At 38.5% G+C, this 144,179-nt stretch overlaps 3 protein-coding genes and 1 pseudogene across 5 annotated transcripts; 2 read left to right on the top strand and 2 right to left on the bottom strand.

Moving 5' to 3' along the window:
• Positions 1-17,618: 17,618 nt before the first annotated feature.
• Positions 17,619-24,996, bottom strand: Triml1 (tripartite motif family like 1). 2 transcript variants are annotated; one of them, XM_070015974.1, is made up of 6 exons: positions 24,477-24,996; positions 23,909-24,004; positions 22,461-22,667; positions 21,181-21,203; positions 20,905-21,002; positions 17,619-18,566 (listed from the first exon to the last, which is right to left on the bottom strand). In XM_070015974.1, the coding sequence occupies exons 1-6, from the start codon at positions 24,882-24,884 to the stop codon at positions 18,016-18,018; spliced, it is 1,383 nt and encodes a 460-aa protein (XP_069872075.1). In that variant the 5' UTR covers positions 24,885-24,996; the 3' UTR covers positions 17,619-18,015. The 2 variants fall into 2 exon arrangements, with proteins under 2 accessions (XP_069872075.1, XP_069872074.1); XM_070015973.1 differs by having other exon boundaries at positions 22,461-22,691.
• Positions 24,997-34,921: 9,925 nt separating this feature from the next.
• LOC138823116 (centromere protein K pseudogene) lies at positions 34,922-35,667 on the top strand (annotated as a pseudogene).
• Positions 35,668-47,985: 12,318 nt separating this feature from the next.
• Triml2 (tripartite motif family like 2) lies at positions 47,986-113,916 on the top strand. Its single transcript, XM_070016040.1, has 8 exons — positions 47,986-48,234; positions 50,495-50,686; positions 52,500-52,730; positions 56,755-56,777; positions 56,916-57,016; positions 59,616-60,098; positions 108,325-108,459; positions 113,759-113,916. The coding sequence occupies exons 1-8, from the start codon at positions 47,986-47,988 to the stop codon at positions 113,914-113,916; spliced, it is 1,572 nt and encodes a 523-aa protein (XP_069872141.1).
• A 17,825-nt stretch (positions 113,917-131,741) lies between these two features.
• Positions 131,742-138,444, bottom strand: Zfp42 (ZFP42 zinc finger protein). 2 transcript variants are annotated; one of them, XM_070015975.1, is made up of 3 exons: positions 138,360-138,444; positions 135,795-135,864; positions 131,742-133,555 (listed from the first exon to the last, which is right to left on the bottom strand). In XM_070015975.1, exon 3 carries the CDS (start codon positions 133,462-133,464, stop codon positions 132,577-132,579), a length of 888 nt encoding a protein of 295 aa, XP_069872076.1. In that variant the 5' UTR covers positions 133,465-133,555; positions 135,795-135,864; positions 138,360-138,444; the 3' UTR covers positions 131,742-132,576. The 2 variants fall into 2 exon arrangements, with proteins under 2 accessions (XP_069872076.1, XP_069872077.1); XM_070015976.1 differs by lacking the exons at positions 135,795-135,864; positions 138,360-138,444 and adding an exon at positions 134,046-134,116.
• Positions 138,445-144,179: the final 5,735 nt, after the last annotated feature.

Here is a 144,179-nt window from a genome sequence, read left to right on the forward strand (position 1 = left end):
TTTTACTGCCTTTGATGATCTGTTCTGTATCATGTGACTTCCTTTAGTGTCTTTTCCTCATTATCTGAACAATGCAATGCCAGTATGTATCCTGGGTTGATATAACAACAACAAAATACACAAGGCAGTTGGCTTATTTCTGGATGCCAGTGACTTATGCCATTAAGCCTAGCTACTCAAGGGACTGAGATCTGAAGATCGTGAATTAAATCCATCCTGGGCAGGAAAGTCCTTGAGACTCCAATGAACAACCAAAAAGCCTGGTTGGTGGAGCCATGGCTCAAATTGATGAGTGCTAGCTTTGAGAAAAACAATTTCAGGGACAGTACCAGGCCCTGAGTTTAAGCGTGCACGTGTGTGCGCACACACACACACACACACACACACACACACACACACACACACACACACATACACACACAGAGGAAGCATTATTCTGGCTCACAGTTTTGTAAGTTCTAGCCCATGATTAATTGACCCCGTTGCTCTGGTAAAGGTAAACAATTCACATCATAGCTGAGTAGCTAAAGACAAGGAGAAGAGGCTCAGATTTTCCTGTTCCCTTCAAGATCATTATTTTTTCAATAGTGTAAGAAGTTTTCACCAAACCCCACCTCTTAATATTCTGCTTTTCCCAATACCATCCCTGGGTAGCAAACCGTTGGGCCTTTGGTGGCATTTAAGATTAAAAAAAAACTGTAGTATCTAGGGTGGCATTTAAGATCAAAACAGTAGTGTCTAGTGTTCTGTTATTTGTTTTCTTAAGATCGGCTTCCAGAAATTGTACCCAGAAGCGAGAAATGTTCCTTCTTCCTGTGCTTATTCTGTATTTTGCATCTTTACTTCCAACATGGATAGCATCACAAAGCCTGGACCTACCTTAATCATTTATTCCCAGGCTTCTAAGCCATACTCTCACAGTTTTAGCATAGTTCTAACTCTTTTCTCTCTTTCTCTCTCCACATACATACACAATCTCACTCTCTTTAATATGTACATATAATTCAATGGAATTTATATAAGAAAGCTGTGATCTTATGTCATTGTAATTGTGTTAAATATTTTGCCTTCAAATGACTTAATCATGCTTAAATTATATAATCTAATGATTAATTCCACAATTCCTTATCAACAGCTTTAAAAAGCCAAACCTAGCAGGGTTTTTCTCAGTTTGGTGCAAACTATTTGAGAGTATATCCTTTGCTGACACTTTTACATATGTATTGATTCCTTTTGCTATGAACATTTTTATTTCACTACAGAAATGCTAACTGATTTGCTTACGAGGTGCTACTTCAGACCCCACTGAGGTGTTACATACCATAGATTATGTGCAATCTGTTACTTTTCTTTAAACAAAATCCCAACTTCGAAAATACATTGGCTCATAGGCTATCAGGAACTGAAGCATGCATGTTTTCCCACATGTTCCTTCAGGTGGGTAATACATGCTGAGTCTCAGTATATCTGATGCAGACAAAGCTGATGAGCCCCAAGATGTGTTCTCTTTCCAGCACTCGGCTGCATGAAATTCTTCACAGGTGGGAGCAGATGACCAGTGGAATCTGAGATGAAAAATATTAGAAACTTCCATGTCACATGTTTAAAGACAAATGTCTTGCTCCAGATTTCTACATTCTCTTCTTTGAGCCCCTTGTTCCCACTAGCTTGAAATAATAGTGAATGAAGCTTTAAAACTGGTCCAAAAAACATACAATAAACTAAAATTAATACTGCTTATCTGTGCAAATAAGGTTTTCTAAACCTGAGAAGTATTCCAGATCAAAGTTGATTCAGGATGTTTCCCACCATGGGCCAATTACATCGATAGCCAGAAAAAAATAAAAGTGACCTACAGAAGCAATCTGATTGGCTGCCATTGGTATCAGTCTTACATGGGCATGAGTATTTGCATGTTCTGATCCCTTAGCAGCCTCTAATTGGCTAATGTCATCTGCTGACGTTGGCTAAGGCTCAGTTTTTTTTTATTATAAGGATTTACTGTTGCCTTAGGTTACAAGTCTTTGCACATCGAACTAAGGTACAGTCCACTGTGTAAAGAGGTCACTTCTATATAAAGATAGCCCAAACTTTAGCATGAAATTAACTCAGTTTAATGAAACCACATTCTGGAATGGCAGAGAAACTCGACTAGCTCTGTTTCTGTATAACAGTGTGGAGTAGAGACCACTTTTCACCAAGGACTGTTAACTGAAAAGAAGAGAACATTTTCAGCTACTTAATTTATTTGGGGTCATCATTAAAGCATCTTTATCCTATTATCTCAAGAGCATGTGCTTGTGAGATTGCCACTTTGGAAGCAATATGTGTTGACTTCATATGCTTTCATTGTTCCTATTAAAAAGAGAAAATCTGTCCTCAAACTCTTTTGAATAGGTTTCTTAGATTAAATAAAATGCCCTTTCATCTCATTGATTCTTTCCCTCTCATTGAACCTCAATTAGCATCCCAAACAATTAGCTGGTCAGCATTTGCCCAAATTGACAAAAGAGTTTTCTTTTTTTTTTTTTTTGTTTCTAATCATTCAATAGTAAGTTTCTTAAGTACAAACTTTCCTATTAAAAAGTAACCTTTTCTCTTTAGTAAGATAATTTCATCATATTACTCCATAGATGCCCCAGTGTAGACTTCCATAGAAAGAAAAGGCAAAAGTAACATTAAACTTTGTAAAAACTATTTTTTAAAAGTATTAACATGATAAACATGTCCAGAATATCTCCTTAGAAGAACTGGGGGATTTGTTAAGTAATTAATTTCTTATGTGCCCCAACTCTTGTCAATAGACTTTTACTAATATTCAAAATGCAGATATTTTGTACACAAGACATTACCCTGTCCATTAACACCAGGCTTCAAGAAACATATTGACAGACATGGCCATCTACAGTCAACAATCCTCAGCCATATTGAGAAAATTATTAGGATTCAGGATCCAGAACACTGATATTAAGTTTGAAGTATCTGTGGTAACTTTCAATTTTTTAATCACAAAGCATGTGAGATTTTGACTCTGCAGATCCTCTATTTTATGAATACAGTTTACAGTATGTAATCTAGGCTCCCATATTTTGTGTCAGAAAAGGTGCAAATTACAGGTTTTGTTTCTTAACTTGAGTTGATCAATTCATGTCAAATAGAAAGAGAAACTGGGTGCTAGGGGCTCACACCTGTAATCTTAACTATTCAGAAGGCTGAGATCTGAGGATGGAAGTTTGAAGTCAACCCAGCCAAATAGATTCAAGAGACTCGTATCTCCAATTAACTAATAAAAGTTGGAAATGAAAGTATGTTTCAAGTGTAGAGTGATAGCTTTGAGCAAAGAAGCTGAATAAGACCAAGACACCCAAATTCAGTACTAGCATACAAAAATAAATAAATAAATAAATAAAATGAGGAAGGAAATTCAAAAATAGGAAACAATTGAACTACTTGAATATCATATTTCTTTCCTCCTGTGATTTTTCTCTTATACAATTCTTCACAGATAAATCTGATATCATGTAGATACAATAGTTTCCTTATATGAAGGGAAAGTATTGCAAGACAGTGTCCCAGGGGATACCCAAAGTTATACATAGTACTGAAACTGTATATACTATGCTTTTTACATACACATAGCTAGAATGACGTTAGTTAGGCACAATAATATTAACAATACTAGTCAATTATATGTTTTATCAATTATATTTTTAAACACACTATAATATGATTTACATGAATATAACCTCCTTTCAAAACACCTTACCTTTCACTTTCAGGAATCACTGCATAACTTCACTTTTGCATATCTGAGTTGTCAGGAATACTACTCTTGTGCTTTGTAGCCATTTATTGTAAAACAGGGTAACTTGAACACAAGCACTGTGGTACCATACCAGCTGATCTGATAACTAAGACTGTTCTAGCTGACCAACAGTAGGCAGTACTCACAATATCACACCCTGGACAAAGGAGTGGTTTTTGTATGAGTGAAGATTTTATCAGAGTTCTCAAAAAGATACACTAATTAAAATGACTGGATTGTTTAGCTCTGGATTCTCCATTGAGTATTGTGGATCCCCAGTTGACCAGGCCTAACTGAAATCATATGTGAGAAAAACAGAAGATAAGGACACACGAGCATAGGACAGTAGCCTTCAGTGTATCAGTGGCCACCATCTGGGTTCAAATGCCATTTCAGCAGCCTTTAATTTACTGTTCTCCCATTTCTACTTGCCTGTGGCCTCATCCATTTTCTTCACACTAAACTGAGAATTTATCCTAAGGTTTAATATTTGATCTCGTGTGTGTGTGTGTGTGTGTGTGTGTGTGTGTGTGTGTGTGTGTGTGTGTGTGTGTGTGTGTGTGTGTGTGTTCCAGTCCTGGGGCCTGAACTCAAGGCCTGGGTGCTGTCCCTGAGCCTCTTCAGCTCAAGGCTACTGCTCTACCACTTGAGCCACAGTCCCACTTCAGTATTACTTTGAGTAGTCTATTGGAGATAAGAGTCTCATAGGGACTTTTCAGCCCTGGTTGGCTTCGAACTGTGATCCTCAGATCTCAGCCTCCTGAGTAGCTAAGATTATAGGTGTGAGCCACCAGCTCCTGGCCTCATGTTTTTCTTTATCCCCAATCTTGGCTGAAAAAAAATGATGCTGCTAGCCGTACAGTTGCAGTTACCATATAAATCTCTCATCACAAGAACTGAGTCTCTATCCCTAAAAGCCCAGGGATTAACTGTCCTTTCCACATTCACGCACCACAATCTCTCTGAAACACAAAGTTTCAATAAAGTTGGCTTCTTTAACTAATTTCTATTTTAGAATAGTATAGCCTAGTGATTCAATAGGGGCTATAGAGTTAGCAGACCTAGGTAAGTATATTGCTCTTCCACCTGACAGATGGGCAATGGACAATGTTTTTAACCTTCTTGACAATAGTAATATTATGCATGGTACCTGACCTATGATGAAGAGAAATTATTGCTCATCTGGGGTACATTAATAAGAGATTCTGATCCTGGTAGAGAGAAAATACATTTGCACAGAACATTCTTCAAATCTTAGGTATTAGTTTGCCTTTATTTTATCAACACACTAAGGAAACTTCAATACAGCATCTCAACAAATCTCAGGCGTGGTGATAAGCCATTTGGTAACAGTCCCCAACCAGCCTTCTAGAGAAAAGGTAAAAATGTGAGTCCAAACACAAAGTAAAGCTATTATCTGTGAAGTGACAGACAAGATGCTGGAGATGTGAGGTAAATAAAAGAGAATCTGATTTCTAGCAATATGATGCTAATGGTGTTACTAAACAGACTATGTACCTTCAATAGCTCACCTTTGTAAAACTTATTCTCAGCCTCTCAACTATCATAGCTAATAAGAAAGTATTATTCATTCAGCTCCCAAGGTTAATAAGAACAGCTTTGTACATTCAATATGTACATTCAATATCTGCACTTAAAATAATGATTGAGCCAGGCACTGGTGGCTCACGCCTATAATCCTAGCTACTCAGGAGGCTGAGATCTGAAGATAACGGTTCAAAGCCAGCTCGGGCAGGAAAGTCCGTGAAACTCTCATCTCCAATAAACCACCAGAAAACAGGAAATGGCACTATAGCTCAAGTGGTAGAGCACTAGCCTTGAGCTGAAGAGCTAAGGGAAAATGCTCAGGCCCAGAGAATTCAACCCCTATGACTGACAAAAAAGTAAATAAATAAATAATGATTGATCATAGACTTGGAGCCAGACTACCTGTGCTCAAATCGTATATGTACTTATTAGCTTGTTAGCACTGTGAATGTGGGCAAACTATTCAACCTCATTTTCTGTGCCTCATTTTCCTACTCAGAAACCAGAAATAACAACACTAATTATCTTTCAACTTGTTGTGAGGCTAAAATGAGTTCTTGTGTCTAAGTATTTAGAACATTTAGAACATCAGCAAAGAGAAAAGGCTGTAAGCATTTGCTGCTATCATTATTATTACTATTATCTTTGCATTGCAGCACATTGTTTTCTCAGAGCAATTGTCCTGCTAACGACAACAGAAAACAGTTTAAATGTCAATGCGAGAGCCAAGAGCAATCTCCTGCCCCATGGGGAAGCCTATTTATAGCTGTACAAGTGTGAGCTTTAGATATATGTGTATCAGAGAAGCAATCTGGAAGGAAAAATAAAATTTTTGGTCACCAGAATAGTATTCATACTCCAATTTTACTGCATCCATTTCCACTCTAAATTGACCCACGATACTTATCATATAAAGGATTATAAACAACATCAATTAATAGGCTTTAATGTCTGATTGATAGACAAGCCCTCTCCATATTAGTATAGGCAGAAAGCCCATTACAAGAAAAGTAGACGGTTTACCTAACAAACATTTTTCTACTACTACAAAAGCATAATACTTTCATTGACTTGGGAAATTTTTATTTTTGTCCTCTTTCCTTTTGTGTATGTGATGCATAACTGTTCTGTAGGTAAAGCCAGTCCGTACTGAAAGAGATTGCCATCTGATCCTAAGTGGAACCCAAAATGGTGTTCTGAATCTGGAATATGGCATAAAGAGGATTAGATGCATATGTATATGCTCTGTGATGGAAAATCAATTTCAATGCATAATTAGACATTTTCAAACATGATTAGGTTGTCTTTTTAAATGTCACATGAAGGATAATGTAAACCTCTTTATTTTGGAGGAATTCTAGAGAGCTTTATTCTCAGTGTCAACCAGAGTGATGTAAGTCTATATTATGAGCCCCAAAATATACAAGTGTAAGGAGTCAGAGAAATAACAGCCACCCTGTTTGCTCAGGGCCTGGTGGGGAGAAGAGGAGCCCAAATTCTCTCAAGACTCCAGGAGCTAATAAAAATTAAGAGATGAAGCTAGGCACAGTGTCTCACACCTGTAATCCTAGCTACTCAGGAGGCTGAGATCTGAGGATCGCTGTTAAAAGCCAGCCTGGGCAGGAAAGTGAGAGTCTTTAACTACCAGAGAAGCGGAAGTGGCACTGTGGCTTAAGTGGTAGAGCACTAGCCTTGAGCTGAAGAGCTGAGGGACAGCATCCAGGCCCAGAGTTCAAGCCCCATAACTGTCTAAATAAATAAATAAATAAGGAGATGAGCTGAAGAAATAGGTAGACACGAAAATTATGTAACTTACCAAAGGATTCAAGCTGATTTTTGTCATATATATGAAGGTTAGTACTTCTATATAAATCAAATTTTCAAACATCATTAGAAATATCTATTTTTAGGTTGATTTAACAATTTAAAATCTTGACAATTAATGAAATTTCAGCAACATGATCAATAAGAAAGCAATAAAATTGAGTTAATATGGTCAAAGCACATTTTATGTGTGTGTGTGTGTGTGTGTGTGTGTAAAATCACAATAGAATTCTTTTGTATTTCTAATACATGGTAATAAAAATTTTTAAGTGAAAAATAAAAAGATGAATGGCCAAATATCCCTATCTCACATACATACATATACACACTTATTAAAACTAGTCTCTGAATCACAAGGCTTGGGGAAAAGATACACAAGTGAGGAGCCAAAGGAAGGGGAAATCAATTGAAAAAATTCCAGAGCCTATGGGTAAAATGCAAGGCCAGGCCAGGTGCCAGTGGCTCACTACTGTAATCCTAGCTAGTCAGGAAGCTGAGATCTAAGGATCACTGTTGAAAACCAGCCTGGGCCTGGGAAGGAAAGTCCTTGCTTATCTCCAACTAACCAGCAAAAAGCTGAAAGTAGATCTATGGATCAAGTGGTAGAGAGCTAGCCATGAGAAAGAAAGAAAGAGGAAGGAAGGAAGGAAAGAAGGAAGGAAGAAAGGAAAGAAGGAAGGAAGGAAGGAAGGAAGGAAGAAAGAAAGAAAGAAAGAAAGAAAGAAAGAAAGAAAGAAAGAAAGATTCAAGCTCTTCCTTGTTATGTTTTGTTATGTATTACTGGTTCTCCCTGATACGGAAGTAAAAAAAAACTATCTGCCCTGAGTCAGAAGCTGCTGGAGAAAGATCTGTGGGATGCATATTTGTTAAAGCCAAAATATTTGAGAACAAAAGAGAGCAAATTTCATACATTGGTTAGATTTTTTTTAATCACTAGGAGATTTTCAGTTGAAACAAAGAAGTAATCAAATTCAAGCCAAGAGAAAGAATTAAGATGGGGTGGTGGTGATAAATGAAGAGAGGAAAGTCAGAACCATGGCTCAAGAAGAATTTATTGCACTCCCAATGAAGAATTCACACAAGGATCTTGGAATAGTAAGAATACAGGCAGACAAAAAGCCAAAAAAAAGGGATGAGTTACCCCAATCTTAAAAGCCAACTGAAGCTTAGGAAACCAGCTCCTGTGGCAATATCATAACCTTGGTAGACTATTTTCCTAGTGGGAAGAGCAATTTCATGTTGATTCTTTTGATAATCTCAGTATTTCTATCTGTTTATGCACATCATCCACAATAGGTTTCATCTTATCTCTCCTTTTGTGCTGATCTGGGTGCTCTAAGAAGAAGATGACAGATTGGATTAAATGTGTAAAGATTTTATGAGATGAAGTGGTGATGATGACAGTAATGTGTTGAATGAGCACCTGAGAAAGTTGGTCAGTGATCTCACAATCCACAATTGGCTTCAGAGAGGTCCTGTGGGTCCCAAATCTGGGGTCTACCTATCATCATCACCATTCTTAGTCAAACTTAGAAGACATGTCTTCAGGGGTCTTGTCTCAGGAACAGACACTGTGATAGATTGCAAAATGCAACACATAAGCACCTTCTCAACACATGGGCACTGCTGGTAAGGAAAGGTCTTTAAAGTGTACTGCCATGATATCCATAGTGTATCATCTTATTGCTCCCATTCCAATTTGTTTTCCTTCGCATCTCCTTACCATGTAAAATGTAAGTAAGCATTGAGGGGATAAATTTAATCAAACTGCTCAAAAGTATGCAACGTGCAATGGCCCCATCAATTAAAGAAGAGGCAGTGTCCAAAACAAGATGAAAAGTCATGAATAGAAGTCAACATAAAAAGAAGTAAGTCAAATGCTAACTAAAATAAGATAAAAATCATATTCAGGGAAAAGAAATTTTGTACAAGAGTAAACATTGAAATAAAGTTATATGCACATAAACACTTCCATATAAATTTGAGATGATAAACTATTGTAAGCTTCTATGAGCAGAGAACTATAAACTGTATATAGTTTTCTGTGTGTGTGTGTGTGTGTGTGAAATATAAACTGTATATAGTTTTCTGTGTGTGTGTGTGTGTGTGTGTGTGTGTGCGCGCGCGCGCGTGCTCATGACTTTGTGCTCTTGGTTGGCTTTTGAACTGAAGGCAATCATGCATATGATTTTAAAATAATAGTGCTGGAAAAATTGACATGTCAAACTTAGTTGAATTGATAGGACATATTCATGGATTGTGTGTGTGTGTGTGTGTGTGTGTGTGTGTGTGTGTGTGTGTGTGTGTGCTAGTATTGGAATTTGAACTCAGGGCCTGGACATTGTCCCTTAGCTTTATTCACTCAAAGCTGGCATTCTACCATTTGAGCCTTGGCTATACTTCTGGATTTTTTTAGTAGTTAATTAGAGATAAGAGTCTCACTGTCTTGCCCAAACTCGCTACAAACCACAATCCTCAGATGTCAGCCTGCTTAGCAGCTAGGATTACATACTTGGGAATTTTAAAAAATTAATTAATGTGGCACGCTAAGGTGAAAAGCCAACAGTTGACCAGAGTTATGGTGGACAGTCATATCTACCTCCCAGATCCCCGCAGCCAAGAGATGTGGTTATCTCCTTTGCTGGCAATTCCCTGGGCGGGTGGACTGCGGCTATATCTTTTCCGGAACTGCATTAGTTACACATGCCACTTTGTCCAAGGCCAACCACAAGTAGGACACATGAGGTGGTAGGTACATAAAAGCTGGCCTATCCTATTTTAGTTCCTGATGGCAGTCAGAAGAAAGGCTTTAACTCCAGAGCACCTGTGTGTGTGGCGAGGGGGGGAGGGCGGGAGGGGGCAGGTAGGTAGTCTTTGGGCCTTCTGCTCAGTTCAATTTAACCTCTTTGCTTGGCTCCCTTTCTACCCCTACCATTGAAAACCATTTCTGTCCCCCAAAACTGTCCCTTTTTTAAAAAAGTTTTATCATTTTTACTGCTATTATAAAAGTAATGTACAGAGGGATTGCAGTTACATAAGTCAGATAATGAGTACATTTATTTTTGGACAATATTACCCCTTCCTCACTCTTCAGAGTGCTCCTTAGGAAAATAAATAAATAATGGCTTTCCTACTAAACTTCTGCTTTCTCTGCTTCACAGGAAACCAAATAAAGGTGAAAGACAGCCACCTTTTTGGGAAAGTTTTTTACTGAAATACAATTTACATACAGAAATTGAGCATAAATTTCCAGCCCATTGCCTTTTCACAATTCGAACAATAGATGTAACCAGCGCCAGATAAGAAAGAGCATTCCCAGCACTTCAAAAGAGACAACACATTTAGCAATTACTCATTAAAATGTCTAATAAAAATTTAACTCTGCTAAAAGTTCTTAAGATCTATGTAAAAAAGAAAAGGAGAAATTGCTAGCTCTAGAGCAGATGATGAAGCAGGAAAAAAAATTCAACTTTTAAAACAAACTTTTAGTAATATGTATCATATAGTCTGCCTCTCAATATGTATGCTGGTAAAACTTGGCTTTGGGTGATGTTCATTAGTAGAAAAGGACTAGTTTGTGTGTGTGTGTGTGTGTGTGTGTGTGTGTGTGTGTGTGTGTGTGTGTGTGTGTGTGTGTGTGTGTGTGTGTGTGTGTGTGTGTGTGTGCCAGTTCTTAGTCTCAGGGCCTGGGAGCTGTTCTTGACTTGTTTTCTTCTCAGAGTTAGCACTCTACCACTTGAGCCACAGTTCCACCTCTAGCTACTTGGTGATTAATTGAATTTTCCTGCCCAGGATGACTTTGAACCACAATCCTGAGACCTTTGCCTCCTGCGTAGGTAGATATTAAAGGCATGAGCCACCAACACATAGTGAAAATGACTAATTATAATTAGGATATCATATATGTTACTAATTATAGTTATAAATATAATTATATAGTGATGAAGTATAACTAGAATATACATGTATTATATGTAACTATATATTTATATATTATAATATTAAATTATTGTTATATAAACATTATATAATATACAATTATTAAAATTACATATTATAGATTTGGCCTCAAGAAGGTTTTCTGACTTTTGTAGGAAAACCCAGGTAGTCTAGAATATTATCTCCAAGCATCAGTTTGGTCTTTCTCTGTGATTCCTGCTGCTCTTCTCACTAATCCTTTACCCTAGGGAGCCATTCCCTTCCTAGAGTTTAGAAACAAACAAAAATCTCCAGGAAGGCTAAGGGTTTCTGCAAGCACAGGCCCTCAGATCAAACCTCAGTAAAAGGAACACTGACGGAAAATGAAATGACAATTGAAGGGGTAGACACTCAAGGGACAAGAGAGAAAGCTAAGGGAAACTGTCTCTATTACCATACAACACATTTACCCACTGCCTATAAGGTAGAGAGGGCTCTGCCTACACCAAACTCTCACCACACTGCCTGTGCCCCCCCCCCCCACACACACACATAATCATTCAGTCCTCACCATGGCTAATCAACATCTCCAGACTACTCTGAATAGCTCTTTCCCATCTTGGCAGAGGACAGGAAGCATAGATATGCTGTAAAGAGCAGATATCCCCTATAAAAATGGAGCCAACCTGGCTGAAGAGGAATTTCCTTTTAAAGCAGAAATTGCAGATCCACTATCACTATCAAAAACAGAGCCTTAGAAAAATGCTAGTTCACCATTCTGTAACACATTATATAAGCTGGGAAGGAGTGAGTGGACCAAATGAAAAGCCGTAACTACAATGATAAAGACTTTTCAGGAGACCTTCTTCTTAGATGGGGTGAACAGACTAGAATCAAGAATGGAAAGGAACTTGCTATTCGGTGATATGCTTTGATGCTGTTACAAAACTAGAGCCTGTGAGGGAATGAATGAGAGCAGGCAATCATCTGAACTCAGTTGTAAGTTGTTTATCTAAAGTGTGGGTGGGGCTGGGAAGGTGGCTCAGTGGTAGAGCGCTTGCCTTGCAAGGGTGAGGCCCTGGGTTCGATTCCTCAGCACCACATAAGCAAAAAGAAAAAAGCCGGAAATGGCGTTGTGGCTCAAGTGGTAGAGCGCTAGCCTTGAGCTGAAGAGCTGAGGGACAGCGCCCAGGCCCAGAGTTCAGGCCCTACGACTGGACCCAAAAAATAAAAAAATAAAAAAATAAAAAATCAAGTGTGGGTTACAGGAGGTAGTATCCAAAACTGTAGGTAGACTAGTGTAGTTGTCAAAAGTATAGTGAAGAAACAATGAATTTTTAGCACTCATTTGACCTTAAATGAGTTGGAAGAAGCCATTTAATAACACTCAACCTGTGAGGTAGGTACTACCTTCAGCTCCATCTACTGAGGAAACTCGCAGCGAGATGAGGAAACTAGATCAGGGTAATATAGTTACTAAGTCTCAGAGTCAGGGTTTAACAAAGATGGTCTGGTTTTTCTGCTCTTCATTTTTCTACCTGGCCAATCCAGAAATAGCTGTATGACAAAACTAATGAAAATGAGAGTTTCAGACCCCTCATTTGTTTGAGAGCATCTAAGATCTTATACCTAATTTTATAATTCATAATTCTTATTGAAGAAGACTCCTTCCTGACCTCCCCACTGTGTGTGCATGAATTTGAGGCTGGGGACAGGGCAGTTGGGAGGTTCCAACTTATGGTAGCCCCCTCAAGCACCACCCTGACAAAGCTGAAGGGTTCAGTATCTCTGGACATCTTTAATTTGCTTTAAGAGTAAAAGGCACCATGGTTGCAAAAGGCCATTTGTTTGTTAAGTATTCCAAGAGCCTGTTGTGTTAAGGTGGTGGCGAACACCTATAATCCTAGTTACTTGGAAGGGGAGTGGGGGAGGGGGGGGACAGGGGGGGGAAATTGATATCTAAGGATAGTGGTTTGAAGCCAGCCTCAGCAGGCAAGTTCATGAGAATAAATTTATCTCCAATTAACCATCAATAAGCCAGAAGTGGAGCTATGGCTCAAGTACTTGAAAACCAGACTAGCAAAATTGCTGAGGGATAGCACCTAGGCCCTGTGTTCAAGCCCCTATACCACCACCAGGAAAGCAAAAGAAAAGCACTTGCAGAATTAGTGATTTTAAAAGTTCTACCTTGTCCTAGGAATTCAGAGCAAGTATGGATTGCCAAGCCTGAAAACTAAGAATGAGATTAGCATTTTAAATGTTTACTATTTTATTAGTTAATCAGTTGATTTTCTGAATTGAGTGACAGGATACTGAGCATGAAAGTCAAAAGGACTTCATAAAATCTGACAAAAGAATCCACTGAGGTTTTTTATCTTCAACCAGGTTTTGTATTAACATTGTTTCTATTAAAATAGGAATATTTTTGCTTGGCACTGGTGGCTCACGCCTGTAATCCTAGCTACTCAGGAGGCTGAGCTCTGAGAATCACAATTCAAAGCCAGCCCAAGCAGGAAAGTCTGTGAGCCTCATCTCCAATGAACCACCTAAAAACTAAAAGTGAAGCTGTGGCTCAAAGTGGCAGAGAACTAACGTATTTAAAATGTACCATGTGATTTTTTTTGTTACTTTGTATGTTCCTCCCCCATGGTATAAACCCCTGTTTTCACTGTATTTGATGTCGGTGCCCTGCATCCTGCATCTTGTACATACACTTCTCTAATTCGGGGAGGGGAAGGGAAAAAAACAAAATGCTTAAATAAGGATACAGGTTTTCCCATTGTAACAATGAGATGTACAAAACACTATGTTGAAAATGAATTTTGCAACTTTGCTGGGGTGGGGGGAGTAGTTGTGAAGGTGGGAGGGAAGGAATGTTAGAGGGGAAACTAAGGAGGAGGCAACAATGCTCAATAGGAAATGTACTCATTACCTTGCTCATGTAGCTGTAACCCCTCTGTACAGCATTTTTACAATAATTAAAGTACCAAAAAAAATAAAAGTGGCAGAGAACTAGCCTTCATCAAAAAAGCTTGGGGATAGTGCCTAGGCCCTGAGTTCAAGCTTACAACCAAAGGGGGAAAAGAAAAGTAACATCTACTTTGGAAATATTTCAAACATTTTAATACACATATTTTCTATATTCCCCACAAGTGTCCGTTAGCCTTTCTGTCACCTTTCTGAAGAGTTACAGAATGCCAATTTTGCAGTGGGGAGAGAACTAACAAAAATTCTCCATCCTTTATATACTGTTTAGTGTGTTCCCCATAATCACCACATCATTTCCTGCATTTTTTGAGAAGAGGTAACTAAGGTCCTGAGAACAAAATAGCATATGAAAGACAAAACAGTTACTTGAGGGTAAAACATTCAAACCAAGATTGACTGATGTTAAAGCACAAGCCCAACTCCAATTCCTTCTAGGATTTCTTTGGTTGTTAATGGGACTTGAACTCAAGGCTTGAGGCCTTGAACTTTTTTGCTCAAGGCCAGCCCTCTACCACTTTTGAGCCTCAGCTTCTGGTGATTCATTAGAGATAAGAGTGTCAGGGAATTTCCTGCTTAGGCTGGTTTTGAACTGCCATTCTCAGATCTCAGCTTCTTGAGTAGTTAGGATTACAAGGGTGAGCCACCAGCGCCCAGGGCCCAGGTACCAATTCAATGCTTCTGCCAAGATCCCAGGGAAGTAGATTTCATATTCTTTCATATTCTTCTCTCAAATTTAGGTTGTCTGTCTTAGGAATGTGAATAGAACCTTTGGGGTATCAGCAGTGCATGGAGAACATTTTTAGGGGGATGTGAAATCTACAAGCATGCTGCCACACAAACTACAAAGCACTTTCCTGCCTAGAGGAAATACACTTGAGGAACAATTAGATATGCCCAAAGGTTTATGAACACATGTGTTCATTCTAGTGTCATTTATAGTAGCTACAAATAGAAAGCAATCTAAATGTTCCACAGTAGGCAAATGAGTAGATAAATTAAGAAGTGCCATATGATAAAGTATTACTCCCATTATTCTGAGACAATTAAATTCGATGCCAATGCTTACATTATTCCTGGATGTTGGAAGACAAAAAATCATGCACAAAGAACATTACAAGTGGGGAATTTATAATATGAACTGCTTACTACCTAATATCATGGTATCATTTATTGAAGGTAATACATTTATTTATAATGTGCTAATTCTTAGAAGATACATACTTACATATTTGGGAATGAAAAAGATTGTATTTCCAAAGGCATGTAATGATATGAAGTTTATTATATAATATTAGTATTCCAAGCCTGGTGCTGGTGGCTCACACTTGTAATGCTACTCAAGTGGCTGAGATCTGAGGATTGCAGTTCAAAGCCAGCCCAAGCAGCCAAGTCCATGAGACTCTTATCTCCAATTAACTACCAGAGAACCAGAAAGTGGTGCAATAGCTCAAAAGTGGTAGAATGCTAGCCTGGAGCAACAGAGCACAGGATCAGAGACCACGCCCACAGTTCAAGCCCCATAAACAAAAGTTACAAAAATAGGATAAGCATATCAAAATAAAAACATTAGTTTTATCAGTTTAGCAAGATTTCATGTGATTTTTACTTTATACTTTGCCCTTTTCATTTTTTTTTTTTCCAGTCATGGTGCTTGAACTCTGGGCCTGGGTGCTATCCCTCAGCTCTTCAGCTCAGGGCAAGCACTCTACCACTAGAGCCACAGTGCCACTTCTGGTTTTCTGGTGGTTTATTAGAGATAAAAGTCTCATGGACTTGGCTGCCCTGACTGGCTTTGAACTGCGATCCTCTGATCTCACCCTCCTGAATAGCTGGGATTACAGGCATGAGCCACCAGCACTCGGATCATTATTCTTATATATTCTTACTGTGCTCTACTGCTCTGTTCCATTCCTTCAAGACAGACATAGCCAAGTCTAAGTAAATGGAAGAAGAAATTGGGTGTATTTTTTAAATTAAATTAGTGCAAGAGCCCCATAAAGTAATCCAAAGTCAATCTAATATTCTCTAAGCGTAATAGGTTAAAGTGATGTCAGATCTTAACTGAAATCTTATGAAGTTTTATTGGAAAACTAGATTTCAAGTCTAGAGATATATAACATTTTCTAAAATATAGGATAAAGAAAATCAAAAACACAAAGTATCCAAGCTGTAATTTGTCAGGGAAGAATACGTTGATGTTCTCTAGCCTCAAGAAATACAGTCTTCCTTCTTATTTCTATGTATTTTGGGGAAATGGTTATGATCTTGGAGGCCATAGTGGGAATGCCCATTGAACAAGGGGCTACTAGTGAATTTTTGTCCAGTGGCCAAATTGTTGAACCATAGGAGAGTAAAAGACAGGAACTGAGAGAGAGGAACTGAGAGTTAAAGGAGGAATGTCCTTTGCAAAGAAGAGAAGTGGATCCTATGGTTAGTTTACAACTGCTCCCCTGTCTCTCAGGGCATAAGGTTGAAATATGTGGAGTTGAAGGACAAACTAGATTTGGACCAATGAGTGAATGAGAACAGCTACTTTCTAGCTTGTTTTTATGGCCATGTGTGCTGATGTATTTGGTTACTAGTTTTCCTCCATCCTAGCCTATCATTTAGGTGAAAGTCTGTGGTTTCCTGGAAACTGTAGAATTAGCCATGTATAATTGTTAAATTCTACAGCTGACTTTCTGCTTTTTTAATGCTCAGTTCTCTGCATGGTAAGAGATTGAGAGATTGAGAGAGCCCCTCTGTGATTGGTGATGCTCTGCAGTAAATAAAGCAGAATTCCTTGTGGAAGAAAAAAAGAAAAAAAAAAAAAAAAAAAAACAGAAAAATCCTACAGGGCCCAACTTCTAACAGTGAAGAGCCTGGGGAAGACTTTACCTCTGTGAGAAGGTGATCCGAAATCACTTCATAGAAGCTTCACTTACACAGTACCCTGGCTGTGAAAAAAAAAAAAAAAAATCCATGCATTCTGGTTTTCTTGGCTTTCTGAGACAGACGACTGGACTTCATTTGGTCTTCCGTGGATCAAAAGCCTCATAGCAAATAGGAAAACACAGAAAACAATCTTACCTAAAATTCAGTTTGGTCACTTGTTATCCATTCCCCCGATATATTTATTCACATTTATTCACTTCACTTTGTCATCTTTTAATATTAACAAACAATAATACAGGCTCCCACCTCTATTGATTATGGTTATATCAATGATCTGAGGATGTTCACACCAATATTTATAGCATATAGGACTTATAAGCTTCCTGACTATAAATGTTCCATTCTCACAAGATTGGAAGAAAAAGCAGTTTGTTTTTTTTTTTATTGTGAAAATACCGTAGAGAGGGGTTACAATTACATGGGCAAGGTAATGAGTACATTTCTTATCAAGCATTGTTGCTTTCTCCTTTGTTTCCCCTGAGATCCTGTCATCTACACCAGAGAGAATAACTAATGTATGAGGTCTCAGGGAGATGTGGATCGCCATACACACAGAGCTCTACAAAGAGGACCACAACACAAAACACAGAAGCACAAAAGACAAAAACACTGCATATAGTTTTTTTTTAAGAATCAAATAAATAAATACACTTGAACAAATGACATGTATTTATAAAGTTGTCTCTGGCTGTAAGATTCAGAATCATAGGAGCTAATTCTCCCTTTATATTTTGTTTGACCAGCATGGCCACTCGGTAGTCTAGATAATGAATTTGTGTAAACACAGAATAGGACCATCTCTTGTTATTAGTGTTGAATTCATTTTCTAATTGGTGCGTTGGTGAGGGCTCAGGTTCACAGGTTCACTCTATGGGGAGGAGGGGAATTCTCTTTCAAATCACCTGATGTGAAGGCTTTTGCAATACATTAATCATCTTAATGAATAGTCATCTGATGGTTATAGACCTTATCCTGAGTGGAAGCTCAAGGTCAGTCTTTCAGATGTGACTATTCAGTGAGCAGATGGTAAGAGGGTCTATATTTGACCCTTCATTTGGGAGACAAGGGGAGAAGATCGGCCTGAGAGCTTCATGGAAAGAGGCTGAAGGGAAGCTGTAGATGAGGGACTCATCTGTCACGTTGTAGAATGCTATATGTCCCGATTCATAATCTAAGAAGACACCGACTCTATGCACAGGCTCTCGGACATGTTGGCCTTTCAAAGGTGATGACACCCAGAGACTATAATCGTCTCCGATTTTTAAACCGATAAGTGAGAAGAGGTCCCCAGGAGGCTTTGGCAGGTTCCCTTTCCTGCTCACGGAGTCTTTGCAAATACCCACTTCCCACTCGGTCTTGTTTCCAACTTCCACCTCCCAATAGTGTCTCCCACAGGTGAAGATCTGAGCTCCCAGCACAGTAGCAGACTGATCAAATCTCTCTGGGTTGTCGGGTAACTGCTGTCTGATTCCACCGTATTTCACGCTTTTCAGATCCTCAGACAAGACCAGGTAGGCATTGGCTGTGGCTGGGTCCAGAGTTATGTCTGCTGTAAGAAGAAAACAGAGTGAACCTTCCTCTAACATTCTAGCAAACCCTCCATCCTATAGCTGCATCATTTAACTAAATTAATAATACTTATTCCTATTCACCCAATGCAATTTAGTTGAAAGTCAGGCATGTAACAACATACTGTAATCTCAACATTCTAGAAGGTGAGGCAGGAAGATCATAAGATCAAGGCCTGCCTGGTCTATCTAGCAAGACTTGGTCTCAAAACACAAAGAAACTGTAATATAAGTGATTGTGTTGGAGGAAATGGGGTAGGTTTGTTTAGACCAGAATCTCGGAACTCATTTTTCACTGTTCAGCAAAACTAAGAGTGAGGCTCTTAAAGGAAAGTAGTTCAGAGTCCAGTGGAGAATATATACCCTACCCAAGAACGAAAGAAAAATCTGATAGTATCCCCAGAAACGCTTTTATCTATAAAACCATTTGGGAACTTAATGCCACTTAACTACCCAAGAAAACCTTTTCTCGTTGGTGTTCATGCTAGCCATGGTTCTTCAAGTTCTTTAGTTTGGATGGAAGAGAGATACTGGCAATTATCATTTGCTGAATTCCTCTGAATATACTAGTTAATTTTATGTGCATTATCACATTCAATCATTTCAAGCATTAGTAATTTTTCTCTCTTTATGTGAAAGGGAACAGGTTCATAACAATCAGGAATCATCAAGATTAAAAATAGTTTTTGCACATCTGAGGGAAGCTAGGAGGAAGGCACAGAATCAGAAGGAAACAGGTGAAAAAATACAGCAGAACGGCCCATCAGCTGCACTGGACACTGATGAAAGTGAACTAAGCAACTCAAGCCCAGCAATGGGATGGTGGGAATGAGAGGGAACAGCTGACACTAAGCAAAGGGAAAGAAAGATACATTTCACCTGATTTGGAAGAAATAGGTGTATTGTTTGTAGAATTCACAAGCTTTATAGAACGTGATGATAATAATTCATCTTGTGAAGGTTAAAAATGTGTTTGTGACGTTAGCTAAGTATCACTATCCCACAATATTGTGAAATTTATGTAACCACTTAATAAAGTTTTAAAAATACTGTTTGTTATGGTGTGATGGTCAGATCCAGTTAGTGTACTCTCACCTTTTACTATAGCCTTCAACTTCTGCTAACTCTCCAGACAAGATTAAGTGCCCCTACCATACAATATCATGCTTTTATTTATAAACCGAATCCCAACACAAACTCTGTGATTCATGGCAATCCCCTTGATCTGGCTGAAAATTCTATAAAAGCCAAGACACTATTGGACTCATTAATTGTCGTAAGAGCTCAATGGCATAGTAGTGGACTGAAAGTAGACACATATCAAAAAATGTTGAACTCAAAGCTCACTAGGTCTGCCTTTAAATGCAAACTGTCAATGAGATGAAAGTTAAGAATTAAAGTTGAGACCTCCTGTTAATCTGTTTTGGCTTCCCTAGTATAAATGTTTATACATTATCAATAAATTGTTCTTGGTTCCTTCACTGGAATTTAAGTCAGCTTTTGGGGGTTTTTGTTGCTGTGTTTGATGATGATGATTGTTTTTGTTTTTTGAACTCTCAAATCTCCTGCCTAAGCCTCTAAAGTGATAAAATTACAGCTACCACACACAGTTTTGTTAGCTTTTTTTTTTTTATTAAAAAAAAAAATTTTGGGGGTCCGTCGTGAGGCCTGAACTCTTGGCCTGGGTGCTGTCCCTCAGCTCTTCAGCTCAAGGCTAGCGCTCTACCACTTGAGCTACAGTGACACTTCTGCCTTTCTTTCTTTTTGCTTATGTGGTACTGAGGAATTGAACCCAGGGCCTCATGCATGCAAGGCAAGCACTCTACCACTGAGCCACCTTCCCAGCCCCAGTTTTGTCAGCTTTTATCTAGCCAAATAGGAGCAGAGCTAGAAATGGAGAAGCCTCAGTCTGAGAGGTATGCCTGTGGACAGCAGAGAATACCACACGGAACAATAAAAGCAAATAGAGCTGGAAGTGTGGCTCCAGTGGTAGACTCAGGATACTTAGCCCTGAGTTAAGCACTCAGTATTACCAAATACACACACACACACACACACACATATGAAGGGTATGTGCAAAACTCCTTAGAAAACAAAACCAAACACAACAGCAAGCATATCTCAATACTTCTTTCTGCTCAAGAGCCAGAAACTCCAGCCCAGCATTTGAAACTAGCTCAGTATACCTTAACTGACCCCCTAGTGTAAATGGTAAACACTTAATGTCAGAAGAACTGAAGAGTTCAATTATGCATCTTTAACATACACTCAACTTAACTATGGAGATCCCCACAGGTTTGACAAACTAGATTCACTTACTGCTGAATTTTCTTAGCATCGCCCTCATTCCAGTGATATGACACAGGCTTAGTTCAGTGATGGTGGCCTCGGGGCACTGAAGCAGGAGTGTCTCACTCCTAGAAACAATGAACAGAGATCCTCACCATCTCTTCTGTGGACAGCACAACCCATTACAACTTGGCAATCTATCATATTTTGCCAACAACCCAAACACTCGCATCCCCCATTTCAGAACCTATCTCATCAACACTATATCCCGTCTTCTGCCTCACTATACAGAGAATGGCAACCTACCTTTCCAGGGCTTCTCTTATTTCCTAAGGGTATAAAAGAAAGAAAGTTAGCATCTATGCATATCAATTAAGAGAGCAAAGAGTGAACCCATTCAGATACAAACCCTTGAAAAATTCACAAAAACTCCTCCCCATTGTTCTAGAACAACTTCAGAGGGAGGAATAGTGAAGGGGAAAATTCACCAATTTCTTCCAGAGATGGTTTTTGGTGAATATGAGATGTTTCACATATGACAAAAAAATGCTTTATTCTTTTTCCTGTCATATCACTATTTCAGGATGTAACATTAAATATAATGTGCCTAGGACCTATTTTTATCAAAGGAATCGCATACTAGTTTCATTTATTTAATGCTTCATAAAGCTAGAAATTGGTCCAGTGAAAGAAGACTAAGAGGTCAGGATATAGCCCAGTTGTAGAACTTGCCTTTCATGTCTAAGGCCCTGGGTTCAATTCTCACAACTTAAAAAAATACTTCAAAGAGGAAATGGAGGAAGAAATTAAGCCTGAGTAAAGTAGGATTTTTTTTATGAAAGGCACTAAATTAAATAATAGCATTCTGTGGGATCAGTCCAGGAATCAGTCGTGAAGCTGAGATTGGACCACATGTACAATGCCATTTGTCTAATGGCTCCGAGAAGCTATGGACAATAACTCTATGGACAATGCTATAGTCTAGGAATGCTAGAGGGCAAAAGTGGTATGAAAAATTGGTTTGGCCCAAAGAACACTTGGCTTAAACCAATAGTTAATTGTTTGATGGGCAAATCACCTTCCTGCAACAGGTCTGAATATTAATAACTGCGACTATAAAACATTTTCATAGATGATAGAGGACAATTACCTCAATCCATGTTGTAGTAGTGCTTATGTTCATCGGGTCTTTCAAATGTTAAACTTAATGCATCCAGGACATGATAAGTGTTTATATATCAACTTAATAAAATACATGAATACAGGAAAATTACAAACTTATAAGGGGAATTAGAGGACATCATTGAGCTCATTTGGAATGGATATTCTTCCGTTTTGTTTTAGTTTTCTACTTTTCAAGACATTTTTGTTAGCATATATCAATTATCAAAGCAAAGTGTTTTTTGTGAAATTTACATACATGCCTATAACATGTATGTTGATTTTAATTGAAATGTACAATGTCATTCTTTAGGAAAAATAATTTCTCTATGTCTTTAAATACTATGAGTCATTATGTTTTGTTTTTTTCTTTTTCTGTTCTTCCCCACCCCAACCCCCAAACACCTCATGCATTTTAGCTTTACCTCAAAAGATTCTAGAGTGGAATTCTGGCATGTAGATTCTATGTGTCCAATCATTTTGCTCAGGTTTCTGACTTGCTGGGTCAGCTGGATCTCATTCTCCTTTAATTTCTTCATGTTCTCTTTCTCTTTCTTCTCCAGTAGCTGCAGCTGCAGCTGTTCCTCTTCCTTTAGGAACTGGTGCATTTTCATGTATTCCGACACAACAACCTGTTTAAAAGTCTTTGTCTCTTCCTAACATCACACATACCACACACACACACAATTGAGTTAATAATAGAAATGCTTTTGCCAAGATATCTGTAGATTTTTTAATCCTTACAAAAAGTTACAGTATTTCTACTGTGAAATTTCCTGAAACATGACTAGCTGGGTAGACTTTGATATTTTCATGAGTTAACATGCTATAAACCTGAGTAAACAAATCCAAATTTTGTATTCTAAAAAAAATTGTCATTCTAGTAGAAGAAATAATTTTTTAATACATATAGATGACAAATGAGAAATAAAGCAAAGTCAAGAAAGGGGAACAATTATGAAAAATATGTGTCCATTAATTCAACAGTGAAAGTTGACATTGGCTTATATAGGAGAAACAGAAGTTTACATCATATATATTCACATCTGAGAAATCCAGAGATATTCAACTATTAGTGTTTTAGACCCAATTAAACATTTGCTTCTTTGCTTTGACTTCTGGATAACTCAAATTCATGACCAACTTTAGATATTTGGGCATAGTTAAAACTATTACTATGCCTTTATGTCACTTTTTCTTTATTTCTTTTTAATTTGCATTCTTTTTCTTCTTTCCTTTCCTTTCCTTCCTTTCTTTCTTTTTTCTTTCTTTCTTTCTTTTTTTCTTTCCTTCCTTCCTTCCTTCCTTCTTTCTTTCTTTCTTTCTTTCTTTCTTTCTTTCTTTCTTTCTTTCTTTCTTTCTTTTTTTTGTGCTGGGGCTTAAACTCAGGGCCAGGAGCTCCACATCTGGCTTTTTTGGGTAATTTATTGGAAATTAGGGTCTCACATACTTTCCTGCCCGAGCTGGCTTCAAATGGTGATCCTCAGATATCAGCCTCCTGAGGAGCTAGGATTACAGGCACAAGATACTGGATCCCAGCTTATTTTGCATTCTTTTTTCCCTCACAACATCTAAGACATTCCTTTTTAAAATCCATTTTTATCTTGTGAAGTATGCCTATAATCTGTATTTTAAATTGTAAATAGGTACAGCCAAAGTTGTTTAGGTATCGAAAGAAAACTATAAATAAATCCACCTCAGGAGCATAAATTTGGGTTGAGTTGTATGATTTCACCATGGATAAGCAGCAGCAGGCAGACTAAATGAAGGAACCATACTGCAGGACTAGAACCAGAACCCTGGACATAATACCACCTCCCCCTAGATCCCCTCACAGAATCAAACAAGAGTAAAAACTTAGATAAATACTAACCTTACATAGAATCACTCTCTCTTTCTCATGGGTCAGGATAGCCTGAGCTTCCTTCTTCTTTTTACGCAAAAGACTTAGGATATCCTGGAGTTTCTCCTGCAACAGAAATAAATAAACCCAAGGCAAACGAACAGAGCAACCAGCCACAAAGAGAACCTTGAAAACCGACAGGTAGAAGATGACAGAGACTTTAGGCCAAAGGATGGCAACGGGATCCACACAACTTTGTGGTGCAATGTCTGAGGAGGAGCATGTCCCCCAAGGTGTTACCAATACACCATATTATTGGGGATATGGGGTTAAGTGACAGGACCTGATTTGTATTCTGAATTTTTTTTTTTTTGGTAGGTCATGGGAGCTGAACTCTGATCCTGGGCACTGTCCCTCAGCTCTTCAGCTCAAGGCTAGAACTCTACCACTTGAGCCACAGTACCACTTCCAGCATTTTTCTGCTTATGTGGTGCTGAGGAATCGAACCCAGGGCCTCATGCATGGAAAGCAAGCACTCTACCACTGAGCCACCTTCCCGGCCATGTATTCTGAGATTTATGTTGAATGCCCATCTTACTTTATGTTGTTCCTCCATCTCACTGGAGAGATACCCTCTGTTTATTCCATGACTAGGGGTCGAGAAAGCGATGACACTCTGCTCATCATCAGAGAATACCCTAGTAGCAGATGCCATTTTCCCACCGCCGCTTGGCTCCTCCTCATTCAGCAGCACCTGGGATCTGAGCTGTCTGCCAATGCTCGCCAGCCTTCCCAGGCGTTCATTGGCCTGGAAATGTGGTCCTCCCAAAGTCCTCCAGCACTCAGGACAAGATAAAGGTGTGTTGTGTTCCTCCCAGTTCTTGAGGAGACACCTGAGACAAAAGCTGTGGCCACATTCAGTGGTCACTGGGCTGCTGAAATAGTCCAAGCAGATGAAACACGTGAGCTCTTCCCTGAGGTTCTCCATCAAATCTACTGTAGACATTTTCTCAAGGTGACTGTCAACACAAGGCTATACTTCCAGAATTAACAAAGTCCTCCCTGTAGTTCTATTATTTGGAAAAAACAAACGGGTGATAAGTTGTTGTGTTGTTATAAGAAACTCTTATTCTCCTCTGTGCTTGATGTCACCAGTTGACATATATACTCCAACACAAAGCCAATTATGACTCAGTGTGGAACCCTTGTACATTAGATTCACCATCAGACAAACTTTTATTGAGCTTCTGTCTCTCTCCCTGTCCCCTCTCTCCCTCTTGACTCTTTCCTCTCTCTTCCTCTCCCTCTCTCTTCTCTCTCTTCTCTCTTCCCTTTGACTCTTCACTTTACAAATGACTCACGAATATTGAGAACATTTGTTCCTAAAAGTTATGGTTTTGAGAACTCTTTGTGGTACATGAACAACGCTGTGAAACCATTTAAAAACATTTGTTTCAGACCCAAAGCTTTAGACTGGATTATTTGGCACAAATCAGGACAGATATTTGAATTATAGTGACTTCTAATTATATTTAAATTGGGAATATGGTGTAAGTCTTTGGGGAAACTGGTAATATAAACTTCTTGTTACTGTCCAGTCTGTCTCTGATCAAGGTGGAAGATTTCTTTTTCCTTACCAAGGTACTATAAACATGTTTTGAATTTTTCTCAACCTGATGAAATATGAATTATTGCACTTAAATAGTCTTTGATTTTAGATGGACCATAGACTTACATTAATTACTTAAAACATAGTATTCACCCACCTGCCATCACGAGAGGCAACTGTCATTTTTTTTTTTTGCCTGTAATCCTACCTACTTAATAGGCTAAGCTCTGAGGATCACAGTTCAAAGCCAGCCCAGGCAGGAAAGTCTATGATACTCTTATCTCCAATTAACCACCAGAAAACCAGAAGTGGTGCTGTGGCTCAAAGTGATAGAATACTAGCTTTGAGTGAAAGAACTCAGGGGCAGTGCCCAGGACCGTAGTTCACCCAACCAAAATAAATAAAATGACATTCTTTTTAGGCATTGCCCAGGAAGCCTTTGTACAGTGGAAGAATTATATCTTAGTGTAATTAAAATTTTGTTCACTTACTTTTACTCTGTCAAAAAGTGTCTAAAAGTGTAAAGTTCCTAATCTCTATCAGTTCTTAATGGGAATTTTTAAATAAGTAAATATTTTTCTAGGCCTATGAAAAAATAAATGCATAATTTAGAGACTATGCACAGTTACAAGCATGCTTATGCTATAAATCTACACTGTCATATGCCCATGAGTCCATTCTAATTGTGACCCACCTCCACATTTTATGTGCCAGAAATCTGAACAGTCTGACCAACTACCTTAGTTTATTGTATCATATTCCCACCAATTTAGTTGGTTGTAATATATTCCTACTTTTATCCTGTCCTACTCTGGCTTGGCAATCCAAATTGTTTCATTCATTTTTTTTTCTTTTCTCCCCCTCTTCCCCCTCCTCCTCCTCCTCCTTCCTCCTTCCTCCTCCTCCTCCTTCCTGCTTCCTCCTCCTCCTCCTCCTCCTTCTTCTTCTTCCTACCAGTCCTGGGACTTGAACCTGAGCCTCTGTGTACTCAAAGCTAGTGCTCTACCACTTGAGTCACAGTGCCACTTCTGGCCTTTTCTTAGTAGTTTATTGGAGGTAAGAGTCTCATGGACTTTCCTGCCTGTGCTGGCTTTGAACTGCAGTCCTCTCAGATCTCAGCCTCCCAAGTAGCTAGGATTGCAGGAGTGAGCCACCAGCACTTGGTTTCATTGTTTTGTTGTTTTTGTTGTTATTTTTAAAACTTTTTAAAGTTTTATTTTCAAGGTGATGTATAGAAGGGTTACATAAGTAAGCTAGTGAGTACATTTCTTGTCACATTTGTTATACTCCCTCCCTCATTTTTCTCCTACTTTCCCTCCCCTCCCGCCCCCACTCTCCGAAGTTGTACAGCTCATTTCCAACATATTGTCTTGTAAATATCAATGTTGCATTAGTTCCCCCTTTGTCCTTTGTCTCACCATTTCATTTTTATTGACTTTCAGGCTTCAACTTATCCTCTTTCTCACTGATCTACCACAAGATATTGTCTGTTGTCTTATCTTCAACTTGGATAAAAGGCAATTCTCTGTACCAGAGTGCTTCTTCCTTGGCTTTAGCCCAAACTCACCTGCCTGAAGTCATTGGTGTGAATGTTTTAAACATACATCCCTTCCAAAGCAATTGTGAACTACTGGAATGAGACTCTGAGCCGAGAAAAAAGAAAGAAAGAAAGAAAGAAAGAAAGAAAGAAAGAAAGAAAGAAAGAAAGAAAGAAAGAAAGAAAGAAAGAAAGAAAGAACCTGAGCAGAGTTATGTTTTATAGGAATAAAGGTAGAGTCAATTAGATATGAAGCTTCAGTTGTTTCTAGGCTACTAAGTGGACACATTTCTAAATACTGCTGAAACTAGTCTTCAATGTATTTTTTTAAAAAATTATAGTGGGGCTGGGAAGGTGGCTCAGTGGTAGAGCGTTTGCTTTGCATGCATGAGGCCCTGGGTTCGATTCCTCAGCACCACATAAGCAAAAAGAAAAAAAGCCGGAAGTGGTGCTGTTACTCAAGTAGTAGAGTGCTAGCCTTGAGCTGAAGAGCTGAGCACCCAAGCCCAGAGTTCAGGCCCCATGACTGGACCAAAAAAAAAAAAAAAAATTATAGGGACCCTGAATGCTACCATAGAAAAAAGTATTTATGAACCATCATCTTCATTTGATCTATTATTCCCACATCAATCCAAAGGACTTTATCAGTGACTAGAATTACTAGACAAAGGCTTATCATGGAGCTATGGTACATCACAGAGCCTGTGTTCTGATTCGGAATTTAGAAACAGTAGTATTCAATCTTGAAGTCACATTGATTTATCCCATTCCATTTTTCAACATAAACTCATTTTTAAAATAAAGTATATAATATCTGTGTCTTATTTCTTAATAGAAGAATTATTTTCACATGACAGGGATTCAACTTATCTATAAAAATGTTTTAAATTAACAAATAAATTATACAATAATAGAATTATAGTCAATGGTTAGAAAACTGGGCCTTCTACCTGCCAGCCATTCACTTTTATCAAAACACTACACTGCATCTCACTTGTTGACTTTGTGAGTACATGAAAAATTTCAGTTATCTCAAAGAAAAACATCTCAAGGACTGTCAGGAAAAAAAATTGAATGGCTGTTATTTAGGTTATGATAGTTGTAATCACTGGTGATACCCACTTCTTTACCACTTCTATGAAAACATTGATTCAGCTTAGTTCATAGGTAAAATAAATTCACAGCTTAAGTGAGCCTTCTTAAAATATAGTTTACCACTCCATTTCCAGACATGGTCTCTGGTCTCTACACTTCAAGTATCTCTTCCCTGGCATATTTCTTCATGTTAAGGTGATGGTAGAAATATCCCAAGAGGTCCTGAGTGACAAGTGCCATCCAGATGTATTTAGATTGGCCCATGCAGAAAAATGGAACTTTAGATATAGGGAGGGCATATGTATTGCAGCGGCAATGAGGTAGGTGAATATTTGATTGAAAAATATCTTGCATCAAATTTTGCTTTCAAATATCTGTCATTCCATATTAGTGTGGAAAAGCCAGATTAACCAATGCATGGTTTTGGACAAATGGGCATAGCCATCTGGAAAAACCAAGTTGGATCTCTACTGCAAAATATACTACTCAATGTGTATTCCAGATGGAGATATGTGCATATCCCTCCATTATGAATTTCTACTGACATTAGGAAAAATAGTATCATGCTATAAATGTTGACAACTACATCAATGTATATGAAGATACAAAAAAGCCACATGTTGGTGGCTCATGCCTGTAATTGTAGCTACTCAGGAAGCTGAGAACTGAGGATCACAATTAAAAGCGATCCTGGGCAGGAAAGTCAATGAGACTTTTATCTCCAATTAGCCACCAGAAAACTGGAAGTGGTGCTGTGGCTCAAGTGGTAGAACATTTGCCTTGAGCTGAAGAACTCAGGGACAACGCCCAGGCCTAGAGTTCAAGCCCCCATAATCAACTTAAAAAAAAAAAAGAAAGGAAGGAAGGAAGGAAGAAAGAAAGAAAGAAAGAAAGAAAGAAAGAAAGAAAGAAAGAACGAAAGAAAGAAAGAAAGAAAGAAAGGAAGGAAGGAAGGAAGGAAGGAAGGAAGGAAGGAAGAAAGAAAGAAAGAAAGAAAGAAAGAAAGAAAGAAAGAAAGAAAGAAAGAAAGAAGGAAGGAAGGAAGGAAAGGAAGGAAGGAAGGAAGGAAAGAAAGGAAGGAAGGAAGAAGGAAAGCCCTCCAACAATCCATTTATTATCAGATATTTCAAGTGAAAAGCCACAATGAGGGATCAACTTTTAGAACAGCATGTGTATGTGAGAACCAGAGGAGAGAGAGAATTTAAGAGAACATGGAACAGTTCAAACTCTGGTACAGTGACCGTAAGAACGCAACATGGTATAGCCATTATGGAAAATAATACTGAAATTCCTCAAAACATTAAACAGAGAATGACCAGAAATACCACTCTGACTATTTGTACTAGGGGATTGAAATCAGGATGCATCAAGAACCAATGCTCATTACTTCACTTCAAATAGCCAGCATGGGAGCAACACACATTGTCTACTGAGAGATGAATGCATAAAAAGAATATGAGATATATACCTCAGATACAATATATAACATTCCCTGGTATATTGATATATTGTAATCTTATCTCCTTAAGGAAGATAAGAATAAGAGAATAGAGATTTGAGGTCTGCCCAAGAAGAAAAGTTCAAGACACTCCTGCTCAGTCCCTAACTGGGAGGCACTTGTCAGCACAATCTACATGGGATGCTGAAATTGGGTTGATTGTGATGCCGGACCAGCCTGGGCAGTAAAGTCCATAAGATTCTGTCTCCATGAGGGGAGACCAGACACACTGGCAAACATGCCTATGATTCCAGCAGCTATGGACAGATCAAGCTCAGATGCTTGCCTGCATGGGAAGCAAGACTCTATCCAAAACAAACAAACAAAAACTAGTGAAAGCTGGGTGCTGATGACTCACACCTGTAATCCTTGCTTTTATGGATGCCATGATCTCAGGATCAGGGTTCAAAGCTAGTTGAGGCAGAAAAGTCTGTAGGACTCTGACCTCCAATTAACCCTGCCAAGTGACAGTGGCTCAAGTGACAGTGCTAACCTGGAGCCAAAAAAGCTAAGAAACAATGCCCAGGTTTTGAATTGAAGCCTCAGGATGGGCACAAAAGAAGGGGAAAGGAAAGAAAGAAAGAAAGAAAGAAAGAAAGAAAGAAAGAAAGAAAGAAAGAAAGAAAGAAAGAAAGAAAGAAAGAAAGAAAGAAAGAAAGAAAGAGGGAGGGAGGGAGGGAGGGAGGGAGGAGTTAAAGGTGTAAAAAAAGAAAAGAAAAAAAGAAACTCTCAGTTGTGGCACTTAGTGTAAAGATATTTACAAATGGAGAAATCCAACATATAAGTAAGATTCACCAAGAACATTGAACTTCTATGTTCTCAATCTGAAGTCTATTTTCTTTTTTATTTTCTTTTTTTTTTTCTTTTTTTTTTTTTTTTTTTTGGTCCGGTCATGGGTCTGAACTCTGGGCCTGGGTGCTGTCCCTTAGCTCTTCAGCTCAAGGCTAGTGCTCTACCACTTGAGCCACAGCGCCACTTCCAGCTTTTTTCTTTTTGCTTATGTGGTGCTGAGGAATCGAACCCAGGGCCTCAGGCATGCAAGGCAAGCACTCTACCACTGAGCCACTTTCCCAGCCCCTGAAGTCTATTTTCTATTATGCTTTGTATATCATTGAGAAGGCTCCAGACATCCTGAAATTTCTTAGGGTGAAAAAATTTCATAAGGGAACATTATTCTGGGAAAAGAGAATAGAAATTCCATGAGATTCTTCCAAATAAGGATGGCTACATGGTCAAGGAGAAGACTAAGAATCCAGGGGCAAAGTTTGTAGCTATACTTCACCACAGCACTAATACCGATTTGCTCAAATGTGAGGCCTAAACTATACTAAGAGCTGGAGAACGTGGTAAGTTCCTGACTCCAAGAAGCTAGCCTCACAAGGGAGACTGTCCTGATTGAGAACATGCACAAAATAGGCAGGGCCTTGCAAACATGAAAGCATGTAACTTAATGTCAAAATAAACATGTCTGGTGTGATAGGACTCTTTTTTTGAATGACTGAAGATTGAGTTCCAAATAGTTAAAACAGTCATAGAACATGGGGCTTGATTGCAGTTCTCAGATAAAAACTGAAGTGGGATACAGGCAGTGGGGTGGGGAAATGTAGCCTTTGCTAATGATGAATAAAGAAGACTGAGAGAGCTAAGACCTGTGGTTCACCAGAGAACTACAGAGAAGACTTTCATTGCCAATGTTAGTATTTTCCCTTTTATGGAAGTCTTAGTGTTTGAACTCACAACTTCGTGTTTTCTAGGCAGATGCTCTACCAATGGAGCCACATTTACAGCTCCCGATAGTCTTCAGAAACTGAACAGTGATGAGGGAATTACAATGTGTCTGTAGGTACAGTTACAGCAAATTTTGGACATGTCTTCACGGTGCCCACATATTTGAATAGCAATTTCTAGTCAACAGATATAATCTGAAGATCAATGGAAAGATCTACAAAAGAAATTAAGGCTTGCCTTCCATGTTATAACTAGGTGGTACTGGGGCTTAATAAATCATATAATCCATTTTGTATTTCATAATGGAAAAAAAAAGAAATTAAGGCTTGACACAGAGAAAGCAACTAAAAACTTAAGAACATATAGCTGTCCTGAAAGAAGTGTGTGTGTGTGTGTGTGTGTGTGTGTGTGTGTGTGTATTTGTGTGTGTGTGTGTGTGTGTGTGTGTACATGCCATGCCTGAGGCTTGAACTCAGGGCCTGGGTACTGTTTCTGAGCTTTTCTGCTCAAGGGTAGCACTCTACCACTTGAACCACAGCTCTATGTCTGGCTTTTCTGGTAGTTACTTGGAGATAAAGGTCTCATGGACTTTTTTCAGAAGCTGTCTTTGAATCATGATCCTCAGATCTCAGCATCTGCGTATCTAGGATTACAGGCCTGAGCCACTGGTGTCTGGCTAGGGCTAGAAGAATGTTTAGCATGAAGAGTCCCAGTTGTAATCATATCAAGCACATGTGAAATTCCAAGTTCGCTTAGTTATCAAGCATCCTTGTAATTGTAATACTGGATTAGACATCAAATGTTATAGCAGAAATAACATGTTTCTATAATGCAAAAATTAAAAAAGAGAGTTGGTTTAGTATAATGAGAAAATCACGTTGCTTCAAACATGTTTTATTTTTCCTCCCAGTACACTGAAATTTAGTTACAAGTAAGAAAAGTTGAAAGTCAAGTGTATTAGCACTGCCAAGTGTACAAGTTGTCTGTGTCGTAATCTCTCTACTACCATGATGACTCTGTATCTCATACCGTTCTTGGCTCAGTGTACCAGATAGTATCTTAGAGTGATTTAATTCATTGTTCTGTTGTGCATTTTGCTCTTGTAACTCTAACTCCACAGCCTCAACCTTCTACAAAATATCTACCAAATAACTTTCATTTCTTGAAAAGCCAGCTTAATAATAACCACATACTTTGTGTTTGTTGTTTTTAGAAGTCTATGTGTCTTAGGTGTGCATCTGGTTTTAGTTGTGTAGTGATTGTTTTGTTCTAACACAGAAACCATTATTTTTAGAACATGACTTGGCAAAGTGTGAGGTATCTTTGATTTTTTTGTTTTAGGCTTTTTTTTGTTTTGGGGGGTTTGGGAAAAAACCTATTGCATAGAGCAGAAATGTTCCTATATGGAAAAATGTAGTCTTCCATCAAGAAAATAACTCTAGGTATAAATGAAAAGGCCAGCTGAGTATATTAAGAGCCAAGGAAAATGCACCCTCTAGTAGGTGACTTGTTTGCATATGGTGGGAGGAAAGACTATTTCAGTCTTTGTGATTGGAAAACTAGGAAGATTATGAGGTCACTGATATATGAATAATACAAAGCCCCTAATAAGATCCCAGTCAATATCCTGGCAGATGAACTGGGAAAAAACAAGAGTGTGTGCTCAGAAGAGAAGTGTATAAAAATCAGTGTGGGGTGTGTGTGTGTGTGTGTGTGTGTGTGTGTGTGTGTGAGAGAGAGAGAGAGAGAGAGAGAGAGAGAGAGAGAGAGAGAGAGAGAGAGAGAGAGAGAGAGAGAGAGAGAGAGAGAGTGTGTGTACTGGGGCTTGAACACAGTGCCTACACATTGTCCCTTAGGTTTTTTGTTCAGGCTAGAGGCTTTCCACTTGAGTCACAGTTTCACTTCCAGCTTTTTTTTTTTTTTTTGGTAGTTAATTGGAGGTGAGAATTTCATGGACTTTCCTGACTAGGCTGGTTGCTTCAAACCTCAATCCTCGAATCTCAGCCTGCTGAGAAGCTAGGATTACAGGCATGAGCCACCAGCACCTGGCCAGCCTGAGATGTTTAGATTCTCACTGAACAACACTGTCAGCATCTTCAGGACCTCTCTAAACTGCAGAGAGTTAGTCATAGAACTTGGCACCTTCTAGAATTGCATGATCCAACTTCCCAGTAAACCTCCTGTCACCTAGCTACATATATATCCTACTGGTTCTGTCTGGAAAACACTGCCTAATCCAATGAAATTACACAGTGAACAATTATTATTATGAGAAGGTGAGCAAAATCAAAAGTCAGCTTGTACAGATCTGTTGACTTCTATAGGAAACTTCTCTACAGAGATGCTTATATATATTTATACAGAGTCTTGCCAGGAGGCAGGTGCTATTGAAACCCATAGCACTTTTTGCTAATTTAAGCAAATATGTGAACATACTCATTTCACCATCTTATGTGAAAAGCTATCAACACTAATACAATGAATCCTTGTAAAATAAATACATCTTGCATCTCCTAATGGTATTTTGGTCACTGGGCATGTTGATGCTGCATGAACTTGAAAGGTTGAGACAAGGCTATTGAGTTTGTGGCTGGTGTGGGCTACATAGCAAGAACCTATGTCAGAAGAAAACTGAGAAAGGTGACAAAGGGGGGAGGGGAGAGGAGGAAGAACAAAAACTGTGATATCACTTGCAGCTCAGAAAGCAGGTGCCTCCTTGTAGAAAAAGGCAAGGTTTTATTCTTTAGTTATGAAAAATGAAATCTCAGCTGAGTATATGGTATTTTTAGGTTTAATGTTCTGTCAAAGCTATTCTAGAGTGTTTTTTATTCTTCTGATCTAATAATTTTTGGTTAGAACGGAATTCTTGATCTGTTTTTGGCATCGAGTATAAGATTTCTTGAAGGAATTGCTTGCAAAATCCATCTGCAATCCTCTTTCTTTCTCCCCTCAGGCCCTGAACATAAGTATCTGAGATAAGTATCTGTATTAGTGGTGTTCTCTATGGCTTTATGTCATAAACTTAGCATCCTAAAACAATACCCACTCACAGTTCTATGGGCCTGGAGCCCAGCATACCATGGTTGGACCCTCTGCTTGGGTATACTATGAGGGAAAATTCGTAAAGATCTTTTCAAAAATTATGCTTACCAGGGTACATCCTACATCTCCTTATACCTAAGGAAGAATTTGGAAAGTATCCAGTGAGCCAGGTGCCAGTGGCTCATGCCTGTAATCCTAGCTATTCAGGAGGCTTGAGATCTGAGGGTTGAGGTTCAAAGCCAGCCTGGGCTGGAAAGACCCTGAGACTCTTATCTCCAATAAACCACTCAGGAAACCGGAAGTGGTGCAATGGCTCAAGCGTAGAGCACTAGCTTGAACTAAAGAGCTGAGGGACAGCATTTAGGCCCAGATTTGCAAACACCTGCGTGGTTATAAGACTTAAATACACAGCAAGGGAAGTTAGAATGGATGAGAATGGTTCCTGATAAAGCTCAGAAATGATGTCATCACAGAACGTTTTGCTAGCAGGAGTGTGCGGTTTTTCCTTTAAGGCTAAGAAAAATCACCAGGGATATGTCTGTGGTTGAACAAGATCTAGATCCAGATAGTACTACAGGTACAGAATTTGTTATAGATTCTGAAGAAGAACTTATTAAAGAATGTGAAGAACTCTGGAAGGATATGGAAAATTGTCAGAATAAATGGTCGCTTATTGAAACTGAGACACTCATTAATTCAAATGCACAGCTATCATTACTGATGATGCAAGTGAAATGCTTGACTGCTGAATTCAAGCAATGGCAGAATGAAACACCTAAAGTAATTCCTCTGACTGATGATGTTCTAACTACATTAGGGAAGAAAGAGTTACAAAAATTGAAACATGATCTTGAAATTATACTACCGATTATTCAGTCAAAGAATAAAAAGTTAAAGGAAGACTTTGCAAGAAGCAGCAGTGGTTGGATGAACAGCAACAAATAATGGACACACTTACTACAATCCAAAGTGAACTGGAAAGTCAGATTGAGGCGCATTCTAAATCAAGACTTGAAATGACTAATGAGATGAAAGCTAAAATACTCACTATAGAAGAATTTAAGGAGAAACTCTTGATTGCCCTGGGTGAATTTCTTGAATACTATTTTCCTCTGCCTGGTGGAAAAACTAAAAGAAAAAAGCTGCTGCTGTGCAATGGAATTGCCTTGAGACATCCTGAAGATCCAAACCGAGTAAGATTAGAAGCCTTTCATCAGCAAAAGGATGGTCTCTTTTCATACTGTAAGGAATCTTGTTATCCAAGGATAAAGGAAACATAGTACTGTTTGAATACGTCAATAATAGCTCATAGTTAGTAGTTCATATTCCTCTTGCTGTTTTATTTTTTTTTTCTATATCTGGTTATGTGGTACTAAGGAATCAAACTCAGGGCCTCATGCATGCAAGGCAAGCACTCTACCACTGAGCCATCTTCCTAGCCCCTCCTCTTGCTGTTTTATAAACAAGTTCTTACTGTGTAGCCCAGGCTAGTGTCCATGTCCATATCCTTCAGCATCCATCTCTCCAATGCTGGTTGTGGTGTGTGCTACCACCGAGCCAGGTGGTTGATCTACTTTAAAACTTAAATAACTCAAACTGCCAACTATTCATTTATAAAGTGATTTTTTTTACTCATTCAGTACTTTTATGTTTTCAACTGCAAGTGAAAAATACTCTAGATTGTTTATCAAGTGTGTACTTAATGTTCTTTGAGAAATTGTAAATTTGTGAAGTTGCTAATATTTTTCCAGAATTGTTGTATTGGAGACTATTGGCTCATTCCTCCAGGCTGAGATCTGAGGATTCCAGATTGAAGCCAGCTTGGGTAGATGAAATTATTGAAATCTTTTATCTCCAATTAATTAGCAAAAAGTCAGAACTCAAGACATGGCTCAAGTAGTGGGGCACCAATTTAATTGAAAAAGCTTGAGGTCCCGAGTCAAGCCCCAAAATATTATTGCCCCCCCCAAAAAAATGAAAGGTCATTTAATTTGGAGATTTTTTTTTCTTATGGTGCTAGGGAGCAAACTTAGGACCTTGTTAAAGGTAGGCAAGCACTCAACCAACCATATCAGGAGATAGTCTTAAAATTGAAATATCCATCCAATTAGAAAGATAATTTAAAAATATTGAGCAAATGTTTCATATATATTGTTTCTTTTTTATGTTTGTTAAAAATTAGAATATGGAAAACTAGTGGATAAGCAATCTTTCATTCTGTATTAAATACCACTGACAGTATATGTTAATACCCCTCTTGTTTCTGCTAATTATTACCAAGAAAATTGTGATCAAAACATTTTGCAAGTTTCTATAAATAAATTTGTTTCTAAAAAAAAAAGAAATGATGTCATCATCTTAAACAGACAGAATCTTAATTCACTATGCTCTTATCATTCTCTACCTCTCCAAGCTTAAGGTGGTTCAGAAGGAAGACAAGCCTTACTGACACAGGGTATGTTCCTGGCATATAAGGCTTCACTTATAAATATTGATTTCCCCCTACCTCCTATCATCTCTCTTTCTAGGAAATACTAGTTTTTTTGGGGGGGAAAAAGTACTTTGGGTTTTCAGGGTATACAATCTGCAGCCATTTGTCCTTCAGAACAACTAGTCTAGCCAGCAGAGAATTTGAGTTTTTCATGCTTTCTTGATCAACAGTTCTGTCTTGTCTCTCAGCAATATCCCTCTTCCCCAATAGCTTACCATTATCACTACAATATAGTACATTGAAATAATTTCAGTGTAGAGGAAATCAGTTAGCAGAAATAATACCACTAGTTTTCTGACAACTGTCATCAATGAAATTGTTGCTAATTCCTACATTTTACCTACTAGCAGTAAATCATTTCACCAGTAATTTTAGTATTAGATATTATTGACATGGTAAAGGTCAGAGGAAATCAAGACTAAGCATTTAAGGTAACATCTATATCAATAGAAATAATGCAACCATCAGGATTTAACAATTTGTTTACCTATCAAGTGCAAGGCCTTGAGTTTAAATCCTGCTATTAAATACAGAGAGAGGGAGAGTGACAGACAGACAGACAGAGAAAAAGAGACAGAGAGACAAAGAGGCTGACTTAGTAATATGAAAGGATAAAATGTGATTAATAGATAAAACCCACAATGTTTATGCCAAATTATCTTCCCTTTATTTCCTTTCTCAAGAGGGATAATGGTTGGAAAATATTTGCAAATAATTTTTCTTGGGAATATAATAATAACAGAGTTACCTTTAAGTTTTAAAATTGGAAGAATGTAAGCAAAGGTAGATATTTATAAAGCACAAAAATCTTAGAAAACATACTTTTATAATATCTAGATTGGGGCAAGCAGAAATTTATTATATGAGTAGTCTTAAAATGTTTACTAAAATTATGTTTAAAGCTTTTTCTTAAAATATGCTTATGAAAATCATTTGATTTTTAACATGTTCCTCACAATTTTTCTATGATTTCAAGTTTATTGATTTATTTATTTTAGCAGCTTGGCTTGCTTGTTTGGATGGTACTCTAACTCAAACTAAGCCTCCAGCTTGACTTTTTGCTATTTACTTGGAAAGAATGGCCCATGGACTTTTCTGCCCTGATTAGCTTTGAACCACAATCACCTGATCTGGCTTCCTGTGTAGCTAGGAATACAGGAATGACCCGTAGTTGCCCAGATCAAATTTAATAATCAAGTTTCTTGATTATTAAAATATTCTATTGCATTTATAGTCTGATTTGTTTAATTGAATCACTTTGTGCAATTACTTTTTTAAAAAGAAGTTCTGATGTAATTAGGACCGAGTTGAATATCTAGATTCCTAATATCTAGATTCAATAAAGGAGCGATTGGCCTTTAATGCAATATTTGATTTTGAAATATAGAAAGCTTTTAATGTCTCAAATGAAATACTCTAAAAGTACTATTTTTGTCCAAAGATATTATTCAAATGTAGGCTTAGGGCACATGGGAAGTGTATATGCACAATTATTTGATTTTTATTAAATTCCAGGAATAATTGTTAATAAAAGAATATTTCGTGACTTATAAGTGCTCAGTAGTTTACACCTAATGAGTATGTGACTCCTGAATGAATATCTGGTTACATTCAAATGTTTGTCACTGAAAGTGGCCCAGAGAGTTTCTCTCTCAGAGCTTCTTCACCCTGGCTGAGCATGCCCCTTTTCTACTGTTCACTGGAACCATTGTAACAAGAGTGACAAAATCTCAGTTATCACTCTAAAGCCTCACCAGCACTGATGACAAACTAATCTTACCCAAACTGCGTTCTTAAAGGCTCTGTGAAATTTAGAGGAAGGACTGAGGGTGTTAAGCCAAAGCTTTTGTTCACACTATTTAAGAAAACCTTTGAGGCTGGGAATGTGGCTTAGCTGTAGAGTGCTTGCCTAGCATGCATGAAGCCCTGGGTTCAATTCTTCAGTACCACATAAGCAGAAAAAGCCAGAAATGGCACTGTGGCTCAAGTGGTAGAGTGCTAGCCTTGAGCAAAAGAAGCTCAGGGACCATTCCCAGGCCCTCTGAGAAAGAAAGAGAGAAAGAGAGAAAGAGAGAAAGAGAGAAAGAGAGAAAGAGAGAAAGAAAGAAAGAAAGAAAGAAAGAAAGAAAGAAAGAAAGAAAGAAAGAAAGAAAGAAAGAAAGAAAGAAAGAAAGAAAGACAGAGAGACAATGATGATGGAAGTAGATCTGGAGTGGATTTCCCTCACGGACCTGAGAGAAGATGGATAAAATGAATTTGTTGCCATTGCTTACCTCTTACCATCCTTTACCAATTGCAACTTCCAACTATGGCTAGGCAAACAAAAAACTATATTTGGTCAGGGTGGGATTTAATCAATCACCTCTACTGCATTAAGTTTCCCAAGACTAACATCCTGATTTGTAAAGGTATTTTTGCAGCATAAAGGTTTCCATTTGAATTAATGTTGTCACAGTAACACTTCTAATAAAGTCAATTCATAAAGCTGCATTTTCTTTTTTCAAAGTCAGTCATCTAGATAGTCCCTTTTAGCACACAATGCCAGTCATCTTTTAACAACCCACCTGCCAGGTCCTGAGAGACATGCGATTGCCCCCACATTTTTTATTAGCACCAATGGGTTGTACATGGGAGTTTCGATTTGCTCTGTCTGCATATGCATACAATGTAGCTTGTCTGGCCTCGCTCAAGCTATCACTCGCCCTTCTCTCCCTTCCCCCATTCCCAAACCATTTTCAATAAGCTTCGCTGCTTGATTTTACCAAGCCTACATAAACTATTTGGACCATACCCACCACTTCACTGTCTCCATTTACTCTCCCCCTGTTAGTAACACCCTCACCCTAGATAGGACCTGTTTTACATTCCTGTCATTCATTGTTTTTACTGTGTGTTCATTGTTCAAGAGTTACAAAGAGGTGTTTCACACATGCACATACACCAGCTTTCAGTGAGTTTTTGGTTTTTGTGGGGGTTTTTTGGGTCTGGTTGTGGGGCCTGAACTCTGGGTCTGGGCACTGTCCCCAGCTCAAGGCTAGCGCTCTACTACTGAGCCACCTTCCCAGCCCATCAGTGAGTTTTCTTCTATCTTCAATTACAGATGCTGACTTTTGAGGTGTAGAACAGGTTTGTCAACTCCTATTTCATGTGATGCAATCCACTTAACGATGGTGAGTATAAAGTAGTTGTGTATGTGTGTGTGTGCGTGTGCACATGCGCGCATGCATGCATGTGTACTTACATGCAGATGTTGGGCTTGGACTTGGGGCCTGGGTGCTGTCCCTTAGCTTTTTCACTCAAGACTGGCACTCTGCCACTTGACCACATCTCCACTTACAACCTTGTGTTAGTTAATTGGAGAAGAGTTTAACCGACTTTGAGCCCCAAGTCCTGAGATTTTTAGCCTATGTGGCCAGTGCCAGGCTGCAAACCATTCTCTAATCTCTTGATAACTTAGCTCTACTATGGACAGACTGAAGAAATATATTTCTTTCTAATATTATAGAAAGACAGCAGTGTTTCTGCAAATTTCAGGATAATGACTACATTAATAAAAGCTGAAAATGTGCCTCATAACCACAATTGTATAGTTACTCCTTTATTAACATGCATATGACTGACATTAAAGAGGTATACAACTGCTTATTATTTCCCACACCCAGTAATCCATCTGCATAATCTCTATCACCACTCCTGTTGCTCGCCCTTTCATTTAGGAAAGAAATGTTTCTGATGGCTGCAATGAGTGGCTCTGAATCCAGAGAGGAAAGAAAGACTACTCTTTTCCAGAGAGAAATTTCTCTGTCCTGTGCATCTTGCATACAAGCTCTCATACAGGACTCACAGGCCTACAAAATATGGGACTGGTTAATTCCCATTCTGCAGATGGTGCAAAAAAAAATTTTTTTTAAATACAAAATGTGGAAAGCCAAGGCCAGTGGCAGAAATGGAGTGAGAGAGAATCCACTAAGTCTAACTTATGGAGTGAGAGAGCATCCACTAAGTCTAACTTCATCAATTAGACAATGCTTTTGACAAAGTGAGAAATGTACTGCTCTCAGAAAGGATGGATGCAAGTGAAAGCCAGCCTGTTTGTTTCTGAAGCGAATTCACTGTAATTGCAGGAAGAGGGTGTGTCCCCAGTTGAAATCCTCTGGTGCAAGTGATCTCTTAGCATTTCTTTTGAGGTTCTTACCTAGGACCATTAATTTCCTTGCCAAAAAAAAAAAAGTAAAAGCAAACCAATTAGGCCAGATGTAAATGAGAAGGCCTGATTTACGCCAGCAACAATTTAACAACTGATCTGCCCCCTGAGGCCAGGCATAATTGTTTAATCCTTAAATGCAAATGTAAAGGAAACAATTAAACTGACTAGGGACGACTCAGAGATAAGGAAGTAAGTTAGTGAAAGGTAAGCCCTGCTTCTAATGGTTGGAACAACCCTGAGACAGAGAGATGCTGTCCTGGTGAATAAAAACTGGGGTCACTAACCTCCCCCACCCCCACACACCCCCACACACCCCTGTCTATCTCTCACTGAACCAGGAGGAGGCAGCAGACTCAAGCAAGTTGCAGATAAACAAGTGTCAGAAGTAACAAGTACAACTCCTCACAGTAGGATCCCTGTTCGTTCTACTCTCTGGAAGCTGAGCTTAGACCACTGGGGTGGTGATGGCCGTATGGTGAATGAGCATGATTGAATTGTTAAAAGAGTCTTGAGGTAGGGGCTGGGAAGGTGGCTCAGTGGTAGAGTGCTTGCCTTGTATGCCTGAGGCCCTGGGTTCGATTCCTCAGCACCACATAAGCAAAAAGAAAAAAGCCAGAAATGGCGCTGTGGCTCAAGTGGTAGAGTGTTAGCTCTTGAGCTGAAGAGCTGAGGGACAGTGCCCAGGCCCAGAGTTCAGGCCCCACCAACGGACATCCCCCCAAAAAAAAGAGTCTTGAGGTAAAACTGGGCACTGGTGGTTCATGCCAGTAATCTCAATTACTCAGGAGACTGAGGTCTGAGGATCCCAGTTCAAAGCCGTGTGTAACAGGCAAATCTGAGACTGATCTCCAATTTACCAGCGCAAAGCTAGGAATGGAGGTATATCTAAAGTGGTAGCCTTGAGGGGGAAAAAAATCTAATTAGGGCTTGAAGCTCTGAGTTCAAGTCTTAAGATAATGTCAGGAGCTTTTTTATTTTATTTTATTTTATTTTATTTTATTTTGGGGGTCCGGTCATGGGGCCTGAACTCTGGGCCTGGGCGCTGTCCCTCAACTCTTCAGCTCAAGGCTAGCACTCTACCACTTGAGCCACAGCACCACTTCCGGCTTCTTTCTTTTTGCTTATGTGGTGCTGAGGAATCGAACCCAGGGCCTCAGGCATGCAAGGCAAGTGCTCTACCACTGAGCCACCTTCCCAGCCCTTTATTTTTTTTAAAGATCAGTCATGGGGCTTGAACTCTGGGCCTGGGCACTGTCCCTAAGCTCTTCAGCATAAGGCAAGCACTCTACCACTTGAGCCACATCACCACTTCCAGTTTCCTGGTGATTAACTGGAGAGAAGAGTCTCACAGAGAGCCAGGCACTGGTAGCTGGCTCATGCATGTAATCCTATCAACTCAGGAGGCTGAGATCTAAGGATCACGGTTCAAAGCCAGCAGGAAAGACAGTGAGACTCTTATTTCCAATAAACCACTCAGAAAACCGGAAGTGGTGCTGTGGCTCAGGTGATAGAGAGCTACCTTTGAGCTGAAGAGCTGAAGAATAGTGCCCAGGCCCAGAGTTCAAGCCCCATGACTAACAAAATAAAATAAAATAAATAAAATAAAATAAAAACATGTCCACAATAAAAGCATCTTCACATAACACAGATGATCTCAGGCTGAGGGGGACAGGTGGGGAAAAAGAGAGGTGTCTAAAAGACTCTGCATTTTAAAAATGATCTTTGCTCCATGCAATATTACTCTATCCAAAGGAAAATGTTACATTATGTATAATAATTTAAATTTCAGATAAACTAGCAAAACATTGGATTGACATTTTAAAAGGAGAAGGAAATAATTTATAGAAATATGAAATTTGGCATTAATTGATGAAAAACAGATAGATGAAGGTTCTCCAAAGGCCAGACTCAGGTTAAAATCAGAAAGTAAATGGAAAAAAATATGCAGGTATGCTCTTCCCACCACTCTGCCTCCTTAAGGGTAAGAAACAAGATTAGGAAATGGGGGTGGGGGGAGAGACAAAGCTATGGAATCTCCTTTGAAATGGTAAAACTCGGGGAACTTAGTGGATGAATAAAGTCTGTCCAGGAGGCTACTTGGGTTATAAGAATCCACTCATTTTATGGAACAGTAGTCAAGTAGAAGAATTTTCTGTTGCCAACAGATTTAAAAAAAAAAAAAAAAAAAAAAAAAAAACAAAAGCAGGGATAGTTAGTTATCAGGGAACTGTTGTTTGATCCTCAGGAAAAATAAAACCCTTCCAAGAACTGAGCTCATTGAGCAAACTGAGACTAAATATCAGCTTTCCCAGGGTCTGTTGTGGCTACCAAAAAGCACCAATTCCTCAGACAGGAAGTTATCTTTGTTATACCGAAATTCGGGGACCCCCAGAAGACCACCAGAGACCACGATCAATGTAAGCAACAAAGAGCCGGTTTATTGCAAGATTGGTGCACCTCGGTGCACACGGTAACCGGTGACGCTAAGTTTTTATAGTATTGAACAAACAACTTTAAGGAACTTTTACATAAGAAATTACATGATTGGTTACCATTTACATTTAAAGCAAGCTAAACGTTGACCTTTACAGAAAAATGTCCTTGGTCCATAGCTTGACCGAAAAAGGTTACGAGTCACACCTGGACCAACAGAATGCATGGTATGTCTCGCCTGGGCTCTGAAGAACCAGTTAGTCAGAAACTCTTAGTCCTAGGTGGGTGGGGGGCAACACCACTTGGGGGCTAACACCTGCCTTAAGCAAATGCCATCTATGGCTCCTAGAATTGTGCATGGCTTTCTGTCATAAATTCCTAGCATTTGGGGCTAAAGTGGATCACAAGTCAAGTTGCAGAACTGAGATGGAGTGTTAAACAAAAATGGAGTTGCTTAGGTTTCTTAAACATTGCATTTCTTCCCTAGGGCCTTACTGCCTCGGCCTCCAGGAGGGGCGTTGCAGCTGTGGGGATAATTCTGAGGACTTTGCCCCTTTGGTCAGGGCTGTAAACCCTTTGAAGTCTTTTACTAAGCAACTCTAGGCTCCCAGGCTGACATTCCACTACTGAGTAACTAAAACCAGTCACAGTTAAAATCATACAAAAACCATACAATCATCTAGCACAAAACAATTCATACAGAAGCAAAAATGGTTGTTAGGTGCTGTCATATATATATATATATATATATATATACACATATATATGATTTTTTACGTTCTTCAATCTTCACTCTTATTTTTCTATATGCAAATAATCTGATTAATATTCCTGCTGCAGACTTTCAGCAAACAGTGAAGTGAAACATAATTCAATAGTATAAAATAATGACAGCTTAAGTAAGCTTAAGGTAAGGAGAAAACACAAAGAATTACAAGGTATAGCTTGAAGGCTTTCTTCTGAATAATTTGTCACTGCATGAGATTCATTTAAGAATATACATAATAGCTGGACACCAGTGGTTCACACTTGTATTCCTAGCTACTCCAGAGTCTGAGATCTGAGGATCCTGGTTCAAAGACAGCCGGCAGAAAAGTATGTGACACTCTAACCTCCAATTATCCTCTTAAAAAAAAAAAGCCACCAGTAGCAGGGTACTAGCCTTGAGCAAAAAGATGCTCAGAGATAGCAAACACCAAAATTCCAAGTTCAAGCCCCAAGACTGGCACCAAAAAGAAAAGTGAAACACAACATAATAATTGACATGTTGAATTGAAACCCCTTTGTAAGCTACTTAAAGACATTTCAGATCAGATTTTAAAAACAAAAAATAAAATAAAAATAAAAACACATTTATCAAGGCGCTATGAAAAATTAGATATTACATTAGATTTTAGAGAGAAACAAAATAAATGCAAATCACCAGACTCCACCCTAGTTAGACTTTGTTGCGGACTTGGCAGAGAAACAAAATGAATGTTAATTATCAGACCCCATCTTAGAGTTACTGTGTCTGAGACCTTGGAGGTGGGGCAAAGAAACACAGATAAGCGAAAATAGCTCTCCAAAATCTGGTAGCTTTTGGGATGTCTTGAAACTTTCTGGATGCTTACTTGATTATGAAGTGGAGGGATTGGAGCTAGTAATTGGTAAAAAGCCCTTCACACTTCACTGCTCTTGCTGTTTTCCCCGAAGGAAATTCTCAGGATTACAGAGAAAGTAGGTGAGTTTTTCCTCAATATTTATCAAGAACTTTATCATGGTTTTCTTCAAATTGCCAACTTGATTTTAATACCTCTGAAATTACAGACACACACACACACACACATACAAGAATGAAAAACTAAAAGAAGCAAAAACAGAGAAAAAATATAAAATGAGGCAAAACAAGATTAAGACCAGCATGAATTTAGTGCAGTTGTTATCCAGTTTTCTGCTTTTGATGGCATGCAATGTTTATTCTGTCCTCTGATTTCTCTGTTTAATTTCTGCTGGTTGGTGTAAATTGGTTTTTTGGTTTTTTTTCATAAAATATTTTAGAAGCACTTGCTAAAACTATGGTATATCAGCTGTAGATGCATGATATCAGAGGAATTTAATTCTGATGGAGAGTGACTTACAAGTGAACATGTTCACAGAAAGATAAATTCATTTAAATACCAATAGAGTGTTAATAATAGGAAGTATTTCACATTTAATAGTCCAGTCAGGTCTCACAGTGGAATTAATATTTGAAACTGAGAAGTAAAGGGAAGAAAGAAAAGGGAGACAAACACCAAGCACTGCAGTCTGTGGTAGCAAAACAAAACAGCAAAGGATACTTATGGGCAAAGGATAGGAATCTATAGGTGAGATTGGAGGAGAGTAAGGGAGGGGCAGATTACTTGAAACTTGTAAACCATCTGGATCTTAATCTTATGCAAATAGATAGTGATTAGAAACACAATGTGGGTTTTAAAATAGTGTAGTCATTCATTAAGAGGGTTGGAGTGTGTGTGTGTGTGTGTGTGTACATATATATGTACACACACACACACACACATATACACATACACACACACAAACATAAAAATGGGAAGACCATAGCTAAGTTATTGAAAGGATGGCTTCCATTGTGTTCAGGAAATTTGGAGTTGAGATTCTAAGAATTTTTTTGTGTGTTGAGTGCTGTTTAGCTATCAATTGCAAATGAGTTCCGGGTTCTAGGTGAAAGATTTAAATTAGGTGGGTGGTACCAAAATCTTTACAGAAGAATGAAATCTCCGTGGGGGGGGGGGGCAGATGATAGGATTTGGACCTGAGAATTCTCCCTTGTAGTCTTCTGAACCTACACTTTGGAGATTACCGGGAATTTAGAGCCAACTGTAGGAGAACCACGCTGGTCAGGTAAGAGGGAAATCGTTTGTGCCACCTTGATAGCTGGTCAAAGAATCTGCTCCTCTAGGCAGCAAGGCAGAGTCAACTGTCGTAACTGAGCAAGGGAATCTGAATAGGGGTAACCTCCCCCCTCTCTGTCTCTTTCTCTCACACTCTTTTTCTTATGCCAAGTTCTGAGGCTTGAACTCCAGGCCTGGGTTCTGTGCCTTTTTGCTCAAAGTTGATGTTCTAGCACTTGAGCCATGTCTTTACTTTTAGCTTTTGGGGTATTCGTTTGAGATAAAAGTCTCTTGGAGGGGGCTGGGAAGGTGGCTCAGTAGTAGAGCGCTTGCCTTGCATGCATGAGGCCCTGGGTTCGATTCCTCAGCACAACATAAGCAAAAAAGAAAAAAGCCGGAAGTGACACTGTGGCTCAAGTGGTAGAGCGCTAGCCTTGAGCTGAAGAGCTGAGGGACAGCACCCAGGACCAGAGTTCAGGCCCCATGACCGGACCCCCCCCCCCCCAAAAAAAGTCTCTTGGACTTTCCTTCTTGGGCTGGATTTGAATGGAGAGCCTCGGATCTTAACCTCCCAAGTTGCTAGGATTACAGGCATGAGCTACCAGAACACTATTAACACAGTTAATTGTGAAAAAGAGAGGGCTTCATTGTGACAAGTCACCACATTTATATACTATACTTTGATCAAATTCAGCCCATCTGTATTTATTCTTTTTTTTTTTTTTTTTTGGTCCGGTTGTGGGTCCTGAACTCTGGGCCTTAGCACTGTCCCTCAGCTCTTCAGCTCAAGGCTAGTGCCCTACCACTTGAGCCACAGCGCCACTTCCAGCTTTTTTCTTTTTGCTTATGTGGTTCTGAGGAATCGAACCCAGGGCCTCAGGCATGCAAGGCAAGCACTCTACCACTGAGCCAACTTCCCAGCCCCCCATCTGTATTTATTCTTAACCCCTCATGGTTTCATCCATGCAAGTCACCAAACCTGTTAGGATTAGTCAAGCTCTGGTCATTTAAGTGCCAAATTTGAGGATACACCTAAGACTTAGGCTCTTGTGCTCATGTGCTGAGGAGAAGTAAGTGTCTCTTTAAATTTTGCTCTTTATCTTTAAGAAATATGTAAGGAATGACTTAACTTTCTGGCTTTTTCCCTGTGCTGGGGTGGATGTGAGTGTGTTCTTAAATTGGTGTGCTCTGAGCTGTCTTAGGTTTGAGCCTTCCACTGAGCACTTCTTTTTGAGTGACTTATGGAGAGATGTGGGGCTATGCTGTTGCTTGTCATTAAAGATCACGCTGTTGCTTAAGGTTGTCAGAAAACTTGAGAGAGCTCCTCTGATCTAGGGATACTGAAGGAATTTGGCTCTCCTGCCCCATGTGACTGCAAAGTTGTGGCACTTGAAGAACACAGAAAGTGCTGACCTGCACTGCTTGCGGGTGCTTTCTCCTTGATCTTGGATCCTTCACTGTGAACCCTGAAGTTCTGAAGTCTGCCCGCTCCACTACCTGAAGGAAACCTGCCCCTGTAACTGTTCACTGTACAAGAAAGCATTCCACAGTAGACAAAAGCTGAAGAGTAGGGCCCGAGTCACAGCACAACATGGCAGAGGATGAGTATTGTGAAGTCCACCAGGAACCACTCTGTCTGTTCTGTGATGAAGACCAAATTTCACTTTGTAACAAATGCTTCCAGTCCCCGGAGCACCACCGTCACCTGGTCTATGGAATACAAGAGGCTGCTGAGAAGTCCAGGAAATTGTTCCAGGAAATACTGACTGCACTAAGGAAGAAGCTTGAAGTGGCCAGAAGTATCCTGGCTGATGAGCAAGAAAGAATGAAGATGATTCAGGTCAGTGCTTATCTTGATTCCTGGGAGAAAATTACCAGCAGTGTTAGAAATCAGATAACATATTGTAAACAAAGGCAAAAGACAAATGACAAAGCAGGAAAAAATTATTTGAAATCCATAGACCGGAGAATGCTAATATTGTGATTGTGTGTGTGTGTGTGTATAAAACCTCTTCAGAGCCAAGAAGAAAAACATTAGAATTTCAATTGAAAGATGACCAAAGAAAAGGAAGTTTGCAGAAAAAAAGTGCACATCTTATTGTTATTCTTTTCTTCTTCCTTCCCTTCCTTCTTTCCATCCTTCCTTCCTTCCTTCTCTTTCTTTCTCTTTCCATCTTTGCTCCTTCCTTTCTTCCACTTGTTTCTACTGAACATTTGTTTTTGCAAACATGTTTTAAATATAACAATATGCTGGACTTTGCTCGGGTAAGAGAACTACAAATTATACTAAATTGGTAATGAGGCGGGCAGTTGCCTTCTTTGTTGGAAAGAATTTTTAAAAAAGATTAATAACATTTCAAACAATGATAAAGGAAAATAAATATCCCCTATTCTCTAAAATGGGGCTGTTTGTAAATTGTGAAATTCTTCAAAGATCAGTTTACGAACTGCTACCTAAATTAAGGACTTGCCATCTGTTTCTCACAATTCATTTCTAATTTGAAACCATGTCTTTATACTTAACTCTATTGTGCTCTAGGCATCTCAGATTATAGGCTTTCTCCCAATTTTTAAAGAATATAAATGTCCACTTGGTAATTATAAGGGAGAAGAATTGCTTAGTGATATGTGCTCAAAACAAATATCTCTCTCTATATATATATGGTTGTGTGTATATCTGTCTATATACACATTTGTACACACACACACACACAGAGTCAACCAGTAGTGAGGACCCCCGATTTGCCAGGGATTGTGTGAGAGCCTAAGTATTTGGCATTGCAAAAAAGAAGCTTGACCTTGTAGAATTTATTCTCAAGATGTAATTCTAGGTTCTCAGGAGACTGAAATATCCATTTTCTTTCTTTCTTGTTTTTTTCTTTTTCTTTTTTTCTTGTCCATCATGGGGCTTGAACTCAGGACCTGATCCCTGTCCATGAACTTTTTGGCTCAAGGCAAGCACTCTACCCCTTTAACCCACCGTGCCACTTCCAGTTTTCTGGTGGTTAATTGGCGATAAGAGTCTCATAGACTTTCCTTCCTGGACTGGCTTTGAGTCATGATCCTCACATCTCTAAGGATCTCATCTCAAAACTAGCTAGGGCAGGAAACTTTAGACTCTTTCTTGTCTCCAATTAAGTACCAAAAAGCTGGATGATAAAGAAGTACCTATGAGAAAAAAAGTTCCAGGACAGTGGATAGTGTGCAGGCCCATAGTTCAAGTGCCAGGACCAGCATAATAAATCAATCAATCAATAAATACTTCCAATCATATCGGATACATAACTTTAAATAAAGGAAATCATTGAAAAGTATGAAAATAGATTACAGGAGGGTAAAAAAAATCCTAGGTGGAAAGCAACAATTACAATAATCAGAACCAGATGATGGTGACATAGTCATAAAAAAGCTGAGGATAAATTATCATCTTGATAATTTTGATTCCATTGAGTTTCATAAGATTAAATATATTTTCTAAAACGGCTATCTTTCTCTAGCTCAGGCTTACAAATGGAAAAGTTTTGTGTTCAATCTATCCTAGCCTAAACTTTGAGTTCCTGATTTTCTGATGGAGATATGGTGGTAGAGAGCCTGCCTAGCAAGCACAAGTCCTGAGGTTAAACCCAAGAACTACCAAAACCAACCAAACAAAAAAACCCAATCTGCCTTTTTCCTTCTATATTTTGATAACTCCATTTTCTAGTTGCTTACTATAAAAACTTGGGTATCTTCTATCCTTGACTCCATCTTCCATCAAAAGCATCAGTAAATCCCATTCATAAATACCTCCTAATTTTAACTTTTTGATCTCTTTTTCTTTAGTCAGAGACTTAGCTTCCTTAGCATCTTTAAATCAGTGAACATTCTTTTATCTGCATTCCGTGTTTTAAGGTTGGGTTGATATCCTCACTGATGGACTCAAACTCCCTTTGTCTTCTGTATTTATACCTTTAAAAACAACAGCAACAACAACAACAAAAACTCTATGCCTTGTATTTTCTTACTTTTGTACTGTGGTTACAAATGGCAACAAAGTGTGGGTATGTGGCCAGGCTGTCATGTTTCACCTGAAATCTGTCATTTATTTCTACTTGAGGAAGGAAGAGGAGCAGAATCTTAAAGAGATAATTGAGTCTGAATATGGGCTAAGGTTCCGGTTGTTGACTGAAGAGAATGAGCTGAGCTTGCTGAGACTGCAAGGGTGCAAATTTGACTTGAACTTGAGAAAAGCTAAGCAGAATCAACGGATTAGATTTTCCACTGAGCTGGAGAAATCCCAGGAAGCATTACAGGTAAGATTTTTGAGAACAATATCCTTATTATATTTAAGAAATAAGTGAAGGAAAACCAGAACATTAGGTCAGTTTCCTAAAATATCCAGTGCCAATCCCAGATGTGTCAAATGCATCTGTATACCCACTTAGCAATTCTGGTTCTACAATCAATAAATAGGCATTATTATTACTGTTAAAACATTACACAGTCTATATCAATCAATATGAAAAATCACAAAATGGTACTCTGGAATATGGAATGTCTCTTTACCACGTAACCATTCTATTTATGAATTTATCTTCACAGGACTATAAAAAGGCATGAGTAAAGTAAAATATACCCATAAATTAATGTGTACTTTATAGTACTATGTTATATTGTAAATGTACTTCACTGCCTTATCAAAAGACACAGATAAACTGATGGTGGCTCATGCTTGTAATCCTAGATCTTCTGGAGATGAGGTCTGACAGATCTTGGTTTGAAGCCAACTTGGCAGAAAAGTTGATTCAATTCCATCCCCCAAAAAACCAGAAGGACAGGCTGGAGTCATGGCTCAACTAGTAGGAAGCCAGCCTACCAATCAAGAAAAGCATAAATCCCAGTACGGCCACAGCCACGGCCACACACACACACACACACACACACACACACACACACACACGCAGAAACACTGTACATTGAGTTTTACATTGAGTCAGAGGTCAGAATTAACTTTTAAAGGCAGATTAATAAATAGAGTTCCTACTTGCATTCTACTATCTGTCATCTATCCTGTGACTATGTTTCTTTTACTATGAAATGGAGATAGCAAGATATCAATGGTCCCTAGTTCATTAAATTGTTGTGAGTTTTCTTTTCTTTCTTTTTCTTTTAATCCTGAAGATCAGAATCAGTGATTTAAGCAAATAATCATCTAGAGAAAGACTACTCAAAAATACCTTCTATATTTGAAGTGGTTGATAAGTAGTCAGCATTATTACCACACTATTACTCATGTTTATTGATACAGTCTATATCTATCAATATGAGATTCCCCAAATCATCCATGCTGGTCACATCATACGGAGTAACTAACTTACCATGTACAAAGGAAACCATGGCTTTGTGTTTGTGAATAAGGAACAGTCACCAGAAAAATGCCAGTTGTCAGGTTAACAATAGAGAATAACAAGTCACCATTCATTCTTTTTCTTAAATAACGCAATTATGTACTCTTGTGTCTGGGTGGAGTTCATTTAGAAGTGTAAAAAGAAAATGGGTATCAGTGGCTAAATGTGATTGATGCAATTGATTTTAATTAATTTACAATAGTTTTAATTAATTTGGTAATGTAAGTATGAAGCTTTCTGTATAAAATGCCATAGCAGCCATGCATTAGTGATTTAGGCTTATAATCCTAGCTACTCCAGAGGCTAAAATCTGGGGCTCAAGGTTCAAAGCCAGCCCAGGCAGTAAAATCTTTAAGAGTTTTATCTCCAATTGACTACCAAAATAAAAGCCAGAAGTAGAGCTGTGCCTCAGAGTGGTAGAGCACTAATCTTTTAGCAAAACAAGCTCAAGGACAGCACCTAAGCCCTGAGTTCAAGCCACAGAACTGGCACAAAATTTAAAAAAAAAAAATAACTTAAATACATAAAATGTTACAGGAAAAATGGAAGGGATGTCTTTGAGATGCAGGGGGTAATCTGAGTCAATAGACTATATGCCCACACATCCGTCTCAAATGTTAGAACAGTAAGTATCAAAGACTTGGTAGGTAGAGGTGTTCTGATTCATAGAGAAGGGTTTCATGGACTTAATTGATTATTTCCAATTCTGCGGTGGCAGGCAGAAAAACAAGCTTGTGAAGACATGGTTGAATTAGGCAACAAGCAAAGGCACCAGATGTTAAGTAGTAATAAAGAAGTGCTTCTGCTGAGACTGAGCTGTGTGACCCGAGAGAACATGACTAAACTGAAGGAGAGCGAGGCCCGGGTCTCAGAGCAGCAATGCAGCCTCCAGAGGATCATCACTGAGCTGGAGAAGGAGTGCAAAGAAACTGCCTCATCACTACTGCAGGTATGAGCCGGGAAAGAGAAGGGGTTCAGCTCTTAGGTAACCTTCCCAGAATGCCATACACCAAGACTCAGCAACCATTGTTCATTGGCTGAAGGCATTCTGCACACTGTTGGTGGGAAGGTGTACCATGACTAGTCGAGCCATTGTGGGCAATAGTGGAGAGGTTTCTCAACTAAAAATACTACTATCACATAATCCAACAACAGTGTATAGACACTGTTCACAACAGCACCCTCCACTCCCCCAGGATAGAAGCAACCTAAGTTTCCATTATCAATTGATGAATGGACTAAAAAAAAAAAATGTGGTGCCTTCACTCAGCAGTATACTCTTCAGTCATAAAAAGATGACATCATGCTGGTCACCAGTGGCTCACACCTGTAATCCTGAGATCTGAGATCTGAGGATTGAGGTTCAGAGACAGCCAGTGCAGAAAAGTCCATGAGACTCTCATCTCCAATTAACCGGTTGTTCAAGAAACAAGAAGTCAGCTCTGTCTCAAAGTATTAAATGCTAGCCTTGAGCAAAAGGAGCTTAGAGACAGGGCCCAGGCCCTGTCCTTATTTCTAAAAGAGTCCTTATTTGTTCATTCCTATTTGTAACAAGTTGGGTTGAATTGGAGGTTATTAGTTTAGGTGAAATAAACCAGGGAATGAAAAATGAATGCCACTTCACTCTTGTGAAATCTGGTGGTCACCATAGTGAGAGCATTGGGAAAGTTGACTAATGAGTGCTAAATTATAGATAGAAAGGTATAAGAACTTGTAGTGTGTTCTTAAACAGTGTGGCTACAGAGAATGATAATATATTCCATATTAAAAAGATTTTTATTTGGGGGAATGGGAATGTGGTCTAGTGGTAGAGTGCTTGCTCAGCATGCATGCATAAATCCTGGGTTCGATTCCTCAGTACCACATAAACATAAAATAAATAAGAGAAAAAATATTTTATTTTTTCCTTTTTATTTTTTTCTTTTTTGAACTCAGGGCTACACACTGGCTAGGTAGGCAACTCTACCTCTAGACCTTTGATTATTTTTAAGCTAAAGTTGTACTCTTTGCCTGAACTAGACCAGATCACAATCCTATTTCAGACCAAACCTGAAATGACAAGTGTGTACCTCCAGGTCCAGCTATATGATTGGATGAAATGGGGTTTTGTAAACTTCTTTATCTGGGCTGGCCTGGAACTGAACTCCTCCCAATCAGACTCTTAGGTAGCTGGGATGACTGGTGCTAGCCACCACACCCAGCTTGAATGGTTTTGTTTTTTTTTTTTTTTTTTTTTGTCGGTCGTGGGGCTTGAACTCTGGGCCTGGGCGTTGTCCCTTAGCTCTTCAGCTCAAGGCGAGCGCTCTACCACTTGAGCTACAGCGCCACTTCCGGTTTTCTGGTGGTTTATTGGAGATAGGAGTCTCACGGTCTCTCCTGCCCGGGCTGGCTTTGAACCGTGATCCTCAGATCTCAGCCTCCTGAGTAGCTAGGATTACAGGCGTGAGCCACCAGCGCCCGGCTAGCTTGAATGGTTTTACTATCAAGAACTGATAAATGTGGGGTGGCTGTGTGGTAGCTTACACCTATAATCCCAGCTACTCAAAAGACAAAGATCAGGAAGCTCATAGTTTGAGGCTATCCCCCATGCGCCATTAAAAAAAAAAAAAAAAGAAAGAAATGAGACTCTTATCTTTCAACTAAGCTGGGCAAAAGGTTCACAAATGTAACCCCAGCTACATTAGGATGTATAATTAGGAAGATGATGATTTCAGGCCAGTCCCCCCAAAAAAAACATGAGATCTTACTGAAAAATAACTAAAGAAACAAAGAGAAGAAGCATGGCTTGAGTGGAAGTGCACCTGCCTAGCACTTCAGGGCTTTGAGTTCGAACCCCAGTACCTCTAAAAAAATTTTTGAAAAAATAGATTTAAACATTACTATCTATACATATATATCTACAGTTTTTGTTTTTATGCATTGGCTGAAAGTAAATTTAACTGTGGAAAGCTTTGTGAATGGCTATAAAAGTATACTTAGTGGAGTGCTACTTCCTGAAAGGTGTTCTCATACTTAAATTATCAACAGGAAGTTTGAATTGATATATGCTTCAACCGTGTAAATAATTAAAGTGTGATACATCTACTCAATGGGATGGTCTACAAACCATAAAAACTTAATCACTTCTGTGGATGCTAAATAATACCTTGTGATAATTTCATTTACTGGAAAGAGAAAAATGCAGAATGGCTTTTTCATTGCATTTTATGGGGAAAATAATACATGGAAGTATGTATTTCCTAATACTCACAGATTTTTCTCTGGAAGAAAACAAAACAAAGAGAATCCAAAATCACAGGCACAGTAACCAGCAGGTTTATAGTAGTTACTGCAGGGAACCAGTGGCTTTCCTTGAGATACAAGGGTGTAAGTATTTGCTGGGAGTTGAATATTTGTATGTCCCCAGGAATTTATGTATATGTACATACATACATCATGCATGCATGTATGCATATATATGTTGATGTCCTCACCTTGGAGAGAATGGTCATAGGAGATAGAACTTTGGGTGCTGATTGGTTTATTGGCTTCTGGGGGAGCTCTCCTGAATGAGTACTTAAATAATACCTCTTAAATGCCACCAAAAGCCTTACCCCTGTTTTACCATCAAGGTTAGATTGAGGTCAAAGCTGCCTACCAGGTACCAGATGTAGCCAGGACTTTGATCTAAAAGTTCTCAGGCTCCAGACTACAATAAGATATATAATCTACTATTATGTTATAGCAGCCTGAGCAGACAGAATTTTATGTTTAAAATGTTAAAAACTATCTTTTTATTTTGTTGGTCATAGGGCTTGAACTCTGGGCCAGGGTGCTGTCCCTGAGCTCTTCAATTCAAGGTGAGTGCTCTACCACTTGAGCCACAATGCCACTTCCAGTTTTCTGGTGGTTTATTGGAGATAAGAGTCTCACGGATTTTCCTTCCTGGGCTGGCTTTGAACCACTATCCTCAGATCTCAGCCTTCTGAGTAACTAGGTTTATGGGCATGAGCCACCAGGCACCGGCCTAAGTTACCATCTTTGAAAGACTACTTATATCCCTTTCTCAAGTCTATGTAATGGACTAATTTGAAAAGCCTATTTCTTAGTTAATTACACTTAACTATAAGCTCAGCACCCATAAACATTGCTATTCAGGAAGCTGATATTTGAGGATTATGGTTTGAAGCCAACCTACACTTAACTATAAGCTCAGCACCCATAAACATTGCTATTCAGGAGGCTGATATTTGAGGATTATGGTTTGAAGCCAACCTAGGTGGGAAAGTATATAACAATTTTGTCTCTAATTAACCAGCAAAAAACCAAAAGTGGAGCATTGATTCAAGAGGTAGAGCACTAGCCTTGAAGACAAAAGCTCAAGCACAGTGACTAGGCCCTGAATTCAAACCCCAGAATAGGATACAAATTATGTGTGATTATGTGTGTGTGTGTGTGTGTGTGTGTACATACATATATATATGTATATACATATTTCTATATATATATACAAATATATACATATTTCTAAAGCTATTTATATATGTTGATGTTTGTACATCAATTCAATTCTAAAGCCAAGCTTATTTCTGGATGTGAGCAGGTGTGACCCAATTATACTCAGCTCTTCACTTGGCCCCACTATGGTGTTGGTCTAGTGGGCACCTCCATCTGCTCACATCTTACCATTCTAACAAAGAACACAAATATGTGGGCAATTCTAAAAGATGACTGTGCTGAATCAGATGGTTGAAGTGAGGTAGAGGCAAAATGTTTTGACTAAGAATATAGCAAAGGCATTTTGAGCATTATTTCTGATGTTTTCTTTATCCATGTTAATATTTGATATTTGAAAATTGGCACTCTGAGTCTGAAGAAATTCCAAGGAAATATAAAGTTCATATTATAAAGGTGAATGTTTTCATGGGTTCCACACTTAAAATGCTTGGCTCCAATAGGACAGCCATAATAACTTTGTTTCTTTTCCCCCCTAGAATGCAAGATATAATTTAGAAAGGTAAGTTTTCATTTGGAGATACTGAATCTGAACCTAGAGTCTTATATACTCAGCATACATAGGTTGGGTATGCTGGGGAGATGGGGAGGGAACTGTGGCCTGTACAGGTAACTGAGATTGTCATTTATTTTTCAACAGGAGTGAGTCACTATTGCTTCAGTGCCTAAAGTCTGCTCATATCACAGACCTGAGTTCTTGCCAGATAAAAGGAATGAGCAAAATGCTAGCATTGTTCCAAAGTGAGTTGACACATGTCCACAACTATAAGTATGTTTGAGAACCAACTGATCATCTTACCACAGATGAAAGTAGATTCCAGGCCGGGTAACAGTAGCTCATGAGATGTAGACCTTGTGGTTCAATGCCAGATCTCTGTCCAAGTAACCAAAAACATTCCAGACTGAAAGTTTGGCTTAAGTAGTAGTACAGTGTCAGCTGTGATGGTGTCAGTGGTTGTGTATGTGTGTGTACAAGTGTATTGAGGATTCAAACCACAGTGTCTTTGCACATATAACCACTGAATTACACTCCCTGATTCTACACTCTATACATACTATTATTTCTGTTAGTCTTTTAAAGATGCTTGCCTAGCATGCATGAAGACCTGAGTTTGATTCCTCAGTACCACAGAAAACAGAAAAAGCCAGAAGAAATGCTGTGGCTCAAATGGTAGAGTGCTAGCCTTGAGCAAAAGAAGCTCAGGCTGGGCTGGGAAGGTCGCTCAGTGGTAGAGTGCTTGCCTTGCATGCCTGAGGCCCTGGGTTCAATTCCTCAGCACCGCATAAGAAAAAAGAAAAAAAAAGCCAGAAGTGGCGCTGTGGCTCAAGTGGTAGAGCGCTAGCCTTGAGCTGAAGAGCTGAGAGACAGCACCCAGGCCCACAATTCAGGCCCCATGACTGGACCCAAAAAAAAAAGAAGCTCAGGGACAGAGCCCAGGCCCTGAGTTCAAACCCTAAGACTGGCAATAAATAAATAAATAAATAAATAAATAAATAAATAAATAAATAAATAAATAAATAATTTTAAAAGATGCTAAGAGTATAGAACTTAAAATTTAAAGATTAAAGCATGTGATTAGAAGAACTCACTCACTCCTGGATTAGATGTTAGAGGAATTTAATTTAAAAAATACAGTATTTCTTCTGATTATATAACCATCAACAACTAAAGCAACAGGGTACAATATTAAGAAATAGAGACTGAGAGCTGGGCACCTGTGGCTTATGCCTATGATCCTAGCAACTAGGAAGCTAGGATCTGAGTATCACAGTTCAAAGTCAAACTAGGCAGGAAAGTCCATGAGACTCTTATTGCCAATAAACCAGAAGTGATGGTGTGGCTCAACTGGTAGAGTATTCCTTGAGCTGAGGACCTGAGGGACAGTACCTAGGCCCAGAGTTCAAGCCCCACAACTGACCAAAAAAAAAAAAAAAAGCAATAGAGATTGAGGTTGGAGTTCTATTTTGGCTGTGTTATGTTTGAAATTCTCTTCATATCCAACTAGTTAGTATCTCACAATTTGTTTATGTAGTAAGTCAGGAGGTATAGAAGACATTGAAAGTTAGGCTATGTGAGGTCTTCTCAGGCAGAGAATGCAAGTCATAAAAAGAAGGAACTCATGATCAAACCCTGAAAAAAAATCACAATATTTGGGTGTTAAGCAGAAAGGTAGGAGAAGAAATAATCTGAGATATGAAAAAGTCAAAAACTGCTTTGCACCAAGTATAAAAAAAAAAATCTCAGTGAACTTGGTTTTGGTTTGATTTTTTTTCCCCCCCTGGACGATTCTTACTGGATTTCTAGCCTTCGCTAGTAAGTGCTCCTTGGAATTACTTAAGATTAAGTGAATGCTATTTGCAGTTTTAGGAGTTTATATCACACTTGGAATATTGAAGATGAATAGAATGATCAAATGACAGAAATGTCGTGGGTCAACTGTTGTTTTTCTTTTGTTGTTTTTGTTGTTTGGTCATGGGACTTGAACTCTGGGCCTGGGTGCTGTCCCTCAGCTCTTCAGCCCCGGGTGAGCTACTTCTTGAGCCACAGCACCTCTTCCAGTTTTCTGGTGGTTCATTGGAGATATGAGTCTCACAGACTTCCTTGCCAGGGCTGGCTTTGAACCACGATCCTCAGATCTCAGCTTCCTGAGTAGCTAGGATTATAAGTGTGAGCCACTGGAGCCTGACTCTGTGGGTGAACACTTATATTAGTAGGTAGCAAGCAGGATTTCTGCCTTAGAAAAGATCTTCAGGGAAACAGGTTATATCCCAGGTCATATCTATGGGGGCAGACTACAAGGGCAATTTTAAAGACTCTGAGTTGGGCTGAGAAGGTGGCTCAGTGGTAGAGCGCTTGCCTTGCATGCCTAAGGCCCTGGGTTCGATTCCTCAGCACCACATAAGCGAAAAGAAAAAAAAAAAGGCCGGAAGTGGCTCTGTGGCTCAAGTGGTAGAGCACTAGCCTTGAGGTGAAGAGCTGAAGGACAGCGCCCAGGCCAAGAGTTCAGGCCCCACGACCGGACCAAAAAAAAAAAAAGTAAACATTTAAAGACTCTGAGTTGATGGGAGTTGTAAACCTCTCCTTGACCCATTCATTATTTTGTTGTTGTTACTGTTGTTTTTCTCTCTGTTGTTCGATTGTGTCCCTTTGCACCATTGCATTAACTTCATGGTTCCCTGATGTTCATTTCTTGAGTCTCCTCAATTCCTGTGCTCTCCTTAATTGGTCTCTGCTATGTCGGTGCCTGAGGCTGTGCTCAACCATTGGGAAGTTCTTGAAAATAAGAAACCATATCTGATATTTCCTAACTTTCCTAACTGAACTTTTCTGTCCCTGCAGGACATATAACTTTGGATCCTGAAACAGCTCATCCCTCCCTGGTCTTATCCAAGAACCTGAAAAGTGTGAGACTCAGAAATATCCAGCAGGATGTGCCTGGAAAGCCATGGAGGTGTGACTTTAGTGCCACTGTGTGTGCTGCAGAGAGCTTTTCCTCGGGGAAGCACTACTGGGATGTGAACGTGGAAATGGCATCCAGGTGGCAACTGGGTATATGCAGTGTTACAGACAGAAAGGGCAACAGGATGGAAGCATCTGGAAATAAAGTCTTACTCATGGGATCCATGATGGGGACTGATTACACCTCATGGGTCTTTCCTCCTTTAAAAAAGATCTACTTGGGGAAGCAAACGCATAGAGTTGGAGTCTTCCTAGACTACGAGTATGGGCAGCTGTCATTCTACAACGTGACAGAGAGCTCCCTCATTTATCATTTCTCTAACCTCACCTTCCAAGGAAATATTAAGCCTGTGTTTGCTCTTTGTACTTCAAGTGGAGACTTGAATTCAGATTCTCTCACTGTCTGAAATGTTTACAATGAACATCTCCTGCTAAATATAAGATCACAGGAGATCAGAAAACTAAGGGCAAATCTCTATGAAGTAATTTATCTAAAGTAATTCAATGTGATACTCCAAATCCCTGGCATTGATGTGGTTTCCAACACCTGTTTAATGGAAGAGATTGTATTATAAATTATAATAACAATGCTATACACTAATTAGAACAACAAATGCATGTGCATCATGAAAAGGAGATAGTAGAGAAGAAATATTAAGTCTGAAGATCTTAGTACTAGCAGTGGGAGGGATTATAGACATATTTCTGAAAACACAGGCAGACTGAAGTATATTCAGGACTAAAAAACAAGATGCTATGAGTATAGCCATACTGAATGAAAGTGGTCACATTGAAACATCTTATTGCTAACAGTGAGTTTCAAGGCTTCTTAGCACTTATCCTTACGTGTAAAGAAGAGTAGCAATCTCCCTGGAGATTTTTATCTGATAGCTAGGAGGTGTCTCCCTCTGTAAAAACGCACATTTACTTGGTAGATCAGGGAAGCTTTTGAATGAATAGACTATCATGGTGGGTCTAGATAATTATAGTCTTGTTTATTTGACTGCTAGAGACACACCTTAAATTGACCTCTTAAAAATGTTCACAACTTCTAAAATATTTCTTTTCTTTTTTTTTTTTAAACCTCTCAACTTTTATGTACCTCAACTCCTGGTACCAGAAGAAACAATAAAGTAAGAAATAGACAATGATAGTTGGTGTGTTCAGTGGACCTAGCTTTTTGTGTGGCCTGCAAGTTTACATTTCAAAAGGTAAAGAGAGGGAGGTGATGTTGTAGACTAGAAGTAGTAGAAGCAAACTTGGATGCTTGTTTGTAGCCTCATAAGTCACAGGCTAGCCTGCATACTATAGTTCAAGATTACCAATTAGAGGTTGTTTTAGGAAGATGGCTTGTTCTTAACTGAAAGACAGGGTAGTTTGGCTGAAACAATCAATCTATTTGAGGTTCAAAGAAGAAAAAAAGTTTTTTTTTTTTTAAATCTTGTATAACAAGATAAAGAGAACATCAATTCATGAAGACTAGAGAAAGAATTTAAAACTTTGATTTGTTGGATTTCCTGAGTGGAATGTGATAAAACACTATCAACGGGACCCTGAAACTTTAAAAAAAAAAAAAAAAAAGGACATAGGTAGGTAATGAGAATAGATGGAGATAGTTGTATTTTAGTCGTTTTCTTGAAAAATTATGAAGTGCTTAAAGAGAATGAAACTTCTGCCCTAGAGAGTATCAAGTGTGAGACAGAACTTATCTCCACATAAGCATTCTACATAGCAATAAATTAATGCAGTAGGAAGTATAAAAAGAAAAGATATTAAATGTGAAATTACATACATTTTTAAAATAATAATTTCTTGTAGACTTGCTATCTACCAGATACAATTCCAACTGCTTCTTGTTACCTAAAGTAGTTCTTTTAACTCGCAGAGACCTTTTTCCTTAATTTTGTTGAGGTGGAAATAGAGCCAATAAGTTCACAATCACCAAATAGTGATAGTTCTGAATCCTTGAAAAAACAGCCTCTATTCACAGATTTATCTCCATAAAGGTATTCAAGGTCAGATGACTGAAGTCTGGAGGAGAAGGTGATAGTAACTGGAGGTTGGCAAAGATGGAGTAGCTCATACCTGTATTCCCAGCATTTAGGAGATAGAGGCAGGACTAGTCTGGGATAGATAATAGTGATACCAGGTCTCAAAAATGAAACAACAAGAATTTTAATAGTTAAATCTACATTCTTATTTTTTTATTTTTTTATTTTTTTATTTTATTTTATTTTTTTTTTGGCGGTTGTGGGGCTTGAACTCTGGGCCTGGGCGCTGTCCCTCAGCTCTTCAGCTCAAGGCGAGAGCTCTACCACTTGAGCTACAGCGCCACTTCCGGTTTTCTGGTGGTTTATTGGAGATAGGAGTCTCATGGTCTCTCCTGCCCGGGCTGGCTTTGAACCGCGATCCTCAGATCTCAGCCTCCTGAGTAGCTAGGGTTACAGGCGTGAGCCACCGGTGCCCGGCTTAAATCTACATTTTTAAATGCAATTGAGGGAAATATTTCTGTAAAATGTTTTTAAAATGTGTTTACATTTGTATAATAAAACTTTGAATGAAATACAGGTTAAAACCTTACTTGAATAAGCCTTTTTTTTTTCTTCTGAGTGTTTTAATGGACCTTGTGTTCAACCTAAGACACAGCCTAATCAGCTAAAGATGTCCCAGTAATTGTGTTTCTTGTCTCAGATAGGAGAGCTATGTGGCCATTCTTAATACCTGTTTGGAAAAGGGGGTGGATTAGGGGAGGGAAGGATCCCTATGCTGATCTTTACAACTCTTGTCATTATTCTTTGTCATGTAGAACTTCTGTAGCTGAAAGCTATTCTGATAAGAGTCAAAGTTTCAAATAACAATGAAGTTTAATCTGGGAGCTTATAGACAAGTGAATTCTCTGCCTGTTGCAGATGATTGCTCAAACAGAAAAAGTAATTTCTGAGTTCGTAGTACGTTGGGGATGTGAAGGAGGAATACAGCATTCTCTACCTCCTTAAAACCTCTCCCAAGATGCTTATGAGCATCTTTCCCTCCTGACCCATGTTTTTATTGATTTCAATTTGCTTTCAGAGTACAGTTACATTTATGTGGAATCCTGGTCAAGATGAATTGTTTCATAAAAATAAAAACTTATTTACTTAACTTAAGCCTCTTTCATACTTCCAAATTATTACATTAGCTTCCCTTTTTTACTTTAACTCTCCCTGAATCTATTATAAACCAAGCTGTCCTCTAATAAAGACTCTTAGGCCCACATTGTTCTGTTCTCTATCAATGTTTTTGACATGTTTCTTTATGGGTTCAATCAGAGCCTACTGAATTTCTAAAGTTGCCAACCTCTTAGGAGTCCCAAGCTTTATATAAACGTTGTGATCTGACTTTGATGATGCACTTTGAAATCATCATTGACTCCAAATTTGCTTTGCTCCCATTCTCTGTTAAATCCATTAAGATTTTTTTTCCTTTCTTTTTATTACATTAGTCTAAGTTCTGTCATTCATGTCAATTTCTTCTACTTCCTCTTATTTCTCTTCCAATCTTGCCTTCCTCGAATATGCTCAGAGAAACCATTCCCTAAATACTCTCTCTAATCTTGCCTCTCACTCCATAAAGTCTTACCATTCATTATTTACTTTATAGCCTTAAGGATTACCTGAATTCATGCTACTCATTTAATTTATTTACCTTCTTTTTCTGGATTATAAACTCCCTGTGCCAAAGGCTTTGAATAGTAAATAAGACAACCAACAAATATTCATTAAGCAATTGCCATATGCCAGGTATTTATTTTACAAGAAAGAACAAAACTGATTCCTGACATTAATGAGCAGATGAACCAGTTTGACTTGAGAGCTTTGAAGTATAATTTGTCTAAGGAACTGTTTGTTTTGTCAAGATGATAGATTTTTAATGAAATCGACTTCTCTAGCATGTATACCTACAATATTTCATCATGATCCATTGGCTATTATGCTTTACTGATTATGTCTCCTGAATATTTGAAAATAAAAGATGAAGGCATTACCAAAATGATGGTGAGAGAAAATTTCCAAGATTACAGCAACAGCTAGCAGAAGATAAAGCCAAAGACAGGAGATTCACACAAGATACCTTAAAAAAAAAAGTCAATAGAACTGATTATCTGATAGATGTTTGACTATATTAAGAAATGTTTTATAAACCCATAGGAAAGTATGGGCATGAATTTGCATTTGGTATGTTAAAAAAAGGAAAAATTAAACATAGAAAAATGAGATAATTATAATCTTCACTTAAAAAAACTAAGTTGTTGATTACTGAAGAGCTTATTTGCTCAGCTCTAGATATTTTTGGTCACCTATGAGGTAGAAAATGATTTTATCAAATAGTGTGAATACAATATAATGAAATGATAGTTGAAGGGAAGTTGGCCATAGAGAGTAAAGAGTGTCAATCTTTGTTTCATAATCGAAAACTTGGTAATACCTAAAACTGAAAGTTTAAAATATCATGCAAGTTCAAGAGTGAACTAAGCTGAATATTCCTTGTGCCTATGTAGCTAGAGAGAAGAGATAGTTTTGGATCTGTAGCTTTGCTTTGATTTTTTTTTTTTTTTTTTTTTTTTTCCGGTCGTGGGTCTGAATCCTGGGCCTGGGCGCTGTCCCTCAGCTCTTTAACTCAAGGCTAGTGCTCTACCACTTGAGCCACAGTGCCACTTCCAGCTTTTTCCGTTTATGAGGTGCTGAGGAATCGAACCCAGGGCCTCATGCATGCAAGGCAAGCACTCTACCACTGAGCCACCTTCCCAGCCCTGTGCTTTGATTTTTAAAATACACTATATATGTACTTTTTGATCTTAGTAAAGGATGTTTTTTTTTTTTTTGGTAAAAATGTAAATTAAATTAAAAGAATGAAGACTGGGTAAATGGTATGCTATTTTACTTTCAGATAACCGAGAAAATTTGCATGTCAAAAGACAGGAATATTAAATTATTTCTATGACAACTATTCTAGGAAGGATTTTTTTTGGGTTTTCTGACTGAAATGTTATCAACATTTATGATTGTCCTATGAAAATCTAGGAAGTAGAAGCATACATAGCTCAAATGGTAGAGTATCTTCTTTGAACAAAATAGCCAAGAATGCATGAAGTCCTGAGTTAGAGCCCAGTACCAGGGTGCATGCACACACACACACACACACACACACACACAAGAAAGAGAAAGAGTGAAAGAAAGAGTAGAAGGAAGGAAGGAAGAAAGAAAAAGGAAAGAAGGACCCATACGCTTTTAGAAGGGAAAAAATGGAAAACCACTGAATTAAGGAGAAAAAATAAGACAAAGCAAACCAAAAAAGTCAAGACAGTGAAGACCCATGGTACTTTTTTCATAAATGATTGAATCTTGAGCAAATAAAGTGAAATATGGTTTTAAAAATGAATCAGTAAACATTTAATTGCTGTAGACTTATAGAAGTTGGCACATATGAGCAACTTTATAAGATAAAAACAAACTAATACAGGGAATTATTCTCTAAACAATGCATTTTTTTAAGAAGAGAGAAGAAAAATGTATAAAGCTTTTCCAACTTGGAATTGGCACAGAGCCCCTTAATAAGTTACCCAGTGACAGACTTTGTCCCTAGATACCCTAAAATGTCTCCTTTATCTTGTGTTTAGCTGAAGACTTGTGTTGCTAGGCTATTTGCCATTTGAATAGCTACAAATAAGTTGGAAGCAATAGTTTGAATATGGATGGTGAGAATTACTTGGAAAATTTTGGTTATTATTATTATTATTATTGTCAGTGATGGGGCTTGCACTTGGCCTGGGCACTATCCTTCAGCTCTTCAGCTCAAGGCAAACACTCTACCACTTGAGCCACAGCACCACTTCTATTTTTCTCAGCCTCCTGAGTAGCTAGGATTACAGGTGTGAGCCACTGATGTCCGGCTAATTTAATTTTGCATGTGCACAGATCTTGATCTTTGAGCCTGCCTGAGCCCTGTCCCTCAGCTTTTGTGCCCAAGGCTGGTGTTCTAACCACTTGAGGAACAGCCCCACCTTTGGCTTTTGGGTGGTTCATTGAAGATAGTCTCACAGACTTTCCTGCCTGGGCTGGCTTTGGACTACAATTCTCAGATCTCCGCTTCCTGAATAACTAAGATTACAGACATGAGCCACGCACAAAACCTTATTTTGAATATTTAAAGTTGATAAAAGGAGCAGCTTGTTGATACTTTGTAAATGAAGGGAGTAATCTCTAGGGTGGGTGTCCAAAAACACATCTAGGGACTGATTGTATTGTGGTCTAAGAGTATAGATTCATTCTACTGACAGTTTCTAAATACATCAGGCCCACACATCTGTAGAATTTTTAATTTATTTTACTATTGACTAGTTGTCCAAAGAAGTTACAGTCCCATAAATCAGGTTATAAGTACAATGTATCTTGATCTGTGTCACCTCTTCCATTGTTCTCTGTTTTCCCCCTCCGTCCCTACTCTCAAGTTAGGTAGTTTAATTTTCATATAATGTACATTGAATATAAAATGACTACATTTGGGGCTGGGAAGGTGGCTCAGTGGTAGAGCGCTTGCCTTGCATGCATGAGGCCCTGAGTTCGATTCCTCAGCACCACATAAGAAAAAAAAGCCAGAAGTGGCGCTGTGGCTCAAGTGGTAGAGCGCTAACCTTGAGCTGAAGAGCTGAGGGACAGCGCCCAGGCCCAGAGTTTAGGCCCCACGACCGGACCAAAAAAAAAAAAAAAAAAAGACTACATTTGTTCACTGTCCCTGTACTTGTAGGCTGCCCTCCCCCAAATAATTTATGAAAATGTATTTTCTAGCCAACAGCCTGAACTCAAGGTGTTAGGCTACACTCATTCTGAAGACTGTAAATAGGAATTCATTCTTGACAACTCAGCCTCTGGGATTCTAAGAGCAGCTGTTTCTGACTCATGACCTTCTCCTTTTCTCCTTTGTGTCTCTTTTAATTTTTTTTTTATTGTTATCATAGATGGGATGTACAAAAGGGTTACAGTTACATTAGTTAGATAAAGAGTACATTTCTTTTTCGACAATGTCATGCCTTCCCTCAGTCTCTCCCCGTGTTTCCCTCCCATCCCTACCTATAAGTTGTAGAGTTCATTTTCAACATAGTATCTGTGTGTTTCTTATGAAGACACTTGTCACTAGATGTAATGTTCATCCCACAACCCAAAATGACTTCACATTAAGGTTTTCAGCCTAATTACATCTGCAAGAACTTTTTGGCCAAGTAAGTTGTGTCAACCTAAATTAAGTTGTGTCAACCTAAATTAAAATTGGAGAGACATTCCCTAAAGATTAATTTATTTGGGAGAATAGCTTACAATGAAGTTACACATGCCACAGGAGACCACAGGGTATTCAGGGAGGTTTAGGCAGAGAAGCTGTTAAAAGAAAAAAAAAAAAAAAGATTTACAGGAGCCACTTGGAATACAAAGTTTACTGTTCTTGGAGACTTGAGGCAAGAATTAGCAGTACATCACAACGGAGGAGGTGTTGTGCTTAGACCCTCTTGTTTGTTTGTTTGTTTGTTTTTGGTACCCCAAATTCCTGTCTTCCTGGCTCAGCCTCTTTAGTTTTAGGATTCAATCACAATATGCTATTGCTGCACTGGAATGAATACTAAAGATAAACTCTGTTACAGAAACCTGTGTGCAGGGGAATGCAAAGCATTGGTGCCTGTAGGACAAAAACAGATCTCTCTGTAGGATTTGGGGGAAGTCCTTGAAACAATGTTTACCTCGGCCTGGAGGCAGGTGGCTTTCCTACTCATTACTTCCTGCTTCGCTTTTATCTGGATGTCACCAAATTGCTTTCATCTTGTTTTCATCAACGCTCTTAGGTTCCATTCACACATCTCGGGAATTAGAACACGCACAGGGCTTTTGGGAGGCCACAATCCAACTTACTATAGGACTTAAAGCTCTGAAGAGAAATAAGAAAACATCTACCAAGTTTTCTTACTTTTTTTTTTTTTTTGAGGTGCTGAGGATCTACTCCAATGACTTGTGCATGCTAAGCAACTGGGGAAAGGCTGATCAATCAGTTCTAAACATCAGTTAAGTTCAAGAAATTCTGGAATGCTTTTGTACAATACAGATACTATGGGTAACAATAACATATTGTGCATTTCCAAATGCTAGAAGAATTTTGATAGTGTTTGAGAAAATAGGCATGTTTAGCCTCATTTAAATCTTACTCAGTGTACACACATAGAAAAAAATATCTACATCATTTTTGTTCTTTTGAATCAGTTCAAATAAACAATTTAGAAAATGACATATTCACTGCACATATAAGAAGCTCAGAATCTAGACAGCCACATACCTCAACATGGAATCTTGAAAAATCACTGGGAAAGATTTGTTAGCAGAACACAAGAGAAATACTTATGCCTCAAGCACTAGGATGGTGTTTGGAAGACAGAATGAGAGGCTGAAGAACTTAAGGAAGTTCAAGAGAAAGCTAGGTTTTATCTAGAATAATGTGGATGCTTCAGAAGAAGTTTACCTAAGCAAAAGATCCAACACCATAAAATCACAGAGAAGAAAAAGCCAGTTTGAATGGGAAATTTCCTGGAATGGCTGCAATATAAAATTGCACGTTAGTATGTGGAGAGTAGAGATGAGACAGGAAGTAATTAGAGTTCCTCAAACATTAATGTGGAATGAATCATCTGGAGCTTTTGCTGAAGCATCAAGTGATTGCACAGGTGTGGAATGGGACTTGCCATTCTGCATTTCTGAGTTGTTCTGAGGTTATGCTGATCCAGCTCTGAGGAACACTGATTCTGAACAGGAACTTGAAATCCTACAGGGGTGAGGGGCAAAGGAAAGTAGCAGGGATCTCCTGACCCATATAAGGGAAAGTCTTTCTCCACAAAGGTAATGCTGCTAGATGGAAATAAAAGGGTTCATTTTGGATAGATGTCTTGGAATTTTACTTTAATCAAATTCTAAGAACCAAAACCCAAGTTATTAATGTTGATCCATTGACTGTTTTATTCCTGTGTTAACCTTTGAGAATTGTGTGTGTGTGCATGTGTATGTATTCATGTGTGTGTATGTATGGCAATCCTGGGTGGGGCTTGAACTCAGGACCGAGGTTCTGTCCCTGACCTTATTTGCTCAAGGCTAGCTAGTACTCTACCACTGGAGCCACAGTTCCACTTCCCACATTTTAATGTTTAATTTGGAGATAAGAGTTTCACAGAATTTCCTTCCTAGATTTGCTTTCAACAGTGATCCTCAAATCTCAGCCTCCTAAGTAGCTAGGTTTATAGACATGAGCCACCAGCACCTGGATGAGAATAAGAATACTCCAGTGGAACAATATAATAGCACAACAATCTTGAGAAATTATCCTCCATCTGGGAAACTATGGTCAGGTTGTCATGGGGCATTGAGACTTATTTAGCTCTTAGAACACCTAGATGTGCCCAGAATTAGCGAAACTGATAGGAAAGATGACTTTATTCTACAGAGATGGAGTGACTTATAGATACAAATTTACAAGTTAATAAGAAGAGATTCCCTCAGAGAACAGTTTGTATTTGATTTTACTTTTTTCCTCTGAATGAACAGACAAAAAACAAAACAAACTCATAGCCATACTTTGCATCTCCCTACCCTAGGACCAATCATACAAAGCATCCTCCTTATAGTACTGTAATGTATACTCCTGGAAGACAGAGTGAAAAAAAAACTAGTTTGCACATAGGTGTATTAAGTAAAATGTGACAAGTGAAGAATGATTAGTCCTTTCTGTAAAGCTTTGATTTTTTTTTCAGGGTTGCTCTCTGTATATAGAAGACATAAAATATGATTACAAGTGCATTAACAATTTGAAGGCAGCTGTGTTTGTTCGTTTTCTTTGTACTGGTATTTGGGCTTGAATTCAGGGGGTACTATTTCTTAGCTGGTCTTCTACCATTTGACCTATAGCTCCACTAAAAGCTCCACTTTTTTTTAAGTGGTTAATTGGAGATAAGGGTCTCACAGAAGCTTCTGCTCAGGCTAGCTTTAAATAGTAATCCTCAGATCTCAGCCTTCTGAGTATCATGGGCCACATGCGTGTATTTATTTGTTTGTTTGTTTGTTTATTACTTTAGTGATTTAAAGATATTGTTGTTATAAAGGTGTTAAAGTTACATAAGTCAGGTAAAGAGTACATTTCTTTTTGGACAATGTTACCCCTTTCCTTACTCTCCCCCAATTTTCCCCTTCCATCCCACCCACAAGTTATATAGTTTATTTTCAACTTAGTGTCTAGTGCATTTTCTCACCCTTTTCCCTTCATGTCTGTGCCTCCCTCTACATATAAACAAACAGAGCTAAAAGAAAATAAACCAAAATGGCAAAAAAAACCTCTTGTTTTCATTTCCTGGAGTTCATTTTGATAAATATTATTTATATGATCAGATGCACATAAGCATTAGGGCTTTCTGTTCCTCTTCTAAGAATATCCTCCTTTAGTCTCACCGTGTGTGAATGCCTAGAGTCCTGCATAATTTGTATGTCCTGGTATTTTATACCTAGCTTCTGCTTATGAGAGAGAACATGGACCATTTGTCTCTCTGAGCTTGGCTCACCTCACTTATCAGGATTTGTTCTAGATCCGTCCATTTCCCTGTGTTTTTCTTTTTAATGAGTCCTAATAATAGTTTAGAAAATTTGGATTGACTACATGAAATTGTACCACCTGGAGATAAACCATTGTGGTTAATATTTTATTTTATTTTCCTTCTATTTACTAACACATGGCTATAGATGTTTTTATATCAAAATTAAATTGGAATAAGGATATTTATTATTTTATCTCCTGCTGATTTTATACTGTGTTTTGAAATAAATATCTTCTGTATCAGTAGAAATACAAATCATTCATCAAGCTATACGGCTTAAATTGCTAAGTCCTATTACTATAAGCGGATTATTCCAATCCTTGACTGGATGCTGTCATGTTCATCAATTTTGCTTTTCTGTACATATGACAGTTTTAGTCACAAATACTTCTTACTTTTGGATGGGAGTTTCTGAAAAGCACAGTTCAAGTGGAGGTGGTAGGAGATAAAGACCCTACTGTATCTGCAGGATACGTTTTAACTACTTAAAAATAATCCAAGATCCGTGGACAATAATGAGAAAAATGCTTCCATTAAAAAACATTACCAGCTGAGTGCTGGTGGCTCACATTTATAATACTAGCCACTTAGGAGGCTGAGATTTGAGGATCACAGTTCAAAGACAGGCAATTAATTGTCTCCAATTAATCACCAAAAAATACAAACAAACAAAAACCAGAAATGGAGGTGTGGCTCCGGTGGTCTTGTGCACAAAAGCTTAGAGTGACCCCAAGCCCTGAGTTCAAGCTTTGCCCAGGATTGGTATTCATACCTACACACATAATTACCTCTCTCTCTCTCTCTCTCTCTCTCTCTCTCTCTTTCTCTCTCTCTTTCTCAGTCTCACACACACACACAAACATACTCACCACACAATTACTACTCGATTACTTAAAGTATAGCTGGGTACTGGTGGCTTGCACTTAGGTACTCAGGAGGCTGAGATCTGAGGATGATGTTTCAAATCTAGGCCAAGCAGGATGGTATGTGATTCTTTTATCTCCAATTAATGGGCAAAAAGCTGTGGCTCAAGTAACAGAGTATCAGCCTTGAGCAAAAGGCTCAGGTACAATGCCCAGGCCCAGAGTTCAAGCCTCAATACAGACAGACACACACAGACAGACACAGATACCACGTCAACCCTCCTCCTCACCGCCCCCCGACCAAAAAAAAAAAAAAACATAGTATATATTAAGCCAAGCTCCAGTGGCTCTTGCCTAAAAATCCTACCTACTCAGCAGACTAAGATCTCATAATCATGGTTTGAAGCCAGCCTGGGTAGAAAAGTCCTTGAGATACATATCACCAATTAACAATCAAAAGGTCAAAAATAAAGCTCTGGCTCAAAAGTAGAGTGCCAGCTTTGAGCACAAAAGTTGAAGGACAACCCTGAATTCAAGCTCAAGGATTGGCAAAATTAAATAAATAAATGAAAGGAAGAAAAAAGAATAAGTTCAGTTTATAGAAGTCTACAGGGCAAAATTGTTTGGCAGGTCTATTGTCAGTGCATACTTTACTTCAGAACATATATTCCAACATATGAACCAGTACCCTCATGTGGATATTTGCATTTAAAGCCATTAAAATAAAATTAAATGACAGCCAGCTGCTGGGGGCTCATGTCTAGAATTCTTAATCACTCAGGAGGCTGAAATATTCAGATCACATAGTTCAAAGCTAGCTTGGACAACAGAGTTCATGAAACTCCAATCTCTAATTAACCACCAAAAGCTAGAAGTGAGTGGAGTTGGTAGCCCATGCCCATAATCCTAGCTACTCAGGAGGCTGAGATTTGAGGATCATTGTTCAAAGCCAGCCCAGACAGGAAAGTCTGTGAGACTCTTATCTCTAAGAAACTACTCAAAAAAAGCCAAAAATGCTGCTGTGGTTCACATAGTAGAATGCTAACATGGAGCAAAAAAAGCTCAAGGACAGCACCTGGGCCCTGAGTTGAAGCACCAGGATTGGCACATGCAAATACACACACACACACACACACACACACACACACACACACACACACACACACACACACAACACTACTTAAAAGACCTCAAAAGTCTAAAGACAAAGCTATGTTCCTAAACAGACCATTTGCTATAGGACAAATACCAATTCTCATCTAATTTGTAAAGTTATTCCAAATATAGTCCCTTCAGGAATTTCTTGGAACTTACAAATGCTTCTCAAGTATATATGGAATAATAAATGAAAGAAAAGAGCCAACAAAAATTATCTAAAAGAAAAATAACAAGACAGGAAGCTCCTGCCAGACAAAGACAATGAATTATTCAATAAAGTAGCTGAGACAGTTAGCTATGAATTTAGGAATAAATTGTATATCTTCACCTAGTATTAAATCCCAAATGGATTAAAGTCAGATGTACAAACAAATTAATGCAGCAGTGTTAAAGAGACTGCAGAAAAACTCCTACAATTTTTAAATAGAAAAATACCACTTAAGTCCTAAATCTCATTAAATATAGGCTGATATTTTTTTCAGCAAGTGTTATTGCTTTAAAAATGTATTCATGGGCTGGGAAGGTGGCTCAGTGGTAGAGTGCTTGCCTTGCATGCCTGAGGCCCTGGGTTCAATTCCTCAGCACCACATAAGCAAAAAGAAAAAAAGCCAGAAGTGGAACTGTGGCTCAAGTAGTAGAGTGCTAGCCTTGAGCTGAAGAGCTGAGGGACGGTGCCCAGGCCCAGAGTTCAGGCCCCACGACCGGAACCCCCCCCAAAAAATGTATTCATAAGTGTGTACAATGAGGTTGATATATTTGAAATTACACAAAATTACAGGAGAATGGCAAACTAAGGAAAGAGTTCTACAACACATATCACCAAGTAATAGGAGTCTTAATATAAAGAACTCTAAGAATAAGGAAATAATAGACTCCAATACAAAGTGAAGAATTTTTTTCATTGGTGTTTTTGATAGTATAGATAAAAGTAGACTATACATATGCACTTAGGGGAGAAGGAAACTTGGGAAAGTGAAATTGATTGAAATACAATAAAAACATGTGACAGTGTAATAATGAAATCCTCCCCTTCTTTGTTGAATGTAAGCTAATTTAAAAAGAAAGGCAGAATTTTTACATATGAAAATATTGGTAATCCCTTGTTTTTAGAGTATGGACAAATAGATATTCTCATAGTCTCATAATGACAATGCATATGAATACCATTTCTATAAAGAACAACTAGAAAAACATCGTAATACATTTGTTTTGGCCCAACATACCCATTTCCAACATTTAGTTCATGGAAATAATTAGGCAGACATGCGAACGTGTATTATGATATGTTTTAAAAAGGAAAAATGTCAATAAGACAATATCTAAGTAAATTATGAAACATTACATGCCTTGTAGGCAGCAGGCAACTTATCTGGAGGAAGAAAGCTAGGTAGACAGATGAAATATTACTGTAATGTATCTTAAATGATAAAATCAAATTTGAGGAAAAAACAACAGGTTTATATATCCTGACAACTCAGGGTGAAATAATTTACATGGATAATCTCTTTTAATCCTCAGAACCCTGATTGTCTAGTACATAAAAACGTTTATTGCAAATATGTTTCCTCAGTAAGAATCTGCCTTAAATGCACAATAAAGTAATAGCTAAAACTGTGGTGGAATAATTTCCTTACTTTTATGCTTCAGTTATTTTTCAGTCTTTAATGAGTTTATAGTCTTTTCATTTTCTTACTTTTATGGAATTCTCAAGTATATCAAAAGTGGAGAGAAAAGTAAAATGAATTCTCATGTGCCAGCAACTTAAGTCTCAGTGAACATTAGCTCCTTGCTTGTCCAGTGCCTGCTCTGCCTCTACTTACCTCATCCTCCTGAGAGCCCTATCACTTGACCCAAGAATATTCCAGTCAATAGTTCCAAAAGGAAAGCAAGCGCTTCTTCCTATGGTACCACATTGCAAATAACAGTTCTACCGTTTTATTTTTTTATGCCTTGAAACTTATTTGGAGCCAGGTGCTGGCGGCGCACACCTGTAATCCTAGCTATTCAGGAGGCTGAGATCTGAAGATCCTGGTTTGTAGTCAGCCTGTGCAGAAAAGTCCCCTGAGACTTTTATCTTCAATTAATCACAGAAAAAGCCAGAAATGGCACTGTGGCTCAAGTGGTAGAGTGCTAGCCTTGAGCAAAAGGAGCTCAGGGACATTGCCTAAGCCCAGAGAATACAAGTCCCAGGACCAGGAAAAAACAACATTTTTTTTGAGGCTGTAGATGTGACTTAACTGTAGAAGGTTTGTTTAGAAATCACAAGGCGCAAGTTCAAATACTATTTGAACAACAACAACAAAAAAAAAAGGAAAATGGAGGTGTGGCTCAAGTGGCCATACATCAGACCTCAGCTCCCAGGCCCTGAGTTCAAGGTTCAGGGAAGGCACCAAAAAAATAAAAACAAAAACACCATCACAACAACAAACTTATTTTTGCTCCCTTGTCTAGTAAATGGATATAGCACTGATTGTTAATGATTATTTACCTTTCATGTGCATTTCAATTGTCAAGTTTTCCCTAACAAATAGTACTGCAATCTTCTGTGCACAATGTCCTTCCTTACCTTTTTATTTCTTTTCCTTTTTCTCTTCTTCTGCATGGGCTGATTACCTCTTTCAGATAGAGACCCATAAATGAATTGATTGGACATTGAATAGATCTGGATATTTTCATATATGACACTCTATGTTCTGAGTTGCCAGTGACTTTTCATTTCTTCCAGTCTTAAAACCAGTCTTACAAAAGTCTAAGAGGGATAATGGAGTCCGATTCACCTTGCCTCGTTGTCATTCAGATAGCTATTCTTTCAACCTTCTTACTTTCTCTGCTGCAGCAAAACCTGCCTCTTTTCCATTGTTCCAATACATGAGGCATACAGTTCAGCTCAGGCTCTCCCTGGATGTGCTGTTGTTTTGACCTACAATATCCATTCTAAAACATACCCACAGTTCCCCCTCTTGCTTCTTTAACTTAAGTACTCAATGAAAATTTAGTTGGAAAAGTTTAAGGTAGAACACTGTCGTGATGCTGCTTGGTTACATGTATACATTTTATAATGTTTTAATTATGCTAAATCTAGCTCTTTAAATATAGAACACTGACTCTAAAGTATACATGCAAAAATAAGTAACTAGAAAAGTTATAAAACAGAAAGGTATTCTGTGCTAGTGATCAGCCTTGAGAGATAATAAAACAATAAAAAACAATAATATTAAAACAGTGTTACCACAGAATAAATATAAAAATTGTGGCATCATTGGGACAGATAGAGAATCCAGTAAAGGATCTAAATACATTTTTTAAATTTCCTGTCCTGTACTGGGGTTTGAACTCAGCATCTCAAGCTTGCTCTGCTTGATTTTTGGCTGGTATACTACCACTTAAATCATGTCTTGCTCTGCTTGATTTTTGGCTGGTATGCTACTACTTAAATCATGTCTCCAGCTCAGTTTTTGCTGTTACTTTGGAGATGAGTCTTCTGCTCTTGTGGGTTTTGTTTTGTTTTGGTTTTGCCTAGCTTGGCTTTGAACCATGATTCTCACAGATATGTAGGATTATAGGTGAGTAGATTACTTTTATATGATTACCATGTATCAGACTTTCAAAATGCTGAATAAAAAATCAAATTGATTTAATCTAGAAAACAATGAAAACTTTGCACAGGTTAAAAAACAATAAATGAGGGGAAACAAAGGAGGAGGCTACAATGCTTGATAAGAAATGTACTCATTATCTTGCCCATGTATATGTAACCCCTCTGTACAGTATTTTCACAATAAAAAAATAAGTTAGAAAAAAAAACAATAAATGACAAAAAACGAATGCACTTAGTAGAAACTATGTTGAAGATGAACTATACAACTTGACAGCGGGGATAGGAGTTGGGAAATTGGGAGAGAGCAAAAGGAGTGAGTGATATTGTCCAAAAAAAAAAAAAAATGTACTCATAAGCCAGGCACTCACACCTGTAATTCTAGCAACTCAGGAGTCTGAGGATCACAGTTCAAAGCCAGACCAGGCTGGCAAGTCTATCTATGAGACACTTACTTCCAATTAACCACCAGAACCAGAGGTGGTACTGTGGCTCTAAATGGTAGAGCTCTAGCCTTGAGTGAAAAAGCTCAGGGATAGCACCCAGGCCCTGTGGTCAAGCCCCATGACCAAAAAAAAAAAGATAATATTCATTACCTGACTCCAATGAAACAGCAACTCCTCTTCTGTATATCACCTTAGTAATAACAATAAAACATTGAAAAACTATGGGCTCATAACATAGATAAAAATCTATCTTAATCTCCAGGAGGTTTTTTTCAAGTGAATGGGAAAAAAAAGAGAAAACTTGCAGAGTGTCGGACAATTTACAGAAAAAAAAAAGAAAGTAAGGCTGAGAATGGAATTAAACTCAAAATGTAATAACAGTAAAAAGTAAGCTATTAAAAATGTGTTGGATGTTCTCATTTGATGGGAAAAAGCAGGATGTCCAATCTGTCTACACATACACAATCACAACCATCAGCCTACATTGGCATGCACCATGTTGAAGTGGGTTTATTTTTTTTTAACCCGAAAGTAATTGACAAAATGATTGCTACATTTGGAAACTAGATATCTTGAGAGAGAGAAGCATGGCTGTGTTTTATATTATTTTTAAGCTAACATCTTTTTCAGCTATTCAGTTAGCAAATACTTATAAATATTTCATAATAATTATTTATTATTATTATTATGTGTATTTACTAAGTACTTGTACTTTTGTAGTTAGTGGAGATAAAGTATTTAACATCCTAGAGTTTATATTTTACACATGTATGTTATACAAATGTAAGGTTCATAACACAAATATAATTTATGTAATATAGATAAAATAAATATTTATTTTTTATTTCTCCTGCACAAATTATAAAGTAACTGCTTTAACTATCTCTTTTTCAAATCTAAAACTATATTTTTAGAATAACACATTCAAAGTTAATAATTTTACAACAATTTTAAGTGCTAGTGTATTTTAAAATATTTAATTATATATATATATATTTTTTTTTTTTAATGAGGCTGGTAAATCTTAACGTTAGTAAGTTAAAGATGAAACAAAAGATACTAGAATCTAGACACTAGACTTAAAAGTTTAAGAATAAAAATCTCAAATTTGAAATGATATTAAGTGAAGTAAGCCAGACTCAGAGAAACATAGGTCCCATGGTTTCCCTTTATGCAATAACTAGTATATGTCTAGGACAAGCAGAAGAGGTCAAAAGCTATGTATGTACATATGACCATATAACCTGATGCTAAGCAAAATGAACCCCAAGATAGGGACATGAGAGGTTTTATCTTTGTTGCTGTTCTCTTTAATGTACTCATAATGTACTATGTGATTTGTTTGTTTGTTTCTTTCTTTGTATGTTCTACCCCCATGGTACCAACCCTGTAGTCACTGTATTTGATTCCTGTGCCCTGCATCTTGTATATACATTTTTCTGATCTGGGGAGGGGAAGGGAAATAAGAAAATACTGAAATACGGATACAGGTTGACCCATTGTAACAATGAGATGTACAAGACACTATGTTGATAACGAACTTTACAATTTTGCAGGCTCCAGGGGGGGTGAGGAAGGGAGGAGTTAGGGAGGTGGGGAGGAAAGGGATGGTAGGGGAAAAATAAAGGAGAGTGTAACAATGCTCCATAGGAAATAGACTCATTACCTTGCTCCTGTAACCCCTCTCTGTACAGTAGTTTTACAATTAAAAAAAAAAAAAAAGAATGTAATGGAGAACCTATGGACAAATGACCAGAAGAGAACTCTAAATTTAGATGGATGATAATTTATTAAGCTTATGTAAATTTATTGTTATGTAAATTTATTAAGCTTCATTAAATACTTTGGGTTTTATCTAGAAAAAAATCTCAAATTTGGATGATTAAAACTTATTAAAAGCTCAGTTCTAGTGGCTCACAGCTTTACCTACTCAGGAGTCTGAGATCTGGAGAATCCAGGCTCAAAGCTAGCCCAGGCAGAAAAGTCTTTGAGACTGTACCTCCAAAATAACTAGAAAAGGCCATACTGAAAGTGTGGCTTAAATGGTAGAGCATTAGCTTGGCAAGCAAAGTGAGCAAGAGTCCCTGAGGAGGTGGAGGAGGAGGAGAGAAGGAAGAGGAGGAGCAAGAGGAGGAATAGCAGATTATTATTCAAGAGGTTTAGGTATGTACTGGAGTGTACTGGAGTAATGGAATATACACTTAATATATATGGAGAAGATCTAGAATTTCATCACACACACACACACACACACACACACACACACACGACTACATCAGTTCTTTCAATAGATTGTATATACCTGAATAAGTACAAACACACCTCAAATTCCAGTGACCCAATCTTGAGTTTGGATGTTTCAAGGACAGTGTCAGTCAATTATGATCCAAAAGCCTCAAGTCTTGTGGACTCTGAAGTAGAATGTAGCAGAATAGGTGAAATACAGATTGCTTTTCTTTACTGCCTGTTTATCTCCAAGTGCTTTTTTATTTTCTAAGTGGTACTAGAGTTTCAACTCAGGTCCTTGCTCATACAAGGCAAGTACTTAAAAAATAATTTCATTATTAAGATGTTATACAGAGGGGTTACCATCTCATGAACTGGATAATGACTAAACTTCTCTTTTTTGGACTATGCCACCCCTTCCTTTACATTCTAAGTGGGAGCTATGCTTCCCACCACCAGGTGATTTTGACTTGAATTGTAATTAGCAATTGTTGAGATTGACAGTCAAGAACTAGAGGAAAGGGGCTGGGAAGGTGGCTCAGTGGTAGAGCGCTTGCCTTGCATGCATGAGGCCCTGGGGTCAATTCCTCAGCAACACATAAGCAAAAAAAAAAAAAAGCTGGAAGTGGCGCTGTGGCTCAAGTGGTAGAGCGCTAGCCTTGAGCTGAAGAGCTGAGGGACAGCACCCAGGCCCAGAGTTCAGGCCCCACAACCGGACCCCCCCCCCCCCCCCGCCAAAAAAAAAAAAAAAAAAGAACTAGAGGAAAACAGACAAGTCTGGATTTGAAATTCAGTTCTAATTTAACTCACACACAAGGAAACAATTATTAACAAAATAAAACCTACAGAAAGATGGGTTTTTCAGGATAAATAAACCCTATCAGGGCAGCTATTCAGATAGATGAGTTAATGAATGGACTAATGGGGAAACAAGGAACCAACAAAGAAACAGGGAAATGTATTTAATACTAGGTGCTCAGGAAGCTGAGCTCTGAGGATCAAAGTTGGAAGCCAGCTTGGCAGGAAAGTTTATGAAATTTTATTTCCAGTTAACCACCAAGAAGCCAGAAGTGAAGCTAGAAATCCAGTGGTAGAGTACTATACGTGAGAGTAAAAGCTAATCAAGTAAAAGCTAATAAGGCTTTGAGTTCAAGCCTCAGAGTATTAGTTAAAAAAAAAAGATAAAAAGAAGCAAGGGAGGAAGGAAGGAAGGAAGGAAGGAAGAGAGGGAGGGAGGAAGAGAGGGAGGGAAGGAGGGAGGGAGGGAGGGAGGGAGGGAGGGAGGGAGGGAGGGATAGACAAACTTAGAAGATGAGGTTCTAAGAATGGTATTGTAACCAGTTGTTTAAGGATACAGGTAGACCTGTTGCAACAATGAGAAGTACAAGTTGTCATGTCCAAAACGAGCTTTACAACGTCGGTGGGGGGGGAGGGGGGGAAGGAGAAGGATTGGGATGGGGGGGAGGGGGGAGGCTGGGAAGGGATGTGAAGGGTAAACCAAAGGAGGAGGCTGCAATGCTTGGTAAGACATGTACGCATTATCCTGCCCATGTAATTGTAACCCCTCTGTACAGTATGTTCACAAATAAAATAAAATAAAATTAAAAAAAAAAAGAATGGTATTGTAGGCAATGGTCACATAGTGCAGGGTGAAGAGAATCCAGGGAAGAGAAAACGAAATGCTAGTTGTAATACTATTTTAGAAGTGTTCCAAGCTAAAAGGCATTTTGTGAGAAGTTATTTAAGTAGAGAACTACAAGACCATAAGACAATAAAAAAGAATACAGTTTATTATGATGTCCAAATAGAGATGACCTAAGAACATTGTTTCACACAGCTCTTGAACATCACGTAACAGAGGTTATTAAAGGACCTCCACTTGAATGTGCTTTGTGTGTATCAGGAGGTTTGAAAAGACTAGGATAATATTCTATATACCAATCCCGAATTTATATGATTATTCTCCATGCTCTATTGAATTAAATTTCCATTTATTTTATTGAGCTGTCTAATTGCTCCATTTTCACTTCTGTGAATTTTCCCACAAGAGTAGTTTCCCACTGCTAGAATACATAGTATAAGCAGATATAAGCATCTTTGCCTTTTCACTGAAATAGAAATTTGCTTTTGTGTGAAGACTGGATTAGATGTACAGATGAGTTCTACTGCACTAAGCCACAAGGAAGTTACATGAACGTGAAACTTTCAGATGACTTTCTGTTTGCTGAAAGCTATGGAAGAGAGATTGTGGTAAAGCTCCCTAGAGATGCACCATGAGGAAACTCAATTTATTTGTGTTATTCAGCCTTTCAGCCCTTGGGAAGTTAGGGGAGGTGTCATTGGGCATCTCTGAAAGTGAGCTATCATAGCATTTATGTACTGCTAACTCTAAGAATCAAACCTGTTGATAAGAGAGATGGATGCTAGGTCAGATCTACAGATAGTCAGAGTTACTTGTTTATTAATAAACAGTTACTTGTTTATTCTGTGTATACAGTCAAACCAGCCTGATGTCTCATGAATATATGTGGAGGAAAAGCAAGCTTCTATAGTTCCTGAATGGAGGGGATATTAACTTTCTGTTTGAAAGACAGAGCTGTATGTTAATTGGGGGAAGATGTCTAAAATCAAAGGGCAACAAACCAATCTCTCTTTAATTAGCAGTGAAGTGGTTCCAGTGTGAAAACCAAAGTCTACCAGGTGCAGTGGAAAGCACTCTGTCAGCAAGACCAGAAATGCTTGTGTAATCTCTGCTCACTTCCACGAGTCTATGGCTCATTAAGTGCTTCTCCAGGGAAAGGGAGGGCAGGAAGCATTGCTGGTGAATATAAAAAGCTAGCAGGTCCTTCAGGCTCTCAGAAAGTATCATTTACAAAAACATACAAACAGGAAGGTGTGTTCTCCTTCTCCTGAAATTAAACAGCTGTCAGTACAAAATAGAATAAACCTAGGGGGAAAAAGAAAGGAAAAAAGGGGGCCATGTACATGGCACTATTTGCAGATGATGTTTGTATGGAAATAAGAATCTTTAGGCAGTGGTGTGCTACAGATATTATTCTTGTTGGGGGCTACTCCATAAAAATGGTTTCCCCCAGAAATGTGAAGTTAATTTTGTTAATGGCAATCTGCTTTCTTTTTTCCTCCTATTCTTGTTGTTATTGTGATTTTACAAGAAAAAAAGATATACTGATTTTTCAGAAAATGTCAAGATATTGGCAACTGATGTTCAGATAGTTCATGCAGCTCTGCCCTTGTCTGAAGTGTGGTACACATAAGTCTGTATGTGTATGTAAGTGTGATATGTATTGTGAGTCTGTGCACCTGAATATGAGTGAGTTTGGGTGTATATGTGGGGAGAGAGAAAGACTATACTAATGTGGCAAAGCTGATGTCATCAATCGGTGAATCTAGCAAAAGGGTATATGCCTATGTTTGTTTTCTCAGGCTGTCATAAGAATATACCCAAGATTGGCCAGTTTAAACACAGTTTAACTAGTAGAGAGAGAAGACAGGAATGGCATTGTCCAAAAAGAAATGTACAGTTTACCTGACTTGTGTAGCTATAACCCCTCTGTACATCACCTTTATATTAATAATAAAAATGTAAAACACATACACACAGAATTTAAAAATCAAGGAAAAGCCAGGTGCTGGTAGCTCACTCCTGGAATCCTGGCTACTCAGGAGGCTGAGATCTGAGGATTTGTTTGGAACCAGCCTGGGCTGGAGACTCTTTTTTTTTTATTATTAATAAGTTTTTTTTAATTGTGAAAATGCCACACAGAGGGGTTACAATTACACAACAAGGTAATGAGTACATTTCTTATCAAGCATGGTTGCCTCCTCCTTTGTTTTCCCCTTACCATCCCTGCCCTCCCATCTGCGGGAGTAAACTCCCTACACTCCTCCCTCCCCCCCCCCCCCCCCCCCGCCATCCTCCACCCCGGCCAAAGTTGTAAAGTTCATTTTTCAACATAGCATCTTGTACACTTCATTGTTACAATGGGTCCACCTGTATCCCTATTTAAACAACTTGTTTTTTCCCTTCCCTTCCCCAAATTATACCAACATCAAATACAGTGAAAACAGGGGTTATACCGTGGGGGAGGGACATACAAAGCAACAAAAAAATTACATTATAAATATGTTAGAAACAATTGGGCTGGAGACTCTTAACTCCAATTAAGCACTAAAATAAAAATAAATAAAAATAAAAAAGAAAGGAAGAAAAACGAAAAAGCAGCTGAAAGTAGACCTGTAGCTGAAGTGGTAGAGCACTAGTCTTGAGCAAGGAGGCTCAGGGATTGCATCTAGATCTCAAGTTGAAGCTCCAGGACTGGCATCAAAAATAAATAAATAAAGTCACAGGGAAGGTTGCTTTCCTGAGACTTCCTTCCCTCTTGGCTCTTGCTGCTTCTGTGCATTTGCTGTGTTGTGCCACTGTGCAGACAAGTTTCCTGTCCTTACATGGGTAGCAGTAGGCTGGATTAGCATCATCCTAGTGGCCCCATTTAAAAATCTTAATCACTTCTTCAATAACTCTCTTCAAATATGATCACATTTTGAGGTTACAGTTTAATACTGCAACCTTATGTATCTCAGAAGGCCACTGTTCAGCCTGTCTCACACACGCAGTACTTATTGCTGTTCATACCAATGGGTGTGCATTGCACTATTTGCAACTTTCCTATGGGATGAACATTCACAAAGTAAATAGTTGGGGGTGATAAATAAAGACTTGCTTCATCTCTATAAATGTCACTAGTGTCTGATTATTTTGGGAGTCGAATATTGCAGCCTGTGCTTGTGGCTTAAATTACTTGGGCAAGCTGTACAAAATATTATAGGAGGAATTTTCTTTTGTCTTTTTTTTTTTTTTTTTTAGCACAGAGGCTGGGTTGTGTTCGTCAATTTCAATTTGTCAGCTGGGAAGGAAGGAAGGAAAGTAATTCAATACTAACAATCCCCTTCCACACAGACATTACAAGCATCCTCAAAACTGAAGCAGCTTTGAAATTCAAAATGAAAAAAAAAAACACGTTATTTTCCAAGAAGCCATTACTTCGTCATTAACTTATTAGATTTAATGTCTCATTGACAAAAAAATATTAGTAATGTGACACAAGAGAACATTATCATACTGCTAACTGTTGCAATTGTAGACTTCAGATTTTTTTAAGCATTTTTATGTGGAACTTTTTTCCTATTATAATTTAGCTATAAATTAAATGAATATCATTACATTCACTTTTCATTTCCAATTCCTCTTGATAGTTTTCAGTGCTAAGGCTTTTTTACCTCAGGCTGTGATTTGTCAGGCTTTATAACATGTGAGCATCGTCAGTGCCTCCTACAGGAGACATGAAGACCCTGGAGAAAACACAGGATCTCTAGAAGGTTCTGCTGATTCCAAGGATCGATGCTCAGTCCTCCCAGGAGTGAACTAGTGCCCTAACATAAAATGTGCCATCATTTTTTAAACAATGACAGAAAGCAGAGGTCTTAACGTCAGTAGGAAGTTCACAATCTCCAGACAACACTCCAATTTCACATTTCATGGGCTCTCTCAATTTTTTCCCCATGTATACAAAAGTTTTGATACTCCAGGAAGCTCAGAGGAATTTGACTAAGTGGCAAACACATCTTTATTACCTGATTGCTTTCTCAAAAGTATTCTTTGCTGACTAGATTTTAGATTATTATTAAATGCTTTGTAAATAAAGATATAAAGTGAAAACATACATAATATTTTACCTAGAGACAGAACTTTTGATATTTAACCAGTATTCTTGGTTGATTGTCCCTTCCTTCCTTCCTTCCTTCCTTCCTTCCTTCCTTCCTTCCTTCCTTCCTTCCCCTGTTTCTTTCTCTCTCTCTTGCCAGCAATAAGGCTTGAACTCAGAACCTGAGGGCTGTCCCTAAACTGCTCACTCAAGGTTGTTGTTCTACCACTTGAGTCATAGCTTACACTCTCAGCTTTTTGGTGTTTAATTGGAAATGAGAGTCTCACAGACTTTCCTGCGCAGTCTGGCTTTGAATCAGGATCCTCCTCTTCCTCCTAGAATTAGAGACGTGAGCCACTGGCACATAGCTCAATAGGAGCCAGTTTTAAATAACTGTTGTAGAAGTGTGGATCTGTGTATGTGTGTGTGGGGGGGCTCCTTCTCCCTTTCTGTTCAAAGAAGTTTAATTTTAGCTGATAAACTCAAGCAAATCATAGACTCACACAAGCTAGAAAGAATTGAATCGCTAAGTTTCTGAAATAAATGTGATGTTTAAATCCTATGTGCCTGTTGGTTGCTTTAGTGTGTCTAATAAATGAACAATGTATGCTTCAGTTTAGTTGTTGGGTGTTTTTGTATTTATGATAGTGGAGACAGGTTAGGCAAGAATCGTTAGGAGCAAACATCCTGAGAAGTACAAATGTCGACTAAAGTTTGTCCAAAAAACACTTAGAAGTTTTTTAGAGTTTGTTCATTTTTTAATTAAAAAAAATATCATTAAATAGGGCTGGGAAGGTGGCTCAGTGGTAGAGTGCTTGCCTTGCATGCATGAAGCCCTGGGTTCGATTCTTCAGCACCACATAAGGAGAAAAAGCTGGAAGTGGCGCTGTGGCTCAAGTGGTAGAGCGCTAGCCTTGAGCTGAAGAGCTGAGGGACAGTGCCCAGGCCCAGAGTTCAGGTCCCACGACCGACAAAAAAAGAAAAAAAAAAAAAAAGAAATCATTAAATAGTTGTACAGAGGGGTTTCAATTAAAAGTGTCGGTTTATAAGTACAAAGCATCTTGATCAATGCCATGTTTTTCATCTTTCTTCTCTGTCTTTCTCAACCCCTCCTATCCCCTCAATTTTCCTAGTTCCATTTTACGTATATACATCAAAAGTTATGACTGCTGGGGCTGGGAAGGTGGCTCAGTGGTAGAGCGCTTGCCTTGCATGCATTAGGCCCTGGGTTCGATTCCTCAGCACCACATAAGCAATAAAGAAAAAAGCCGAAGTGGCGCTGTGGCTCAAATTGTAGAGAGCTAGCTGAAGAGCTGAGGGACAGCTCCCAGGCCCAGAGTTCAGGCCCCACAACCGGACCTCCCCCCCAACCCCCCCCCAAATGTTACGACTGCGTTGGTTCATTCTTCCTTTCTCCATACTTGTTAATGGAACTCAACAACCAGTGAAATTACACCAATTAACGTGATATGGAACCTAGTCTCAGTAATCTGTGTAGCAGTGGATAACGTAGTTGTTAGGAAGACTCAAATCCCTACAATCTTCCACTGTCATTGCAATGGGGACGGTGGTGGTCCCCTCTCTGAAAGATGGTTATTAGCATATGCTACCTGTACGAGAGAGGATCTCACTGTGTCACTGTGACACTTCCATGCATGTACATAACGTTTCCCCTCTCCTCTCCACATCACTCTTCTTTACCCTCCTTCGCTTTCTAATACGATTTTAACAGGTTTCAAAGCTGAGAATCTATTTTGACCACATTCATGACTTTCCACTCTACTTAGGCCAACCTATCTTGCCTCTACAAACTCCTTCAACAGCATCAGTTTCTCTTTCTCTTCCCTCTCAATGCCCTACGATCAACAGCTGTTATGAAGATTTATACATATATTTTTTGGGGGGGGGGGTCCTGATGTGGGCCCTGAACTCTGTGCCTGGGCGCTGTCCTTCAGCTCTTCAGCTCAAGGCTAGTGCTCTACCACTTGAGCCACAGCGCCACTTCTGGATTTTTACTTTTTGCTTATGTGGTGCTGAGGAATCGAACCCAGGGTCTCATGCATGCAAGGCAAGTGCTCTACCACTGAGCCACCTTCCCAGCCCCTACATATGTATATATCTATATTATATATTTACAGTGAATCTCAAGATTATTCATCCTCTTGCTTTTTCTCTCCCCCACCCCTTTCTCCTATGTAGTCCCTTATTTAGACTCATGCTCTATTTATCCATATGTGTGTATTTACATATACATATTTTCCTTTTTTAAAAAAGAAAAAAAGTAACGCCCCTTCTTGCCTCTGCCACTGATCTTTGTAGGTTGAGTTTCTCATCACTTTCCTGCCCATGAAGCCTGACTGAAATAGTATGTCTTGCTCATGGAGTTCCCTATAAAGAAGTCATGAAGTTTCCTATAAAGAGGCCTAACAATAGTCTAGCCAAAGACAGTCCTGCTGGCACAAGCAGGTGTCCCTCACCAGGAAGTCTTTGAAATCTCTCTTGATGCATGGCTCCCATCTGTCCTGTCCACAGGTTTCATATTATACCATGACCCAACTGCGGATTCTGCACAGCACTTGGATCCTGAGCACTCTGACTTCAGAGGACTCAGAACATGCTCAGTTGGTGGTGGTGTTTTCCCAGTGGGGATCCAGTGATAGTTACTGATAGACTGACTAATGTACTTACTCTAGGTCTGCATTGTTCTGAGGGCTACAGCTTACCCACTGTACTCCATCATTTCATTGGGAAAACTAGCTTTCAAGATAGCATGGCCTGTGGTTAAAAAAAAAAAACCACAACAATTTTTATTCTAATCCTGGTGACTATGATATTTCAAGATTGGGATCACTTGTTTTCCAGATCAGAGTCCAGAAATTATATTTTATCTTTAGAAGAAAACAACTACATCAATTTAACACCCCTACAACAAGGGGGGGTGGTTAGAGAATGAACATACTTCTTACCCAGTGAGTGCATATATAGAATTGTTTGTGGTACAGAAAAATAGGTTATATAAGAATCACCAAAGATGGAATCACAGTAAGGGGTCTGTGGGAGAGCAGAGGATCAGGTGGCCAATAAAGAGTTTGGGGGAACAGGTTAGGGACTATTAGGAATATCAGGCCAAAGGGGCTAGTAAGGTGGCTCAGTGGTAGGAATATCAGGCCAAAATAGCAATCTAATCTGTCTGTCTGTCTGTCTGTCTGTCTCTCTGAAAACCAAAAGCAGAGCAATACAACAACAACAACAACAGAAACCCCAGCATCATCTCTGAAATTTGGAAAACTGTCTTTGTACATTCCCACATTTATGTGACTACTCGTTACTTATTGCTGTACAATAGCCATTCTAAAACTTCATGGCACGACACACAGTTACCTTTTGAGCTCATCTTTTCTAGAGATGAGATCAGTTTGTGTTGAGATGCTCAGGATAATTGCTCCTGCTGTTTATGGAGAGGGTCATTCACGAGTGTCTTTTGAGTTGCAATGCTGACATCAGTCATTGGGCTGGCTTAGGGCAGCCTGGCCCAGACTGACTTCCTCATTTGCACAACACTGGCTGCCTGTTGCCCAGGGAGGTTCTGGTTCATGATCTCAGTTCCCTCATCTCATCCTCTAGCAAGATGACCCAAATTTGTTCACAGTACCACACGGCTCCTGAAACAAGACGTTAAATTCAGCACAAACACGTTTCATTGCTTTGTTTGTAATTCTCTTCACCATGAGTGCTAATTACAAATATGTGAGCAAAAAGCAAGTTTCATGTAGTCATGTCCAAATTCAGGTATAGAAAAACAAACTTCCCTCGTGTGTGTGTGTGTGTGTGTGTGTGTGTGTGTGTGTGTGTGTGTAAGGAGTTGGAACTCAGGGCTGCACTTTCTTGGTTAGCTTTTTCACTCAAATCGGGGCTCTACCACTTGAGTCTTTCTGCTTCTGGCTTTTTCCTGGTTCATTGAAGATAAGAGTTTCTTGGATTTTTCTATCTGGTATGGCTTCAAATCCCAATCCTCAGATCTCAGTTTCCTGAGTGGCTGGGACTAAAGAAGGCATGAAGTAATTTGAATTTATTTTTACAAGTCCCCGACCAGTACTTCCCTAATCTTCAAGGTGTTTAGGCAAATCTTGTGTTAATTTGTCATAAACAAAAGGAAAAAGAAAAAGAACAATGAATGTCAATGGCTCATACCTGTAATCCTAGCTATTCAGGAGACTGCCAGCCCAGGCAGGGAAGTTTGAGGTATTCTTATTTCCAATTAACTACCAGAAAACCGAAAGTGGTGCTGTAGCTCAAAGTGGTAGAGCACTAGCTTTGAACAAAAGAGCTCAGGAATAGTGTGCAGTTCCACGTCTGACCAAAAAACAACAACAACAAAAAATCACTAGTGAATGTGTAGTTATTGATCAAACTGTCATTACGTCATTATGCAGGTATATTGAAAACTTTTTTTTTGGTCCGGTCGTGGGGCCTGAACTCTGAGCCTGGGCACTGTCCCTCAGCTCTTCAGCTCAAGGATAGCACTCTACCACTTGAGCCATAGAGCCACTTCCGGCTTTTTTTTCTGCTTATGTGGTGCTGAGTAATCGAACCCAGGGCCTCAAGCATGCAAGGCAAGCACTCTACCACTGAGCTACCTTCCCAGCCCTAAAATTTTTTTTAAAGCTACTTTAGTTTAGAAACAAAAGGATATATTCATCTTTTAGTTCTGAAACAGTTCCCAGTTCACTTCTTCAGGACGTGATGGGTAAAACTATGAAAGAACAAATAGAACTTTGATCTTGATTTATATAATGCACTATAAACAGAATCTGAAATCAGGAGAAGTCATAGGAATGGAAGATAATGTAATATTTCCTATGTCATATTTTACTGATCATTTCCCCATTTGGGAAAACAACTTAGGTTTAAAAATATTACAAATTAGTGGTGCTCTGGCTCAAGCGATTGAGCGCTCACCTTGAGCTGAAGAGCGCAAGGTCAGTGCCTGAGCCCAGAGTTAAAAAAAAAAAATGTTACAAATTATCCAGTTCTGACTTTTCAATAGATTAACGAACATAGAAGAATTTCTTAACCAATCTCCATTTATCCAAGTTATATTAATGAGCAGGAGAATGAGTAACTGAGAGATTGGCATGAACAGGAATTTACTTTTCATCCTAAACTGTTTTGTGTCTTTGAGTACTTTATTTAGTGCAGGCACGTCTTATCCACTCCTAAAACATTAATTAGCAGTTGGTTGTATTTGGAAATAAAGCTATTGCTAAAACTCTGAATGTGGGTGAAAAATCTGCCTCTTTCAGCCAAAAATGACAAGACTGAGCCAGGTATACTATACAGTCAGTGACCAGGTAGATTAAGTTAGAGAACAGGATGCCTTGTTATACTTGGAGGGATTCCAAAATGGACAGCACTCGCACACCTGACTCTTGCCAATGAATACCTCCCGCACTGAAAAGCAAGAAATAATAACACCAATATAATCTAGGAACTTTCCGTCATGAAAATGAAATATGAGCAGATTAAAAAAATGTTTCACTTAATTGTATGCTTGCACAATTTAGTAACACTTCAAGAATGTACTTTTATATTCTCAAGACAAAAACCTGTCCAAAACAATCACTGAAATGATGGTGGGCTCTGAATATCAGATTCATATACACCAAGGTTTCAAGAGCTGCGTAATCATAGGGTTTGGACCTTTTCATTAGCTTTTAGATGAAAAAGGAACAGTATGACTGGGATGATTTTTTCCAAATTCTTCTAGATGTGATTTTTATTTATCCCCAAATTTCTAAGACCTTGCAGAAAACCTGTTGATGTGTAAAAAGCTTAAGCATCAGTTCTGCTTTTGAGCAGCTGCTGGTTTATCACAAATATATCTCCATCAAATATTAATGGGAGAGGAGAATGAGGATGAATATGTTCAAAGTATTGTATTTGCATGAAAATAGAACAATGAAACTTGTTGAAATTGTTTTAAGAAGGACAGAGAGGAAGAAAGAAGAGTAGTTGTTGATTGGGATATATTGAAAATGTTACAAGATTTCCCTGCTTATACAACTAATGTATGCTCATCAAAAATAAAAAATAAATTTTATAAAGAAAATTTTAATTTGGTAAGGAGTCCTCCAACCTCTCAAGACTTTGCTCATAAAATAAGAAAATATTGTAGAAATCTCACTCCTTTTTTCAAGTTAAAAGTTTCTAAGTATTTGTAAAATATTAGAAAGGAAGTAGATTTTAGGGTCAATTTAAAGAAATTCCTTTATTTTATAGATTAAAAACAACAACAACAAAAACAACACAGCAAAATCCCTCAAAATCAGCCAGGTGTCAATGACTCAAGTTTAAAATCCTAACTACTCAGGAGGAAGAAGAGCCAGCCCCAGCAGATAAATTGTGAGACTTCATCCTCAAATAACCAGTAAAAAGCAGAAACAGGGCACCACTGGCTCACATCTATAATCCTAGCTACTCAGTAGGCTAAGAGCCAAGGATTGCAGTTTGAAGCCAGGCGGGGCAGAAAGTCCCTATGAGACTCTTATCTCCAATTAGTCTCAGAAAAATATGAAGTGGTGCTGTGGCTCAAGTGGTAGAGTGCTAGCCTTGAGCACAAAGAGGCTCAGGCACAGGGCCCAGGACCTGAGTTCAAGTCCTACAATCCATAAAAACAAATCAACGAGAGAGGCATGGCTCAAGTAAGCCAGGCATGAGCAAGTAAGCCAAAAAAGAGTGAAGCTCCTGAATTGAAACCCTGGTAATACACACGCACGCACATGTGTGAATGCACACACATTTGTGCATGCACACACAACTATAATTGGTTCTATTTTAAATTATTAGCATTCATTAGTTGTATAAATGGTGAGGTGTTTTATTATTACATCTCTGCACAAGTAAACACCATACCTCAATCAACTTTACCTCCTCTGGGAGATCTTACCCTGTAGAAGATGAAGGGAGCTTACTTGTCTTCTGTTCCTGCAGCCAGCCCCTCCTTTCCTCCAAATGCAGCAGGGGAATGTGAGCTCAAAGTGAACAGATGGTTTAGATAGATAGGTAGATAGATAGATGGATAGATAGATAGATAGATAGATAGATAGATAGATAGATAGATAGATAGATAGATAGATAGATAGAAAGATAGATAGATAGATAGATAGATAGATAGATAGATAGATAGATAGATAGATAGATAGATAGATAGATAGATAGATAGATTGCTCAAAGGACACACAGTGTGTTTTTGCAATTTGTTTCTTTCAGTAAGGCTGGAGAAGAAAGGACATTTATCAAGTCAAAGCAATTCTTCCTGTCCTTCCAGCAGGAGATGAAGCAGGAAGCTGGGCTGGATGATCCTTATCAGCTTTAAACTGTTTTGTCATATCTTGCTAAAGAGATTTTTGCCTTTTCCTTTGGAATTATCCTCCTGACTTCTCACATTACTATTCGTGACCATATTGATTTTGAGGATTTGTTTAAAAGTTATTATGTATCTTTATTAATAATATCCCACAAGTTTTCAGGCACTCAGGAAAGTACCAAGATGTTATGTTATTTAGAAACTATTTTAACACATTCAGCTGCCATAGGATTTCTATCAATATGTTGTTTCAAATTTTCACAAAGGAATTGCATTACCAATAATAAATAATCCAATATCTCACTTGACATTAAGTATTTTAACTTGGGCTTTATTTGTATGTAGATATTTTACTATTTTATCTAAATGAAAACAATTATGATTTCTAGACAATCATGGAAAATAAGTCAGATTTTTTTTTGCGGGGGGGTCTGGTCGTGGGGCCTGAACTCTGGGCCTGGGGCGCTGTCCCTCAGCTCTTCACCTCAAGGCTAGCGCTCTACCACTTCAGCCACAATGCCACTTCCGGGTTTTTTCTTTTTGCTTATGTGGTGCTGAGGATTCGAACCCAGGGCCTCATGCATACAAGGCAAACTCTCTACCACTGAGCCACCTACCCAGCCCTAAGTCAGATTTTTATTTCATCTATAGACAGTTAAAATAATTGGTTCTGAAATTTTTGGTAAGCATTAAGCAAAGTGAGGGAAGCAGTGGATTTGGAGGGATGGGTGAGAGTATTGATCAAGATGCACTGTCTTCATAAACTACTTTGTTAAATGACTATTCCTTTGTACAACTACTGGAAAAATAAAAGAAAATAGAGAAATAAATGAATAAATAAACCCATTTAAAAAAGAATACAAATTATCCAGTTTAATTCTTTAGCACCAACTCAAATTTAAAAAATCATCCATTTTTAAGCTGGGCACTGGTGGTACATGTCTACAATCCTAGCTACTCAGGATGCTGAAATTGGAGGATTGCAGTTCAAAGCCAGCCCAGGCAGGAAAGGCCATGAGTGTCTCATCTCTAACAAACCATGAAAAAGCTGGAAGTGAGGCTGGCTCAAGTGGTAGAGAACTAGCCTTGAGCTCAGGGACGTTGTCCAGGCTTTAAGTTCAAGCCCCAGGACAAGAGCAGGCATTCCCACGCACCTATGTGCTCATGCGCACACACATACACACCACTATCCAAGTTTTCATTAATCACTGACATATTACTTTTTACCTAACAATCATGATTTGATTGATTTAAAGCCTTCTTACACCTGACTGTTTTACCTCCAGAACCTCACTAGTCTAAATCCTTCTTACCATATTCACCTCTGAAATTCCACTTTTACAGTCTGTCTCTAAACCTATCAATGTATCTATCTTTAGGCTAACTTTATTTTTTTTTCTTTTTGCTTATATGGTGCTGAGGAATCGAACCCAGGGCCTCATGCATGCAAGGCAAGCGTTCTACCACTGAGCCACCTTCCCAGCCCCTAGGCTAACTTTAGTAACAGTTTAAAAACAATCTCTAACTTTAGTAACAGTTTAAAACAGTTTAAAAACAGTTTAAAACTCAGGAGACTGAGATCTAAGGACCATGGTTCAAAGCCAGTTGAGGTTAACAAATCTGAGAGACTTTTACCTACAAGGAAGCAGCAAGAAAACACAAGTAGAACTGTGGCTCTAAGTAGTAGAGTATTAACTATAAATGGTAAAAGTCAAGTGAGAATATGAGGCTTTGAGTTCAAGTCAGTGTCGGCACAAATCTTGGTGTAGTAATAAGCAAGTTAGCTAAGTAAACTGCAGTATTTTGTTGGTTTTAAGTGGAATTGACGCCTGCTCCTTTCCCTCCCTTAGCCTCCAGGCTCCATCTATGCCGTTCTTTGGTAGACTTAGGAAAGCAATATACTCCCTCAAACATGAGGTCATTGTGCCAGGCAATAAGGACTGATAAGCTCATTTAACCTACTTTAGCCTTTGGTGAGATCTGTTCCTTTCCATAAACTACATATGAATATGTTTCCTGCCTAAGGGATCTGGCTGTGGTGTTTTTAAACAGCAGCCAGATATATGCAATTTAAAACTCATGGTTTTATCATTTTACTTTATATTGTATGTATTTTACCAGACACATTTTATATTTAAGTTACTTTGAAACTTTATATCTTAACCATACGCGTATGTGTATGTGTAATGTGTAGTCTATGTGTGTGTGTGTGTGTACACAAAAAAACTCTCCGACTTCATCTCCAAAATAACCAACAGAAAGGCTGGAGGGACAGCTCAAGTGACAATCAGCCAGCTAAGTAAATAAGAAAAGCTAAATGAGTGCCAGGCACTGAGTTCTAAACTCACAGTTCAACCCCTTTTCCCTCAAAAAAGCAAAAAAAAATCTGTGTACTTGTGGCTCACACCAATAATCCCAGCTGTTCAAGAGGCAAAGATATGCGTATTGCATTTCAAAACTACCCAGGGCAGGAAAGTTTGTTAAAACTCTTCACTCCGATAAATTTAACAAAAAGAAAAAAAAGCAGCAGCCCAGGGACAGCACCCACACTTGTAAGTCCCCAAGACAGGTAGTGGGGGAACCCACACCCCCCCCTCCCCCAAAGAAAACCCAAGCCAGAACAAACAACCAAGAATTGAATGAATGAACGAATGACACTCAAGTAATTTACCAAACATTTCACCTTTCTAATAGCTCTAAAAGAGATGCCATTATGGTCTTCATTTTCTAGAACATGAAACTTATTCCTGGCCTAACTGAGTAACTCTTGAAGATGTGAAGGTAGTAAAGTAGTGGGATTGGTTTCAGTTTTATGGGGCAGTTGGTGACGGAGAGCTTTGGCTATTTATGAAAGCTCTCTAATGTGTGTGTGTCCTGGGATATAAAGGAGTTGGTGTTACTCTTTGCCCCACAGTGCTCCTTCGCCTGTATATTGACTGTATATTCTCACTTTCCCTGTGAGGCAGGCTCTGTCTTTTGCATCCTGGAAAGGGCAGCAGCATGGATGGATCCTCTGGGAGAAAGGCCCATTTTTTTGAGGCTGTAAGAAGGTATGAGGTTTCCAGGGAGCCAGGGGCAGTTTTGCTACTCTAAGGCTTAAGGGATTTTGCCTGGGGAGAAGAGAGATCTTTTAGAGAATCAGCAGGTTAGGACCTGGGGCAAGCCTGAAGAGGAAGAGAGAAAGACTGTGGAGACCTGACAGCATGCCTTTAGAAATGACCCTTCAACTCAGGAAATACTGCCTCGAGATTTCTGTTATTGTGTAAACACTAGGTAAATATATTTTTTTTCCTCACCAAATGAAGTAGCCTTTATTATACATAAGCATAGCAGCCTATTATCAGTAAGTGTTTCATATAATGTCTTTACAAATTTTACTATTCAGTTGTATGTGTGTTTTGTTTATAACCACCTGGTTACTTGATTGTAAACTTTCAAAAAGCATTTGGAGAAGAGCTACACAGGCATAGGTCCCAGTGGGCAGGCTGAGGTGACTACTCAAAATGAACCAATCATGTAGCAATAAGTGCTAAGGATACCACATAAGCAGAAAGGTTGCTCTATCTAGCCTTCCCCTCTCAACCTCACTTGCCTGAAGCAGGTCATAAAACTTAAATGACTGGTGGCTTCCTTATACCTAGAGGAAAGGAATGTCCTTATCTCTGAAGACTCAGACAAAGAATCTGAACCAATAGGCCCTGTTAAGAACACTCCCCACCAGTCTATTACCACTAGATCATAGTCCCTTTGTTCAATTATTGTTCTTGTTATTGTTATTATTATTATTATTATGCGGATTGTGGAGATTGAACACAGGGCCTGGGAGGTGGCTTTAAATTTTTGCTCATTATGACTAGCTACTTCTTCCTCAAATCTAACACATAACTGCAGTTTCCAGGCATTGATGCCTCACACCTGAGAGCTACTTAGGAGGCTGAGATCTAAGAATCAAGGTTTGAAGCTAGTCCAGGCAGGAAAATCCCCAAGGCTCTTATCTCCAATTATCCACAAAAAAAGCCAGAAATGGAGTAGTGTACCAGCCTTGAGCTGAAAATGCTAAGGGATAGAGTTCAGGCCCTGAGTCCAAGTCCCAGTATCTACACAGAAGAAAATAACAAAAGACAAGGACAGTAATAACACAGTTTCCCAAATTTCTTAGGTAGATTTGAATTTTGAAGATAGAGAGTTCAGTGCACAATGAAGTAGGAAAGAGGAGAGAAAAATAAATTTGAGATCAAGAATACTAATTCATTACAACAAATAGATTTCCAAAACAAGAGTTTAGTAAAATCCCTTTCTTCCAAATCATACCCACCCCAGAAAAATCCCATTCATCTTTTAAATAAAAAATAGAAACCAAACTTATATGCACATATTAAAGGCATTAGATAACCAGACTACAGCAAAATATTTCATTTTTCCGAATCCTAGATCATTGATTTTTATGATTTATGAATACCTGCTTAGTCTAATAAGCCACAATTTTAACATGCCTAAGTTTATTTATTTAGCCAGTCCTGGGGCTTAAACTCAGTGACTAGTCACTGTCCCTGAGCCTCATTGTGCTCAAGGCTAGTACTCTACCACTTGAGCTACAGTGACACTCTGTTTTTTTTCTAAATAGTTTATTGGCGATAAGAGTCTCACAGACTTTCCTGCTTGGCCTGCCTTCAAACCACAATCTTCAGACCTCAGCCTCCTGAGTAGCTAGGATTATAGATGTGAGACACCAGTTTATTTCTTTTTAGACAGAGACTATATAGCCATTATCTTTCTCTACTTAGTAGAGTGAGGATTTACAATAGCTTGTAGGAGGGCTGGGAAGGAGGATTAGTGGTAAAGTGCTTGCCTAATAGCGTGCATGAGCCCTGGGTTCAATTCCTCACCCCTAGGTTCAATTCCACATAAACAGAAAAAGCTAGAAGTGGCACTGTGGCTCAAGTGGTAGAGCACTAACCTTGAGCAAAAAAAGCTTGGGGAGGGTGCCCAGGACCTTAGTTCAAGCCCCAGGACTGGCAAAAAGTATGTAAGATAAGATCCTTTTTGGTGAGTGACCTAAGACATTTCCAGTGATCATAACGAAGCTCACCATCAGAAAAAGCTTGGGTCAGAGAATCCGCTTCTCCATAGGGAAATTGTGGCATTCTGTTCACTCATTTAGATTTGGATTCAATCTTTAAGGATATGAATTTTGACAACTAATTTGAAATTTTAAATATTAGGCTACTGGATTAGTAAGCAAGCTGTAACAAAATCTTTCTGTTTTTGATACAGTATTGCATGCAAGCTAGATCTTATCTGTCAGTTGAAATCAAAATGTAGAATTGTGCAACAAGTTGTTTAACTACGTTTTTTCATTACAGGAAAACCTTTCCAATTTCATGGTTCAGACTTCCCTATAATTAATAAACAGAAGTAATTAGGGTCATTTTCTATCCTTTGGTAATTCACTTCATTTCCTTTCTATCAAATATCCAATTTCTATTTAGTGCTTAAGCCTAAAAGGCTTAACAAAGTAGATATAGGTGTTTTCAATTTCCTATTCTGGTTAAATTCAAATAACTCTTAGTTATTATTAATGTAGAAACAAGTTATTGGAGTGCAAACATTCCTCCAGTTATTTTTTAATTAAAAATGAATCTCAAACTGAGCATAGTGATACACATCTATAATCCTGGTATTCTAGAGGTTCAGTATGGGGAATCTTAAATTCTAGCCCATCCTGGGGTAGGAAATGAAACATTGTATTAGAAATTCAATAAACCAAGTGGTAGTGTGCCAGCTGTGAATTCAGGAGCTGAGGGAGGACCCCAGATACTGAATTCAAGCCATAGCATGGACAAAAGAAAGAAAGAAAGAAAGAAAACAAACCACAAGAGCCATAAACTCTAAAGCAAAAAGAAATGTCATTTTCTTCCAAAGATCCTCAAATCTTCAAAATCAATACCTTGTTTTAAGAAAATATATGTTCACTGTTTTAAAAGCTTTTACACTTACTTTTCCTAGTAACCTATGGTGAAGAAATTGCTCTTATTTTCTTTTTCCTGATGAGAAAAACTGAGCAGTTGAGAAACATGCCTAAAATCACCAGCCAGTAAGAAAATGGTAAAGACTGAATTAAAAAAAAAAAAAGTCTCACTAATTAAAAAAAAAGAGATAAAAACATAAAAATACAAAAAAAGATTATCTGAGATAAAAACCATTATATAGCTTGTAAAAATCAATACTGGGTGGTCTGAAAAGTCATATAGTTTACAGATTTTTTTCATGTTCATAATTATTTTAGGAATTTAAACATAATTTTAGAATTTCTGGGTTTGAAATGTGCATAGCTCTGTATATGGCCCATTTTTAATTAACTTTTGGGAGATCAGACTAATTGTTTCTTTGGCTTTTTTTTTTTTTTTTTATCTGTTGTGGGGCTTGAACTCTGGGCCTAGGCTCTGTCCCTCAGTTCTGCAGCTCAAGGCTAGTACTCTACCTCTTGAGCCACAGTACTATTTCCAGTTTTCTTAGTGGTTTATTGGAGATAAGAGTCTCACAGACTTTCATGCCTGGGCTGGCTTTGAGCCACGATCCTCAGATCTCAGCCTCCTGAGTAGCTAGGATTACAGGCATGAGCCACTGGCACCCGCTTGGCTTTATTTTTTTTTAACCTCGATGAGATACCATAACGATAAGATTTAAAAAAAACTAACTCTGTAGCTGGGCACTGATGGCTCACACCTGTAATCCTACCTACTTAGGATGCTGAGGTCTGAGAATCACAATTCAGTGTTGGCTGGGCAGGAAAGTCTGTGAGATTCTTATCTCCAGTTAACCATCAAAAAACCATCAAAAAGCCAGAAGTGAAACTGCGGCTCAAGCTGTTGCACACTAGCCATGAGCAAAAGAAGCTCAGGGACAATGCCCAGGTACTGAGTTCAAGCCTCAGGACTGGCACAAAAAAATTAAAACAAGGCAGGGCACCGGTGGCTCCTGCCTGTAATCCTAGCTACTCAGGAGGCTGAGATCTGGGATGATGGTTCAAAGCCAGCCCGGGCAGGAAAAGTCCCTGAGACTCTCATCTCCAAGAAAGCACTAGAAAACCGGAAGTGATGCTGTGGCTCAAGTGGTAAAGTGCTAGCCTTGAGCTGAAGAGCTGAGGGACAGGGCCCAGGCCCAGAGTTCAAGCCCCACGACAGACAAAAAAAAAATTAAAACAAAACAAAGGTTGAATTATTTGTTTCTATAAATATGCTTGTAAAGAAATTGTCTTTTTAATTCTCCTTAATTTAATTTTTTTCTTCTTCATGAAAGAAAAACCAAAACAACCTCATTCATATCTGTGAGACCCTTTAATTCTCAGATTCCCACACACTGTTTTGTTGTATCTTCAACTGAAAATAAAGCGGGTGTTATTGTTCATAATTTTCAGATGAGTAATTGAAGGGTAAAACAATTTTTACAGTGATTTGTACATGTTTGACTCTTACTTTGGTGAAGTGGGACAGGAGACAAAGAGACCTGTGCTCATTTGAATTTTCTCATGGGTAATAAATAATAATTATGGAGTTGCCAAATTGGTTTGAATGCTAAGCAGTTGATGGGCAGAGAGGTGCTTCCCTCCATGGACAGGAATTTAATGACAAAAACCTATCATCACCAAAAGAAAAATAGCTCCCGAGTCTGTAAAGAGGTCTAGGTTCAGAGCATTATCATTAGTAAGTGATTCGAGCCGAGCTTTCTAAATTGGGTTGATGGACTATTCATTATGTCTGAATCACACAGAGCATTTCTTTTAATTCCTCAGCTCTACCCTCAACCTATTGAATCAGAAGTGCCTGATTGCAATTATATATATAAATACAAGAGGAATCAATATTTGGAAATTAGATAACAGAAGTGTTTGTTGTTTTCAAAGATCTGAATATCTAAAGTGTTGAGCTGGGAAGGTGGCTCAGTGGTAAAGTGCTTGCCTAGCAGGCATGAAACCCTGGGTTCAATTCCTCAGTATCACATAAACAGAAAATGTCAGGCCAGAAGTGGTGTTGTGTTTCAAGTGGTAGAACGCACGGACAGGCTCAGGAACAGAGGCCAGGCCCTGAGTTCAAGCCCCAGGAGCAAAAAGAAAGAAAAAAAAAAGCATTTGGTGTTTATGTATATTGTGGTTGGAGAGGAGCAGAACTCTCCATTTCTTTTGGTTGTACAGACTAACCTCTTTGTAAAGTCCTTTGGTGAAGACATCTGAAGAACCATCTCTACCACTGGCCAAAGCAAACATCCTTTGTGGTAGCTCAGAATGGATTCTTCTCTCTTTTATCCCTTCTCTCCCCTCTCTTCCCCTTCCCTCCTCTGCTTTCCCTTCTCTTCTCTTCCTTTCCCTTCCCTTATTTTCTTCTTATTTTTTTCTTGCCCTTCTTTCCTCCCTTCTTTCTTCCCTCCCTTCCCCTTTCTTTCCTCCCCTCCCCATTCCTCCTCTCCCCTCCTCTCTTCTCCTTTCTTTCCCTCCCCTTATTGGAAATTGAACCCTGGGCCTCACAGGTTCTAGGTACCACATTCCCAGGTATGTGCTCTTGATATGAAATTATGCAAATGATGCTTTTTCCTCAAGGACCCTCACTCTCTAAATCTAATCATGAATTTAAAAAATCAAGTACATTCCTATAGAAGAGTATTCTGTAAACTACATGACCAATGTTCTTCTAAGGCCTTCTAAAACAAAGCAAACAGGACTAATTTATTACAACCAGTGGAACCCCAGGAAAATTGAGGATTATGTGCAGTGTGGTATCCTAGATATATACCTAGACCAGAAAAGAAATAAACAAACAAACAAATAAATGTGAAGGAAAGCCATGCACCAATGGCTCCTGCCTATAATCTTAGCATCGTGGTCCAGAAAGTCTGTGAGACTCTGATTTCCAATAAAGTACCTAGTAGGCTCAATTGGAATTCTGGCTCAAGTAGTAGACTGCTAGCCTTATGCAAAAGAAGTTCAGGGGCAATGTCATAAGCTCAAGCTCCATGACTGTCACAAAAGAGAAAAAAAATACTAGGCACATATAAGGTTTGATGTAAGATATGAGAACTCTCCTTTTTAGTTTTTCTATAAATCCAAACTGCTCTAAGAATAATTTTTAATAGCCTGCTGTGTTTAGGATCTTTATATACAGTTAAGGTTAGTGATAGAAAGAAGAACAAGATTTACTTAGTTGAAATCTGTGCCATGACTAGGCTAGTCAGCCAGAGTGGACAGTTCGTGAAGGTAAGCCAATGTCCATGATAGGAAGACCCAGTACCCAGCCAAGCACAGAACATTCTGTTGCCCTAAGAACTGGGCACCAGTGGCTCTTGTCTGTAATCCTAGCTACTCAGGAGGCTGAGATCTCAGGATCTTGGTTGGAAGCCAGCCTGGTCAGAAGGTCCCTGAGACTCTTACCTCTAGTTAACCACCAAAACCAGAAGTAGAACTGTGGCTGAAGTGGTAGAGCATTAGCCTTACAAAAAGCTCAGGGACAGTACCTGGGCACTGACTTCAAACCCCAGGATTGGGAGATAGATAGACAGACAGACAGAAAGAGAGAGAGACAGACAGACAGACAGAAATTGAGAGAGAGGCAGAAAGAGAGAGAAAGAGAAAGAGAAAGACACAGACACAGACAGAGACACAGACAGAGAGATAGACACAGTCAGACAGAAAGACAGAGGAAGGAAGGGGAGAGAAAGCAGGAGAGAGGAAGAGAGAGAATACCACCTAAAAAAGAGAGAATACCAACTAAGAGAGAAAGAGTATACTCTTTAGGAAAAATAAAAATTTCTTTTGGAAGCTACTTTAAGTCAGTGCTTCTTGATCTTGACTTTAGGGAGGAAATGTTGACATGATTAATTTATAGTGTTCTCTATAAACAGAGTAATTGCTGAACCCAAGCCCAGCCTTGTCTGCTGGACTACAGTGCTAGTCTCCCAGCCACCTCAAGTTGAGAAAGAATGTCTCATAGCCTTAGAAGTTGTTTCCCACTTTGTATCTCCTTTCCTTTTCTCCTATTCCACATTCCCATCAGTAGAAGATCCCATATTTCTTTGAAAATAACATGGAATCGGATTGCTTTCTACTACTACCCTAAGCCAGGCTTCTTCTCGTAATATTAATTCAGTGAATCTTGACAAATAAATTTTGACACATTTAACAATAAGAGTCACAATACAAGACAGTCCCCAATTATTCCCACACCCCTTTCCCATATCCCTTTTCCCACTGTCTCCTCTTTACCAGCTTTTGGCAACCCATTTCCCAACACCATATGTTTGTTTTTCCTTAAAATACATTTACTCAAATAGAATCTGTTATGTATCAATTGCAGTTAATTAGTAACTGATTCCTTTGTGTGCACAGAAGTATTCCATGTATATGCCACTAATTTATTCATTCTCCAGTTGTTGGGCATTTGAGTTGTTTGCAGGCTTTGACTGTAATTTTGAGAGGAAAAAAAACTCTGTGTAATCATTTTTTAAAATTTATTACAGCTGGTTGACTACCTAGAAATAGGTTTTCCGGGTCTTACATGAGAGCCTGGTTAACTTTTCAAGTAACTGTCCAGTTTGCATGTTGAATTGAGAGTTTCCTTTTCTTCATACCATAGATATTGTCAATCACTTTTTAGAAAGCATTGTCTATAAACCAGGCCTGATGGGTACCTACCCATTCAGAAGGCTGAGAATAGGGGAAAATAGGCTAAGAAGGAAACATAAATAGGAAGATTGTAGTATATAGTCTACCCCAACCTAAATGTGAGACCTTATTCACAAAGAACAGAAGCAAAAAGGGTATGGCCCAAGTGGTAGAGCACTTGCTTAGCAAACTCCAGGCCCTGAGTTCTAACTTCAGTACTACCACCAACCAAAAGCGTTTTCTGGAGTCAAAATAAGGGTACTGCCAGTTTGAGTTCCTGAACCACACAATTTATTGCTCAAGAGATTTTCTGTTGTTGTTGTTTTTCAACTGAAACACCTCAAGATCCCTGGAAGCAAGTGAGTGGCCACAGTGCTAAGCCGAGTGAGACTTGGAAGAATTATTGGAGAAGTAGCAAGAAGACCTGACATATATATCCTGAGCGCTCAATGTTTCCATCAAAATCATAAAAAAAATAAACAAATAAATCAAGGCTCCACACTGACATGTGGGTTCTGATAAGGTGCAGGGTTACATTCTGGAAGAAAATGTTTTGGTGTTCCTATCACGGCAAAACATCTGTCACTCACACGGTTATGTAAGCATTTGGAATCGTAACAAAAAGCCAGTCTTCAACTCCTTCCCTTCCAGAAGTTACGCTCAACATTGCAGGAATTATTTCCTCATAATGCACTAAGTATTTCCCATGTCTTATACATACATATTATGTATACACTTTATATATGATGTATTATATATTAGATTTGTATGCTTTTAATATAAGTATGTTATATATAGTATATTATATATACATTTTATATATACATACACTTTATATATGATATATTTATATTTTATATCATAATATATCTACATGATATAATATATATCATATTACATTCCTATATATCAACATAGTATGTATTTTGTATCATATAAAGTATATATCATATGAAATATAATTTATGTTTATAATTGTATTGTTTTTATAATTAATCTTTGTAAATATATATTATATGCACACTTTGTAGATGAGGTATATTATAAATGTATGTTTACATATATACTGTATATAGTATATATACAACATATATACTATATACAGTATACATATACTGTATATAGTAATGCAATATTATATATATTATATAATATTTGTATAATGTATATATTATGAATATCATATTAAATTACTATATAATGTAAAATGAAATCTATACTTTATATTACATGAAGCATATATCATATAAAATATATTTTATATTTTATATAAAGTAACATATATATTTTGTGTATGTGTGTGTGCCAGTCTTGGTGCTTCAACTCAGGGCTTGGATGCTATCCCTGAACATTTTTTGCCCAAGGCTAGCACTCTACCACTTGAGCCACAGCTCCATTTCCATCATCTTAGTAGGTAATTGGAAGCCTCACAGACTTTGCTGCCCAGGCTGACTTTGAATCAGTCTTCAGATCTCAGCTCCCTGAATAGCTAGGATTACAGATGTGAGCTACCAGAACCACATGTTATATTTTAATGCATTTTGTATCTTATATACCATATATATGTTTATATATATGGTATATAAGACATGGAAGTACTTTGTATTATATAAATATAAATATATTAATATATGTAGTATATTAACATATAATATACATATAGAATATAGATTAGGTAGTATAATTGTATAGAGGTAATTTATTTTATTTGTTTTGATAGAAAAGTATTAGCCCTGTGTATAATTATCTCTATATATCATTATTTAGCTGAGTTGTAGTACCAGCTATGCATGCCAACTACGGGTCCAAGTGTAAAAATCTAGGCTCTTACTATTCAATTCTCACAGTAACCTATAGGCATCAATTGTTATCACTGTGTCACAGAAGTAATTTTCTCAGGATTGTATCTTTTATTAAATTGCAGACAACAGATTCAAATGCAGTCTCTTGTCATGTCCTTGTTTAGTTCAGTGTTTCACACTCCAGGTATAGAAAACTCTAGTCCCTAAACCTTAGTCACCATTGACACAGAGGATTGAAAGTGGAGTCTGAGGTAAGTGTTATATCAAGAACATGTGCAGAATGAGTTGTATTTGAGATTCACCAACTTCTTTATATTGATGCCCAGAGAATGCATGATTTAATTTTAACAGATGTACTAAGTAAATTATTAATATGTCATTACATCAATTAATCATTAATTGACATATAAATGGTTGTCCAAAATCCCTTTAGGTCAGATGTGTTTCTGAATATATGTATGTATGTATGTATGTATATATATATATATATATATATATAAGTGTGTGTGTGTGTGTGTTGTGTTTAGGAAATCTAAGACAATGCACACATTCTCTATTAATTTTCCTGGGGGCAGTTGGGGACAGTATTTTGTATTGATAAACATTTCTATAGGAAAATAAATGACTAGCCAAATCTAAATTGGGATAAGTAAAGATCTTAAATAACTTCACATGTTTTTGTCACCCAAGTTGGTCAGAGAAATTTTTTTTTAATTTAATTTTATTTTATTTGAGAACATACTGTACAGAGGGGTTATAATTACATGGGCAGGATAATGCATACATTTCTTACCAAGCATCGCAGCCTCCTCCTTTGTTTACCCTTCACCTCCCTTCCCAGCCTCCCCCCTCCCCCCCACCCAGTCATACCCCCCTCCCCCCCCCCCACACCGACATTGTAAAGCTGGTTTTGACATGACATTTTATACTTCTCATTGTTGCAACAGGTCCACCTGCATCCTTAAACGACTTGTTTGTCCCCATCTCCTCCACATGTTATACTGACATCAAATATAGTGAAAGCGGGGGTTACACTGTGGGGGAGGGACATACAAAGCAACAAAGAAATAATCTTATAAATGCGTTAGAAACACATGCATGAAAGAAACGAAAACATTAAAATACATATTTAAGGGTTCATTTTCCTAACATCACATTAGGTCAGAGAAATTTTATTAGTCTCAGCTCCTCGTCCTATGGGCTGTGTCTGCTTAGGCTGGTAATGAAACTGCCCTTGTGTCTCAGGCTCCATTCATAGAAGTGACATTTTTATTTCAGCATGGAGAAAATGTTTGCTCTGTATGGATAGGAGCACCAGCTTAGAATCTAGAAACTGCACATAGTTAGTGTGTGGTGTGTATTGGTAAATACTGACTGTGTTGTGTGGGATAAGAACCACCAGCTGTCTGCAGTGGCAAATGATAGTATTCAAGTTTCTGTCAGAACTGCAAAATAACTTCAGTTTTTGAAATACAGAACTTTGGTCTCATTTACTTTAACTTACAATTTATGAAATCTGAAGAATATCCTAAAGAGTAATTTGAGGAATGGTTTATCTTCATTTCTTTTTCTATTGGTCTTTTTTTTCCCTTTAATTTCTCTTTTGAAAACCATTGCTGGAGTCAGTCTGGTTCACAAATAAACCCATCAATAGGGTGTTGTGTAAGAAACCTCTTTCTTATTATATAATCCCAGCCTGTGTTAACATAATCTATTATTTATTCTCAAATGAAATTGCCATCATCTCTGAGATTTCCTCTAGTTAGTAACTTCTAGCTAGGACAAGAATCAACTGACAGGAGTGGTTTCAGCATTTTAATATCTCATACTAGTCTGCAGATACTCCTGAAATAACTCCTGAAGCCAGCGTAAACTCTGTATGTCTCTCTGGATGATGAGAGCATTCCTTGAGCAACAGGAATTATGCTGCAGGTAGCCAAAGTGCAGCCCTCAGCACACTCCTGAGTCACTAATGCCAATCACCTCTCTGCCTCATGTCCTGGCTCTCAGATTTTGGGCTTTTGAGAAATTCCTATGGTCTTGGGACCTTTAATAGTGTTCCTTCCATCTGCAATAGTTGGGTTCTCCCTCCACCAGCACCATCTGCTCTATACTTCCTCCTCATCTTGCATTTCTTATCCTAATCAGAAGTTCCATCGGCAAATTCCCCCTCAAGACTTCCAGTCTCTTTTATACGCCTGTATCAGTATCTGGCTCAGACCACATTCCTACTGCTTGTTAAACCTTGGGTTATAGCAGACCTTTTGCATTTCTGTCTTGTCTGGACTGTAACAGGAGTCCTATTTTTGCCCCAAACTGTATTCTAATATTCAGTACAGTAGCTGATACATAGGAATAATCATTTAATGTTAAATAGATAAATCTTCCGGAAGTTCTCATTGATGTGATAAGACTCTCTATGTAACTGTGGTAATAAAATAGGATGCTGTGTACAGCATGCTTTTATGCCAAAAGAGTTGGTCACAGGTACTCAGTAGATGTAAGCTGAACACAAACTCTGCTTCTGTTTTGTTGCTTTGATTTGATTTTGTTGTTGTTGGTGGTGGTTGGTGTTGTTGTTTGTTTTTGAGATTGGGTCTTGCTTTGTAGCCTAGACTTGTCTCAAATTAACAATCATCTTGCTTCAGTCTCCCAGATAGAGGATTACAGGCATGGGCCACCACATATGGTTACAGCTTTTAATTTTGTGTATTCAATTCAGACTACAACTCTCTGTCCACATACATATACTAACATGTCTTTCGCATTTTTTTCTTATCAAATAAGTTGAAAAACCCCACTGAAATTTTTGACACCCTCTTTAGTAGGGTTGGCTGACTTCTCTTAACTTTTTAATACCTTAAACTTTTATTTTGCAGTCACATTTTGTTCAACAAAAGCCTTGGGACTCATTTTGTGAAGCAGATTTTCCACTATTGTCCAGGTAAACTCTTTTATTTTATTTTTTTTACAGAAAAGTTAAGGCTACATGTTTCAGATTTATTCATATTTACGTACAATTAAAGTTTAGTTTCAACAAATGTTTTAATACCTGATGATTGTTGCAGGCATATATAATATAACTCATGAAATTGATAAAGGAAGTGATAGATATACAGGAATCCTAGTATTTTCCCACAAATTATTCATCAATGACAAAGGAAAAACATAATTTGCCATTTGAGAAATATAGCAAATACCACCTTAACCATGTGCTCAAAGATAAATCACCTTGGAACAAGCCAACATCAGGCTTCTTTTATCTGGTACATCGTGAAGATCACATAATGTCACTGTAGTTATATTTCTGCTGAACATGTACAATCAGATCTAATCACAAGGAAAACATCAGACCAGCCCAGACTGAGAGACATTTGCAAAAAAAAAAAAGGCCTGTGTTCTTCGAAAATGTCAAAATCAGAGGATGCCAGCAGGTCAATCTGATTAAACTATTGTATATGCATATGGGAAATATCATGGTGAAACCCCTTTGAGCAATCAGCATATACTCAACAAAAATGAATGGTAGGAATGTAAACAAGTTCTGTTTGGAGATGTGGGTACTAGTTATAGGGAAGGGGGCAGTGAATGGAGAGGGTGAAAGAAGATGAATATGGTCTAAATATTTCATGTACATGTGTGAAAATGGAACAATGACTCTTGTTGAGACTGGTTCAGGAAAAGGGAGATAAAGAGAGAGTGACAGACCTACTGAGTCCAGTCAGGGCTCATTCACTGGATGCATACATGAACACGTCCAAGTTAAATGCCTTTATACAACTAAGTCATGCTAATCAATGTGTGAGAATTTAAAAAGAATGTCAAAGTCAAGAAACACACAGAAAACTGAGCACCATTGGCTCACCTGAGACACACCTCCACTTGCAGCTTTTTGCTGGTTAATTGGAGATAAAAATCTCATGTACTTTTGCACAGGGGCTCAAGTAGGGAGAGAAGGGGAAAAAAACAATGAAAGTCGAGATACACTGTGGGCAAAAATTGACATGTTGAATTGAAGCCCCTTCATATAACTACTTAAAGATAACACAAGCATGCACGCACACACACACATTTAAGTAAATATATACATATATTTTGATATATGTTCAAGGTGAGGACTGGCAGAAGAAGAAGGAAGAGGAGGAGGAGGAGAAAGAGGAGGAGGAGGAGGAGGAGGAGGAGGAGGAGGAGGAGGAGGAGGAGGAAGAAGAAAAGATAAGCTGGAAGTGGAGCCTCAATTCAAGGGGTAAAATGCTAGTCTTCTGTGAAAAAGCTAAGAGACAAGCCCCAGGCCCTGAGCTCAGCACACAAACACAGATACAGACATAGACAGACAGACAGACAGACAGACACACACACACACACACACACAAAACAAAAACAACAAAAATGCAATAACAAGCATCATGCTTTTTTAGGTATAAAGTGATTGATATATATTATTAACTAATAAGGACATTCAAGACACTATCACTCCAATATTATTTGAGTAACTTCAATAAGTACTGTTAATTTCTTTATATCATCTAAGAACTCACTTTCTCTGTTAAACATAGAAATATCTTTTTGGAGTTGCTTCTGTCATCCAAATGTGATCTATAATCATGTATCATTTGATAATATATATTAAACCTTGATAATCCTTTATTTATTTATTTATTTATTTATTTGTGCTAATCCTAGGACTTGAACTCAAGGCATGGGTGCTGTCCCACAGTTCTATTTCTTGCTTTTTGGTAGTTAATTGGAGATAAGAATCTTTCTTGGGGGCTGGGAAGGTGGCTCAGTGGTAGACTGCTTGCCTTGCATGCATGAGGCTCTGGGTTCAATTCCTCAGCACCACATAAGCAGAAAAAGCTGGAAGTGGCGCTGTGGCTCAAGTGCTGGAGCGCTAGCCTTGAGCTGAAGAGCTGAGGGACAGCGCCCAGGTCCAGAGTTCAGGCCCTATGACTGACAAAAAGAAAAAAAGAATCTTTCTTGCTCTGGCTGGTTTCAAACCACAATCCTCATATCTCAGTCTCAAGGTTACAGTGATGAGCCACCAGTGCCTGGCTGACCAACACAGTTTGAAGTTAAATGAGCTCTTGTTTCCTTTGTTGCATGACTATAATGAACATAATGACTACTAAGACTATTGGCTGCAGCTGCAATGTTTTGTTGTAAGATGGCAGCTAGTTTATCCGTTGTTGTGTTGCATCATAAACGTAAATGGTGATGCTGTGAAAAGGCAGCTATCGCCATGAACTTCTTCAGATCCAACCACACTCAGAAATACTGATCTAAAGACACATGCACAGGGCTGAGAAGGTGGCTCAGTGGTAGAGCGCTTGCCTTGCATGCATGAGGCCCTGGGTTCGATTCCTCAGCACCACATAAGCAAAAAGAACAAAGCCGGAAGGGGCGCTGAGGCTCAAGTGGTAGAGCGCTAGCCTTGATCTGAAGAGCTGAGGGACAGTGCCCAGGCCCAGAGATCAGGCCCCACGACCGGACTCCCCCCCCCAAAAAAAAATAGACACATGCATAAATTAAGAACAAGTCATATGCCAGCATGTTCACTATAGTATTTCTTATTATTAACCTGAAAGTGTGAGCAAGTTCCTTATTTCCCAATTGAGGATGATTAAACAAAATATAATGTATTCATGTAACTACTATGTAGTGATTTTAAAATACGTAGAACTTTATATATGGAGAAGAATCTCTAGAAAACAGGCTCTTAGGAAACATACTAGCATATTATCATTTAGAAACACTCAAATATATCTAGACACAATGACATTTTGGTAAGGGAAATAAGATCTGATTATGCATCTCATTAATAAGAAAAGATGCTCACATTCTCACAAGCCAAGTGTATAGAAGAGAAGATGTGATGACATATTCTTGTAATTCCAAAATGTAGTCTAAGGCATTACTGGGTACATCTGTGAGAACTTATTTATAAAAACAAAACTAGCCGGGTGTTTGTGGCTCACACTTGTAATCCTAGCTACTCAGGAGGCTGAGATCTGAGGATCACAGTTTGAAGCCAGCCTGGGCAGAAAAGTTCCCATGAGACTCTTATCTCCAATAAACTATTCCAAAAAAAAAAAAAGCCAGAAATAGTGCTTTGCTCAAGTGGTAGGCACTAGCCTTGAGCACAAAGAGGCTCAGGGGCAGCTCCCAGGTCCTGAGTTCCAGCCCCAGGATGGGCAAAAACAACAACAACAAAACTAAAGTGCCAGGGGCTGGGAATGTGGTTAGGTACCAGCCTGGCAAGTATGATGCCCTAGATTCAAACTGCAGTACTATGGAAACAACATAAACTCAAACAACAATAAGAAATAAGAGTACTCCGTAAAGGAAAACATGTTGACCAGGAAGAGAATTACGTTAATATGAGTGAGGTTGCAGCTTTTTGATTCAGTGAATAACACTGCAGTGAGGAATGGATGTGAGGTTAAGATGTAGGCAGAAAAGCAGAGACCTGATGAAAGAACAGAACAGTGCAGAAGAGAGGATGGGATTGCAAGATAAGTCCTTTGGCTGCAGCAGTATGAGAAAATGGAGAGTGATGTCTGTATTATGATGTCGGGAGAGCAGCCCACTACCATGTCCTCTAAGTACACCATGCAAAGAATCCTAGCTTTTACCACAAATGGACTGGGACTTGCAAAGGAAGTGTGCAGCCAAGAAGAGATCTAATTTATGTCTAACTGCTCAAACTCACCATGAGGAACAGATGAGGAGAGACTAGAGTGGGAACAGGAAAAGCAGTTACTACCCTTAAGGGTGGTCTTTGATTGGCACAGTGGCCACAGATTCGGTGAAAACAGGTCAGAGTCTGGTATTTCAATTATAGATTGGCTATAAAATATGAAAGAAAAAAAGGAGTTAGCAAAGCTTTTAAGGATTTTGGCCTAATTGGCATTATTTGTTGAAAGAAGGAACATGAGGACAGAGTAAGTGTGAGGATAAAATACTAAGAGCTAATGTTTTGAACACATCTTGTTTGAAATGTGCTTTGGGACTAACTGTTCTCATTCTCCATTGCTGATAGAAGTCACCACCTTATTTTCACTCTTAAAAGTTTCCTTTTACAAATGCTCTGTGCATTATGTAACTTTGAAAAATTATAAACCCATTGATGAATCTTGTCACTTAGTTTCTAAGCACTATTCTGTACTACAAATTTACATATCAACTCTGTTTAGGTTGACTTTATTATCTCTTAAAACTATGTACTTGCAGGAAAAATATGTTTCTTATTATTTCCGGCATTCATCACAATTTCTGCTACCTACTAAATATTCAACAAAATATGATAAACAATCATTGGGGTATATTAAGAACTTCTGTTCATTAAAATACCAAGGAGTGACAATCAAAGCCACTTACAGCTGAATATATTTTCATATACATCCATACAATGCATAAAATACTTCTACCCATTGCTTAAAAAATTTTGTTAGAATTTCTCTTTCTCACTTAGAAAAAGTACTTAAAACTGATTACTAGAATTTCTCTCCCTCACTTAGAAAAGTACTTGAAACTGATTATATTCATACTTAAATAATAAATGAATCTACTTCTAATTATTTCAGAAGAAATAACTGTTTAGAAGAATCATTACCCTTGCTGGGTGCTGGTGGCTCACGCCTGTAATCCTAGCTACTCAGGAAGCTGAGACCTGAGGATCAGGATTCAAAACCAGCCTGGGCAGGAAAGTCCATGAGACACTTATCTACAATTAACCACCAGAAAACCAGAAGTAGTACTGTGGCTCAAGTTGTATAGTGCTAGCCTTGAGTGGAAATGCTCAAGAACAGTACCCTGAGTTCAAGCCCCACGACTGACCAAAAAAAAAAAAAAAAAGCATTACCCTTTAGAAGAATGGTTACCCTATTGAGGAGAACAGTTGAAGTTTGGAAGGGGATCAGAAAAATGCACACCTATAATTCTGAACTTTCATGAACAATTTGATGAATGCACTTTTTTTTTTTTTTTGTCGGTCGTGGGGCTTGAACTCTGGGCTTGGGTGCTGTCCCTGAGCTCTTCAGCTCAGGCGAGGACTCTACCACTTGAGCCACAGCACCACTTCTGGTTTTCTAGTGGTTTATTGGATATTAGAGCCTCATAGACTTTTCTGCCCGAGCTGGCTTTGAACCACAATGCTCAGATCTCAGCCTCCTGAGTAGCTAGGATTACAGGCGTGAGCCACCGGTACCTGGCGAATGCACCCTTATTTTAAGAATATCAGTTACTTTTGTTTCTGTATGTCATAGAATTTTCCAACACATGGTTAATTCAATGCACTTTAAACCTATTAGTTCTTGTGTATCTACTACGTGCTAGGTCACTCTACTAGACATTGGGAATACAGAGTAAACAAAAACTTTTTATATGGTTTCTGATGAGTTCATTTGCCTCAAGAAGAGTATTACTATCACAATTTCTGGGTAAGTATGGACCATAATCTTTGAGGGAATGTATTGTTAGCTTCCCACTGCACCTTTTTTATTTTCTGATGCCAAGGTTAAACTCAAGACTTCTCACTTTCACTTGGCTCTCTTGCTCATGGCTGGTATTCTACCATTTCAGACATACCTCCAGCCTGGCCTTTTGGAGATGGAATCTTGTGGAATTTTCTGCCTGCAGTGAATTTGAGACACAACATGTGAGCCACTGTTTGTTTCCTTTCAGCTATTTCCTGTATTCAAGACTCCTTGAATCCACATAAAACTTTATACAGAAGAATTCTTTTTCATCTCTGGAGATAAAGGATGTCGTTAAGTTGACCAGAAAAGATATTTAAATTTGATGGCATTTAAACTCTGTGAAAGTGTCTTACTGGGATCACATTGTTCCTGAGCTTGTTTGCTAGTAGTGATTTGAAAAACTGCATGCTCAACATTATCTTCTTTCAAGACTTCTGTAAGACATTATCAGTTCCCCATACTTCTTTGGAAGGACACAAAAGGGACATCGTTATCCACTCCCGTACTTTTAAACGTGAGGAACATGTGTCCAATTAAATCTACTGCATGCTCTTCATTGTTCTGTATGAATAATTAACCTTTCTCAGTGCTGACATCAGGAAGGTTGTCAATCCCCTCTTTCTTCCAAGGGAAAAATAAAATAAAGAGCAGAACTGGTGCTTTAAAGCAAAAAAAAAAAAAAAAAAAAAAAAAAAAAGGAGAGAGTTTCTTCTTACTTTGAAAGATATTTCATTATAAAATATGAGTGGTTAAAAAATCTCAAATGTTGATCTTGAAAATTATTATTTTGTTTGCTCTTCGAGACTAATGACTTTCTTATTAATGTGAGTTTCTTGAAAGTAATAATGATCCTTAATGCAATCATTTAGAACAATATGGCCACCAATCTACTTTCATTAGTCACATGGGAGTACTATAAATCAATTTATATGATCTTTGCAATCGAAACCCGTCGGATGCCAGCTGTGTTAATTTCTGTTAATTATCCTCTTTTTAAATCTCATTCTTTCTGTAAGTAAGAGGTACACTTATGGACATATTTTAAATTGTCTGTTCGTCTTTCTACAGGTCTCCTACAAGGTTCTTGCCCCTTTAAGTTGATTTATAATGTAACCTTGAAACAAGGAGATGCATTTGTCGGCTGCTGTTTTAATAAATGGCTTGTCAGGGATTTTGCAACAGTGGCTATTACTTTGGCTGGAGAAAGCTGGATAGCAGGCCTTTGAATCACTAATTATTTCAGTGATTTTGCTGGGCATTTCTAATCATGTCCATCATCTAGCCAATATTTGACTGGCTGAGACAAAATAACTTACTTTTCTACATATTCCATAGACAAGTTGAACAGTTGAAGAGGTAATGAAATTCATTTACATTTCACCTGTTCAACACTCCCTTCCTCCCTCTTTATGCTTACTTAGGTTGCAAGACAGAATTAATTCTCTTAAGGGATTAATAGTATTTTGGAATATAAGTTCTGTATGACACTTAGGTTCCCTAGTCATATTTTATTAGACTTGCTTTTCACCATAATTTTTTTTCCCTCCCAACCTGCACAGTTGGCTTTCAAAGTAATTGCTGTTTTAGTGTCGACAGGGTCTCCTGTTGGCTTCTCTTCCTGGATTTCTGGGTTCTATGTCAAGTGAATTCCACTCATTATATCCACTGAAATCTTCAAGATCCTTCTAGATGTTTCCCACATGTTCTGCCACACTTTATCCCATATTTAAGTATTCTTTAGTCTTCCCTCTTCTCTTTATATTGACAGTGGCTGTTTTCCACAGGCTTCCAATTTAAAACAAAATTATCTTCAAGTAGTTATACGAAGGAGTTTCAATAAACGTGATGAATACAATGAATCATTTTCTTTCTTTGTTTTGTTTTTTTCCTTTTTTCCTTTTTTGCTTCAACTCAGGGCCGAAGCACTGTCTCAGGGCTTTACTAAGACAGGCACAGAAACATACATATGACAGGATCTCACTAACATGTGGCATCTAAAAATATTCAACTCATAGCTGAAGGAGAGAACAATGGTGATTACAAAGGGATGGGTGGAATAGAACTGCATAAGGGAGATATGGTTAAAGGTTACAACATTTCCATTAGGAAGAATACATCTCCAGACATTTAATGTATAACATGGTGACTACAGTTAATAACCACTTTCTGCACTGTTGAAAATTGTTGAGTGTAGATGTGAGAATCATATTTAAAATCTACTTAACAATTTTAAGTGGCCTGAGTTACATAGCAGAATCCTGTCAAAACAGACAAACAAAAACTAAAAGCAAACAATATACACCTGGGAAATTAAGAAGTTGATAAAATTCTTAGAAATATGAATATTCATGGAATATTATTTTCTACTTAAATATATTTGCCAGATTGCTACAATTTGTTAGGAAAATGTAGAACAATCAAGGTGTCATGACTTCTTTTTGATGACACAGTCCTAGGACACTGCCCTGGTTCTCATCTGTAATAGATGAGGATCACTTTTTCTCTACATTCTCTACAACTTGTCCCCCTGCTGAGTGTAGAGGTACTTGATTGTGGTTTTAATTTTTATTTTCCTAATGATTAAGAATATTGAGCATCTTTTTATATGCCTATTGGCCATTATATAAACCTTCTTTAAGGAAATGTCTACTCTCCAGCGTTCAAGCCCATGACTGGGAGAAAAAGAAAAAGAAATGTCTACTCATCTTTTATGGCTGTATATGTGTGTTGGTGGATCTTGAACTCAGGATCTGGGTGCTATCCCTGAGCTTTTTTGCTCAAGGCTAGTACTCAACCACTTTGAGTCACAATATCACTTCTGGTTTTCTGGTGGTTAATTGGAGATAATTTACAGACTTTTCTGCTCAAGCTGGCTTTGAACTGTGATCCTCAGATCTCAGTCCCCTGAGTAGCCAGGATTATACGCATGAGTCATCAGTGCTGAGGCCTCTTATAAGCGTTTTTTTTGGGGGGGGTCCGGTCGTGGGGCTTGAACTCTGGGCCTGGGTGCTGTCCCTCAGCTTTTCAGCTCAAGGCTAGTGCTCTACCACTTGAGCCACAGCGCCACTTCCGACTTTTTTTCTTTTTGCTTATGTGGTGCTGAGGAATCGAACCCAGGGCCTCAGGCATGCAAGGCAAGTGCTCTACCACTGAGCCACCTTCCCAGGCCTCTTATAAGCATTTTTAAGTCAGATTATTTGTCCTTTGATTGTTGTGTGTCACTGATTTTGAGTTAAGTGCATCTGTCATTTTTCTATTTTTATTGCTGCTCAGAAATCCTTTTAGTTATGTCTAGTCAAGCATTTATTTAACACTCATTAATCATTTATTGTGTTCTGTGTCTGCACTAGAGATAGAAAGTCCAATAAGACTTGCTATTTCTCCCCTGGATTATTGCAACAGCTGCTTGTTTTCCTTTTCTCTCATCCATCTTCAGCTCAGCTTCCCAGATGACTTTCTTCAAAAATGAATTTGATCACGTCACTTACTTGCTTAATCTCTTTTATGCTTACTTTATTGACTATAAGACAGCATTCTAACTCTTTAAGATGTTTTTTAAAGCCTTCAAAATCTGCCCCTCACCAGTCTCTACAAAGTTATCTCTCCTGGCTCATCCTACATTCCTATGGCTTTAAAATTCTTCTAGTTAAATATGCTATCTAATGCTTTTAATTCCTTCAAGGGAATTCTACAGGAAAAAACTATAAAAAATGTATGCATCTGTACATTTTTATGTACATTTGGGGCCATTGAGTTGTTTATGTTGTTAGAGAATAGGTGAAATGTGATGTCACATAATGTGTGGTTATAAACTTTCATGGAAGAGAATAGATGTTCTGAATAGCTGGGAGAATAAATGGGTCCTTAGAAGATGGAAACCAGGGCTCAGGCAAACATGATCCACTGCAATATTTTTCTGCAACTGTGCTCTTCAAACAAGTGGTGTTCCCTTAAGTCTATGATCTGAGAAAACAAGTGATGCTGTGTTATCTTCTTCTCTTTCCTTGAATAAGATCTTCAAATGTTCCAGTCTCATCCTTGTTTGACTACTAGGTAACAAAGGAAAGGCTAGTGCTCTTACTGGGTCAGAATGTTAAGTGGAACATAGTCTATGTTGCAGACAGTAACGGTGGCAGCAATTAGTAAGACTTCTCCCAGGATAGTAAGCACCCAGGAGAAATTGCTTCTCCCAAGTGGGATTTCTCCCTCTACTGGCCCTTAGAGTTAAGTTTTAGCTTTATTAATGATAACCACAATTACCTTGGACAGCCCACTGAATATATCAGCCTTGCTGGTTTATAAGGAGAAAACTTACTACTTTCCTATACATGTCTCTGAAAATAAGCCTAGGGTATAGATTTGAAATTATAGTTGGTCTTCCATGTCCATATCTGAGGTGCAGCAAATCCCAGACTTAAAATACTTTACTGAAGACCAGGTGCCAAAGGTTTATACCCGTAATGCTAGCTACTCAGGAGACTGAGATTGGAAGATTGAAGTTTGAAGTCAACCTAGGCAGGAAAGTCCACAAATAACCACAAAATAACCACAAACAAACAGACAAACAAATAAAAAAAAAACCAGAAGGGAAGCTATTGCTCAAGTGTAGAGTGCTAGCCTTGAGTGAAATAGCTCAGGGACAGCACCCAGGTCCTGAAGGACTTGGGTAAACAAAAACTTTTCTAAAAGTATTTTAATCTGCATTATCCTAGTTTTTTTCTTATAGAACATTTGCATTGTGAAGTTTGTATGTAGTATTAATGCAGCAATCTGGGTCTAACTGATGACCAATTGTTGAATCTAATGATGAGAAAATCTGTGAAGAGCTGGCTCTGGTGGATCACGCCTGTAATCCTAGCTACTCAGGAAGCTGAGATCTGAGGATCACAGTTCAAAGCCAGCCTGGGCAGGAAACTCCGGAGACTCTTATCTCAAATTCACTACCCAAATACTGGAAGTGGTGCTGTGGCTCAAATGGTAGAGCACTGGTCTTGAGCTGAAGAGCTCGGGGACAGCATCCAGGCCCAGTTCAAGCCCAACAACTGACAAAAACAAAAAACAAAAACAAACAAACAAAACCAGAACAAAACTGTGAAGAGAAATAAGCGTATAACCAAAAATTTCCTTTTCTGTTTGAACATATGTTATTTTTCTGTTGGTCACAAGGCTTGAACTCTGGACCTACATGCTATCCTTGTGCTCTTTTTGGTCAAGGCTAGCACTGTACCACTTTGAGCTCCCCTTCTGATTTCCTGATGGTTAATTGGAGATAAGTCTCACATACTTTCTTGATTGTGCTGCCTTTGAACCAAGATCCTCAGCTTCCTGAGTAGCTAGGATCATAGGAGTGAACCAATAGCACCTGACTAAGCATAGTTTTATAATATCTAACCATCAATCTATAGCTCTGTTTATCTACCAGCTCTTAACTATCATCTATGTCTATGTATATCTATCTAATGTGTCCAGATATCTATTTTCTACTTATACATCATACATATATACTTATACAAATACAAAGCAAGGATATAAAATGCAAATAATAATCCTGAAATAGGGACCATTTTATGTTATCAATGGTTACACCACAAACTAATCATAAACCTCAAATAGCTAAAACAATTATTCTATTTTGTTTCCCGTTTTGTAGGTCAGAAATTTGAGAGGGGTTATTTGGGCAATTTTGCCACAATTGTATGGCGTTACCTGGGTGACCAACGGTGGATGTAGCGAGCTATTTGCCTCTTGCCCAGTACCTCTCTCCCTTAGCCTCTCTCCCTTCACATGATGTCTTATCTCACCGGCCTTTGTACACAATGGGAGGATCATCTTAGGATAGCGTCCCCTTTCTTGACCCCCTTAATCAGTTTATAGCATCATCTTGTTGCACTGCTTCTTGAATAAGAGTAGTTTCCATGCCTTTTTTTTTATTGTCAAGGTAATGTACAGAGGGGTTATAGTTACATAAGTAAAGTAATGAGTACACTTCCTGTTCCCCACCTTTTCCTTTTTCTCCCACTATCCCTTCCCTCCCCCACTACCCCTACCATGAAAGTTGTAAAGTTCATTTCCAACATAGTGTCTTGTGAGTATCATTGTTGCATTAGGTCATATTTTGTCCTGTTTCACCATTTTGTTATTCCCTCTCCCTTCCCCAAATCAGAAAAACATATATAAACGATGCAAGGTACCAGGGTCAAAGACAATGATTGCCAGGGACAAACCAAAGGAAAAAGAAAAATGAAATATAATGAAAAGAAAAACTTGATATAGTACATTGACAACAACAGGGTCAACAACTAAAAGAAGACGCGTTGTTTCAATGTCTTGGAGTTCATTTCAATTAGCATCATTTCATATGGTTATATGTACATTGCTATTGAGCTATTGTGATCCTCTGCTAGGGCTATCTTAGACATACACTATTACAAATGAGGAAAGCCATGGAGCATATGTTTCTTTGGGTCTGATTTACTTCACTTAATATGACTTTTTTTCAAGTCTTTCCATTTTCTTACAAATGGGGCCAGATTAGTCTTTCTGATAGAAGCATAAAATTCCATTGTGTATATATACCAAATTATCTTGAGGGGCATCTGAGTTGGTTCCATAACTTAGCTATACCATGCCTTTTAAGAGACAGGCCTGGAACTGAAGTAACCATTACAGTACCATTTACATTTACTGTGTTGACCAAAGAAATCACAGGCCACTCTAAACTTCAGGGAAAGGTAAGTATATCCATGTCAGTGGTGTTGTATTTTAAATTTTTTAATGGAAAAATTTAAAAAATTGGAATATTTGTGTATTACATGATAGTTAGGCATAAGTATACCTTGCAGAATACTTGAGCTACATGGCACAGGTACTTTTTTATTTATCTATTTTTTCGCATACATTGGTTGCACAAATGGGCTATATTTTATTTTAATTGTATACATACAGGACAAAAGGTGACATTATAACTTATGACATAATATGGATCAATTATTTAAAATGAGCTCTTTTGCTCAAGGCTAGTACTCTACCACTTTGAGCCACAGTGCCACTTCCGGTTTTCTGGTGGTTAATTGGAGATAAGACTCTCATGGACTTTTCTGCCTGGGCTGGCTTTGAACCATGAACCTCAGATGTCAGTCTCCTGAGTAGTTTAGATTAAGGCATGACCCACTAGCGTCTGGCCTTATTGTCACATTTTTAATGCTAATATTTACATATGTAAGTTTTCCTGTTGCAGAAATCAGAAGTTATACCTACCAGATTCCCTTTAATGTCATACAGTTACACTGAGGATCTTATTTCTGATATACATACACACATTACGTAGACATACTATCTCTTTAAGATGCTGCTGAAATGAAATTGAGAATATAGTCAAAGCATAAGAAACAATGAGAGTTAAGAGACTTGTGCATATGGTGCTAGGTGCTACAGTAGACCCCAGGGTTGGGAAGATGCTAGGTAAGTACTCTACCACTGTGCCACAAATCCCTGGCCTGAGACTTCAGCTTTTTCTTTGGTGGGGAGGGGGAAGGGTTTGGAATATTAGAGAATAAAACCAGAATCTTGTGAGTCTTGTGGATGTTAAACAATTTCTCTACTACTAAGTTATGACCCTAGCTCTTTTTTGTAAGTTTTATTTTTGAGACAGGGTTTTGCTCACTCGCTCTGGTTAGCCTTGAGTGATTCTTCTATGTAAATGTCATTACTGTACAGGGATGAATCACTTTGCCAGATGACAACCCAATTTTTATTTTACATTTTAAAAGTAGTTGTACAAAGGAGTTGACATTTATCAAAGTAGATTATGAATACAAAGACTCTAGATCAGTGTCACCCCCTTCAACATTCTCAACCCCTTTCCCTTGCTTTTCTTTCTTTCTTTTTTTTTTTTGTCAGCCGTGGGGCTTGAACCCTGGGCCTGGGCGCTGTCCCTCAGCTCTTCAACTCAAGGCGAGCACTCTATCACTTGAGCTACAGCGCCACTTCTGGTTTTCTGGTGGTTTATTGGAGATAGGAGTCTCACGGTCTCTCCTGCCCGGGCTGGCTTTGAACCGCGATCCTCAGATCTCAGCCTCCTGAGTAGCTAGGATTACAGGCGTGAGCCACCAGCGCCTGGCTTCCCTTGCTTTTCTTAATGTTGTGGTATATACAGTAAGTTCTTGACTTAATTTTTCCTCTTTCCCCCTTCCTCTTACCACATACTCATTTCCTGACACCCCAATTTTTAAAGGGAGGAGTAGCATGCATTAGATGTAAGATCTATTAAGGCTAAGTACATGACAAACTCAGTTCTTCCACATACAAAATTATAGCATTACTATAGGATGCTGGGCTGGAAACCTGGCTCAAATAGTGGAATATCTGCTTATAAAAAGAACTAGGCAGAGGTCTAAACCCAGCTTCATCAAAAGTAAATAAGTCAGATAGATTGAAAAACAGTGCTATTACAAACTGTACATTGTAATATTTAATGGTGAGTATAATAATGATTCTCAGGTTCTAGTATTTCTTTGATTTGTATATACACTTTATGACCAGCACTCTGAATCACAAGGAGCACATGATCTGTCTTTTATGACATACAACTATGATCTTAAGGGCACTCAGAATCATTTATTAATGCCTAGGGTACCACTGCAGCCTGCCTAATACCTTTGATTTACTAAAGCTACAAAAGTTCTATTAGCTCGTCTTATGGCTATCATTTCAGTCATATGTAAAGCATATCTTTGTACAGGTGTTCTACATGTCTGGTCCACTGACATCTAAGAAATCCAACTCTGGGGTCATAGAGAAAAGAAGCAAAGACCTAATAAAAACCACATGTTAGCCATTAATGTTCACTTGCTTAAACTCTTGTACTCCTCAAGCTAATTTCATCCAATTGCCTTTTAATTATAGTTTCTTGCTCAGAGTTGCAAATATAATAGCTTTTTAATATAACTTTCACTGTTCTGTGTCCAATGTAGGATGTAATCATGCAATTTATTCAGTCAGAGCCAGAATATTGGGTAATTAAATCCAAGTACACATGCCTCCTTCATATGTATGCACCTACCAGGAAAGAACAAGGGATCTGACAAACCTGCTCTGGGGGAGAAGTTTGAAATCCCATGTCTATCCAGGAACATTGCACATTTGGTGAAACATGGAAGCCATATATGATGTACACAGAGTATAGAAAAGATTAAAAAAGGAACAGATTTCAGGTAAAAACGTAAGTGGTATGGTAGAGTTGCCACAATCTAAAGAGTCTTGGAGACAATAAAATAATTGTTATCACAAGTTAGTCCCAAAGTGAATGGATCTTGTCTCCTGTCCTTTTAGAGAAGGAAGAACATATACCACACATTCAAAGATAATTTTCACTATTAATAAACATGATCAAAGAAAACATAACAGTTGAAAAAAATCTCTTTGAAGCCAGGGGCATGGCTCAGTGGTACAGTACTTACCTAGCTAGGTCAAGGCCCTGTGTTCAAACTCTAGTATTTCTAAAAATCTCTTCATCATGATTGATGTTATAAAATAGATTGCACATGCTCAAACACACACTCTTGTGTTTTCTTTCTTTCTTTCTTTCTTTCTTTCTTTCTTTCTTTCTTTCTTTCTTTCTTTCTTTCTTTCTTTCTTTCCCTTCCTTCCTTCCTTCCTTCCTTCCTTCCTTTCTTTCTTTCTTTCTTTCCCTTCCTTCCTTCCTTCCTTCCTTCCTTCCTTCCTTCTTTCCTTCCTTCCTTTCTTTCTTTCTTCCTTTCTTCCTTCCTTTCTTTCTTTCTTTCTTTCTTTCTTTCTTTCTTTCTTTCTTTCTTTCTTTCTTTCTTTCTTTCTTTCTTTCTTTCTTTCTTTCTTCTTGCCAGTCCTGGGGCTTGAACTCAGGGCCTGTACACTGTCCCTGCTCAAGGCCTAGCACTCTACTACCTGAGCCACAGTACCATTTTTGGCTTTTTCTGTTCATGTGGTACTGAGGGCTTCATGCTAGGCAAGCACTTTACCACTAAGCCATATTCCCAGCCCTTTGTGTTTTCTTTTACTGAATATTATTATTCTAGTAAAGTTGTTTGTCTTTACTTTAGAGAAATCAGAACATAATAGTTTGCTTTAGCACCTTTTGAATTATGTATTATTTACTATTGGTAACTATAGGCTTTAAAAACATAGAAAACTCTTTATTTCACTCATTAATTTAATAAGTACCTATTAACTATGGGCTCTATATTAGTGATAACCTAAGGTGGAATCTACATGAACATTTTTGTCAGTTTTTTAAATCATCTGCATTTTTTAAAATTTTATTTTATTTGTGAACATATTGTACAGAGGGGTTACAATTACATGGGCAGGATAATGCATACATTTCTTCCCAAGCATTGCAGCCTCCTCCTTTGTTTACCCTTCACATCCCTTCCCAGCCTCCCCCCTCCCCCCATCATCTGCATTTTTTCTACTAATAGTAACCTATTTACAAGGATCTCCCTAAAATTTTTTATTTATAATTTAGACCAAATTTAACCAGGAAAGTATAAGATTATAGACAGAAAACTATAAATATATCCAAAAGAAACTAAAAGGTACACAAACAAATGGAAAGCCATCCAAGTTCATGGTTTTATAAGAAGATGGTAAATGTTCATAGTGCCCAAAGAAATCTACAAACTCAGTATAATTCCTATCAAAATTTCACTGGAACTTTTCAGAGAACAGAAAAAAAAAAAGCAGCCGAGTGCTTGTGGCTCACGCCTGTAATCCTAGCTACTCAGGAGTCTGAGATCTGAGGATCCCGGTTCAAAGCAGCCTGGGCAGGAAACTCCGTGAGACTCTTATCTCCAATAAACCACTAGAAAAATGGAAGTGGTGCTGTGGCTCAAGTGGTAGAGCGCTCACCTTGAGCTAAAAGCTCACAGACCCTACAACCAACCAAAAATAAAAATAAAAAAAGAAGCAATTCTTATGCTAATACCTGTATGGATTCACTAAAGAACACGAGAATTAAAACAATCTTGAGAAAAAATAATTCTCTTTGATTTCAAATTATTTTACACTACAGTAATCAAGACAGCATGATACTGGAAGGCAGGCCAATCATACAGAATAGAGAACCCAGAAATAAACTCAAATATATCTGCCAAATTTTAACAAGGCCACCAAGCCATTATAATAAGGAAAAAGCATTTCTCTTCAATGCATAGAGATTGAAAAATTAGATGTCCACATAAAAACCCATAAAGATGTACTGTTATCTTATACCAACATAATTAGGCTGGGAATGTGCCTCAGTGGTAGAGTGCTTGCCTAGCATATATGAAGCCTTGGATTTGATTCCTCAGTACCACATAAAGAGAAAAAGCCAGGGGCTGGGAAGGTAGCTCAGTGGTAGAGTGCATGCCTTACAAGCATGAGGCTCTGGGTTCGATTCCTCAGCACCACATAAACAAAAAAAGTCGGAAGTGGCGCTGTGGCTCCAGTGGTAGAGCGCAGCCTTGAGCTGAAGACCTGAGAGACAGCGCCCAGGCCCAGAGTTCAGGCCCCTTGACCGGCAAAAAAAAAAAAAGAGAGAGAGAGAGAGAGAGAGAGAAAGCCAGAAATGGCGCTGTGTTTCAAGTGGTAGAGTGCTAGCCTTGAGCAAAAGATGCTCAGGGGCAGTGCCAGGTCCTGAGTTCAAGCTCTATGACTAGCAAAAAAAAAAAAAAAAAAAAATTTATCCTAAAATTTGTAACTTCAGAAGTTTTGTCAAGAAACAACAACAACAACAACAACAAAACACGGAAGAAAAACTCAGGAGGCTGCAATTTGTGGAACCCCAATGTGAAGCCAGTCCAGGAAGGAAGTCTGTTGGTAATTGGAGACTGATTTCCAATTACCTACCAGAAAGATGTAAGTGGAGCTGACTCAAGTGGTAGAATGTTAGCCCTAGGGGGGTGGGGAGAGCAAAAACAAACAAACAAAAAACCATAATTGATAGCCTCCAGGCACCGAGTTCAAGCCTTGGACTTGGGCACCAGTGGCTCAGACCTGTAGTCCTAGCTACCCAGCAAGCTGAGATCTGAGGATCATGATTCAAAGCCAGCTGGGGCAGAAAAGCCCATGACTCTTATCTTCACTTAACCACTCAAAATCTGGAAATGGCTCTGTGGCTCAAGTGAGAGAATGCTAGGCTTTTGCACAGAAGCTCAGGGCCAGCAGGATAAGCAATGGGGAAAGGCTCTTTCAAATGTCCTGAGATTTTGGAGTGCTGGAATTGAAAGAATGTACCACTTCACCCAATTATTGGCTGTGATTTTCATATGTCACATCAAAAGTTCAGCCATAAAGGGAAAGATAAGCTGGTGAACTGACATTAAACTAAAAAGCTTTTACACGAGTACACAAAAGCAATTAGCAAAACTAAATGACAGCTTATGGACTGGATAAAAATAGCTGCAGCTATTTATGATAAGGATTAACATTCAAAATGTATCAAGCTCACCTAACTCATATGAAATAAACAATCGTATACAAAAAATAGACAAAGGAATACAAATTATAACCATCTGGAGTTATCATCTCACACAAGTGAAGATGGTTATTACCAAAATCCTGAACTAACAACTGTTAAAAAAGATGTGCAGAAAATGGAATCCTTGTACACTGTTGGTGGAAATATTACTTGAAAGAGCCATTGTTCCTCAAAAAACAAATAGTAATAGGGCTGGGAAGGTGGCTCAGTGACAGAGTGCTTGCCTGACATGTATGAGGCCCTGAGTTTGATTCCTCAGCACCACATAAGCAGAAAAAGCTAGAAGTGGCACTGTGGCTCAAGTGATAGAGCACTAGCCTTGAGCTGAAGAGCTAAGGGACAGTGCCCAGGCCCAGATTTCAGGACCCATAACCAACCAACCAAATAATAATAATAATATAATAATAATAATAGTAATAATAATAATAATAAGGACCAAGAGAAGCTATCAAGAAAGCTACTGGGAAAAAAAAAAGAAAGCTACTGGGTTAATACCCCAAAAGTAAGATGTCCACAAACACCTTATTCACAATAACGAACATACAAAAACTACCTAAGTATCCATCAACAGGTGAATAAAATGATGTACATTGTTCTAAAGTTGCTCTCCAAGAGTCATTGGAGTCACAATGATAGACATGGAAATCAAGAATTGTCTCAGCAAGGCAAAATTTATTTCTATAGAACTATGTGACATCACAGGCAAGCACAGAGAGCAGGAGGCTGCCCCTCCCCACACTTATTTATCCCTAAAGCAGCAGGCCCCACCCCTCTGCTCAGATTGGTTGAGTTCAGGTTCACAATCTATTTGAGAGAGGCTCGTTTCAATAGAGTAAAATACATTTACATGAAATAAGATGAACAGGACACAATAATCTATTTGAAAATATATCCACACCCTGGGCTATTTCTTGAACAATCTAAAGTGTGTCTTTAATTCCATCTTGAAAAGAAACTGGTTTAATACAAAACCTCACATTTCAAAAATCTGTCCTTTTTTTTTCACAAATAGTAAAAGTATTTTAATATATAAAATCATAATATTGCTCATACTATTTAAAAGTTTAGTAGAAATAAAATAGTTACAAGATACCTGGATTCTTATAGATTAAGTAAATTGAAAATTAAGAAATAAAAGACATGAGAACATTGCAAAAAAGTTTTAAATAATAAACATTTTGAAATATGTGTCCTTTTATTTTGACAAAAGATTGATTTTACTGGTGTTTTAACTCAAGATTTAGAATATGATAACCAGGTGCTATATATCTTGCTAGGGATGGCTATATCTCTAATCATTTCACTCTGGAAATTTTATGATAAGTTCTCATAGTTTCTCAGCTTCTCCCGAATTACAAACCCTATTTACACTTCCCACCATACAGTTCCTCTTTAGTTTAACAAGTGCCAAGCTGCCAGGCCAAAGCAGCAACTGTTTTAAATTCGTTTATTTATTGTAAAAACAATGTACAAAGGGGTTACAGTTACATGAGTAAGGTAATGAATACATTTCCCATTAAGCATTGTTACCTCCTCCTTTGTTTTCCCATCCACCACCCCTTCACTCCCCACCTCCCCAACTCCTCCCTTCCTCCACAAGTTGTAAAGTTTTTTTGTTTTGTTTTGTTTTGTTTTTTGCCAGTCCTGGGCTTGAACTCTGGGCTTGGGCGCTGTCCCTGAGCTTCTTTTGTTCAAGGCTAGAACTCTGCCACTTGAGCCACAGCACCATTTCAAGCTTTTTCTGCGTTGTTTATTGGATGAGAGTCTCTGGCCTGGCTGGTGTTGAACCTAGATCCTCAGATCTCAGCCTCTTGAGTAGCTAGGATTACAGGTGTCAGCCATAGGCACCAGTTGAAAGCAGAAATTTTTAATCAACACACTTTAATAGAAAAGACTTTTTTTTCTTACAACATATACATATCTGCCCCTATATATGTTATTCATCCTTAGAAAGGAGCTACTACCATTTGTATCATGGATAAGGTTTTAGAGGGCAGTATGCTAGGAGAATTAAGCCAGATAACAAAAGTAAAATACTACATAATCTCATATATTAAAACAAAGTTAGTCAAATCAGGTACTGTGACTCATGTCTGTAATCCTAGCTGCTTCAGAGGCTGAGATCTGAGGATTATGATTTGAAACCAGCCCAGGCAGAAGTCTGTGAGACTCATCTTCAATTAAGCACCAAAGAAGTTGGAAAATGAGGTGTGACTCTAATAGTAGAGCTTTAGCCTTGACCCCAAAAAAGCTCAAGGACAGCACCCAGGCTCTGCGTTCAAGACACGAAATAGGCACACACACACACAAAATCAGATATATAAATAGATGACAATGAGTCACTAAAGGTGGGAAGAAAATAGGGAGAATAAGGAAAGGGCAAACCTAACTATATTTAATACTGAAAATTTACTAAGTAGATGCTAGGTGATGGTACCACTAAAAAGAAAGAATATGAAAGGTAATAGGCTAATTTTCTTAATGATAATCATTTCAAATTATCACATTATCTTGTACAGCTTAGATAACAAGTCTCTCTGGAGTATTAACTTTCTACTATGAATTCTTGGCTATTAAACATATTTGCACTGTAAGGTGATGTCAGCATATATACACATGTACAAATGCACATTTGTGTATGTGTTTGTGTGTAAAAGTAAGTGTAGGGCTGACTTCCTTTAATTTTCTATGTGTTCATACGTTCAATTTTAAAAGTATGTGGCAGCTAGGCACCAGTGGCTCACACCTATTCTAGTTACTCAAGAAGCTGAGATCTAAGGAATGCTGCTCAAAGTCTCTTAAAAGAAAAGGTTCTGTAAGGTTCTTTTTGTTTGTTTGTTTTAATGTCAGTCATGGTGCTTGAACCCTGGGCCTGGGCTCTATCCCTCAGATCTTCAGCTCAAGACTAGGGCTCTGCCACTTGAGCCACAGTGCCAGTTCTGGCTTTTTCTGTTTATGTGGTGCTGAGGAATTGAGCCTAGGGCCTCATGCATGCAAGGCAAGCACTCTACCATCGAGCCACCTTCCCAGCCCCTCGGAAGGTCATATCTCCAATTAACCACATTAAAAAAAAAAAAAAAAAGATAGAAAAAGAAAACATTGAAAGTGGAACTATGGCTCAAGTAATAGAGTATCAGCCTAGAGGAAAAAAGTTCAGAGACAAGCGCCCAAGCCCTTAGTTCAAGTTTTAGCACTTGCACAACAAAAACTTGACTGTGCATTTCTTTTTAAACCCTGAGTCATATGATACTGTTCAGTAAGTGACCGATAAGAATCCTGATATTTGGTTCTCTTTTGTCTGTCTTTAGTGGTAGTGGGGGTGGGGTCACCAAAAAAATAAAAACAACAAAACAAACAACCTAAGAGTCTAGCCAAGTAAGGTCACTCAACTGTCACTCAGGACTTAACTAGGTGTTGAAATCCAGACACACTTCAGTTCCAGAAAGAAGAATCTATAGAAATAGACTAACTTTCTCAGAGGATGCTAATCTCGATCCTTCTCAAGTCTTAAGAAGTTGCAGCCTAAAGTCTACTTCTTTCATTTGGTCTTCAGCTCTGAAGTAAAGAAAATCATAAAGGACCAAACAGGGCAACCAAATAAAGAAACTAGATAATAGTTTTCATCAACATGATTAAATTCTAACACTTAAGTTCTCTACCTGGTGACTGATATGGGAAATTCTAAACTTATAGATTGTGTGCCCTATGAACCAAGGCCTACATTCTTATAGAAATGGCAGAAATGCTACACTGGGAAGGGCTGGGAAGGTGGCTCAGTGGTAGAGCGCTTGCCTTGCATGCATGAGGCCCTGGGTTTGATTCCTCAGTACCACATAAGCAAAAAGAAAAAAGCCGGAGGTGGAACTGTGGCTCAAGTGGTAGAGCACTAGCCTTGACCTGAACAGCTGAGGGACGGCGCCCGGGCCCAGAGTTCAGGCCCCACGACCGGACCAAAAAAAAAAAAAAAAAAAATGGCAGAAAGGCCACACTAATTATAAGAATATCTTCTGTAACAGCTCATAGTAATAATTAGCCCACACTTAAGTATAAATGAAGACCTGACGTATTGGTTTTAAAGATATACTGTATTATACTGTTGGTGGAATGTAATATAGTACAGCTACTCTGGGTGATTTGCTGCTTTCTCAAAATTCCAAACATGGAGCTACCCTATGATCCAGTAATACCGTTGTTGTACATCTACCCAGAGTATTACAGATCAGGATACAGAATAATACAGATCAGGATAGAGGAAAGACACTTGCATTCATGTTCATGACTGCACTATTCACAAGCTAAGTTATAGAAATGTCCCAGATGCCCTAAAACAGATGAGTGGATCAAGAAAATGTGGCACATATATACAAATAAGACTTTTGCTAATCTATTATAATGAATTATGTTATTTGCAGAGAAGTAGATGGACCTAGAAAAACATTAGATTTTGTTTGTCAGAGAGACAAACAGCAAACTCTTTTTCTTATGTGAAGGCTGGTCTAAAATACAAGCATACACAGAAACAACACACATGAACAGAGTAATAGCATACCTAGGGGAGGAGTTCAAAGGTGTAACTCCTCTGCAGAACTAAGGAACAGTTTAAAAACTGAATACTAGAGCTAGCATCAGTGGCTCACACCTGTAATCCTAGCTTCTCAGGAGGCTGAGATCTGAGGATCATGGTTCAAAGCCAGCCTGGTCAGAAAAGTCCATGAGACTATTACCTCTAATAAACTACTCAGAAAAAGTCACAAGTAGTGCTGTGGCTCAAATGGTAGAGAGGCAGCTTTGAGCAGCTCAGGGGACAGTGCCCAAACCAAGCCCTGGGACAGGCAAAAAACAAAACTCCCTTTTAGTATTTTGGCATTTCTAAAAGTCAAGATCAATACTAAACCTGTTAAATGTAGGGTAGCTTCTAGGTACGTCTTATATCTTGAAACCAAATGGCATTTTACCTACACTAACTCATGTCCCACCTACTAAATATATCTCCTTAGCATAGTCCTCTTTCCTTCCCTCTAGACACAAGCATTCATAAACACTTGAATATTTTTTTTTTGGGGGGGGGGTCCAGTCGTGAGGCCTGAACTCTGGGCCTAGGCGCTGTCCCTCAGTTCTTCAGTTCAAGGCTAGCGCTCTACCACTTGAGCCACAGCGCCAATCCCAGCTTTGTTCTTTTTGCTTATGTGGTGCTGAGGAATTGAACCCAGGGCCTCAGGCATGCAAGGCAAGCACTCTACTACTGAGCCATCTTCCCAGCCCCAACACTTGAATATTTTGAGTGAATCAAACAGGGTTTATGAAACTTGTGTCTTTGTTTTTAAGTTTTATCAAGGATTTATTTTAACAGGATTAAAATAGGGGGGGGGGGAGAAACTTTTCTGCTTCCATGCAGGAAATGGCAGTTATGGAGCCCTTTTTTTCTTAATAGATTTCTTATTACTGAAAGGATTCTGTGAATATCCTTGAACAAATACTTTCCTCCCTAACTATAAAAAATTACTGTGGAATTGTGGTCCTTTGGAATACATGCTAAGTAAAACCCTACCCTCAACTACCTTAGTCCTCATAGGGATCAATCCTACTATACACCTCCATTTTTGGGCCAGAAGCCTACATCTCAGATTTATGAGATAATGAATTGCCCAGTTTGTGACTCTTGGGAAGCTGATAGAACACTCTTACAAAATGCCTGCCAAATGGTTATAACAAATTATATACTGAGCAGCATCTATATGGGTAACTTTTTCTTCATACCTTTAGTTTCTTTATAATATTTTGTTAAATGTTTAAGAATAAATGCACACTTTGTATATATTTGTGCTACTCTTTTTTGTCAGTACTGGGACTTGAACTCAGGGCCTGAACACTATCCCTGAGCTTTCTTGCTCAAAGCTAGCACTCTACACTTGAACCACAATTCTGGCCTTTTCTATTCATGTGGAACTGAGAAACTGGAACCCAGGGCATGCTAGGCATGCATTCTACCATTAACCCATGTTCCTAGCCTCTGAGTTCTTTTTGAAAAAAAAAAAAAAAATACTGTCAGTCCTGGGATTGCATTCAGGACCTGGGCACTGTCCTTGAGTTTCTTTTTGCTCAGAGCTAGCACTCCATCACTTGAGCTATAGCATCGCTTCCAGCCTCTTCTGTTTATATGGTATTAAGGAATCCAACCCAGGCCTTCATGCATTCTGGGCAAGTATTTTACCACTAAGCCTCATTCCCAGCCCCAAATCTTTATTTGTTTTTGTTTCTTCTTTTTTGCTAGTCTTAGGGCTTGGACACTGTCCCTGAGCCTCTTTTGCTCAAGGCTAGTGCTCTACCACTTGAACCGCAGAGCCATTTCCCTCTGAGTTCTTTAAGCAAGGACTAACACACCTCTGGGGTTTTGTGCATTTTTATTTTGACTTACGAATTCACATCACCAAATATGATTACAATTTGATAGAATGATAAAATTATAAGACAAATCTAGCTTTAAAGAATATGTAACCACTCATTTTACTATATACTAAAAAATATTCATTAATTATAAGACAAATCTAGCTTTAAAGAATATGTAACCACTCATTTTACTATATACTAAAAAATATTCATTGATTACACCTGTGATTTACATTAGTAAAAGCTACATAACTAGAAACTAGAAAGCTAAAAGTTATTTTCCTATGTAGTAGGTGAGAATATATCCAATAATCTAACATAATAATCTAACACAGGATTATGTTTTTGAAGTACATTGATCACTGACCTTTCTACTGAAAGGAAAAATATTGGTGTTCTTAAAATGGCATCACAGCTGACTGCAGGTGGCTCATGCCAATATTCCTAGCTACTCAAGAGGCTAAGATCTGAGCCATACAGCCCAGGCAAGAAAGTCTAAAAGATTTTCATCTCCAATTAATCATCAAAAAAGCCAGAAGTAGGAATCTGGCTTAAGTTGGTAGAGCACTAGCCTTGAGAAAAATAGCTAACGTACCTGTACTGGTACCAATACATATAGTTCAAAGCCAGCCTGGGCAGGAAACCCCAGAGACTCTTATCTCCAATTAACCACCAGAAAACCGTGGCTCAAGTGGTAGAGCACTAGCCTTGAGCTGAAGAGCTGAGAGATAGAGCTCAGCCTCAGAGTTCAAGCCCCATGACAGATTAAAAAAAAAAAGACAAGAGACAAAAGAGGAAAATAAGGACGTGAAGATGATCAAATATATTTCATATATATACATATACATATATATATATATATATATGAAAGTGTTAGGAACCCATTATTTTGTTCAAGGATAATTTTTTAAAATCCCCGTCTAGAAGCAACAATCTAGGATGCAAATTTTTCTCCAATTACTTTTCTACTAATGGGGTTTATCTTCCATCTTCTCTCTTTCTTCTATGATTTCTTTGTCTTCTTCGTATGAGTTAAGATGTGAGCTCTCATGTTACTGGACTGAATAAACTTTCTGTTACAGCCATCTAAAGGACACTCGAAACGTTTCTCGCCAGTGTGGATGCGTACATGTGTACGTAAGTTGAAGTCCAGGGAAAAGCGTTTCCCACATCCTTCATATGTGCACTGGAATGGCTTCTCTCCACTGTGCACCAGATAATGCCGCGTCAGCTTGGCCTTTTCTGCAAATGCACGCCCACACTCGGAACACACAAACTGCCGGGGACTATGAACTAGGGAATGCTTCTTCAGGGCAGCTTTGTTTCTCACCATTTTTGTGCAGCCCCTCTCAGGACAAATCATTAACTTCAGAGCACCACATGCATTACTATTCGGAGGCTTCTTTCCAGTACCTTCTGTGACTGGTTTAGGATCCAAGTCACCACTGGGTAGTCCTCCAGAAGTGAGCTTCTTGCTTGGTGTGTGCTCGGAATCTCCAGGTGGTGAATTCGTTTCAAACATCTGTTGAGGAAGCTCTTGTTGGCTGCCTTTGGTCATGGGTGACAACGAAGGCTTAGGAAGGGAGCTAGTAGTACCCTGAAGAATCTGCTCAGAAAGATTTTTTTCTGTTTCTTCCTTCAGGATTGCAAAGGAGTTAAGGAACTCCTCTTGAGGGATGGATTCAGAAATCTCACCTCTTATTACACATTCTATGTAACAGTCTGAAAAATCATCATCTCCAACAATATGATTAATCTCATACAGCAGGTCATCTTCATCACAGAGAGTTTCCCTCCTGTGGTCCTGCCTTGGTTCGGCTTGGTGGCGAGTTTCTTCACTCAGGCCTTTTGGGCCACTTGGCTTTGCCCTTCTGTTCATCTGCTGCCTCATCTTGCCCTCACTGCTTCCTCTGGGAAGGATTGTAGCAGACTAATAACAATCACTTCTGGGTAGTTCTGATCCAGGTGCCGCCAACAAACACCTGTGTAGAGAAAAAGACTATGAGCTCTGGCAGAGAACATGACCAAGTGTCTGTCACCACCTGATTGATCACTTAGCTTTTACTGAGCACTCACTATGATGCTTGCCCTTCTCCGGGCCACAACATGGCATGATAGATATCTCATTAAGCAGACCTAGAAAAGGGTATGGCTCCATGGACCAGGTGTCCACATGCATATGTAATATAAATATGTAATATGTAAAATAAATACTATAGGTTACAAAGAATTACTTATGAGTAAGCAGAGGGTCTGGCAGGAAGTAGAACTTTGTAATTCTAACAGTATTTAACATGCCTTTACTGAGGTGTTCATGGCAGCTTATGTAAAAAAAATTGAAGGAGACAAAGGGAATAAGACATCCTTGCTTTCATATATAACTGTGGTGAAGCTAAAGTAATAGATGTAAAACAAATTAAATAATAGATGTAAGGTGCTTAGCACTTATGTGATCTACTGCTATTTTATTACCTTTTTAGTTTATTCTATAAGGACGTGATGGATCCTGTTGCTTAGGAAAGCAGCTCTTCAGACACACCTCTGTTGAAAGTATTCAAATTCACTTTTTTGATAGAAAGTAGTGATAGAGGAAGTGGCGCTGTAGCTCAAGTGGTAGAGCGCTCGCCTTGAGCTGAAGAGCTGAGGGACAGCGCCCAGGCCCAGAGTTCAAGCCCCACGACCGACAAAAAAAAAAAGAAAAGAAAGTAGTGATAGACAAGTAAAGGACTGAGAATGGCTACATTGAAAACAGGAAGAGGTTGGATTTTGCCCACAGGCTATAATTTCCTTGGTCCATTGTTCTAGATGATTTTCTGAATCCCAAATAAAGCACATAACATCCTTTATCATTTCGACCTCTTTCTACTATAAGCCAGAATAAAGGCCCAATGGTAATCTGGCTCTGATATTTTACATTATTTCCTTAAAATTCTAAATGCAAGACAGTTACAGCATGCATACAGAATTGCTGCTTTTACAGAACCGTTTGCTCAATATTACAATTGCATGAGTAATAAAAGATCTCTTTATTTATTGTTCTGGTATATTGCTGGAGGAAGAAAAACTAAATGCTTTCTAAACTAGGGCAAATGTGAAAGCAGTGGGGTGAATCTACCAGCTTGAAAATACTTTGAAATGGGCACATTAAAGAATAGCATCTGAATACAATAATGCCATTTGCCTTTGGCAAAAAGATTTAAAAAAAAGAAAAAATGGGATAAAATAAGACTTAAAAAATTATTATTGTAAAAGTGATGTGCCATTTCACAAGTCAGGTAAAGATTACATTTTAGACGTCACCCCTTCCTTTGTTGTCTCCCAGTTTTCCCTCCTACCTCTGGTCACAGGTTGTATAGTTCATTTTTTTCAATTGTGAAAATAGGGGTTACAATTACATGGGCAAGATAATGAGTACGTTTCTTATCAAGCATTGTTGCCTCCTCCTCTGTTTCCCCTTCCCATCTCCCCCCTGTATAATTCATTTTTAACACAGTCTACTGAGTACCTCCGTTGCATTTGTTCATGCTTTGTTCCTCCACTTCTGTATACTAAGAAATATTTTAACTACTAAGGAAAGAGTTTAAAACTTCCTCCCAAAAATGTTATATATAGAAAGGGTTAGGGACATATCAATGGCAGAACATTTGGCTATCATACATGATGCCTAGGTTTGATATTCAACACTACCGCCAAGAAATAAAACAAAACAGTGCTATTGTTTATGTCATTGTGACACAATAAAATAAAATCCTAGTACCTTAGACTATAATCAGTAGGCTCAAACACAAAATTAGCTCATTAAAAACTACAATTTGATTTGACTCTTGCTTCTTGCTTAAGCATGCATATGCATGTGTATGCATGCGCGTGCGCGCACACACACACACACACACACACACACACACACACACACACACACACAGAGCTTGCCTCTCCATAGGTCAGATCTCTACTTAAAGATCACTTCCACCAGATTTTCCTTGGTTGCTAGGATCCTAGCATTTAGAATTTTAGAAAAATAATGTAAAATGTCAAAGCCAGATTACCCTGGGCACTCACACATATACACAAGCCAGAAAGGGAGCTGTGGCTGAATTGGAAGACTTCTAGCTTCCAGCCAAAAGGCTCAGCAACAGTGCCCAGGCCATGAAGCTAACTAACCATTCCCTCATTCTCTAGCTTACACAGATCAGAGATAGACTTGTTGATTTCAAGACTTACCTTAGACTGTGAGCTCTGTGAAAGCCAACAGTTCTTCTATTTTTCACCACGTGTTCCAGCCCTTATTTGTCTAATGAAATGAGGTGGTAAATATGCATTAGTTATTATAATGTCTGGTTTAGTTGTTCTACAAAATAAATTTACTAGGAATATTCAGAACATTAGCATTAGTTTCAAAAAGTTGGCTGTAGGGCTGGGAAGATGGCTCAGTGGTAGAGCGCTTGCCTTGCATGCCTGAGGCCCTGGGTTCGATTCCTCAGCACCACATAAGCAAAAAGAAAAAAGCTGGAAGTGGTGCTGTGGCTCAAGTGGTAGAGCGCTAGCCTTGAGCTGAAGAGCTGAGGGACAGAGCCCAGGCCCAGAGTTCAGGCCCCACGACCAGACCCCCCCCCCAAAAAAACTGTTTATATAACAAACATCTTTCATTACTAGATACAACATAAAAAATGGGATGGGATGAAGACAAAAAACCTAAATATTAAGTAAATTCTTAATGGTATAAAATTAGCCTAATTGTCTATTTAATTTACTTATTTAATTTATTTAATGTAGTCCTGGTGTTTGAACTCAGGGCCTTGAGTTCACTCAGCTTATACTCTACCACTTGAGCCATACCACTGCTTCCCTAATTTTATATTTCTTTATATATATTATTGTAAAGATACTGTATAGAGGGGTTATAGTTACACGAGCAAGCTAATGAGTCCATTTCCTACCAGCATTGTTACCCTGCCTTTGTTTTTCCCCTACCATCCCATCCCTCCCCACCTCCCCACCTCCTCCCTAACCCCCCCCCCCAAGTTGATACCTAATTTTATATTTCTTAAACTAGGGTAAAAGGCCAGATGTTAGAGACTCATGCCTGTATTCCTAGCTCCTCAAGAGGCTTAGTTCTGAGAATCACGGTTTGAAGTCAGCCAAGGCAAAAAAATCCATGTGACTCTTATCTCTAAGACCTTGTGCTCGCCGAATATGCAAGCGTGGGGACATACACACACACACAGAGAGAGAGAGAGAGAGAGAGAGAGAGAGAGAGAGAGAGAGAGAGAGAGAGAGAGAGAGAGAGAGAGAGAGAGAGAGAGAGAGAGAGAGCGAGCCAGAAGAGGAGCTGTGGCTCAAATGGAAGATTTCAGCAAAATGGCTTAGGAACTGTGCCCAAGCCATGAGTTCCAGTCCCAGCATAAAAAATTGGATAAAATTACACCTCGTGAGATGCACGTTGTTGACTTATTCAATCTTTAAAAAAATTTGTGTTTTTACTATTTTTAAACAGTTGTACCAAGAAGTTGACATTCAACGTTTTGACAAATATTTAGTACCCAAGATTGTTCTAGGTGCTGAACACAGGGCAGTGGAAAAGATAAAGCCCAAAGTTCTCACAGAAATTTGCTTTTATTGTACAGGGAAGACAGAAAAGAAGAAAATGGTAAATAAAATAGTTTCAGATTGAAGAAAGTGTCATTTTTTTTTTAAGTCTTAGTGTGATGGAGGAAATACTGGGGGGCGCCATCTTTGAAAGGAATCTCCTGAAAAGAACTAATAAAAAATAAACCAAAAATCAAAAACAATAACCAAAAAACCAGGGCCTGAATACCGAGGTTAAAAGTCATCCCTCGGGGTTAGCTGAGAGACCAATATTTAATTCACAAGGTAAGAAGTGCAGAGCTGGGCGTGGTGCAGGGGAGAGGAGGCCATATTTACTACGGAACGTGGTGGTCGGGAGAGAACCCGGGTGCAGACTCTGCAGGGAAGCCATTTCCATGGCATTTAACCAGTCTAAGAAACCATTGGGTGCGTGTGAAAAGTCACAGCAGGCCCCAGGCCGGGTTAGGCCGAAATAGCGCAGCAAAGGAGAGAGGAGTGAATGCAGAAAACAAACTTATCAGGTAATTTCATCATCCAGGAAAGGAATGCTGGTCATTTGGGCAAGCAGTGAAGACTCCCAGCCAGGAAGGCAGGAAAACCGTAGAAAAGAACTTTTCCAACTTGCTGGATAAGTAAAGGTGTCGGGAGAGAGGCAAGGGAAGCAAATGAATTAGGATTTCCTCCCTTTCTTTTCCTTCATAATTACAGATGTAAGTGAACAAGCAAAAGAGAGAGAGAGAGAGAGAGAGAGAGAGAGAGAGAGAGAGAGAGAGAGAGAGAGAGAGAGAAAGAAGATAGGTCTACTGTCTTCACAATGAAAAATAATGTAAAATTAATTGTAAAGTCGCTACATTCTGCAATCCAATAAGATATTTAGAAACATAGTTGAACTTAGAAAAGTACGTTTTAAAATTTCCACTCTCTGGCCAGTGGGTTCACTTTGCCTTTTATCTCTTTTAAGACTTGGAGGTCAGTAACCCAAAGCAGCTGGCGATCCATGCAGTCCAAAAAGTTCCAGATTTAGTGGCCCAAAGGCCACTTTCCCCACTCGCTTCCCGAATGATAGAACTTTTTTTCTCTCTCAATTCTAATTTTCAAACCATTTTTTTTTTACTCCTAGATCTTCAGTTATAAAATCGATACATCCAGTTTGCCACATCAGAAAAAAAAAAAAAAAGTTTCCTGAAATCCATGACTTACCCAGACGAACTCTGACTCCTCCTCGCCCAGTTCCCGCAGAGGTAAGACAAAGGAGAAATAGAACTCGCACCCCAACAGCTGGAGGACTCAGCCCGGCCGCGTGCTCGGCTCCCAGCCCCCGCCTCCTCCGGCTGGGTGCATTCAAACTGGGCCACACCTACCAATTAACGCCGCCCGCGGTAGGTGGGGTGAGGTCCCCAGGTGGCTGTGGGCGGGGCTTGCAGGTAAGGCGGCCCCCGGGAGGTGGATGGATTACCACTCGAGCTGGTCTCCGCAAGACAGCTGTGGTTCCTTCCTGGCTTAAGTCTGTGGGCCTCTGCACAGGGCAAAGTCCCAGAGTCCCAGAGACCTGGAACTATGCAGCATGTACTCCATAGATGTTCATGAACATAGGTGCAAGAAAATTTAAGCTCTTAGGTGCTGGTTTTTACTCGCTGAGAATAGAAACACACAATGGCTGCCTTCCCTGCACGCTTTACCGAACTCCTAAGTAGTAAACTTCTCTGACTGCTCTTTGTCATATATATATATATATATATATATATATATATATATATATATATATGTACACACACACATATATATATATATACTTGTTTGCTTGTTGTTTGCGAATGAATTTCTATTGTAAGATTAGAAAAGGTAACTTCCAGTTAAAAAATTAATTTTTGTTTGATTCCCACATCTTCTCCATCCATTTGAATTGAAGGCAGATATAGCTTCCTTAGCTCCCTACTTTAGAACCTGCTATTCGCAGGTGAATTTCTAAAGTTAGAGATATTAAGAAAGTTTTTCTCTCCTGGTCCTTGTTCTGATGTGTGATCAGGGTAAAGGAGATGAACCCAGGCTGAAAGTGAAAACAGAGCATGCTATCTGAAAGGGAAAACAGAGCATGCTATCTGAAAGGGAAAACAAAGCATGCTCTCTGAAAGGAGTTGGGGGGGGAGGGCAGGAAGGAAAAGAGGAAGACCAAGAAAGGGAGGGAGGATGGAGAGAGACCCAGAGGGAGGGAGAGGGAGGAAGGGAAAGAGAGAGGGGGAGAGAAAAGAGGAAGGGGAGAGATTAGGGTGGGACTCAGAGGAGAGAGTGAAGGTGTGAGTGTGTAAGAATATGATCGAAATATACATTTACAAAAAATAGAAAAGTGAAACTTGATTTAAAAGGGTGGGAGAGCAATAAAGGGAGTAAATTCTAATCAAGGTACATTATATTCTGTATGGAAACATTACAACAAACCTCTTTGTAAATTAATACAAGTTAATAAAAATAAAATTATAAACTTCACATACATGTCCTCAGATCAGGTTTGCATCAGTACCTCTTCCCCTATTTTTGTGAAGGAAATATTAAGGTTTGAGTTTCTATTTTTATATATACTTTTTATTGTACAAATACTGTACAGAGGGGGTTACAGTTACATGAGCAAGGCAATGAGTACATTTCCTATCAAGCATTGTTACCTCCTCTGTTCCCTCCTACCTCCAAAACTACACTTCCCCCTCCCCTGCCTAGATTGTAAAGTTCATTTTTCAACATAGTGTCTTATGCATCTAAGGTCTGAGTTTCTATAAGAAATACAGCTTCAAGGAGCTAGCAGATCCTACACATACACACACACACACACACACACACACACACACACTTTCTTTAACCTGCTTTTTAATAATTACAACCCTTTGATACCATTGGGTTAAACATTTCATCAGAGAACACACACTAGATTAATTCCTTTTATAAATAAATATTATTTCTCTATATGTTCAAAGGTGTTTTAATGACACTCTTCAATGTAGGAGAACAAACCAGATTAATTTCTAATCCCTCCCCAGCACTGATAAGCTCTTCCTATTTGGCGGGAGTTATTTAGGGTGTGGCCTTGGTTGGAAGTCAGATAACACCTTTAGATTTCTTTTTCCTTCCTTCCTTCCTTCCTTCCTTCCTTCCTTCCTTCCTTCTTCCTAACTTCCTTCCTCTCTTCTTTCTTCCCTTCTTTCCCCCCTTCTTCCCTCCCCCCCTTCTCTTCCTCCTCTTCGTCCTTGACCCTTACACTTATAAGGCCAGCACTGTACTACAGCTTCACTTCCAGATTTTTTGCAGGTTAACTGGAAAATAAGAGTCTCATGGACTTTCCATCTAGGTTGGCTTCCAATAGCAATCCTCAGATCTTAGCTTCTTGAGCAGCTAGGATTACAGGCATGAGCCATTGGCCTCTGTCTATCATTTCATTTTATTTCAATTGCTTTAATTCCAAAGAGCCACAGAGGCTATGGTTAGTGTGTTGGCCAATGCAGTTTGGAAGAAAAGCATGCACTGACAATAAGTCTACCAAACCATCTTGTGTTGTGGAGTTCTCTAAGCTGGATTCGTTATTTTAATACACAATTGTGTATGTGTTTGTGTGTTATGCACTGATTTGTGCTTGAACTTGAGTCCTCGGTGCTGTTCCTTAGCTATTTTTGCTCAAGGTTATCACTCTACCACTTGAGCCCATAGTTTCATTTCCCAATTTTTGCTCCTTAATTGGAAATAAGATCTCATCGACTTTCCTGCCTGGGCTGGCTTTGAACCACTATCCTCAGATCTCAGTCCCCAGAGTAACTAAGATTACAGGTATGAATCCCCGGTGCCTGGTTTAGCTATCTTTCTATCTTCAGAATTTAGCTCAAAGGCTCTTTTAATTCCTGGAATAAGTAAGGGACAAATTAAACCGTGAAAGAAAAGCCAGCTGCCTTTTGAAGTTGCACACAAAGGGTAGGGTGTAGAAAGAAGAATTTTTTGGATTGCCAAAATCTTAGTCATAGTAATTGTTCTACTAAGAATACAATGGTCATCATATATATATATATATATATATATATGTATACATATGTATACACATAATGTGATATATGTGTATACATATAATAAAATAGCGTAGAAACCAATATTTTATTTCAACAATTTACAAACAAACAAAAAAAACCCAGACAACTCTTGAGAGAAACTATGCAGACTTGAGTTCTTCCCTGTTCTAGGCCCTGGGGATAGGATTCCTCTTGTCTTGGAATTTGCAAGCCAAACTTGCAGGGCTAGACAGAATTCATATAAGATAAGTAATTTGCTGGAATGCAGAAAGTTTAAATAGTGCCAAAGAATCCATCAATCAAGATGAACCATAATTTATTCAAAATTAGTGTAAAAAGTTCCAGTGGCTCATGGTTGTAATTCTAGTTATTCAAGAGCTAAGATATAAGGATCCCTGTTCAAAGCTAGCCTAAGCAGACAAATCGAAGAGATTTGTACCTCTAGTTATCTGGCAAAAAGCCAGAAGTGGAGGTGTGGCTCAAGTGGTTGAGTACCAGCTTTGAGTGGGAAAAGAAAAGAAAGAGCATGAGGCCTTGAATTCAAGGTTTTTGTTTTTTTTTTAATTTGAGTTTTGGTACCCTAATAGTAACATACACACACACATACACACCACATGCTCAGTGAACCAAATATCCAAATTTTAAATAAAGACAGAATCAGAGAATGTTGCTCTTATGATCATGTTCTTACATTACAAAATACATCTATTTTTAGTAGAATAAATAGGGTTCTGTGTTTTATGTTTGTGTTTTTGCCAGTCTTGGGGTTTGAACTCAGGGCCTGGGCACTGTCTCTGAGCTTTCTTTTTGCTCAAGGTTAACACTCTTACCAGGTGAGCCACAGTGTCACTTCTGCTTACGTGGAACCAAGGAATCGAACCCAGGGCTTCATGCATGTTAGGCAAGCACTCTACCACTAAACCATATTACTAGTCCCAGGGTTCTGTATTTTGAGAGCCCAAGAGAAGAGTTGAAAGGTTGAAGGTTTCCCTGGGGCTGTTAGAATGGGAGTAATGAGGTTGGAGGGCAAGAGTCTATCTGACAAGTAGATAGCTGTAGTTACGGAAGGCTGTGGAAGGTAAGAGGAAGCGAGTGTTCTGAGCCTTGGATTAATGTGGATAGGTCTTAGATCTTCATTCCTGAGAGCTGGGAACCGGAGAGGAAAGAAAATATCCTTCATCTCCAAGTACTTATCAACAATAGACTTATAAAACATTATTTTATAATTATAGCTCAGTCTTTCTAGTTGGTCTGTCTAATATTAACTGAATTCCTTGTACTTAATCTCATTTTACCTTGAAATCAAATTTATAAAACAGTTATTAGTAATATTGTTAATATTCTTATTATACTTTTAGAATGATAATCCTGAAACACAAAGAAAGTTCATGCTGTGTGTCTAAACCCAGATTATAACACTACCTACGGTGCTTAATTCTTTGAAATGCATAATTGTGATCTAATGTAGCATTTTACATTGAATTATAGCATTTTACAAACTCCCTGGTTGTTAATTTTCACTTAAAAATCTCTTGCATTATTTTCTGTAATTTACAATACTGTTTTCAAACTTGTTTGATCCTCATTGCAGTCTTAGATGTTACTCTGAGCTCTATAAGTGAAGAAATAGAAAGTCAGCAAGGATAAAAGCCTTTTAGAAATTGTTATTATAAAGGTGATGTATAGAGGGGTTACAATTACAAAAGTCAGGTAAAGAGTACATTTCTTTTTGGACAATACCACCCCTTCCTTCCTGTCTCCACCCATAAATTGTACAGTTCATTTTCAACATAGTGTCTAGTGAGTACCCTTTGTCCCTCAATTTCTGTGCTCCCACTTACTCTGCCAAAGTCAGATAAATGAACAAACAAGACAAAAAGAAAAGGAAATAAAAACAATAAAGGAAAAAAAACTCTATTTTTTTCCATTTTCTGGAGTTCATTTGATAAAGACTTCTTCAAAACCACAAAATATTAAGTTTATGCAGCAGGGTTTAGACCCCAACTCTTGTTTCCTGACAAATTTTAAATATGAAGTTAATTTGACTAAGTTTAGTCCATTGTTTAAATATCTTGTTAAGTGTGTTTTAGAATTTCCAGTAGGTGAAGGGAACTGACCAGTCAGTAATATAAGATTCTCTAAAGATTTAAAGACAAACTTCTCTGAAGAGGAAATAGCAATGGCCAATAGACACATGAAGAAATGCTCAATTTCTCTAGCCATAAAAGAAATGCAAATCAAAACAACATTGAAATTCAACCTTACCCTAGTTAGAATGGCTATAATCAAGAAATCTAATAACAACAGATGCTGGAGGGGATGTGGCCCTACTGCATTGTTGGTGGGAGTGTAAACTTATTCAACCACTTTGGAAAGCAGTATGGAGGTACAGACACATGTAGAGCTCCCCCTGTGACCCAGCAATCCCACTTTTGGGCATTTACCCAAATGATCACAAACAAGACCATACTAAAGCAACCAGCACAACTATGTTTATCACAGCATTATTTACCATAGCTAAGATATGGAACCAACCCAGATGCCCCTCAGCAGATGAATGGATCAAGAAAATGTGACACACACACACACACACACACACACACACACACACACACACACACACACACACACACATAATGGGATTCTATGCCTCCATCAGAAAGAATGGCACCACCCCATTTGTTAGGAAATGGAAAGACTTGGAAAAAATTATATTAAGTGAAGTAAGCCAAGCCCAAAGAAACATAGGTCCCATGGTTTTCCTTATCTGCAATAACTAATATATTTCTAGGACAAGCAGAAGAGGTCAAAAGCTATGTCCATATGACCATATAATCTGATGCTAAGCGAAATGAACCGCAAGATAGGGGCACAAAAGATTTTATCTTTCTGTTATTTTTAATGTACTTATAATGTACTATGTGATTTTTGTTTGTTTCTTTTTTATTTCTTTTTTTTTTGGGGGGGGGTCCAGTCA

This window comes from Dipodomys merriami, unplaced genomic scaffold (assembly GCF_024711535.1).
Source record: "Dipodomys merriami isolate MVZ:Mamm:240054 unplaced genomic scaffold, mDipMer1.0.p SCAF_12, whole genome shotgun sequence".
Classification (NCBI taxonomy): Eukaryota; Metazoa; Chordata; class Mammalia; order Rodentia; family Heteromyidae; genus Dipodomys; species Dipodomys merriami.

Excerpts from the sequence above, each read along its gene's own strand:
- Triml2 (XM_070016040.1), top strand. The coding sequence starts at position 47,986 with ATGGCAGAGGATGAGTATTGTGAAGTCCACCAGGAACCACTCTGTCTG. Across the intron at positions 60,099-108,324 it reads TAAGCCTGTGTTTGCTCTTT|GTGAGGACTGGCAGAAGAAG; the intron begins GTACTTCAAGTG and ends TATATGTTCAAG. Across the intron at positions 108,460-113,758 it reads GTGGAGCCTCAATTCAAGGG|GTCTCCTACAAGGTTCTTGC; the intron begins GTAAAATGCTAG and ends GTCTTTCTACAG.
- Triml1 (XM_070015973.1), bottom strand. The coding sequence starts at position 24,884 with ATGTCTACAGTAGATTTGATGGAGAACCTCAGGGAAGAGCTCACGTGT. Across the intron at positions 21,204-22,460 it reads CCACTCTAGAATCTTTTGAG|GAAATAAGAGAAGCCCTGGA; the intron begins GTAAAGCTAAAA and ends TTATACCCTTAG. Across the intron at positions 21,003-21,180 it reads ATAAGAGAAGCCCTGGAAAG|GAGTGAGACACTCCTGCTTC; the intron begins GTAGGTTGCCAT and ends CATTGTTTCTAG.
- Zfp42 (XM_070015975.1), bottom strand. The coding sequence starts at position 133,464 with ATGAGGCAGCAGATGAACAGAAGGGCAAAGCCAAGTGGCCCAAAAGGC.